The 140,564-nt window shown below is 43.7% G+C and overlaps 8 protein-coding genes across 20 annotated transcripts in view; 2 read left to right on the top strand and 6 right to left on the bottom strand.

The window, feature by feature from the left end:
* Nucleotides 1–7,288: 7,288 nt before the first annotated feature.
* LOC115206022 (uncharacterized) lies at nt 7,289–10,645 on the bottom strand. Its single transcript, XM_029772552.1, has 4 exons — nt 10,257–10,645; nt 9,649–10,011; nt 8,788–8,891; nt 7,289–8,570 (listed from the first exon to the last, which is right to left on the bottom strand). Exons 1-4 carry the CDS (start codon nt 10,312–10,314, stop codon nt 8,367–8,369), a joined length of 729 nt encoding a protein of 242 aa, XP_029628412.1. The 5' UTR covers nt 10,315–10,645; the 3' UTR covers nt 7,289–8,366.
* A 12,212-nt stretch (nt 10,646–22,857) lies between these two features.
* Nucleotides 22,858–30,411, top strand: LOC115206028 (protein Njmu-R1-like). The gene is made up of 10 exons (XM_029772563.1): nt 22,858–23,307; nt 23,958–24,041; nt 24,645–24,770; nt 25,151–25,279; nt 25,378–25,438; nt 25,818–25,937; nt 26,643–26,707; nt 26,888–27,021; nt 29,314–29,417; nt 29,560–30,411. Exons 1-10 carry the CDS (start codon nt 23,123–23,125, stop codon nt 29,770–29,772), a joined length of 1,221 nt encoding a protein of 406 aa, XP_029628423.1. The 5' UTR covers nt 22,858–23,122; the 3' UTR covers nt 29,773–30,411.
* Nucleotides 30,412–36,106: 5,695 nt separating this feature from the next.
* Nucleotides 36,107–40,636, bottom strand: LOC115206059 (uncharacterized). 3 transcript variants are annotated; one of them, XM_029772638.1, is made up of 10 exons: nt 40,423–40,636; nt 39,975–40,052; nt 39,832–39,864; nt 39,526–39,606; nt 38,866–38,963; nt 37,972–38,258; nt 37,599–37,727; nt 37,296–37,391; nt 37,104–37,178; nt 36,107–36,476 (listed from the first exon to the last, which is right to left on the bottom strand). In XM_029772638.1, exons 1-10 carry the CDS (start codon nt 40,483–40,485, stop codon nt 36,325–36,327), a joined length of 1,092 nt encoding a protein of 363 aa, XP_029628498.1. In that variant the 5' UTR covers nt 40,486–40,636; the 3' UTR covers nt 36,107–36,324. The 3 variants fall into 3 exon arrangements, with proteins under 3 accessions (XP_029628498.1, XP_029628491.1, XP_029628482.1); XM_029772631.1 differs by having other exon boundaries at nt 36,107–36,473; nt 39,526–39,612; XM_029772622.1 differs by having other exon boundaries at nt 39,526–39,612.
* Nucleotides 40,637–41,036: 400 nt separating this feature from the next.
* LOC115206035 (mitochondrial Rho GTPase 1-A) lies at nt 41,037–74,928 on the bottom strand. Of its 5 annotated transcripts, none has more exons than XM_029772577.1 (20): nt 73,907–74,928; nt 71,381–71,521; nt 71,095–71,138; nt 70,948–71,001; nt 70,690–70,742; nt 66,718–66,826; nt 64,231–64,332; nt 63,933–64,031; nt 62,757–62,865; nt 60,023–60,143; nt 59,415–59,499; nt 59,039–59,184; nt 58,747–58,847; nt 58,419–58,549; nt 57,910–57,993; nt 56,918–57,040; nt 56,361–56,563; nt 54,510–54,632; nt 44,547–44,678; nt 41,037–42,390 (listed from the first exon to the last, which is right to left on the bottom strand). In XM_029772577.1, exons 1-20 carry the CDS (start codon nt 73,941–73,943, stop codon nt 42,273–42,275), a joined length of 2,115 nt encoding a protein of 704 aa, XP_029628437.1. In that variant the 5' UTR covers nt 73,944–74,928; the 3' UTR covers nt 41,037–42,272. The 5 variants fall into 5 exon arrangements, with proteins under 5 accessions (XP_029628437.1, XP_029628446.1, XP_029628453.1 ...); XM_029772586.1 differs by lacking the exon at nt 73,907–74,928 and adding an exon at nt 72,981–73,887; XM_029772593.1 differs by lacking the exon at nt 44,547–44,678 and having other exon boundaries at nt 73,907–74,927.
* Nucleotides 74,929–76,849: 1,921 nt separating this feature from the next.
* On the bottom strand, nt 76,850–84,178 carry LOC115206082 (arf-GAP with dual PH domain-containing protein 2). Its single transcript, XM_029772664.1, has 11 exons — nt 83,925–84,178; nt 81,248–81,378; nt 80,830–80,921; nt 80,339–80,427; nt 79,599–79,711; nt 79,167–79,316; nt 78,658–78,741; nt 77,936–77,998; nt 77,731–77,808; nt 77,329–77,557; nt 76,850–77,021 (listed from the first exon to the last, which is right to left on the bottom strand). The coding sequence occupies exons 1-11, from the start codon at nt 84,010–84,012 to the stop codon at nt 76,993–76,995; spliced, it is 1,146 nt and encodes a 381-aa protein (XP_029628524.1). The 5' UTR covers nt 84,013–84,178; the 3' UTR covers nt 76,850–76,992.
* Nucleotides 84,179–85,094: 916 nt separating this feature from the next.
* Nucleotides 85,095–109,987, bottom strand: LOC115206073 (ATPase family AAA domain-containing protein 5). Its single transcript, XM_029772650.1, has 22 exons — nt 109,569–109,987; nt 109,299–109,361; nt 107,435–109,182; nt 107,021–107,111; nt 106,728–106,889; nt 106,316–106,454; nt 105,784–105,850; nt 105,478–105,659; nt 104,333–104,481; nt 103,741–104,212; nt 103,493–103,589; nt 102,281–102,363; nt 101,937–102,070; nt 93,237–93,393; nt 92,408–92,587; nt 91,982–92,221; nt 91,777–91,841; nt 91,368–91,557; nt 91,109–91,272; nt 89,920–90,926; nt 89,466–89,621; nt 85,095–85,719 (listed from the first exon to the last, which is right to left on the bottom strand). Exons 2-22 carry the CDS (start codon nt 109,347–109,349, stop codon nt 85,641–85,643), a joined length of 5,613 nt encoding a protein of 1,870 aa, XP_029628510.1. The 5' UTR covers nt 109,350–109,361; nt 109,569–109,987; the 3' UTR covers nt 85,095–85,640.
* A 516-nt stretch (nt 109,988–110,503) lies between these two features.
* Nucleotides 110,504–120,113, top strand: LOC115206089 (far upstream element-binding protein 2). 4 transcript variants are annotated; one of them, XM_029772683.1, is made up of 18 exons: nt 110,504–110,764; nt 111,384–111,489; nt 111,684–111,743; nt 112,330–112,366; nt 112,531–112,589; nt 113,024–113,095; nt 113,217–113,274; nt 113,466–113,637; nt 113,938–114,036; nt 114,206–114,313; nt 114,460–114,562; nt 114,714–114,814; nt 115,216–115,527; nt 115,735–115,838; nt 115,985–116,064; nt 116,600–116,821; nt 117,154–117,329; nt 117,531–120,113. In XM_029772683.1, exons 1-18 carry the CDS (start codon nt 110,639–110,641, stop codon nt 117,537–117,539), a joined length of 2,004 nt encoding a protein of 667 aa, XP_029628543.1. In that variant the 5' UTR covers nt 110,504–110,638; the 3' UTR covers nt 117,540–120,113. The 4 variants fall into 4 exon arrangements, with proteins under 4 accessions (XP_029628543.1, XP_029628537.1, XP_029628549.1 ...); XM_029772677.1 differs by having other exon boundaries at nt 110,506–110,764; nt 114,714–114,838; XM_029772689.1 differs by lacking the exons at nt 117,154–117,329; nt 117,531–120,113 and having other exon boundaries at nt 110,508–110,764; nt 114,714–114,838; nt 116,534–116,691.
* Nucleotides 120,114–122,866: 2,753 nt separating this feature from the next.
* Nucleotides 122,867–140,564, bottom strand: part of LOC115206111 (MHC class II regulatory factor RFX1) — a 27,306-nt gene continuing 9,608 nt past the window's right edge. For 2 of the 4 annotated variants that reach the window (XM_029772709.1, XM_029772717.1), the window contains exons 6-19: nt 137,027–137,124; nt 136,298–136,727; nt 134,920–135,101; nt 134,533–134,652; nt 133,893–134,026; nt 133,395–133,513; nt 132,240–132,349; nt 131,969–132,120; nt 128,812–128,909; nt 128,546–128,695; nt 127,366–127,574; nt 126,964–127,117; nt 126,780–126,825; nt 122,867–126,557 (exon numbers count right to left, since the gene is read on the bottom strand). In XM_029772709.1, the coding sequence (XP_029628569.1) occupies nt 126,403–126,557; nt 126,780–126,825; nt 126,964–127,117; nt 127,366–127,574; nt 128,546–128,695; nt 128,812–128,909; nt 131,969–132,120; nt 132,240–132,349; nt 133,395–133,513; nt 133,893–134,026; nt 134,533–134,652; nt 134,920–135,101; nt 136,298–136,727; nt 137,027–137,124 (2,157 nt within the window). In that variant the 3' untranslated portion in view covers nt 122,867–126,402. Of the gene's footprint in view, nt 126,558–126,779; nt 126,826–126,963; nt 127,118–127,365; nt 127,575–128,545; nt 128,696–128,811; nt 128,910–131,968; nt 132,121–132,239; nt 132,350–133,394; nt 133,514–133,892; nt 134,027–134,532; nt 134,653–134,919; nt 135,102–136,297; nt 136,728–137,026; nt 137,125–138,010; nt 138,317–140,564 lie in introns of those variants that run through there. The other 2 variants (XM_029772733.1, XM_029772724.1) reach the window with 2 other exon arrangements.

Consider the following 140,564-nt stretch of genomic DNA (forward strand, 5'->3'; position numbering starts at 1 on the left):
TATCCCTCTCTCTCTATCCCTCTCTCTTCTGTTGTTCATCACCTCCACTCTATCCCTCTCTCTATCCCTCTCTTCTGTTGTTCATCACCTCCACTCTATCCCTCTCTCTCTATCCCTCTCTCTTCTGTTGTTCATCACCTCCACTCTATCCCTCTCTCTTCTGTTGTTCATCACCTCCACTCTATCCCTCTCTCTTCTGTTGTTCATCACCTCCACTCTATCCCTCTCTCTCTATCCCTCTCTCTATCCCTCTCTCTTCTGTTGTTCATCACCTCCACTCTATCCCTCTCTCTCTATCCCACTCTCTCTATCCCTCTCTCTCTATCCCTCTCTCTTCTGTTGTTCATCACCTCCACTCCATCCCTCTCTCTTCTGTTGTTCATCACCTCCACTCTATCCCTCTCTCTCTATCCCACTCTCTCTATCCCTCTCTCTCTATCCCTCTCTCTTCTGTTGTTCATCACCTCCACTCTATCCCTCTCTCTCTATCCCACTCTCTCTATCCCTCTCTCTCTATCCCTCTCTCTTCTGTTGTTCATCACCTCCACTCTATCCCTCTCTCTATCCCTCTCTCTTCTGTTGTTCATCACCTCCACTCTATCCCTCTCTCTCTATCCCTCTCTCTTCTGTTGTTCATCACCTCCACTCTATCCCTCTCTCTTCTGTTGTTCATCACCTCCACTCTATCCCTCTCTCTTCTGTTGTTCATCACCTCCACTCTATCCCTCTCTCTCTATCCCTCTCTCTTCTGTTGTTCATCACCTCCACTCTATCCCTCTCTCTTCTGTTGTTCATCACCTCCACTCTATCCCTCTCTCTCTATCCCTCTCTCTTCTGTTGTTCATCACCTCCACTCTATCCCTCTCTCTCTATCCCTCTCTCTTCTGTTGTTCATCACCTCCACTCTATCCCTCTCTCTATCCCTCTCTCTCTATCCCTCTCTCTTCTGTTGTTCATCACCTCCACTCTATCCCTCTCTCTTCTGTTGTTCATCACCTCCACTCTATCCCTCTCTCTCTATCCCTCTCTCTTCTGTTGTTCATCACCTCCACTCTATCCCTCTCTCTATCCCTCTCTTCTGTTGTTCATCACCTCCACTCTATCCCTCTCTCTTCTGTTGTTCATCACCTCCACTCTATCCCTCTCTTCTGTTCTTCATCACCTCCTCTCTATCCCGCCCTCTATCCCGCCCTCTATCCCGCCCTCTATCCCGCCCTCTATCCCTCTCTCTCATGCAAGGATCACTTTAACCAGAGATGGAGAGGTTTTTGAATTGTGTTAAGTTTAAAATTTTTTGGTTTATTATTTTAATTTCTGGAAAAATCACCAGAGTTGTTATTTTAGTTTTTGTCAAACTTGCTGTTGTTGATGTTTGTTTTATGATGATTACAATGATTTTTACGGATGTTTTTTCGACGGCTCCATGTAGTGTTCAGCTGCTCTCCTGTCCCCTGCTCGTAAGCAGAAACTAAAATACTTCTGGTTCGACGCGCACCTCAGCAAACGCAGCCCACCACAGGAATGTTATGGATACGGACACTGCAGTTCTCAGTGGGGGTGGTTCATTTGGTGTGGTTGTTGGACAGTCAGTGTTTTGGTTCAGGAGCGGGCCTGATGGTTCTAATGTATAGTCAGATCAGGTGTGAGATTCAGAGGCTGCTCCCCCTCTCTCACAGCCTCTGCTGCCCAGCCCACCCTCTCTCCCATCCCCATGTTGTCCTCTCCACACACACATCCTCCACTCCATCAGGCCTCACTCACACTGGTGCTTTATTTTCCATAGGCTGTCGAGGAGCTTTCTGGCAGAATGAAAAGACAGACTCCTATACCACTATCCCTCTCCGTCAGCCTGAATACCATATAAACTGACGCAGCACTCGATTTCTATGCAAAGACAGAGTTCGCGCTCAGAACCATCAACCATCAGTCCACCAACCATCTGCCAATTGTCTAACGCCCTCCTTTCCACCCCCTTGCATTTTTTCGTACCAGCCAGCACTAGGCAGACTCCAAACTACCCTCCCCACTGCCCCATCACTGTGGTGTCTTTGTAATTCAGTCTCACTGATATCCCTCATACATACACAGCTCAGGAGGAGGACCACTGAGTAGACTCTGCTTTCCCCTGTTGGCGCTCTAGCTTTGTGTAAGGTACATCTGTAAAGTACAGTTGTTCATTGTGATGATTTCAAGAGCTTTTAGATAACACTAATAATAACCTGCTGAGTGGTGGGGATGGGGGTTTCTGGGAGTCCTTCCTCATGTGTCTTGTGCCAACTGGACTAAAATATATACTTCAGCCCTGCCATTTACCATTGAGTTGTCTCTGCTGTCAAATGAGCCTTCAATTTCCATGATTTAGTAGTTTTGATACTACATTTCCTCCTGAATCCTAGACTTAAAGGCACATGGTCATGGAGGAATGTTGGCTGGGAGGAGGGGGTAATATTTGGGCCAGGACATATGAGGCAGTACCTTGTCCCAGCTATCAAAAGAAAACAGGCAGTCTGTGTGTACTGTTGATGGGTCACATCGGGTACACTTTATAAAACCAAAAACATGTTATCTTTTTTTGGGGGGGGGGGGGGGGGGGTTGACAAAAAGTAGAAACTAAAGTACAAAAAAAGTGTTTAAAAAAAGTTCTAAAGTATGTTTTTTGATCTGCACTCCTTGGCTGAGAGGCCTTGTTCTGTGTCTGTAAGCCTTTTTCCCCCAACTGTGGCACTCTGACTGGGGCTACCTTCTGGAACGCTGTATCGCTGGTGTTCATTTCTGACCTCCAGCCTCGAGTGCACCACCCACAGAACAGAACATTGCCACAGATCTGGGTTTTTGGGTTAGGGTCCAGGTGGGGCCCACCGCATCAGCAGGGCCAGGACACACCTCACATATTTGTTGTTCGGTACCAAGTCTTAAAAGGGGGAAGGCCCTCTTCCAAGAGTTGTTTTTCGTACTCATCGTTGTCGTGTGACATTAGCAACAATCACTAATTGCCTGTTTCTGAAAAACCTGAATTGTTTTGCTCCACGCTGGGCTCCCGAGGCTACAGACTGGAATAGGGTCACAAAAAAGGGATTGGGGGGTCAAGCCTCAGAGGCGTCCCAGGATTCTCTGTGCAGCACCAGCACTGAGAGACCACCTGTCACTCTACCCCCCCCATCCCTACCCCACCTTATTGACCCACCAATATACACCATGGATGACTGGTATAGGAAGTCAAGAGAATCTCCCTTTTTCAATCACTCAAAGGCAACTGGAGTTTAAGCAACGTTTGCTTCTCAATCATGGACCAGAGTAGGTTCTGGGCTAGGGACCCCATTTTCAAGAGGAAAACAAAAAAACAAATCTTTCTCAAGGGCCTGGGTTGAATATGCACATGCTAGTTTATATACATGTATACATCCAAGTGTGTATGTATGTATACAGCTAGGTTTCTCTTTCCACTTTACCCTAAGCCCGCTCTCTCTGCCCCAGGTCCAACCTTGCCCCTATGTATTCTCCTTCTCTGTATATTTCCCAGAAGAAAAATATAATATTAACATATCAGAGTAATACAAAAATAAAGAATACAAATACTTGAATCAAAAGAAGCGCCAATATTGTAATGTGAACACTTTGTAATAATTTTGTCTCATTCATACACTTCCTAGATATTTGAGGACATCTGTTGCGAGTGAACTAAATTAGAAAAATGAGGATTGTTAAAAACAAAGATTGGTATTAAAAAAAAGGCTAAATGACGTCTGTATCCGAGTGTTTGCACAAGGTTGCCTGTACTGTATGGTTCATGGATGGATGGATGTGTGTCTGTTTGACAGACAGTATGTATGAGGTTTCAAACGATTGTGAGCCTGTGATTTACAGCGGGGATTATCTCCGCTTTTTCATTTTATTTCTATTCAGTATATTAGTTTTATGTTTTTTGGCTTATCAAAAGTATATTCTGATGTTTATTGTTATTAGACTCTAGCGTTGCACTGAGTGTCAGCCCTCCCCTCAAGCTAATCGAACAACGCCAGATAAAGTACTGGGGGCAGACGGCGACTTCACGTGTAAATGTTTACTCAAGGACTTAAGAAAATAAGTGTTTTTAATCTGTAATGTGTTTATCTACCTTGTAGTGGCTTTCATTGTGGAATAATCCAAGAAAAAATATGGATTATTAATTATAAGTATTGCACCATTTTTTCAGATTATAAACATAAAAAGTATAGAAAAGTAACAAAAAAATCTAATATTGAAAAAAAGTTACAAAAAAAGTATTTTTGAAGACCTGTGGCCATAGAGTTTGGGTAGAGAGACTTGTAGCTCTCCCTGTCTATTCAGGGAGAAACCGAAGGACAAGACATCAGAAGGAGGGTTGGTTACAAGGCTCACTTCAGAGGTGCCTACCTTTTTGGTTTGTTAGCTTTCGTTCAGTTTCATTTTTGTTAAAATCTCATGTTATGTTTTCTGCAAGGCCACTGACGGTTTACAACCATTTTTGTTTTTCTGAAGTTCAAGGAAAAGGAATTAACTGTATGAAAAAGAAAAGGACAAATACTTCCATTTTAAAAAGAATAACAAAAACACTTTACAGAATGAAGATTTTAATATTGTGCTACTTTCAGAACTCTGGGATCCAACAGTGTTGTCATGTTATATTTGACCTTTGACATCTTTGTTCTATGTTGATTTCATGGACTATCTAAACCCTGTGCGTTTTTATTGATTACATTTTTCCTTTGTAAAAAAAAACAAAAACATAATTGCTCACGATCTTGCACACATAAAGTGGATCTTGTCTCAGGAAGGCCAGAGTTCCAACTCCACTCCATTTTAATGTACGAAGAAAAAAAAAATGTTTAAAAAAATGAAGCACTGAAACTTATGGATTTCAGAAAGAGAGAAAATATCCTTTGTTTCTATATCCGTAGCAGTTTACAGTGCCTTCAGAAAGTATTCACACCCCTTGACTTTTACCAAATATTGTTGTTACAGCCTGAATTTAAAATGTATTCAATTTAGATTGTTTTGGTCACTGGCCTACACACAATACCCCATAATGTCAAAGTGGAATTATGATTTTCTAAATTTGACAAATTTAATAAAAAATGAAAAGCTGAAATGTCTTGAGTCAAGTATTCAACCCCTTTTGTTATGACAAGCCTAATACGTTCAGGAGTAAAAATGTGCTCAAGTCACATAAGTTGCATGGACTCTGTGTGCAGTAATAGTGTCTAACATGATTTTTGAATGACTACCTCATCTTTGTACCCCACACATATAATTATCTGTAAGGGCTCTCTGTCGAGCAGTGTATTTCAAACAGATTCAACCATAAAGACCAGGGAGGTTTTCCAATTCCTCGCGAAGAAGGCCACCTATCGGTAGATGGGTAAAAAAAAACAGGCATTGAATATCCCTTTGAGCATGGTGGTTATTAATTACACTTTGGATGGTGTATCAATGCACCCAGTCACTACAGGACAGGCGTCCTTCCTAGCTCCGTTGCCGGAGAGGAAGGAAACTGCTCAGGGATTTCACCATGAGGCCAATGAAGACATTAAAACAGTTACAGCGTATAATGGCTATGACAGGAGAAAACTGAGGATGGATCACTAACATTGTAGTTACTTCACAATACTAACCTAATTGACAGGGTGAAAAGAAGGAAGCCTGTACAGAATAAAAATATTCTGAAACATGTATCCTGCTTGCAACAAGGCACTAAAGTAATAATTCAAAAATGGTGGCAAAACAATTAACCTTTTGTCCTGAATACAAAGTGTTATGTTTGAGAGTACCACCCTCCATATTTTCAAGCATAGTGGTGGCTGCGTCTTGTTATGGGTATGCTTGTAATTGTTAAAATCCTATAGGAAAACCTTGTTCAGTCTGCTTTCCACTAGACTAGACACTGGGAGAGGAATTCACCTTTCAGCAGGGCAATAACCTAAAACACAAGGCCAAATCTAAGCTGGAGTTGCATACAAAGAAGGCTGTGAATGTTCCAGAGTGGCCGAGTTAGTTTTGACAAATCTGCTTGAATGGCAAGACCTAAAAATGGTTGTCTAACATTGATCAACAAACAATTTGACAGAGCTTGAAGGATTCTGAAAGGAATAATGGACAAATGTTGCACAATCCAGGTGTGGAAAGAGACTTACTCAGACTCGAATGTGATTCTAACATGTATTGACTCAGGGGGTTGAATACTTATCAAGATATATTTGTTTTATTTTTCATGAATTTTGTACAAATATTAGCATTTTTCTTACACTTTGAGATCGGAGAACTTTGTGTAGATCATTGTCAAACAAATTACAATTAAATCAATTTTAATCCCACTAAGTAACAACAAAATATGGAAAAAGTCAAGGGGTGTGAATACTTTATGAAGGCACCGTACATACTAACCAAATAATGGACTTTAAATGAACTTTAAAAAAGAAATGGAGTGCTTTATATACATTTTATTAAAATTGCTTTACATTTAAAAACAAAATTATCATTTCATTTTGATTGTTACAAAACAATGACCGTGAAAGAACATGCAAATTCTATATGTTTTGAATCTTTATTGTATTTTCTTAGAAGTCCTGTCCTGACTGAATAAGGACCATTGTGCATTAATTACTCTGTCTTTCCTCTGTCATTCTCTCTTATTAAAGAACAGGGAAAAAACTGACATCGCATTTATTTGGAGGATGTTTTTAAAACTAGCTGGTTGTAGATGATCATGATCTATGCACAGTTTGGGGGGGGGGGACTTTGATGGGTACAAGGCACATTTTATGCAGGGGTTTCGGGATCCACTCTTTTTATTTGGTTGGGGGTAGGTGCTCATATGAGCAGATCATACCTAACCCCCCCCCAAGACCCCAACATCTGGCTTCCTTAATTCAGATTGACATCGCGCTACATGGCTATGCTGTGTATTCAGATTGACCTACCGCTACATGGCTATGCTGTGTATTCAGATTGACCTACCGCTACATGGCTATGCTGTGTATTCAGATTGACCTACCGCTACATGGCTACGCTGTGTATTCAGATTGACCTACCGCTACATGGCTACGCTGTGTATTCAGATAGACCTCGCGCTACATGGCTACGCTGTGTATTCAGATTGACCTACCGCTACATGGCTATGCTGTGTATTCAGATTGACCTTGTGCTACATGACTATGCTGTGTATTCAGATTGGCCTTACGCTACATGGCTATGCTGTGTATTCAGATTGACCTTGTGCTACATGGCTATGCTGTGTATTCAGATTGACCTCGCGCTACATGGCTATGCTGTGTATTCAGACTGACCTTGTGCTACATGGCTATGCTGTGTATTCAGATTGACCTTGTGCTACATGGCTATGCTGTGTATTGAGATTGACCTTGCGCTACATGCCTATGCTGTGTATTCAGATTGACCTCACGCTACATGGCTATGCTGTGTATTCAGATTGACCTTGTGCTACATGGCTATGCTGTGTATTCAGATTGACCTCGCGCTACATGGCTATGCTGTGTATTGAGATTGACCTCGCGCTACATGGCTATACTGTGTATTCCTAAACCAATGAGCGTCTTACTCTTTAGCACTGTGCCCGTCACCCCCAAGGCTATCTGTATGTTCTGTCATTTCGTTCAGTTATTTAGTTTTTGTTGGGATGATGGGTGGGACGGGGATTTGGGGTTAGGGCTGCTTATTGCCTTTTTTTGTTGTTGAAATATTAAGGAAAAATGTCTGTACTGAGATTTAAAGAAAAAGTCAGTGGCTTGTAATGATTTGATTTTCTCAATGTATCTCTTTCTCCTCATAGAATGTGATTGTTAAATGACATGCACCGAAAACAATGTTTTCATGAACTATGGAGCTTCTTTCAAACTATTAATAAAATTGCAGTTTTTTCTTGGCTGTTGAAGGGTGTTGGGGTCAGTTCTTGATGTTGGTGTTTGTCAATTAGTTTACAGATTGTAGTTTTCCCTATTAGATCCTGTTCTGAGGGCAGCTGTGCGTTAAGGGCATCACCACTAACTAGTACACCTATACAGGCACAGTGACCTATGTACTAGCTCTGTAAGTCTTCCATTCTCATCCTGTAGGTGGGTTTGTTGAGCAACCATAGTTGGGTGACTCCTTGACACTAGAAAAGAAAGGTGAGGTGGGACCAATAGTTGACCGTTGCTTACGATCTTGCACACACTTGAAAAAGCAATGACATCAGATCCGGTAGAGTTAGAAACTCTTTCCCACCACCTGTCAGAGTGGGTTAGAACATATCTCCATCTGAAACTCCTGTACTCTTATTTTTGCCATCAGTGTCCACTCCCCTTTTAAAAAACATTAGGGGGGGCATGTCACGCACCCTCAGCGTGGTTCGCTCAGGGCTTCAGAGTGATCTGTCGGGGGCTGGCGTAGTGGTTCTCTGCTTGTCTGGCCTGGGGGTTGGCGTACACAGGGGACTCTGTTTCCTCCAGGTGTGTAGGCACAGGATGGTTATTTTGGGCACTTCCAGCTCCTCGACACCCACTGTTCATTTCCTCATAGATGGGGGCTTGGGTTTTATCACGTTTTCTCAGCTTAGCCTGAAACGGATATGAGGCATACTTTTATACTGACAAATGTAGTCATTACTTTATACCTGACTAAAATTAGATGTGAAAACAATGTTCATCATGTGTCTGGAAATAATCTGAAGTAATTCCGAGAGTGACAGTGAGGACTGCCCCTTCCTTTAGATTTCGACATTAACATGCTTGGTTGTGGTATGGTGGTAAGGTTCAGGTGGATTAGGCTACTTACACACTCTGCTGCACACAGCCAGATGAGGACGAGGAGAAGCAGGCCAGCTGCTGCAGAGATGGCGTAGATCAGTGGGGGGTAGCTGGAGCACTGACACACACTCTCTGCACAATCAACACACACACACTTTTATCAAAATACATAGTAATTGTAAATCTGGGACACTCCAATCAGTATGATATGTTTTGTATGGTATGTATTCATTTATGGATGTCCATTATCCATTTCATATGATATGTTACGAATTACAACTTGTTGTGGCTAACGTTAGCTAGGTGGCTAATGTAATCTAGGCTATGGTTTAGGGGTTAAGGTGAGGGGAAGGGTTAGCTAACATGCTAAGTAGTTGCAAAGTAGTTAAAAAGTAGTAAGTAGTTGTAAAGTTGCTAATTAGCTAAACAAATGTAAGTTGTCCGTGATGGGATTCGAGACTGCATTCACCGTAAACGCTGCATATGTCGGCTCAATCGGAAATGACCTTTACATTTATATCGCGGAATCTGTAACACTTCAGCTTTACAAATTGAATAAAGCCCTAAATCAAGGTCAGAATACGGAGTATCTGTAGACACATCTTCGCCACACCTTCATTTCATTGATCTCCACCCCAACGAAAAGCGGGGTGAATAGCATTCTTTTCTCATGCTTAAATCTAAGGTCAGAATACGTGGAGATAACAGTGCATAAAAAGGGAATTACATTCCATTTACTTGCGTTTAACTCGGGTCGGAATTCCCCCCAATGAGAATGTGGACACAGGATGAACAGGGCTTAAAGCCTGCACCCTCAGTAACTCTCCAGGTCCATGGTTGGTGACCACTGATTTATTTTCAGTGCTATAGCCAAAACACGATCACGTACCTGTCCCTTCAACAAACAGGAAGAATTCCAGACTGCCGGAGACTGTTCGGTCAGAGGGGTCAGCTGTGTAGACAAACTCACAGATGTACAGGCCTGTGTCTGTGCGCTGTAGATGGGCTATGGTCACGTTGAGCAGGTCAGAGTTCAATCCGCCTGTGACCTTCAGACGATCTTTGTACAGCCGGTTAACCCTCACCGTCCCGGGACTCTGGTCCTTGGCCATGAACAGCACCTCCCTCTCAGGCCGGACACACCTGTGGGTCAGGTAGAGACTGACAGGGGCTCCACCTGTCTGCTCAGGTGTACAGGAGAGATCCACTGACTGCCCCTCTGACCCCTTTATGTACATCACCTCCTGACGGGCTGGAGAGACGGTTGTGGGTTAGTGAGGGTAATGGATTAAAACTGATGCAAATGACTCATAACCTCCATTGTGTATTAATGATAACCTTTTGGTATTTGCATATAATATGATTGAATGGATAAATGAACATGAATATATTTTCCAACAAATCCAAGCACAACTTTTATCCTACAAAACATTTTTAACCTCAGTCCCTGGAGGAAACCCCTCAATGGAAGTGCTGCAGCAGAAATTCACCACTTACCAGTGCTGATCATCAGTGTGAGAATGAATATCCAAATCAAATACCAGCTGGTCTTCATGGTTTTACTTATGTATTGATCCACATTACCTGCTCTAGCATATCATTCTAATGTTGAAGCATGTGAGGAGGACTGTTTCCTATAGGCTACGAAACTGTGAAGCTCTGCAGTTATGCATTGTGTACATGTATAGTCCTCCCACCTATGAGCTCAGCACAGGAAGAAGACTTGGAAGCCCCAACTGTCAACAATCTAGATGAATACATTTGAGAGGAAACAGGACCATATTTGTTGAACGGCTGTGAGCACATGCAGGAAACTGAAAACAGCAAGATCAAATGCACTTCTGAAAGTGCAGTGTGGAATAACTTATCTGCAAATTGAATTCCAGCCTGATATTTGGGTAACACTTTACATGAAGGAGGTATACATAACACCTTTATGATACCAGTCATAACCCCTTTATGATACCAGTCATAACACCTTTATGATACCAATCATAACACCTTTATGAAACCAGTCATAGCAATATCATTCATAACAACCTTCCTAATCCTAAAACATTTATTCAACATCATTCATGGGGAGTTTTCAAAATTAAACTCCTCTCGAACAGAGTATTGATCCATTGTAAAAACTGAAATGTGTATCTTTACTGTCACAGTTCCCCAACTCCTTTCACACTATTCATGAAACTGGCTGGGGCAGCACAGGGTCAGCCTTACAGCATTACCCTTGTAGCAGTTTAGTGGTGAAATGTCTTTCTCAAGTTCACAATGGCAGTAGGGGATGGCACCAGTCCTGGGTGTAGTATCTTTCGAATACATACGCTTGCTGTGCTTGATTGGTCTTGCCTGGCACAATGGAAACTATGGAATATTCTCAAACTCGCCAAATAGTCCCTAACCCCACCTGCCCATCTGGCACTACAGGCAGGCTCAAGCAAACACTCAAAAGTATTTGAAAGATTTCAAGTACTATATGAACTCAGGTCTGGATGGCATCTGAGTAATGCTTTGCCATTGTAATGTGGTAGTAAGCAATCTTAGCTGAGACCTGAATACTTGAATTTATCTCCACAAATGAATATGTATCCTTTATCTCATAAGGCTAACACAGTCTTGTATTGCGCAGAAGACCCGGGCTTAAACCCACCCATTAGTAACACCTGCAACCGTCTGGCTCACTGCCACCACATTTGTCTACTAAAATAACCTTTTGTACTTTAATGAAAAGATACCTATTTTGACTACCCCTTATGAATATTGTTGAATAAATGTGTTTGAAAAGTGAAATATAATGGACATTATTCAAATGCATGGGGGGCATTAGGACAAAGTGCATGTCTGTGTGGACTGTCCTTGCAGAAGACACACCCTGTTCTAATGCCTGGAAAAAAGCAGCCAGTCTGTCAGGTAGTCACTTCACATGGTGAGTACCTTTTCAGCCGTCAGTTTCAAGGTGAGCAGTATGAAATGTACTTAAACATTGTGGAACATTTGTATTTTGTAAGAAGCTAATTGAATGACATAATAATCATAAAGGCTTTTAAAAGTGCAATGTGTGTATGTTTAGTTGTGGATTCAAAATTGTATAATTACTAAGGGCATAAGATTATCACAGGAAAGGCACAATCTACGACGTTACCATTAAACATTGCTGTTTCATCTCTAGAATCTCTGTATAAAACTAATACATTTTTAATGACTCACTATTTAACTTTATTCAGCTATTAAGAATTATATCTGTATGAACTTTTAGTGAACAATATTTTGTTACGATTGCACAGAATTAAGGGTATTGGAATTGAATTGTTTATGTTTTGGAATCTGGACTCAGAAATGTTAACTGTCAGGTAGTCACGTTCCTTAAGTGATTTGTTATGAGAATGATTAAAGGTGTGTAGAGAAGTCATTGAACTCCTGCAGGAATTATAGGGTGAGAAAACACATGCAATTACATCTGTTTAAAACTATTAAATTAAGTTCATATACTTCCAACTAATGAAAGTTAAACATAGAAAATGTTATTTTAAAGAGGAAGTTCTGAGGTTCCTGGTTGAAGTGATTGTCAAAAGCTGACAAACCTGTCTTTGATCAATGCTGAGCTGAATATCAAGTTCATGTATGAGGGTAGTGTAACGGCTGTCTGTGGAAGTAGACCAAGGTGCAGCGGAGTTAGTGTTCATCTTGAGTTTTAATTTACGAACGAACACGATACAACAAAACAAGAAAACCGACAGCCAAACAGTACTGTCAGGTGCAAGATACTAAACAGAAACAATCCCCCACAAAACCCAAAGGGAAAACAGGCTCCTTATGTGTGACTCCCAATCAGCAACAACGAACTACAGCTGTGCCTGATTGGGAGCCACACACGGCCCAAAACAAAGAATTACAAAAACATAGAAAAATGAACATAGAACGCCCACCCAATGTAACACCCTGGCCTAACCAAAATAAAGAACTAAAACCCCTCTCTATGGCCAGGGCGTTACAGGTAGTAAAACACCCATCTGAAGCCTCCTTTACACCTTGCGCTAACATGTGGTTGTTGTGTTCCGATCAAGGTAATCCAATCACTTTCTGATCAAGGTTTCTTGTGTCTACATATAGTTCATATAGTAGGCCGTTCTAAGTAATTTGCCAAGGTCAAAAAATAAGGCGTGTTGAGATCAACATTTTTCCCTTTTGCCTGGATAACCCTTCCTTTTATTTTCCTCTCTCAAAGATGCCGAAATGAACTGACAAGCAGTGTCTGCATGGGTAAGTCAGATACTATTATACTCTGTAGTTTTTCAGAACAATGAATGAAAATCTATCAGTGAAATTGTCACGTCCTGACCATAGTAAGTTGTTATTTTCTATTATAGAGGAGGTCAGGGCGTGACAGGGGGTGTTTGTCCGTTTTTGTATTTCTATGTTTAGTTTCTAGTTTTGTATTTCTAGGTTGGTTTTTATTTGGCATGACCTCCAATTAGAGGCAGCCGGTTGTCGTTGTCTCTAATTGGAGGTCATATTTAAGTTGCTGTTTGTCCCACTTGGGTTTTGTGGGTGATTATATTTTGTGAGTGTGTTTGTTCCTCCTGCGTCACGGTTTGTTGTTTTGTTCCTTCAGTTTATTGTGTATCGCATTAAGTTTCACAGTCCAATAAATATGTGGAACGAAACCGACGCTGCATTTTGGTCGGATCATTCGAACAGCCGTGACAGAAATGTGGATTCTGTTTCTAATCAATTCTATACATTAAGTAGAGATTGCATAAATATGTATAGCTCCAAATTTCATCCATTTTAAATAATTGGCCAAAGTTTTATAATGACCTGAAATAAGAAAAGAAAAAACGTAAAGTGTCACAATTCTTAAGCCTAGTCATGAAATGTAATCAGAGAGTAATGGCTATTATCCATCATCTGATGAATGTTTAAATGCAAATATGTACACTGGCTATGTGGGTCATTCGTGAATTGAGGTGGCTTTTGCCACCATGAAAAATGTAAAAATTACAAACAGATACACATCATACATGTTTTTGTTTATATTGAACAGTTCATCAGTGAAAAAATATAATGCAAGTCCTTTAAGCTGCAAAATTGTATTTTTATGCATTGTTTAAAGTACAATAGGGCAAGCAAATTGGATTGAGCCAGCAGTGATGAGTAGAGTTGTAGTGACATGTTTTGGGTATTTTTGATATACATTACCAGTCTAAAGTTTGGACACACCTACTCATTGAAGGCTTTTCTTTACCTTTACTATTTTCTATATTGTAAAATAATAGTGAAGACATCAAAACTATGAAAGAACACATATGGAATCATGTAGTAACCAAAAAAGTGTTAAACAAATCAAAATATATTTGATAAATGATATTCTGCAAAGTAGCCACCCTTTGCCTTGATGACAGATTTGTAAACTCTTGGCATTCTCTCAACCAGCTTCATGAGGAATGCTTTTCCAACAGTCTTGAAGGAGTTCCCACATATGCTGAACACTTGTTGGCTGCTATTACTTCACTCTTCCTTCACTGCTTTTCCTTCATGTGAGCTCCTGGTTAAAATCCATTGGAATAAAAGATAAGTACACTGTGAGACTGTACGAAGAGGAGGTAACAGGACCTTCACTAATGAAGCTGCAAAAAGAATATCTACGTGACACAATTGAAATGAAAGGTGGCCAAATTGAACTTCTGCTATCTAATCGGAAGGAAGTATTGAAGCCAAGACCACAGAAACTAAAAGCAGGCAGTAGCACACAGAGAGATACCAGAAATGTTGAATCCAGTGCTGCATCCACACAAGAGTCAGAACACAAAGTTGAGGGAACCAGTGAAACAAGTGAAAGGGGATCCATTTCCACAAGTGAAAATGAACAAACAGATGGCTCATCTTCTTCTCTAAGTAACTTCCATGCATTTGATGAACATGCCAAAGACTTCCTATATGTCAAGCACAGAGCACTTCCACCAGAGACTGGAATTGAAAACATGATTGTTCCATGCCATGAATACAAGTCACTGGAAATTGCCAGCGAATTAGAACCACTGAAGCTTAGAGTCAGAGTCGCAAGTGAGGTAATCAGATTCGCTTGTGGGTGCATGAAAATGCAGACCAATGGCACAATACACATTGGGGTCATGGATAAGATTAAAGGCAGCTACAAGCATGGTAAAATCATCGGAATACCAGTTGAAAACCAAGGTGACTTTGTGGATGCATTGGACTACATTGAAAACTGCTTCAAGGATTTAAACCACCATTCTTATGCCAGGAAATGCATAAGGAATCCAAAGTTTATTGAGGTAATTGACAAGGGGAGCAGTGGAGGAAACTGGATAATTGAATTTGACGTTGTCCCAAAGGCAAGAGCGGTGAAAGACCAACTGTACAGTGTTACCATTCCAAAGTTCAGGGAGAACAAAGTCATCTTTGAGGAGATAGCACCATACCACAGAGTAGGGGCCAGTACACCCCGCATACCTGGAAAAGACTTAGTTCATTTCATTCAAGGACTGAAAGAGAAAGATCTACAGAGGGAAGAGGCAGAGTTTTCTACCAATCAAACAGCTGCAGTCGCTAGAGAGGATCTCGGGAGAAAATGGACAATTCTCTTGACCTGTGGAAAAAAGTACATGGATGACACCTTGTCATTCATCATTGTGACAAATAAGTTTCAAGAAGAACATCTGAAGACTATCAACTTCTTAGTGCACATGAAAATCTTCTGTGTTTTTGACTTTGATCCGGACTCCAAAACATCTGGACTTTGTGGACAATATCGTGAGCACCATGCTGCTAACCTCCACTTTTTGCATGACTTTGCTATTGATCCTGGTCTAAGCACCACTGACTTCAAGAAGAGCTTACAGCTATTTGATAGGACACGCTGGATATTCTGCAATGGGCGGAATGATTACCTTGGTGGAGAAGATCCTTGTGATGAATAAACCTGGATCAGAACAAAGAAAAAACAACTGAAAAGGACTGTCTCTGTCATCTGCAATGAAATCCTTCCTAAAGGTTAATTTGTGGTGCTTTTCTTGCTCATGTCTCAGGTCGAACAGTCACTTGTTGATACATTTCATGAATTCTATGCAGAGATGAATGGCCATGAGGATTTGGCTATCATTTCAGAGTCCAAAGAGAACTACAACAAGTGGTCAAGTCTCGCTCAAGCATCTTGTGATTTGGAATCACTGGAACAAATCAGTATTGTAGGCATGCCAATGAGTCATGTAGATGCTACAATTCAAAGCATTCAGCTTTCCAATAAACAACTGACTCGACGCTTACCTGTGTTCAACAAAGGTCTGTGTTTCCTGAAGCCTATAGATGAAGACACAATGCTTTCTCTGGACATAGTCAGTGCTGACCAGTGTGAAGAAACAAACTTGGATGTAATAGGCAATGACCAAGTTAGCAACATTGAGGAGTATTTCTATCAAGGAGGGAAGATCAGCTGGATGCACTTGTGGCTTGCAGAAAAAGTGAAGTGTGAAGAGGTCATTCAGAGAGACGCATACAAAGAAACAACCAAGATATTAGAGGCCATTTTACAGGGTGATACAATAAAAAGGTCCATTCAGAGTGTCAACATATGTCACCAACCTGGCAGTGGTGGAAGCACAGTTGCACATCAGATCCTCTGGAACTTAAGAACAAAACTGCGATGTGCAGTTGTTAAGCAATCATTCCAAATTAAAACTGTTTGTCAGCATTTAGTACGCCTGCGAGAATATGAAGAGAAAGACACAAACAGCTGTCTCCCGGTGCTCTTGCTGCTGGATGACTGTAATGCAGAGTATATAGATGAGTTCAGACATGAATTACGTAACGGAATTACAACCATGAAGATCAATTATTCTGTATTATGTTTCATCCTTATTGTCTGCAAAAGGTGCCACAACCCAGACAAGATGAGCAGAACAATGCCTTCCCAGACAGTAGCAGTAACACACGAGCTGTCTAGTCAGGAGAAGAATCTGTTAACAAAGAAACGCCAGGAACTGATGTTTGAACCAGAGTCCATTCTAGCTTTTGTACTCATGAGTGAGGAATACCAAAATAGTTACATTGAGGACTTTGTGAAGAACCTACTGGAGGATATTGACCACTCATCTCTCACCACTCGCCTTATCCGATTTGTGGCCTTGCTGAACTGTTATGTTCCGAACTCCAGCATATCGGTGTCACATTGTGAGGCCTCCCTGGGCTTAGGTATTCAAATGGATCGTTTCCGTTACCATACATTTGTGAATTCTCTAAGTGAACAAGCTAAACTTGTTTTCATACACCTAAGAGAAAGTACAACACAAATCTCATCTGTTAGAATCCATCCTCTTGTAGCAAAGGAAATTCTGGAACAGATGTCTGCCATTCAGCCTCAAAGCTCTATCGCAAAGGATCTTCTCTTAGATAAGGTGCTGATGGATCATAGGTTTGGTAGGGATGAATTTTTTAAGTTTATCCGAGATCTGCTCATCAGACGAAACAAAATAAGCAGAGGAGACCCCGACGACTGTTCGTTCTCTCCTCTAATTGAGCATGTCTGTACAGAGAAGGATGGCCTTCAAAAAGCAATGAAACTTTTAGAAGTAGCCTACACTTACTTTGGAAAGAATGCATTTGTAGCCCAGCAGCTTGCACGACTGCTTTACACAAACAAAAGATTCATTGAAGCCCAGCACTGGGCGGAGGAAGCAAAAGCACAGCTTCCACATGACACTTTCATCCTTGATACGGAGGGGCAGGTGTACAAGAAGTGGTTTTATGAACAGCATGATGCTCTGGAGAAAGCTGAACTAAGGCCCGAAGAGGTCTCTGAAGCCATTGGTACAGCTCTGAAAGGAATTGTTGCCTTCTGTGCCTCTGAAAAAGCTCCCAAATCAGAGACAGTCAGTCTCAACAACTCCTACTTTGGAGAAGTAGATGTTGGATGTCGGCTCCTTCAGCTCATATCATCAGTGAATGTTTTCTCAACAAAAGATGGAAAGTCTGAACTAATGAAGTATTTACTGAGTGACTACATACCAGACGCTGTCAAAAAACCCTGAATGAAGTTCCATGGTCAGTTAAAAGGAATGCAGAAGAGTATTTACATTGCTCTTGAGTGCATTTCTGAAGATCTCAGTTACTATCATACAGATATAAGTGAGGAAGAGGAGGAGCTTGACACAAGAGAACCTGAACAAGTGAGCAATCCAAGAAAATGGCTTACAAGGAAATGTGGATTTTTCTGTAATGTTGTTTCACATTTAGACATCCAATGTCTGACTGCAGTGATACTGGAATGGTCTCTCCATTTAAAAGACAAATTAACATTTACCAGCTGGGTGGTGGTAATGTCACAACCATCCTCTCCCTGCTCTCTGATCAGAAGAATGAGAGATGTGGCAAAAAGCTAGAGGAGATAATTGCCATGTATCCAGAGAACCCCAAAAGGAATGACCTTGACCAAACAGAACTGATCAACTTCATTTTCTCTCAAATAGCTCTTGCTTGTGTTTTACCTGGTTCTTCAAAGCTGGTTGCACTTACGAAACTTCAAGATCTCAGCATGAGATTTTACAGCGAAGGCAGCAAGTCAGCAAGTGCCTTCTTTTTGCTTTCAATCTTATTCTGGCCAGAGGATCCAAATGACAACCTTTGGAAGGAAGCTAACTCTGCAAAAAACTAAAAAGTCTTAATGTCAGCAATTGACGACCTTCAAAGATTATGTATGCTCAAAACAAAACCACGGAAAGGCAGAATAGTGACTCACTTCTTAATTGGAAAGGCAATGGGTCTGTACAAGATTGTTCATCGAAGTGCAATCGAAAAGCACATAAAGGGAACTCTCACAGAGAGAAGGCTCAGGTGGAGAGGTGGAGAGGTGTGGACAACCCCCGAGGTGGTGCAAATGCTGAAACGTGTTGAAGGATGGATGGAAAACGGGCAACTCTTTGTGCGAGGCACAACCAAGGGAAGCAAGATCAGAGTCATCCCCTTGTATTCTGCCTCGTTACCAAATGTAAATGAAAACGTCACTTTTTACCTAGGATTCTCTTTCGACGGGGTGGTTGCTTTTGACATTCAAGTTCAGGAGGAGTAAAGTACACTTCAACTTTATGTCCATATAAGCACAAAATGTGCTCCCAAAAGGTTTCTACTACATAGCGAAACGAGAGTAACCAAATGAATGTGATTTACATTTTCACTACTGTGAATGGTTAACAGCTGATTATGAACCCTTGACAAGAAAAACAAGCAGCAAAATGTAAATACAATGGGAACCCTGAAACACATACAGGGGGTACATTGTCCTGTTCGAATAAGCTGCATTATGCAAAAGGTAAATAATGTTGTGGTACTGTATGTATGACAATGATGTGGCCGGGTGGGGAGCTTTGGACAAACTTTGCGGTTGTCCAAATGCTGAAACGTATAGCGTGTTGGACAGAAAATGGAAACCTGTATGTCCGAGGCACAGCCAAAGGAAGAAAGATCAGGCTCTTCCCTTAGCATTCTGCCTCTCTACCAAATACAAACAAAAATAACACTTTTTATTTACCCAGGCCTTTCTTTCGATGCGGTGGTTGCTCAAATAATTGAGAACTTGACAAGAAATACAAGCAGCAAAATGTAAATACAATGGGAACCCTAGAACACAAATAAGGGGTACATGGTCCTGTTGCTGCATTATGTAAATATTGAATAATGTTGCAGTATTATGTATAAAATGTCTAATGTCGTCTTAACCATATACATATGAAAGTGACGTCTTAAGAGCAAGTATTCAATGCATAATACCCATATGTGCTGTTATTGAGGTTAGTCAAATAAAACAATTTGTTAAAAGCCTATCCAGGTGAGGTATTTTTGTTACCAGTACAAAGGACATGTTGATCCTAAAACCTCCTCATTTAGTCAAATACAATATGTTTGGTTCGCACACCTTATATAATGTTAAATACAATTCTCAATTGCAAGTAAATGATACATATTATACTTTATGTAAAAGACACTGCAGATTAACAAAATGGACACGCCATGTTAATGTTTAAAGTTCTTTATTCTAATTTGAATATAACCGGATTTGTCCGCAACAAAATCTGCATTTGTCACAGTTGTGTGTACTAGGTGGGTCTGTGAATAATTAGGCCATTATGCTAATTAACAACAGAAATACTGGGGCTAATAATGAGTGCCAATAACTAAAGAGCAACAGTGTAAACAAAGGGGTCAGGGGAAATAAATCAACAATTCAATGTACAGTATTGCAGCATCTTCTTGTTGCTATATGACGAACACAACTACAAAAGTAAACTTAAGAAAATAATATGCTAGCAACATTGGTCAGGCTATGTTTACACAGGCAGCCCAATTCTGATATTTTTTCCACTAATTGGTCTTTTGACCAATCACATCAGATATTTTCATTACATCTTTTTCAGAGCTGATCTAATGGGTCAAAAGACCATTAAGTAAAAATAAATATCAGAATTGGACTGCCTGTGTAGCCAAAGCATGGTATGGGATTGAAATAATGTATAATTACCGTAAAACCTCAATTAATAGCCTGGGTGTTAATTTGTTTCAATCACTGAACACAACCAACGCTTAGTAAAGACAGGCTTCTATTTGAACTTGGCATCTATTTTCTTACAAACCTTTTTCCTCCCCCAACCTTAGTCTCACCCTCTTCTGATCCACCTCAGACAAACGTTGAAGCTCAACCTTTTTATTTTATCATTCCTAAATGCCTGGCTGTTGACTCGCCCGAATTTTGCTCTGCGAATTTGATGTCCTGTTTTTTGTTGTTGTTACATTTATTTAACTAGGCAAGTCAGTTAAGAACAAATTCTTATTTACAATGACAGCCTAGGAACAGTGGGTTAACTGCCTTGTTCAGGGGCAGAACGACAGATTTGTACCTTGTCAGCTCGGGGATTCAATCTAGTAACCTTTCGGTTACTGGCCCAATGCTCTAACCACTAGACTACCTGCCTACTAGTTAGCAACAATGACAGAATAAAGAAACAATTATAATAATATTCACATGACCGTGGGAATATCAGAGCTGTGTACATGGTAACCTCGTAACAATTCATTTAGACCCAGTGTTTATTTGAAACAAGCTTTGTGTTCCGATGCCCAACTTTGAGATTTTTAATTTAAGTTTTACCAGAAGCAACTGGTTCTACTGCACAGCCAGATCAAAATCACCAAGGCCTTAGATTGATATAATAAAGATTAAAACATACATAGAGTAATATTTGTAAGCAAGAGTGTACAGATATCTGCTGCACTGGACTGAAAAGTAAAGTTTCGTCAGCTTTAACTTGAAATAAATAATGAGAATTGTCAAGCCATGCACAGGTTATATCAATAGCACCACACTGACCAGACTTCAGCTCATGCTTATCATGGATGTGTTTACCAGTCCTTTTTCATTCATTGTATTAAGCCTGTGCTGACCCATTGAATGTGAACAGACACTGAAGTCTTTCACTCCCGGTAATGCTGTTCAAGGGTACTGCAGACAGTCATACAATCAGCAATTATCAGTCATTGTCTCTGTATAAACTTTATAAATACTTATGTAAGTAATTCATCTAGATAAATCCTAGTACTAACCCCAGTGTCAGCTCCCCTGGAGGCATCCCCAGTGCTGTGGGGAAAGGAGGCATCCCTGGCTGGGTCATGGGGGGAATGTAGCCTGCAGCCTGGGGCTGGGCAGCTGGCGTCAGGAAGGACGATCCGGGCTCCTTGTCCTCCTCATACTCACCAGAGTTATCCTGGTTGTTCAGCTTCATCTGCTGACTCTCTGTCAACTAACAAACAACTAACTAAAAGGCACAATCAACCCCTTAGACTGGTCAAGAAAAATATCATGATCGTTGACAGAAAATGTGTTGCATAAGGTAGAAGAATGAATAATTCTGGTTCATGTTAATGGTTAGTTAATAGTCCCTCACAACTGTATGCAAGCATTCCAGCTGCTGTCATCACACCTGCTTGCGGATGAGAATGATCATGTCACAATTATTAAAAACCATTAATCATACCTTGTGTTTTCTGTCTGTCCTTCCAGGTATTGCATTTGGGATCCTATCAATGGTTTCTTTGTCTATGTAAATGCTGGAAATACGCAGCACTGTGGGATATTGCATTTAATGAGCATTGGATATACTGAATGTAATGCAGTGTATTCGCTACTTACAGTTAGGTTGTAATGAAAGCATGCCTACAATTACAAAAGTGAAAACAGTGCATATCTTTCTGAAAGCAAAATCAGTCAACAAACTAGTGCGGTGACCCCATGTCCTTACCTGCATACAGTGGATGGTCAATCCCGGCCCCGTGTACAGTTTATTGTGACATATGTGACTTTTGAAGTACTTGATCTTCTTGTGCTGAATGACAATTTTTTTGTATCGTCTAAATCTCTGCAGCAGTACGGTACCTGGTCGTCACTAGCTTCCACATCCACAAAGTCAAAATGATGATTAAACCCCGCACATTTGTAAAATGTATATATTTTATTTGTATTTAACCTTTATTTTAACAGGCAAGTCAGTTAAGAACAAATTCTTATTTCCAATGATGGTCTACCCCGACCAAACCCTAACCCGGACGATGCTGCGCCAATTGTGCGCCACCCTATGGGACTCCCAATCACAGCCGGTTGTGATACAGCCTGGAATCAAACCAGGGTCTTTAGTGACACCTCTAGCACTGAGATGCAGTGCCCTAGACTGTTGCGCCACTCCGGAGTATTTTATACCTAGCCCTAACTTTTAATCCTAACCTTAACCACACAGCTAACCTTATGCCTAATCTTAAATTAAGACCAAAAATAATTTATTTGTTTACATTAATTTTTATTATATAGACAATTTTGACTTTGTGGCTGTGGAATCTAGATATAAAACTGTCCATCTGTCACCGGATAGTAAACCTTCAAAAGACCGGTAAACAGTACCCACTAGCGGCTGTTCAGGCTAATGAACGTCAATATCCCAAAAGTTATTTTGGCAATGTTTGTATATTCAGAAACATGAACTTAATGTTACCCATTGATACGTGGCTATAAGTGTGCAGCGACCTCTGATAACTTGGGCATAATTTAGCTATTTTGATAACTGATGTGATCAGTTTATTTCCTGGACCAAATCATGCCATAGCAAATTTTACACGGACCTTAAACAACGACGGATTCATGGAATTCCACGGCGCATGCGTGAGTCAGATCATGGATCTTTAGAAATAATGATAGACTCGTCTCTTCAGTAAAGGAAGTTGTTAGTCTATTCACATGTCTAGTATTGTTATTATTTCTTATGCAGTTCAACCTGCATCCTATATAACAGAACGTCATTTCTCGGTATATGTCATTTGTTGATACGTGCGAAGGAATCATGTTTACCTCGCAAACTTCCATGCAAACGTCCTCCTTCCAAGATTCAATTGACGTGGAAGAAAAGGATACGGATTATGATAACGAAGAGATGGGATATAATCAGAAAATACAGTTGAACTGTTACTATACCATGTATCTCTACCAAGGCACCAGGTAATCTTCTCCATCTGAATGTTCTGTTTGAGTTTATCTAGCTCTACATCAAGCATTTTGTTTTGACAATACACAATGACCTAAACTAGGACATTATCTGGTATGCAAATATCTGCAGATGACGTGTAATGTTTACTTGCCTTAGCTACTAGGCTATAGAGAATCTATGGACCTTGGTCCCTCACCCTTCTCCATAGGGATGAATGGAAATGCATTACCAATCACACCAATGTCTGAATACTCTGACAATCTGTATACATACACTGTCATTAGAGGAACTATAGGAGGATGGGCTCATTGTAATGGCTGGAATGGAAGCAATGGAACGGTATGAAACATATGGAAACAACATGTTGGACCCTGTTCCATTTATTCCATTCCAGTCATTACAATGAGCCCATCCTCCTATAGATCCACCCACCATCCTCCACTGACTGTGATAACGTCATCAAGCTAGTCCAGCTGCATATTGAGGCCAATTTCTCTGTCACTGTTTAACCCCTTTCTCCCAAATTCACTGGTTCTCTGTGGACATCAACTGTGGATCCTGCTGCTGACTTACTGTACTGTCAGTTCAGACTTGCTGTTCTGTTCTCCACTAACTAACCACCAAGTCATGAGTATAGTAACTACCTACAGTACCTGTCTAGATCTGAGGCAGCTGCAGAGGGCAACGTGGCATGGAGCCAGAGAAGAACAGATTCCACAGCCAGTACCAGTCAGGAAGACTTTAGGTAACCAAGGTCTCCCCGTGACCCGTCCGTTTCTCTAGTGGTTTTATTTCTGTGGCTTTCAGTGTTGTTCTTCTCTGTCGTATCCATGGGCCTGCTGCTGGAAACCTATCAACCTGGAATCAACACTGTTTCTTTCCTGTCATGATGTCATCAGTGTGCTTCCGGCTATCTGGGATATGGAGTCACAAAGCCTAGTACCTATCTACCTCCTTCTGTACACACTGTTCACCCTACTTCTTTTGTCGTCTTTCTGTGACGTCAAGTTGTTTCAGCCTCAGATTATATAATGATGATGATATAGTTGTGATATGATATTGTTATGTTATTAAAACGTGATATTTCAGTGTCACATCATGCATCTTACATAGTGACCGTAAGGAAAGAGAAGTGGGAAGGAAGGATTTAAATAGGCTCTGTGACTCACATGGAAACTGGAAGATTCTGTTTCACTATATCTGTATCTAGCCTTCATGTTGTGTTGATGTGGCTTTTGTTCGTCGGCTTCCTTCTTCATCTCCTCTTTGGCTGCCCACTTTCTCATCAGATCTGATTGGTTGCCTGTCACTCTGTTTCCATGGTAACTGACTCTTGCCCCACCAACAGCCTCACCCTAGTGGACAGCAGCCTGCCGGTAGAGGCGGAGCCTGAGCTACGATGCTACATCTCCCGGAGGCTGAGCAAAGGAGCCCTGCTGGGGGGCATGGGAAACATTGCCGCCGTGGAGCTCAGGTGACCTTAACTAACTTAAACTAAGGGCCTCATTCCAAACCAACCCATCTCTCCTTTCCTTAAGAACTTGTTGAACCTAATTTCAAACCAATCCAGCTTTAATATCCTTAGGGACCTGTTGAGCCCATCTCACAGATCTGATTGGATTGCTTAGGTATGGTATCAGCAATATAGTAACTATATACAGGCCTGTGTATATAGGCCTGTGTGTCTCTGGCTCTATCTATCTAAGCAAGATCTTGATTTGGAATCAGACTTAAGTATTCTCTCCTTATGTATACATCTGAAGCAATGTGGCACCAATTAGCCTGCACACTTCTAAAGTAGTGTAAACCCAGTGTTTAACATTCATAATAAATGTGTTTGTTGTCCCATCCCAGTGTCCCAGAGGCGGCGGTGGGCTGTTACTGCTGTCTCCTGGAGCAGGAGAGATCCCCAGAGCAGCCCGACGCAGACGGCAATGGCTATGTGATCTGCCTCATGGGAGGCTCTGAGAAAGGCCTCAACCTATATCCTTTACAGGCTAACGCAGCTCTTTCTGAATCACAATTATGTAGAGTCAGTCTAGACTCATTAAACCATAAACCATTTCCTTAATCGACCGTACGTTTAGACTTGAACTGGACAAGTACGTGCAAGGCCTGCAGAGCAGTCTACAGACTCCTGAGGTAAGCAGGAAGTGGAATCACCAAAATAATATAATTGTACTGGATTCTATTATCTCTTGGACAGGGCTCCTTTGTAATAAACACATTTATATCTGAAGGGGACTCATCTAGGTTGTGTTCAGTAGGAAAAAAAACATTTTGAAACGGGGAGGTACTACCTGATGTTGTCAAATGAGAACACAGATTTTTCTTCTCCATTGTGAAATGTTTTGCTATCAGTGTGACCTACTTAACTATAGATATAAAATGACTACACAAATAGGTAGTCCCATGCCCCTGTGTAGGGTTATAACAGTGTTATCTCTCTCTGTGTGTGTGTGTATATATATATATATATATATATATATATATATATATATATATATATATATATATATAGCTGGTGAACCTAGAGACTGAGATCAGGCCCTACCTGAGCATGTGGTACGAGGAGTCGGTGATGCACATCCTCAGAGTGGTGCAGATGGTCCAGGGGAGCATCAGCTTCCTGCTACATGCTGTGAGTCACCTTTGACCCATTATTTGATCGTTACCATAGTGATTAATTCCCCCTGTACCAGTGATTCCCCCTCATTCTTTCAATACATTTACTTCCCCTCCATGCTTCACTATGCCATTTTTTTTGCTTGTCCATATACCCAGTCACTTTACTTACTTGGGCTGTGTCCACTAGCTAAAGATATAATTTAGTCTTTACTGACTAGTAGCAATCTTGCTTGACAAAACAAATGGGAAGTGGAAACATAAAAATGCAAAATGAGATATTGTCACAAAACATCTTCACATTTGTTGGCGTCAGTCACGCAATTGCATAGTTAAAAACGCATCATTTTATTTGATGGCCATCACTGTTGCCACTGTATAGCTTAGTGCAGAAAAAAAGTTCCAAGAATAATTTTGACTGGTTGTCATTGTCGGATAATGCATGATCAGGCCCATGTCATTGTAGAATAAAGTTTTGTTTAAAATGCAGCGCTGATCAGGCCCATGTCATTGTAGAATAAAGTTTTGTTTAAAATGCAGCGCTGATCAGGCCCATGTCATTGTAGAATAAAGTTTTGTTTAAAATGCAGCGCTGATCAGGCCCATGTCATTGTAGAATAAAGTTTTGTTTAAAATGCAGCGCTGATCAGGCCCATGTCATTGTAGAATAAAGTTTTGTTTAAAATGCAGCGCTGATCAGGCCCATGTCATTGTTTTGAAGGCTCTGAGTCACATACATGTGGAGGTCACCAATGCAGATGACAGGACCAAGGCTGATGTTGCTAGGTGAGTTACTTTAAAGGTCCAGTCCAGTCCAAATTGGGTTTTTGTTGAATTTCTGTTTAATAAATGAGTATCACTTCTGAAAATAATCTGAAAACACCGAGTCTTTATTCCTGTGGTTAAACTATAAGAATATACAGTATGTGCTGTGAATATGAATGAATATGGTTCATGTGTGTGTAGGTTCATTAAGGCAGCCAGTCTGCAGGGCCTGGTCCAGGAGGACACTACCACAGCCTCTCTGTATAAGGCCTCAGAGGCTCTTACTGACCTGGTCATAGACTGCTCCACCAGCCCTCCTACACTCTCCAACACAGGTCTGTGTGACTGCTCTAATCTGTGGATATATACACACACAGGTCTGTGTGACTGCTCTAACCTGTGGATATATACACACACACACAGGTCTGTGTGACTGCTCTAACCTGTGGATATATACACACACACAGGTCTGTGTGACTGCTCTAACCTGTGGATATATACACACACACACAGGTCTGTGTGACTGCTCTAACCTGTGGATATATACACACACACACACAGGTCTGTGTGACTGCTCTAACATGTGGACATATATACACACACAGGTCTGTGTGACTGCTCTAACATGTGGACATATATACACACACACAGGTCTGTGTGACTGCTCTAGCCTGTGGACATATACACACACACACACACACAGGTCTGTGTGACTGCTCTAACCTGTGGACATATACACACACACACAGGTCTGTGTGACTGCTCTAACCTGTGGATATATACACACACACACAGGTCTGTGTGACTGCTCTAACCTGTGGACATACACACACACACACAGGTATATTGGAACGACTCTAACAGACAGACACTCTTCCACAGTCACAAATATAGATCTGTGTTACAGCTGTAGCCACATCACTCTACAAAACAGGTCTTTGTACAGTGCATTCAGAAAGTATTCAGACCCCCTTGACTTTTTCCACATTTTGTTAAGTTACAATCTTATTCAAAAATGTATTAAATAGTTTTTTTTCTCTCATCAATCTACACACAATACCTCATAATGACAAAGCAAAAACTTTTTTTAGAAATTTCTGCAAATCTATAAAGCTGAAATATTACATTTACATAAGTATTCAGACCCTTTACTCAGTACTTTGTTGAAGCATCTTTGGCAGCGATTACAGCCTTGAGTCTTCTTGGGTATGACACTACAAGCTTGGCACACCTTTATTTGGGGAGTTTCTCCCATTCTTCTCTGCAGATCCTCAAGCTTTGTCAGGTTGGATGGAGCAAAGCTATTTTTAGGTCTCTCCAGAGATTTTCAATCTGGTTCAAGTCCGGTCTCTGGCTGGGCCACTCAAGGACATTCAGAGACTTGTCCTGAAGCCACTCCTGCGTTGTCTTGGCTGTGTGCTTAGGGTCGTTCTCCTGTTGGAAGGTGAACCTTCACCCCAGTCTGAGGTCCTGAGCGCTCTGGAGCAGGTTTTCGTCAAGGATCTCTCTGTACTTTGCTCCGTTCATCTTTGCCTCGATCCTGACTAGTCTCCTAGTCCCTGCCACTGAAAAACATCCCCACAGCATGATGCTGCCACCACCATGCTTCACCGTACGGATGGTGCCAGGTTTCCTCCAGACGTGATGCTTGGCATTCAGGCCAAAGAGTTCAATATTGGTTTCATCAGGCCACAGAATCTAGTTTCTCATGGTCTGAGAGTCTTTAGGTGCCTTTTGGCAAACTCCAAGCGGGCTGTCATGTGCCTTTTACTGAGGAGTGGCTTCCGTCTGGCCACTCTACCGTAAAGCGCTAATTGATGGAGTGCTGCAGAGATGGTTGTCCTTCTGGAAGGTGCTCCCATTTCCACAGAGGTGCTCTAGAGATCTGTCATCAGGTTCTTGGTCACCTACCTGACCAAGGCTCTTCCCCCGTGATTGCTCAGTTTGGCCGGGCGGCCAGCTGTAGGAAGAGTCTTGGTGGTTCCAAACTTCCTCCATTTAAGAATGATGGAGGCCACTGTGTTCTTGGAGACCTTCAATGCTGCAGACATTTGTTGGTACCCTTCCCTAGATCTGTGCCTCGACACAATCCTGTCTCGGAGCTCTACAGACAATTCCTTCAACCTCATGGTTTGGTTTTTGCTCTGACATGCACTGTCAACTGTGGGACCTTATATAGACAGGTGTGTGCCTTTCCAAATCATGTCTAATCAATTGAATTTACCACAGGTGGACTCCAATCAAGATGTAGAAACATCTCAAGGATGATCAATGGAAACAAGATGCACCTGAGCTCAATTTCGAGTCTCATAGCAGGGTATGAATACTTATGTAAATAAGGTATTTTCTGTTTTTTATTTTTAATACATTTGCAAAAATGTACAAAAACCTGTTTTCACTTCATCATTATGAGATATTGTGTGTAGATTGCTGAGGTAAAATAATTATTGAATCCATTTTAGAATAAGGCTGTAACGTGGCAAAAAGTCAAGGGGTCTGAATACTTTCCGAAGGCACTGTACATGTACACACAGACATAGAATCACCAATACATTTTCCATGAATGATCGTCACAGACTACACACTGGCTAATCACTCCGTCATCCCTCTCACACCTTTTTCCACAGTCAGTAACCGTTTCTGTGATGACTGGATCCAGGCATTCCTGAACGCAGCAGAGCGCTGTAACCCTTTCCTCCTCAGACAGATCCTGGAGAACTTCAAACTCAAGGTGGGCAAACGCACAGCACACAGACAAGTGGATCATTTTAAAACATGATATAAATACTGTATGTCCAGGCCATGTTTAAAATGGCTTACTGTTTTCTCATCCATGCTCTTTCTCTCTCCTTCTCCTCCCCTTGTCTCTCCAGGCCATCCAGGACATGAACAGTCTGAAGCGGTTCATCCGCCAGGCTGAGTCGAGTCACTACGCTCTGTTCCGCTGCTGCCAGTTCCTGCAGGGCTGTGGGAATGGGGACGTGCTGCTCCAGAACTCCCACGCCGAGCACCGGGACCTTCCTGAGGCCTGCAGCATCATCCGCGTGCTGGACGAGTTCCTCAGCGAACAGCAGGCCCAGGGATGAGGATAGGGATGAGGGACACACCGCAGCCACCAGGTCGGCGATAGTTAAACTCGAATTGACAGTGACACCTCGAGGGCGGCGATAGTTCAACACTAACCCACCCAGTCTCAACACCATGGCCTGTATTTATAAATTATCCTATTTAAGTCAGAACTCCTATTCTGAGATGTGGATTTGTGAATACAGGCCCAGACCTGTGTGAAATAGGGGTGTACTTGATTTGAGTTGGCCACTTTGTACCAGACTAACTAAATCAAGCACAGCACAAGGATTTGGAAGTATTTGACCCAGGTCTCCTCACACTGGAACTCTTCCATGCTAGATGTCAGTGTGTATCTGTTTTTGGCACTTTTCCTTTGCCGTTGGTGTTTAATCAGTGGTCACTGTCTTCCATTTGCGGAGTGATTGAATAGCATTTACCCAGAAGAAACAGACCAAGTATGTTGTATCTGGATCAGAATTAACTCTAAAAACAAAAATATCCAAAGTCATGTTAACATTATTGTTTTCTTTGCTGGTATTAAAACATGCAGTACTATAAACTAATGGAAACACTATCAGTATGTTTAACACATACCGTAATTCCCGGACTATTGAGCGCACCTGAATATAAGCCGCACCCACTGAATAAAAAAAAAAGTATATATTTTGAACAAAAATAAGCCGCACATGTCTATAAGCCGCAGGTGCCTACCGGTACATTGAAACAAATGAACTTTACACAGGATTTAACGAAACACGGCTTGTAACAAAAATAAATAGGCTTTAACGAAACACGGCTTGTAACAAAAATAAATAGGCTTTAACGAAACACGGCTTGTAACAAAAATAAAAAATTAGCAGTAAACAGTAGCCTACCAAGAAAGTCATTGGTCACTATCTTCCTCCTCCTGTGCACTGAAACCACTGAAGTCATCTCCTTCGGTGTCGGAGTTGAATAGCCTCAGAATTGCTTCATCCGATATTGGATCGTTTTCATTGTCGCTCTCGTCACTTTCATCCGGAGGCAAATCCCCCGCTGAGCCCTCTTCAACACGCAGCAGTCCAGCCTTTCGAAACCCGTTGATGATAGTGGATTTTTTGACAATGCTCCACGCAGTCAGGACCCGCAAATTTGAAAGCGGGAAAAATCCATATATTAGCCGCGTCATTGTTTAAGCCGCGAGGTTCAAAGCGTGAGAAAAAGGTTGCGGCTTATAGCCCGGAATTTACGGTACTATAAATCTCAACATCGGAATAATTTGTTTCGCTTGTCTTACATGTCAAAATGTTGTATTTCTTTTAAATTATTAGTTTTGCTTGCTTACCTTTTGTCTGCATGTCAGTATGCTATCTACATACTACAGTACAATCCTGCTTTTCTGCATAGTGGAACAATGCACAAATCACTTTAATCAGCTTTTGTTACTTACTCGATTTCACCAGTAAAAAAATAGCTACACACTCATATTCCCATGTAGCTCAGTTGGTAGAGCACGGCGCTTGCAACGCCAGGGTTATGGGTTCGATTCCCACGGGGGACCAGTACGAAAATGTATGCACTCGCTACTGTAAGTCACTCTGGATAAGAGCTTCTGCTAAATGACTAAATTCATGCGCTGCTTGTTTTTGTATTTCTGTTGCTGACTGCAGTCTTCGTCTTATCTAAAGATACTCGTTAATGTGGTTAATCCTTACATTCCTCAGTAGGGAATATTAGTGTTGTAGAGGCCAACATGTTGTATATCTACTTCACAGGAGGCTGCTGAGGGGAGGACGGCTCATCATCATAATAGCCAGAACGGAGTGAATGGAATGACATCAAACGAATGGAAACCATGTGTTTGATGTATTTGATACCATTCCACCCTTTCCTCTCCAGCCATTACCATGAGCCCGTCCTCCTAAATTAAGGTGCCACCAACCTCCTGTGATCTACTGTCACTGTATGTTAAGTTACAATGACCTTCACAACTCTTCACCAGCCCTATTGTAATGATAGTATGTTCAGGGCTAAATAACCCACATGATTATTGTGCCTGTATGACAGCAACTACGTAGGTTCTGTTTTCCTATCAATGTGTCTACGTCTCTAAAAGTATATCATGGTGAAAATGAAGCAATATTGTCTGTGAAGGTGTGTCCTTTAAACTGTGAACCAAGTGACATGTTAGTCGGTGAGCTATTGTAGTGGATAATGATGACTGATCATACAACCTTTTAACTGTGCATTTAAATCTCCTGTACAATTTAATGTCTAACATGTTGATCTGTGGTTTGACTTGTATAAATAGTCATGTGAATCCTCTGTGTGGACTGAATCATGAATATGTGATCTGATTTCTGACCATATGATACAACAGGGTCCCAGTTTACCTATGTAATTATGGCCCTGCTTACACCTAGCAATTCGTTTTTTTTTAAATCATATGAGCAAAAATTATTCCACTTTATTTGGAGTGTCTAGCCAGACAAAGTTAAACGAGCCTATTTATATAATGAATATGAATTTGGACGGGCAGAAATGATTAAATTTTAAAGCATTAGACCTCACTAAAGGCTTCAATCGTACAACAACTATACATAAATCCGAACTGGTTCTCTAGTACAGTGGTTCCCAAACTTTTTATAGTCCCGTACCCCTTCACACATTCAACCTCCAGCTGCGTACCCCCTCTAGCACCAGGGTCAGCGCACTTTTTTGCCATCATTTTAAGCCTGCCACACACATACACACTATACAATACATTTATTAAGGATTAGAATGAGTGAGAGTCTTAAATCATTTTCCACACACAGTCTGTGCCTGTATTTAGTTTTCATGCTAGTGAGGACCGAGAATCCACTCTCACAGAGGTACGTGGTTGAAAAGGGCATCAGTGTCTTAACAGCGCGATTTGCCAAGGCAGGATACTCTGAGCACAACCGAATTCAGAAATCTGGCAGTAGCTTTTGATTCAATTAAATTTTCACAGAACCGCTTGTTGCAATTTTGATGAGGCTCTCTTGTTCAGATATCGGTAAGTGGACTGGAGGCAGGGCATGAAAGGGGTAACGAATCCAGTTGTCTGTGTCATTTGTTTCGGGAAAGTACCAACGTAATTGGGCATCCAACTCACTCAGGTGCTTCGCTATATCACATTTAACAATGTCCGTAAGCTTGAGTTCATTTTCACACCAAAAAATCATACAATGATGGAAAGACCTGTGTGTTGTCCTTGTTAATGCAGACAGAGAAGAGCTCCAACTTCTTAATTATAGCCTCACACATTGATTATAGTTGTGGAGAGTCCCTGTAATCCTAGATTCAAATCATTCAGGCGTGAAAAAACACCCAGATAGGCCAGTCATGTGAGAAACTTGTCATCATGCAGTCAGACAAGTGAAAATGGTCAGTAAAGAAAACTTTAAGATGGTCTCTCAATTCAAAAAAACGTGTCAATACTTTGCCCATTGATATCCAGCAGTATGTTGTAAAAGCGTTACGTGGTCGCTGCCCATATCATTGCATAGTGCAGAAAATACATGAGAGTTCAGGGGCCTTGCTTTAACAAAGTTAACCAGTTTCACTGTAGTGTCCAAAACATCTTTCAAGCTGTCAGGCATTCTCTTGGCAGCAAGAGCCTCTCGGTGGATGCTGCAGTGTACCCAAGTGGCGTCGGGAGCAACTCCTTGCACGCGCGTTACCACTCCACTATGTCTCCCTGTCATAGCTTTTGCGCCATCAGTACAGATACCAACACATCTTAACCACCAAAGTCCATTTGATGTCACAAAGATGTCCAATACTTTAAAAATATCCTCTCCTGTTGTCCTGGTTTCCAATGGTTTCCAGAAGAGGATGTCTTCCTTAATTGACCCCCATAAACGTAACAGACATACCAGCAGCTGTGCCAGGCCTGCCACGTTTGTTGACTCATCCAGCTGTAACGCATATAATTAACTGGCTTGTATGCGAAGCAGTAATTGTTTCAAAACATTTCCTGCCATGTCACTGATGCGTCGTGAAACAGTGTATGTTTGATGAAGACATTGTATGTATAGTTTTTCCACCCAGCATTGTCCCATTCAGTCCTCCACAATAGTATGGGGCTTGCTTGTCCTAGCCACTCGGTAGCTCACCATATAAGACGCTTCTAGCCCCTTCTTATTAATGGTATCTGTTGCTTTTATACATGTCTTACTACTCGAAAGTCATCTTAATTCTCAGACAAAAAACTCCTGTGGCTTATTTTTCAAATTGGCATGTTTTGTTTCTAAATGTCTGCGCAAGAGTGAAGGTTTCATCGAGTTGTGAGATAGTACTTTTGCACATATAACACACTGTGGCTGAGGAAAGGCACTACTCCCAATATAAGTGAACCCCAAATCAATGTAGTTCTCATCATATTTGCGCCTCTTTGATGGTCCAACGTCCCTGTCTGTTGTTCAGTGCTTTCCCAGGTAAGAGGGCAGTAGCTCTTCGGCTGCATCAGATTCACAACTGTCAGTGTCCATGCTAGCTGGGCTAACAACATGTAGAATTACTGATGCTAGCATTGGATGTGCTCGTGGAAGCAGAACAACTTGTGTCGTCGACGGGTGCAGGTGTAGTACTGCTGGTAGTAACTGGTGGTATGTGTCTCTATGGAGGCGGGCCTTACTAAATTGATTGTTTGAAAATGTGAATAAAATAAAATAAAAATTGAAATTATAATTATAATAAACAAAATGTTTTACAAAATTATGTGAATCACATTTTTATTTGGCGTACCCCCGACGGCATTGCGCGTAGTACCCCAGTCTGAGAATACCTGCTCTAGTAGATTAGTAAGAGTGAATCACCCCGTCTTCAAGAATGGCCTTTTCCCTTCATTCAGATTACAACCTCTCACTTTCGGTTATTTGAAAATGAAATAATCTCCAAAATATCGCTATTTTTAAAACAAGCAATAGAAAGCTGGTTGCAATTTCAGTTTAATCCACCAGAAAAGACATAACAAATATTAGAACAAATATTATGGTTGAAATCAAATATACTAATTGATTTAAAAAAAATACAGTATAATCTTTGTAAATTATATCAGAAATAGGACTGGTGGAGTTATTTCATACATGCAGTTAACAAAAATATATGGAAATGTCTGCTCTATCCAAAATTACAACCAACTGATTGCAGCATTACCGCAAAAATGGAGGAGGCAAGTAGAAAGGGGAGAACATAAGGAACTTGTCTGTCGGCCTTGCATTAAATACCAACATTTTTCTAAAGAAAATTGTGATAAATAACAAAGTATACCAGTTTCATTTAAGGACCAAAAAAACGACGCCGGAGTTTTTCCATTTAAAATATTATATAACATTCTTGCAACCAATAGAATGTTATATATATGGGGCTACAACCATCCCAGCTTTGCAGATTTTGCTGCAAAGAGACAGAATAATTGGATCATTTGTTTTGGTGCTGTCCATATGTAGTTTGTTTTTGGTCGCAGGTTCAGAAATGGCAGAAAAATTGCCAAATTTACTTGGAGCCAACTCTGCAAATAGCTCTGCTGAGTGATTTGAAAAGTCATAGTCAATCGATCAATAGTATAATAATACTCTTAGCAAAGGTGTTTGTCTTTAATTTACAATCTGTAGAAACTATGAGAACTTTTTTTTTGGCAGCCAGAAATGTATTGTATTACTGTATTATTGATTGAATGTTTGTTTATTCCATGCGTAACTCTGTGTTGTTGTATGTGTCGAACTGCTTTGCTTTATCTTGGCCAGGTCACAGCTGCAAATGAGAACTTGTTCTCAACTAGCCTACCTGGTAAAATAAAGGTGAAATAAAAAAATCTAAATTGGATGGTCTTCAGAGATAGATGGGAGGGGTTGAGGGTAGCTAAAGGCTGGGACTAAAAACAAACAGAAGGAAACTAATGTAAAATATATTTTCCATTAAATGTATGTAGTATGTATAACCTGGAAATGGAAGCCTAAGTATTGTTGGGTTAGGGAAAATAATAAAGAAGGAAAATATATTTAAGTTGTTTACTCCAAGTAGGGAAGGGGCTGTAGGGTTAGGTTAAAATAATAAAGAAGTAATATATACTTAATTTGTTTACTCCAATTAAGGGAGGGGTGGTAGGGTTAGGGGAAAATAATAAAGAAGCAAAATATATTTAAAATATATATATATTTAAAATAATATATACTGTATATATTTACAAAACAAATACATAGGGGATTGGAAATGATGCAGACAATTACATTGATAGAAGCCACAATCTATCTGCAGTATTAAAGCTGATCTACCCCCTAAAAAAGGATAGGGTCTGCCTGAATACTATAGTACCTCTCTCCTGACATTATATACTAAGTGGAACACTTTGACCGTATAAAGTTAGTTATTTAATATGGTATTTCATTGACAGTAGATTGTATTAAAAGAGTCAATAGAATAGAATAACATGACAAATGAGATTTCTTTCATAAAATGTAAACATATTTAAATCTCTAACAGAATGTGTCAAGCCTTATAGAACAATTTGAATGAGGAAAACTCATTCAGTCTCTATTATCCAGACTCTATACTATATACCAGTCCTAAGAGCCATGATGAGCCAACCCGTAGGGCCCCACAGAGCCAGTAGAAGCACCTGTTATCCAGCCCACCGTCCCTCCACCCAGACTGGCCATCATGTCATCCAGGAGGCCCCTGTCCTCCACCAGTATCTCACCTCCAGGGTAAGGCTCTGCTATGAGAGTGAGGGATAAAGATGTGCGTGTATTTGTTAATACTGATGATGTGTCTGGTTAGGATTTGCATGGGGTAGATAGGGGGGAAATAGTGTCTACTTTGCTTCTGGTTCTACACATTCCTTTAAATAAAAGTATACCATTCTCAGGATATGTTAGGGCTCTATTCAATCCGTATCGCGGAAGTTCAGCCTTACAGCGGGATTTACATTTAAAGGCAATGTTTCTTTCTTAGCGGAGACTGCATTCACGGTAAACGCTGCATATGTCGGCTCAACTGTCTAAGGCACTGCATCTCAGTGCAAGAGGCGTCACTGAAGTCCCTGGTTTGAATCCAGGCTGCATCACATCTGGCCGTAATTGGGAGTCCCATAGGGCGGTGCACAATTGGCCAAGCGTCGTCCGGGTTTGGCCGGGGTAGGCCGTCATTGTAAATAAGAATTTGTTCTTAACTGACTTGCCTCGTTAAATAAAGGATAAATAAATAAAATCGTAAATGACCTTTACATCGTGCTATTCAAGGATATAGATTGAAAGGGCCCTTACATTTGTGTGTCTATAAAATTAGCAGCAAACAGAAATGTATGAAAAGGGAATAAGAACTAGATCGCTGCTGTCACACTCACCAAGTGTGTGTTCAGACATTTTCCTCATTAGGGAACTGGGGACGTCATAGATGCTCTCTGTCATCTCGCTATAATCTGAGAGAGAACATGAAAATAAACCCAAATACACTTTAATTTGCTGGTAAACAAATGAAAAATATTGAATTAATTTAAACCCAATACATTGAAAAATAAACATTTTCATAATCTCACCTTGGCGGTCACTTGCCCTCCTATTGGACAGTGGGAAGTCATAGAGGTCCTCTCCATCAGTCAAGTCTTCATCTGACTGGTTGATGTGATACTCAGCTACAGAGGAAATAGCAGGTAGGTTTTTGGTCATTTATCAAACACAGACCATTAACATAAGTCATTATCATGTAATATGATATCTACTGGTATTTTTTATCATATACAGTGGTCTCCATAACGGAATAATTTATGACATTTATGATTGATAATTTATTGATTTATGACATATAATGACACTGATGTGACCATGAGGGTAGTACTCACAGTTCCGGGGAGCTGGTAGAATGTCATACTGATCCTCTTCCTCCTTACACTCTTCCTCCTCTTCTTCATCTCTCTCCTCCTCACATCTCATTCTAAATCTATGGACACTGTCTTCATCCTCCTCTCCAGCTGAAATGACAGTGAAAAGATGTTGCCGTATTTCAGAGCTGAAGATACAGCTTGGCTCCCCACCTCACCACAAAAGCATTAAATGCCACAACGTGCCCATTTCCTCTTTCCACTAGACAACTAAACCATTGATCTCCTCCAACTGCTTGGCACAGCAAATGTGAATGAAAAAACAAACATATTTCCACACTTAAGTTTTGCTGAGTTTACAGAGGATTTATCACCTCATTGATGCTCTACTTACAATGTGAGATGGTGTTCTGGCATATGGCTTCCTCACTACTGAGCTCGTCAGTGAGGGAGAGAGAGAGGGTAGCCCTGACCAGATTTTGGTCAGGGGTGAGGGGGCCAGAGAGGCAGCGGGTACTCCTGTCCCCCTGGTCTAGGTCTTGGTCAGGGATGGAGGGGTTGAGGGGTGCAGAGAGGGGTCGATGAACCCCCAGTGGTTCCGTCATGCTGTCACATTCTGAGCTGTTATAGGTGCTGAAGCGACCTCTGACCTTCAGGTCATCAGACCTCACATCCTGCTGTCTGGAGACAAAACAGATGGACAGGCAACATTCAAATGGACAGAAATAAAACTAATGTTTCCCACTATATTTTATTAAACCAACATTTTGGCAGATAATGCCTTCCAAGGCACTCAAATGCTCACCAGGAATACATAAAGCATTATCTTAGACAGCAGTTGCTTAGGCTCTGTCTGCCACTGGAGGCTGCTGAGGGGAGGACGGCTCATAATAATGGTTGGAACGGCGCTCATGGAATGGCATCAAACACATAGAAACCATGTGTTTGATACCATTCCATAAATTCCACTCCGGCCATAACCACGAGCCTGTCCTCCACAATGAAGGTGGCACCAACCTCCTGTGCTGTCGGCATAGCAAATCCTCCCATATCTATATAGTAGTTTCAGGCTTCAAATACACCTGCACAGATTTCATCTATTCTAGCACTGTGATTGTTACAAACAGTTATTTTTAAGGTTTAACTTACGATGCTCATAGGTTATTTAGCCTAATTTGAATTAACTTTTTGGAAGTCGTTCTAGATATGAGCTCCTGATAAATGACTACAGTGTAATGTAATGACAAACAGTGCAGTAGTGTTTCAATAATCCTGAGCTTCCTGTTACCGTATGCAGCCTGGGTCTGTGCCCCCTGGGCCTGAGAGATGCATGGCCCTCCACAGCTGGCCAATCCACTCCCTCCTCAGATCAGCTGTCTCTGCAGCCTACAGACACATGGTCAGGGGGTAGCAGGGATGCATTTAGTACATTGTTACAGTCTGAGTTAAAAAGATCATCCTTAGTTGTTGGAAGAAGTGTTAAATTACTTTAAGCAATCCAAGTACTGTAGAACACAGCTGGGCAGCAGTTAGCCTAGTGGTTAAGAGCGTTGGGTCAATAACCAAAAGGTCTCTGGTTCTATTCCCCAAGCCAAACCTAGGTGCAAAGCACCAAACCCTAATTGCTCTGGATAAGAGTGTCTGCTAAATGACTAAAATGTAAACAGCTGATAAAAGATTTGAATACAGTTGAATTGATCTTTCTGAACAATAGACAGCTTCTTCACCTGGTACTTTCACTTGGGAAATTCCCATCAGTCAGTATGAAGTGACAGTGACAGACCACATCCTGAAACCACATGTAAACCTACACAGACATCGGCGCCCACAGGGTTCTGTAGTGACACTGGTAACAGACCACATCCTGAAACAACAGGGCAGCCTGCACAGCCCACACCACACTGTTCTGTACACCTGAAGTGGGAGTAGAGCTGTCTGTGTGACTCACCAGTACTTTCCTCTTCCCATTCTTCATGGTGATTTCAAACACGTAGTGCTTACGCTTCTCCCTCTGGATCTCACGCACGGACTGCACCTGACCCAACAACAACACTTCTATTTCAGACAAAGTGCTATACATACTTGTAAATAGTATACTATTAAGCAGCTGTAACTAGGTCATATGGAATAGTGGGTAATGCTCATTGAACACAAGGAAAAGTATAATAAAGTCCAGGGCAATTGTTCCTGTCTGTCTGGCTAGAAGGACCATGAAGGCTTTCCGACCAAATGAAATAAAAGCAGTTTGACTTACAGTGTAGATGTAGTACAGGCCTCTTAGGTGTGACTGTGGGGGACAGAAAAGATCATAAGACTATTACTACTTTGAACAGTGTAAATAACATTCAACTTCCCCTGAAAACGTTGAAGGACTTCTCACAGCTGAGCGATACTCACAGCACTCCCATGTTTCTTAGTGTAGAAGAATAATGTTGTGTTTTGGAGCCTGAACCAATAGGTTGACCACTTCATTTTCTAAAAGAGAAAAAACACAGACTCAGTGTCCCTCCAGATAGTGAAGACCTGATTCTGGATACAAACCATGACTGACTGGCAATAACAGAGTAAAACACAGTAGTATAAAATATACTGGCATAAAAAGAAAGCAGTTTACAAAAATATTGGAAAAGCGGTCACTTGTAAGTATTCATCAACAAATCAAATCAAATGTTATTGGTCACATTATTAGCAGATGTTAATTTGAGTGTAGTGAAATGCTTGTGCTTCTAGTTCCGACAGTGCAGTAATATCTAACAATTCCCCAACAACTACAAAGTAAACTGAGTCCAGTAATTGAGCTGTTAATGTGACAAGTTTTTCTACATATTTGAGAGTTTTGTCTTACCATTGTATCTTTCCTTTTCTTCAAGAAGCCCTCGAAAAGCAGCTGTTGCCTGTCCGTTGACATCGCTTCAGAAGTTAACACTTATACTAAATCCTGTTATCAGTTCTTGTTCAGTATCACTAGTCGATGGGTGACTTCCCCCTTTCACTGAGAACTGGGACATCACTGGCTCCATCACCTGCCCACTTCTCCATTCTGACCCACTTCTCCATTCTGACCCACATAATGCTTGTTTGTACCCATGTTTGTTTGCAGTCACTCGGTATAGAAACGTATGGGATATTAAGGTCAAGTTGACGTTGACTGTGTGTGTGTTGAACTATACGCGTCTGCCTAGCCGTTATATGTACCCACATTTTAGGTGTTTGTCCACTGAGAATTTTGAGCTCAATGAAGAGTACATTATTCTTCAAAGGATTCAATGTTAGTAGAAGCAGGCTACACTTTAAGTGACATGTTGTACAATGAAAATGTAAGTATGGTGGATTTTAAGAAATCAGATGACTCCAACATTTCCACACTGTTCTGACACTCTGCTAAAAGACAGGGAATAGTTTGAGGGGGATAATATGCATGTTATATGAATGGATCAAATCATATTGCAGACACCTGTATCAGATCACACAGTTGTTTATTGTAAATGTTGGAAAAGTCAATGAGAATAAACAGTTGGGTCCATGGTTCGAGGAGGGAGTCAGAGGTGCACTGCATGGCTGTTAATAACAGTGTCATCTGTAGGCATAATAGTGGAACATAAAAATACAAATCAGAATATGAAAGGAAAAAAGCTATTTTAAAACAGGAAAATAAAACAAGTCGAGGAAGAAGCAGATAGTTATGATAACGTTGTAGTCTTTTGTCTTTCTGAGTAAGTGAATGATGGATGTCATTATTAACGGCTTTGATAATACTAGATATACAAAAATACATGGAAAATGAATGCATTATCCCCTTGAAGTGTGTCTGTTTCATGCAATGCTAAACAGACCATTCCAAACAGATGAACCAAAGAAAACAGGTTAATAAATTAATAGCAATTGAAACGCGTGCACGAAACCCATGACCTTTTCAACGTTAAAAATGGCTTTGACTTTGCAGCTCTTCCTGTAGGCTCACAGTTGAGGTGTTACAGAGCTGAATGTTTTATTCACTGGCAAGCTTTGTTCACGCCGTAATCTGGTTGGGTATTTCTCTAAGTACCCAAGCAAATATATATATTTATATATACACACACATCTATAAACAAATATTTTCAGTCCATATTGTAGTGAGTTGTATGCGGCTGCCTTCTTTGCTTTCTCGGGCTCTGGGGGTCAAACCAGCTAGCTATAATACTGACCTGAGAAAAAAGGCCGGGTTCTACACAGATTTAAAAACAACCAGCAACTACTACTGTCTGACCTGAAGAAGAAAAACCCCCAAGACTAGACCAGATCACACGATACCAGAATGCCTGCAGTAGATTGATTAGATGGTGTTCAATATACACAATGTGAGTTTGTGGTGACATTTTTTCCAAAGAAAAACATCAATAATAATTTTTTTTTAAACAAAAAACAGTTTGCAAAAGATTACTTTTTTTTCTCAGTTTCAAATATATAAAATCAATCTATGGTTTCTCTGGTTTGTTCCCTCTCCAGTAGGGTGGATGTGGGATCAGGGCTGGTTCAGATGGGCTGGAAGTTCCGTTTCATTCAGTAGTTGACTCTTTTTTGGGGAAGGGGAGCAGAGGATTGTGGGATGTTGGAGGTCATGTTTTCTTTCAGGGAGGGGGTGAGGGGTCAAAGGGCAGAGACTAGGCGGTGGGGGGCGGGTCAAGGGTCATCTCATGCATCCTGTGTCTGTCCAGATCATCGTTGTTTGAGGATAGCTCTGTACATAGCGAAGCCCAGGACTGCAAACACGGTTGCCCCCACGCTTGCCCTTAGCCAAAACGTAGAGCTCTTCAGGTCTGCCTGAGCCATGTGCCTGAGAAGAGGGGAGAGAAAGAGAGAGAGAAAGAGAGAGAGAAAGAGAGAAAGAGAGAGAGAGAGAAAGAGAGAAAAAGAAAGAGAGAGGGAAAAAGAAAGAGAGAGAAAAAGAAAGAGAAAAAGAGAGAGAGAGAGAAAGAGAGAGAGAGAGAGAGAGAGAAAGAGAGAAAGAGAGAGAGAGAGAAAAAAAGAGAGAGAGAGAGGATAAAGAAATGAATACAACAATACAGCCTCGTTTCCAAATCACATGAGGACATGTTGACAAATGACAAACCAAAGTCATGTTCTCTGACCTTCCTAAACAAATCTCTACAAAAACAGATGTACAGTCAAACTGTTCCATAGTACCAATACAACCTCTTTACATGATATACTGTCTTCTGAAAATGAGTTAGTATATCATGTTTAACCAGGCTATCACAGACTAGCTCATTTTCAGAAGACAATATATCATGTTTAACCAGGATGTCTTCTGAAAATGAGCTAGTCTGTGATAGCCTGGTTAACCAGACTGAACGCTGCGCTCACCATTGGTTCACTTCCCTAGAAAGGGGAGTTCAGCGTTCAGGCTAGTTTACCCAGGCTAAGTCTGTGATGCGAGCAGTACCGCACAACACTAACATGTGAGTGGCTGTTACTGGAACATTAGATTTGCTTGGTCAATCTAACAATAACTACTATATATATATATATTGGTGAAAGCCAAAAGGCGAGGAAAGTAAAGGTGGGGCTATGGACAGAAAGCGTGAGGGATGGGGAGGAGGTTCTGCTAGGGAAACAGAGTCCGGGTCACATTCAATAGGTACACGAGGTGGAAATGAACAAGCATTTTGACTGTACTGACTGAATATAGTGCCTCAGTTTCTAGGTCCACTGAGCACAAGCCTGGCTATAACATACAGTACTAACAGTATGAAACAACAACATAGAGGGAAGACAGGAGGCTGAGAGGGGAGAAGGAGAGGGGGAGAAGGAGAGGGGAGGGGGAGAAGGAGAGGGGAGGGAAAGGAGAGGGGAGAGGCTCTAGAAGCAAGAGGAATTTCTGAAGTGCAGAGGTTAGCAGAAAGCTCTAACTTATAAATTGCCAAACACACAATCTCGTGTTCACACTCACATACACACACACACACACACACACACACAATTCTCTCTCTCACACACAATTCTCTCTCTCGCCCTCTCTCACACACACACACACACAGCTCAACAACCCATTCATCTACACAGTGATATCTGACAGACTCCCACAGCAGCAGAAACCCTAACCCATTCAAGCAGGAAGAGTCCATTAAATAGACAACTGCCATCCTGCTTAACTATGACATGTACCTCAGAGGAAGAGCAATACCTTCCTCCCACCAGCATGCTGCCCAACAGAGCTTCTTCAGCAAGCAGCCATACACAAACCAGACCAACCAGCTATTTGTAGGACTAAGACATCGACCGGTACCTTCAAAAGTAATGATAGATGCCCATTAAAAAGGTAGTCAGTGAGTTCCATCAGGTACACTGGGTGAAAACAGATCAGAGGCTGTTGTTTATTAAAGGTTGAGGCCAGAGTACGTAGATGTGTAGCTCGTTATGTCTGTAGCCTTCATTATAATCTCCTCTTCATATAATAACGGAGGCTACAGCAATCTCCTCCCCCAACAGTGTTTGCCGTTGCCACATCAACGTCCACCATACCTGCATCTACCCAGCCAGTGACAAACAGCTGTCCCTTAGCCCCCAGTCTGTCAGATGCTGTGTTTTACCTGGCCTGGGGCCCAAAGGGCTAGACAGAAGACTCCATGCTGTGTTTTACCTGGCCTGGGGCCCATAGGACTAGACAGAAGACTCCATGCTGTGTTTTACCTGGCCTGGGGCCCATAGGACTAGACAGAAGACTCCATGCTGTGTTTTACCTGGCCTGGGGCCCATAGGGCTGGACAGAAGACTCCATGCTGTGTTTTACCTGGCCTGGGGCCCATAGGGCTGGACAGAAGACTCCATGCTGTGTTTTACCTGGCCTGGGGCCCATAGGACTAGACAGAAGACTCCATGCTGTGTTTTACCTGGCCTGGGGCCCATAGGACTAGACAGAAGACTCCATGCTGTGTTTTACCTGGCCTGGGGCCCATAGGGCTAGACAGAAGACTCCATGCTGTGTTTTACCTGGCCTGGGGCCCATAGGGCTGGACAGAAGACTCCATGTAGATAGACTCCTCTACATTACTGATGGTGTGAACCTGCTGGATCAGACTGCACTCCTCGTCAACCAACAGATAGGCGCCCACATCATGTAACCTTGTACACACACACACACACACGCACGCAGTAGGGCAGTTCAACGCCAACCCCACACACACCGGGACATGACACCACCACAGAACACACCCCACCACACCTCGCAGCTGCTTGGTCACACCCCACACCCTCTTGGTCACACACCACACCTCGCAGCTAAAAAATCCTGTCCAATGCGATGGCCGAGTTGGCAACATGCCAGCCAAATAAAAGACAGGCTTCAATCTTAAGACTGATGGAGAAACAGGGTTAGAAAATACTTTACATTCAGTGTGCTCTCCAAATTTGTTGAAATAGGCTACTTTGAGTCATTGCATTATATATATTTTTTTATATATGGGGTAAACCAAAGATATAGAAGATTCAAACCAATTAGGTGTTAAATACTATAGTATCTCAGCTAGTCAATGTGGTGTGACCGCCTTCAATAACGTCTGTATTAGTGGCATGCCATTTCTGGTGCGTTAATTCTCTTCTCCCAAGGTTAAACAGGCATTGACAAAGGAGTTAGCATGTACAGTGAGGGGGAAAAAGTATTTGATCCCCTGCTGATTTTGTATGTTTGCCTACTGACAAAGAAATTATCAGTCTATAATTTTAATTGTAGGTTTATTTGAACAGTGAGAGACAAAATAACAAAAACAATCCAGAAAAACGCATGTCAAAAATGATATACTTATTTCCCTCATTAAAATGTAAATAATTGTATTTGACCCCTCTGCAAAACATGACTTAGTACTTGGTGGCAAAACCCTTGTTGGCAATCACAGAGGTCAGACGTTTCTTGTAGTTGGCCACCAGGTTTGCACACATCTTAGGAGGGATTTTGTCCCACTCCTCTTTGCAGATCTTCTCCAAGTCATTAAGGTTTCGAGGCTGACATTTGGCAACTCGAACCTTCAGCTCCCTCCACAGATTTTCTATGGGATTAAGGTCTGGAGACTGACTAGGCCACTCCAGGACCGTAATGTGCTTCTTCTTGAGCCATTCCTTTGTTGCCTTGGCCGTGTGTTTTGGGTCATTGTCATGCTGGAATACCCATCCACAACCCATTTTCAATGCCCTGGCTGAGGGAAGGAGGTTCTCACCCAAGATTTAACGGTACATGGCCCCGTCCATCGTCCCTTTGATGCGGTGAAGTTGTCCTGTCCCCTTAGCAGAAAAAGACCCCCAAAGCATAATGTTTCCACCTCCATGTTTGACGGTGGGGATGGTGTTCTTGGGGTCATAGGCAGCATTCCTCCTCCTCCAAACACGGCAAGTTGAGTTGATGCCAAAGAGCTCCATTTTGGTCTCATCTGACCACAACACTTTCACCCAGTTGTCCTCTGAATCATTCAGATGTTCATTGGCAAACTTCAGATGGGCATGTATATGTGCTTTCTTGAGCAGGGGGACCTTGCGGGCGCTGTAGGATTTCAGTCATTCACGGCGTAGGGTGTTACCAATTGTTTTCTTGGTGACTATGGTCCCAGCTGCCTTGAGATCATTGACAAGATCCTCCTGTGTAGTTCTGGGCTGATTCCTCACCGTTCTCATGATCATTGCAACTCCACGAGGTGAGATCTTGCATGGAGCCCCAGGCCGAGGGAGTTTGACAGTTCTTGTGTGTTTCTTCCATTTGCGAATAATCGCACCAACTGTTGTCACCTTCTCACCAAACTGCTTGGTGATGGTCTTGTAGCCCATTCCAGCCTTGTGTAGGTCTACAATCTTGTCCCTGACATCCTTGGAGAGCTCTTTGGTCTTGGCCATGGTGGAGAGTTTGGAATCTGATTGATTGATTGCTTCTGTGGACAGGTGTCTTTTATACAGGTAACAAGCTGAGATTAGGAGCACTCCCTTTAAGAGTGTGCTCCTAATCTCAGCTCGTTATCTGTATAAAAGACACCTGGGAGCCAGAAATCTTTCTGATTGAGAGGGGGTCAAATACTTATTTTCTTCATTAAAATGCAAATACATTTTCCAATTTTTGACATGCGTTTTTCTGGATTTTGTTGTTGTTCTGTCTCTCACTGTTCAAATAAACCTACCATTAAAATTATAGACTGATCATTTCTTTGTCAGTGGACAAACGTACAAAATCAGCAGGGGATCAAATACTTTTTTCCCTCACTGTAACACAATAGTGTTATAACAGGCATGCCTGGGTCCCCAGAAGCCATTGTAAACTTAGTAGGAACCATTGTAACCCTCCCAAACCATACCAATACATACAGTAATCTACACTTTCACACAACACACACTCTATTGTACAAGCATATACAAGCACAATGAAATGTCAACCCTGCACATCATAAACCACACACACTCAAACCCCAAGCACTAGCCTAGTTCCCATACTTCCCAATGCTCAAAACAGACTGCTGATTTGAGTGGAGCCTATGCATAGCCGTCCATAGGGGGGCGGTGGCGAGCTGAAGACCAAGGCAAGCCGATTGGAAGATGAGACAGACAGCGTCTAGACCAGGCCTGGGCAACTCCAGTCCTCAGGGGGCCTGATTGGTGTCCCACTTTTTCCCCCAGTCCCAGCTAACACACCTGACTCCAATAATCACATAATCATGATCTTCAGCTAAAAATGCAATCAGTTGTGTTTGCTAGGGATGAGGGACAAATGTGACACCAGTCAGGCCCCTGAGGACTGGAATTGCCGAGACAGACAAACAGCGTCGAGACAGACAGACAGCGTCGAGACAGACAGACAGCGTCGAGACAGACAGACGGTGCATGCAACTAACAAGAGGCAAACACATGCAACAGGAACAGAAAGAGGGGCAGCCAAAAACATGTGTATGAACACCTATAGGATGAAAACAAGAAAACACGACAACAGAAACACAATGAAATTAAATGTGATCGATATACAGTGCAAAATCACTTTGTAACGAATGGAAGAAAAACATTTGTCATACAAATTAAAATGTATTTTTAGTAAAAAAATAACGTTTAAACCACAAGAGAAGCAGGACTGTAAATAAGATAGTCTAATAAACTGTGTAGATGAATTAGGTTATAACACTAGGGCTGCAGTATGAGCCACGTTTGAGAGTGAATTTAGGGCCTAACATAGGACCTTATATAGGCTAACTGTATCTTGTGGGTGTAAACTTAAGAAGTGAGAATCACTCCACAACCAATCAAACCTCCAGACTGAAATCATCATAGAAATCAAACCATGCACACCTCTGGCGGTGGAAACAGTTCAATGTCAAAGAAAACTAAAAAAGATAGACATTTAGAAAATGCAATTTCAACCAAATATCAACATCTACTTTCGTGAAGAGGAGAATAACCAGTCAGACAACCCAAGCTGACTTCTATGAGGCTTTCAGTTTCACCAACAGCTTCAGTGGGGAGAAATGTAACCAAAACAGAAAGATCTGCAAGGTGACGTTTCTCCCTCACTGTGCAAATTAGTCTTTAGTACAGATTTACAGTTTGCATATCCACTTAACATGATAGAAACACCATTCTTAAACGAAAAGGGCCATGTTGGCTTCAACATCCCCTTGTATGCTCAACTCTCGAAAGACTAATGACTTGCCAAGCAACTTTGACGATTTTTGATATCTTAAAAATTCATGCATTAGTTACTTGATGATAGACTGCACCGTGTTGCTACAGGAGGGTAATTTACCCACAACCCATCGCCAATTAGACACGTTAACAGACTGCACACATGCATCTTCAGTTCAGACCGGCTCAAACGGAACGCAACAGAACCACACGGTGGGATCGACCACACGGTTACCTCCCTGGCTAGCACCACAGGTGTTAGATAATGGTGTAGTGTGGCAGATAATTGGGTAAAGCCTTGTGTCACGGTGGTGAGAGCAGAGTGGGAGTGCTGTGTGAGGCTGTAGCAGAGATGAGGAAGACACACAACCACATTACAACTAGGCCACCTTACAGTAGACCTGTAGTATTATGTTACCTTACAGCAGACCTGTAGTATTATGTTACCTTACAGCAGACCTATAGTATTATGTTACCTTACAGCAGACCTATAGTATTATGTTACCTTACAGCAGACCTGTAGTATTGTTACCTTACAGCAGACCTATAGTATTATGTTACCTTACAGCAGACCTGTAGTATTATGTTACCTTACAGCAGACCTATAGTATTATGTTACCTTACAGCAGACCTATAGTATTATGTTACCTTACAGCAGACCTATAGTATTATGTTACCTTACAGCAGACCTATATAGTATTATGTTACCTTACAGCAGACCTATATAGTATTATGTTACCTTACAGCAGACCTATAGTATTATGTTACCTTACAGCAGACCTATAGTATTATGTTACCTTACAGCAGACCTATAGTATTATGTTACCTTACAGCAGACCTCTAGTATTATGTTACCTTACAGCAGACCTATATAGTATTATGTTACCTTACAGCAGACCTATATAGTATTATGTTACCTTACAGCAGACCTATATAGTATTATGTTACCTTACAGCAGACCTATATAGTATTATGTTACCTTAGCCCAGGGGTTCCCAAACTTTTCCACTCGGGGCCCCTTCCAACATCATGTCTATTTCTATGGGCACAAGCACTGTTCATGACACAAACTCTTCACACCTCTCTTGTTGGTGGAGAGAATTTTAAAGCTTATTTCCTGCAATTCTAAAAAAGTTGTCATAGTGTTCAAAGAACATTGTGCAGTTTTAAAGCAAATTTTCTTGCAATTCTATAAATTTTGCCATGTCTATTGTGTATTTTTGTGATATTTGAGTGGCAAAAAATTTTGAACAATATCTATGGGCAAAAAAACCTCAAAAACACATCCGACATGGGCTAGTTGATCTGGATATTTCTGACAAGTTATAAAGAGCTCTAAGTTATGCAATGACTAACATGACAAGAAGAACTGATGATGCACTACCCAATATTGAAAATGTACCTTGTGCATTCTACTATTACAACTTTGAAGAATAAGTTTAAAGCCGGACTGAGTTCCTTTATTTTTGGATCACTACCTTAGCCTACAGTGTTTCCCCAGTATTTATTTAGCAGCGGCGCACCGCCACTAAACTGTTGCCGCGGCGCACCACCACTGCTAAATTGTTGCCGCCACACAAAAACAAATAAAATGTATATGTATATATATATATATATATATACATACACACATATATATATATAAAATGTATATGTATATATATATATATATATATACACACATTACATACACACACACACACACACACACACACACACACACACACAGTTGAAGTCGGAAGTTTATATACACTTAGGTTGGAGTCATTAAAACTCATTTTTCAACCACTCCACAGATTTCTATCGTTTTGGCAAGTCGGTTAGAACATCTACTTTGTGCATGACACAAGTAACTTTTCCAACAATTATTTACAGACAGATTATTTCACTGTATCACAATTCCAGTGGGTCAGAAGTTTACATGCACTAAGTTGACTGTGCCTTTAAACAGCTTGGAAAATTCCAGAAAATGATGTCAATGCTTTAGAAGCTTCTGATAGGCTAATTGACATCATTTGATTCAATTGGAGGTGTACCTGTGGATGTATTTCAAGGCCTACCTTCAAACTCAGTGCCTCTTTGCTTGACATCATGGGAAAATCCCATGATGAAAATTGTAGACCTCCACAAGTCTGGTTCATCCTTGGGAGCAATTTCCAAAAGCCTGAAGGTACCACGTTCATCTATACAAACAATAGTACGCAAGTATAAACACCATGGGACCACGCAGCCATCATACCGCTCAGGAAGGAGACGTGTTCTGTCTCCTAGAGATTAACGTACTTTGGTGCGAAAAGTGCAAATCAATCCCAGAACAGCAAAGGACCTTGTGAAGATGCTGGAGGAAACAGATACAAAAGTATCTATATCCACAGTAAAACGAGTACTAGATCAACATAACCTGAAAGGCCGCTCAGCAAGGAAGAAGCCACTGCTCCAAAACCGCCATAAAAAAATCCAGACTACGGTTTGCAACTGCACATGGGGACAAAGACTGTACTTTTTGGAGAAATGTCCTCTGGTCTGATAAAACAAAAATAGAACTGTTTGGCCATAATGACCATCGTTATGTTTGGAGGAAAAAGGGGGAGGCTTGCAAGCCGAAGAACACCATCCCAACCGTGAAGCACGTGGGTGGCAGCATCCTGTTGTGGGGGTGCTTTGCTGCAGGAGGGACTGGTGCCTTTAACAAAATAGATGGCATCATGAGGCAGGAAAATTATGTGTATATATTGAAGCAACATCTCAAGACATCAGTCTGGAAGTTAAAGCTTGGTCGCAAATGGGTCTTCCAAATGGACAATGACCCCAAGCATACTTCCAAAGTTGTGGCAAAACAGCTTAAGGACAACAAAGTCAAGGTATTGGAGTGGCCATCACAAAGCCCTGACCTCAATCCCATAGAAAATGTGTGGGCAGAACTGAAAAAGCGTGTGCGAGCAAGGAGGCCTACAAACCTGACTCAGTTACACCAGCTCTGTCAGGAGGAATGGGCCAAAATTCACCCAACTTATTGTGGGAAGCTTGTGGAAGGCTACCCAAAACGTTTGACCGAAGTTAAACAATTTAAAGGCAATGCTACCAAATACTAATTGAGTGTATGTAAACTTCTGACCCACTGGGAATGTGATGAAAGAAATAAAAGCTGAAATAAATCACTCTACTATAATTCTGACATTTCACATTCTTAAAATAAAGTGGTGATCCTAACTGACCTAAGACGGAATTTTTACTCGGATTAAATGTAAAAAATTGTGAAAAACTGAGTTTAAATGTATTTGGCTAAGGTGTATCGTAAACTCCCGACTTCAACTGTATGTACGTTTGTATGTATGCATGTACGTACACACACACATATACATACTTTTTAGAAAAATGCTTTCAGTTTAAACTTAAAACGACTAAAACCAGACAAAGTTTGTAGAAAAGATAATTGACCTATTTATATATACACTGCTCAAAAAAATAAAGGGAACACTTAAACAACACAATGTAACTCCAAGTCAATCACACTTCTGTGAAATCAAACTGTCCACTTAGGAAGCAACACTGATTGACAATACATTTCACATGCTGTTGTGCAAATGGAATAGACAACAGGTGGAAATTATAGGCAATTAGCAAGACACCCCCAATAAAGGAGTGGTTCTGCAGGTGGGGACCACAGACCACTTCTAAGTTCCTATGCTTCCTGGCTGATGTTTTGGCCACTTTTGAAGGCTGGCGGTGCTGTCACTCTAGTGGTAGCATAAGACGGAGTCTACAACCCACACAAGTGGCTCAGGTAGTGCAGCTCATCCAGGATGGCACATCAATGCGAGCTGTGGCAAGAAGGTTTGCTGTGTCTGTCAGCGTAGTGTCCAGAGCATGGAGGAGCTACCAGGAGACAGGCCAGTACATGAGGAGACGTGGAGGAGGCCGTAGGAGGGCAACAACCTAGCAGCAGGACCGCTACCGCCGCCTTTGTGCAAGGAGGAGCAGGAGAAGCACTGCCAGAGCCCTGCAAAATGACCTCCAGCAGGCCACAAATGTGCATGTGTCTGCTCAAACGGTCAGAAACAGACTCCATGAGGGTGGTATGAGGGCCCGACGTCCACAGGTGGGGGTTGTGCTTACAGCCCAACACCGTGCAGGACGTTTGGCATTTGCCAGAGAACACCAAGATTGGCAGGTTCACACTGAGCACATGACAGACGTGACAGAGTCTGGAGACGCCGTGGAGAACGTTCTGCTGCCTGCAACATCCTCCAGCATGACCGGTTTGGCGGTGGGTCTGTCATGGTGTGGGGTGGCATTTCTTTGGGGGGCCGCACAGCCCTCCATGTGCTCGCCAGAGGCAGCCTGACTGCCATTAGGTACCGAGGTGAGATTCTCAGACCCCTTGTGAGACCATATGCTGGTGCAGTTGGCCCTGGGTTCCTCCTAATGCAAGACAATGCTAGACCTCATGTGGCTGGAGTGTGTCAGCAGTTCCTGCAAGAGGAAGGCATTGATGCTATGGACTGGCCTGCCCGTTCCCCAGACCTGAATCCAATTGAGCACATCTGGGACATCATGTCTCGCTCCATCCACCAACGGCACGTTGCACCACAGACTGTCCAGGAGTTGGCGGATGCTTTAGTCCAGGTCTGGGAGGAGATCCCTGAGGAGACCATCCGCCACCTCATCAGGAGCATGCCCAGGCGTTGTAGGGAGGTCATACAGGCACGTGGAGGCCACACACACTACTGAGCCACATTTTGACTTGATTTACATCAAAGTTGGATCAGCCTGTAGTGTGGTTTTCCACTTTAATTTTGAGTGTGACTCCAAATCCAGACCTCCATTGGTTGATAAATTGGATTTCCATTGATTATTTTTGTGTGATTTTGTTGTCAGCACATTCAACTATGTAAAGAAAAAAGTATTTAATAAGATTATTTCTTTCATTCAGATCTAGGATGTGTTGTTTAAGTGTTCCCTTTATTTTTTTGAGCAGTATATTTTATAATATAATCTTTGAGAACTAGAAAATCACCAAAATAAAAGCTAAATTGATCTAATTTTGGAGTACTTTACGCATGGCTGGATTACCAATCGGGCACATGCCCAGGGGCCCTGATTGGGATCCCAATTTATTTAGTTCGAGTATAAGACCACAGAATTAGCATTGGAAAAATCAATAACTGGTCTAATAACTCGCTAACTAGCAAAGAATATCAACTAATGTGCACACAGGCGGCTCTGATCTGAAAAGCACATTCACTCACGGGTGACTGAAAGAGCTTGTGGGCTACTGAAAGAGCTTGTGGGCTACTGAAAGAGCTTGTGGGCTACTGAAAGAGCTTGTGGGCTACTTGACCAATAGAACTCTACTCTGTTTGTGCTCTGGCTCTGCCTACAACAAAAATCACAGACTCAATCTTGCAAAGTTAGATTTGTTTTGGTTTGTTGCATTGAAAACGGGCTGATATAATGTTGATTAGATCACAGAAAAAAATGTAATCTATATAGTGCAAACTAATTGGGTGAACTTATTGAAGTTCAGTCTCTTGGTCTCTGTGTAGCAAGGCATTTCTTCTGCGCGGCAGTCCTGGAGGAGGTGTGCAGCCGCACGCGCATGCAGTTTACAGGGAACATTGGTAGAGTGCCATGTATAGGCTATGGTAAAAGAGTCAGCCATAAAATATATATGTTATTGTGCTCCTTTCTGTGGGGGATCATAGATAGAGGTGTCGGCATCATTCATTTTGGAGGAGAATGTCCTTTTAAAAAGTCACCAGAACCTTCTCAGTCGTCCTATAAAAACAAAAACTCAGTGCACCCCCTTCCACGACCTTTGACACCAGTGATAAAAATAAACAAATCGAGGGGCAACACTAGCTGCATTGGACTGAGCTCTCTTGTTACTGAGCTCTCTTGTTGTAAGAGAGATAGGGACAGAAGCAGCTTGGACAATCCACTTGATTGAGTTAAAAGCAAATAAGGAGAGCAAATAAATGGAGTCTTGAAACCTTCTTGTCAACTCTATAGCCGATATGAGTACTTGGAATACAATCTTATAAACCCACCCATACAATCATATGAAATTCAATGGAGATGTACAAATCAGGCCTGGAGATCGAAATAAGATCTCAGAATTTCAACTTATTTCTAGTTTTCCGTTGTGGATATGCAGTGTAAACCTGACTATTAGGAAGCATTGAGGGAGAAGAGTAGAAAAACCTTCACCCAGGTTAGAAAGCTAGGGTCCCCCCTCCCGCCTCATGGGGGCGTCGGGGGGGGGGAGAGAGGGGACGAGCTGTTAAACACTATAGTATTTACAGTATGGACCTGTTCAGAACAACACTGTAGAATTTGGCCTTTATGTTTGTCAGTAGCTGGGACCGGAGGATGTTCTGACAGATGCAGAAGGTGCACCTGTTGCAGGTACACATGCAGCGGAGCTTGGCGTGGCTGAGGAGACACAATCACAACACACACACGCACATACAAACACACAAAGACCAAGTCAGATTCACATGTTTCCGTGGAAACATCACCGTGGGATGGCAGAACTCTGAAAGACAGACCCTGTTCTAGCACCAAATTGGGGGGGACTTGGACTTTGGGTTACTGAGTTATGATACAATAACTCCATCATTAACAAAGGCAAAGAAGATTGTATTACTGTACTTAGTAAAGTAATAACCAGAGAAAGTGGTAAGCACTAAGTACTGAGCATTATGAAAGTTACATATCTTGAGGAACATTCTTCACATACAAGGCATTTTTAAGTATGGCTAATGTTGGCCTCTTCCTCCACTTCAAAAAAAGGATCTTGAAGAAAACAAAAGGAGACAAATGTCCTCTGTAATAACATACAGGAGGAGACAAATGTCCTCTGTAATAACATACAGGAGGAGACAAATGTCCTCTGTAATAACATACAGGAGGAGACAAATGTCCTCTGTAATAACATACAGGAGGAGACAAATGTCCTCTGTAATAACATACAGGAGGAGACAAATGTCCTCTGTAATAACATACAGGAGGAGACAAATGTCCTCTGTAATAACATACAGGAGGAGACAAATGTCCTCTGTAATAACATACAGGAGGAGACAAATGTCCTCTGTAATAACATACAGGAGGAGACATGTCCTCTGTAATAACATACACCTTTCATTAGTGGTAATACCACAATCATCCTTAGGTAGAAGAGGGGAAAAGCCAGAGAATGAAGGAAATAGTGGCAAAGTGATGAGAAAGTTCAGGGTAATTTAATAAAAACAGCTAACCCGTCTCAGAATCTCCAGATTGACCATTAAAAACACATGGAAGTAAACCATTATAATCTTCCTGTTGGCCTGGGTTATATAGCATGAGTCACTCTGACCTACAATCTATCTGCAGCCGGAGACGCTACTGAAACAGTCCATACCAAATACCCAATGTACGCAGAATAATAGTAGCGCCCTAACTACATAAAGAACTCTGTTCACTATCAAGAGAGATGTCTGAAACAGGTGAAGTACTGTAGTGTATAGAGCAGAACCTGCTGATTATTTCTGTCAAAAGATTTCCATCCTAGAGTCCAGTCATTTGAAGAGCGAGGGCCTGGATTCTTAGCTCTCTATGCCTTGGGAAAGCCAATGCTTTTAACATTAGATAACTGGAGTTCTTCCCCGTAAAGCTGAGATTTAAGGCTCAATTAAATAGACATTAATCTAAACCAATGGCTAATCTCTTAAATGAAGTACTAAGACTAATTACCTCTCAGAGAGAATGAATGGCTAAGACTGTCAACAAGTCAATAACACCCATTCAGTACAGCTGACTGGGGACTTCCTTCAAGGCCAAAGGATTTTCAGTGGATTACCTTCGTTTTGGGACTTCAAATGGCCTAGTCAATATCTTACAATTAAACTTACCGTACCACAACACACTGACAGTGGCCAACGCTAAGAAACTGAAATAAAACAGCACCTAAAATATCTCATCCTGTCAGGAAGAAGCATCTTAATGTAGGACTAGAGAGAGACATGGAGGACAATGGGGGGCTGGGGTCACGAGGGGTGTCTGGAGACATCATACAGGACGTAACGAGGTCACAGAGGGCTGGCTGGAGGAAAAGATGACGGGGTGACGGAAGTCAGAGGATGGGATTAGGACCACTATGGTCTTTGAGGGGACTATACTCACGGGTACATGGCCATGGTGGTGAGTTTGGTGTAGAGGTCTTTGTTGGGGGCATCCACCGTGTTGCAGGTCCAGGGTTGGGGCGGGTGCAGCTTGTTCTTGCGGCAGAAGTCCAGCGGGGTCAGGCTGTAGTGCTGGCGCGCCTCGTGCAGGTCTGACTTGGAGGCGATCATCATGCAGGGCGTCTTGCTGTCCATGAAGTATTGCTGTCATAGGTCAAAAGGTTCAAGTTCAGAGGTTAGTTATAAGAACAAGACGAGATAAGGATTGTTGATATCATAACATTTTGGTAAACAGTTGCAGAAGGTGAAAAGCTCAAAAGTCCCTCTATTCCAGTGTAGTGACTCAAGGATCAGGACCCATATTCACAAAGCATCTCAAGCGGAGTGCTGATCTAGGATCAGTTTTGCCTTTTAAATCATAACGAATAGGATTATATGGATGGGGGGAGACCTGGTCTAAGATCAGTCATCCTACTATAGACGTGGTGAATACAGGCCCAGGACTAAACTAAGGACTGATGGATTTGATACAGTTTGTCAGTGAGGTACTGTACATACCTTGTAGACCTTGGCACAGTACTCAAAGGAGCGCGGGTTGTTGACGTCATACACCAGACAGACCACGTCACATGCCAGGTCCTCCTCTGAGAGGAAGTCAAAGTCTGGCATCACCTCATGAAGCTGCAGGGAGACAAAAGAGGAGAGCGAATCGGGGAGAAGAGAGAAGAGAGGGGTGAAGAGGGGAGAAGAGGAGAGAGGGGTGAAGAGGGGAGAAGAGGAGAGAGGGGTGAAGAGGGGAGAAGAGGAGAGAGGGGTGAAGAGGGGAGAAGAGGAGAGAGGGGTGAAGAGGGGAGAAGAGGAGAGAGGGGTGAAGAGGGGAGAAGAGGAGAGAGGGGTGAAGAGGGGAGAAGAGGAGAGAGGGGTGAAGAGGGGAGAAGAGGAGAGAGGGGTGAAGAGGGGAGAAGAGGAGAGAGGGGTGAAGAGGGGAGAAGAGGAGAGAGGGGTGAAGAGGGGAGAAGAGGAGAGAGGGGTGAAGAGGGGAGAGGGGGTGAAGAGGGGAGAAGAGGAGAGAGGGGTGAAGAGGGGAGAAGAGGAGAGAGGGGTGAAGAGGGGAGAAGAGGGGAGAGGGGTGAAGAGGGGAGAAGAGGGGAGAGGGGTGAAGAGGGGAGAAGAGGAGAGAGGGGTGAAGAGGGGAGAAGAGGAGAGAGGGGTGAAGAGGGGAGAAGAGGGGAGAGGGGTGAAGAGGGGAGAAGAGGGGAAATAGTTGAGACCGTTCAATGTCAACGTTTCAGCAGAAAGGCCTCTCTCAGGACCAGTCTTGTTCTATAGTATGTAACTCGACAGGTGATTAACATTCACTGTGTAGCACTGAACATATTAGTTTCCAAAACATACGAGGGGAAAACACTCATGATTTACTGCTAGACAGCTGGAAACACATAAAACACAGTATTATAGTTTATACAACTGTATTACAATGCATCTCCCGGGGTTTTAATCTGGTTACCGGGCAGAAAGCATGATACGGGGAGAGAGATGCACAGCCTCACCAGTAAGTACTTCTCCTGGCCGTAAACATATGTGGTGTTGATGGAGTAAAACGATTTATGGTCTTCTCTGATCTTCCGCTGTTTCTATTAAGTAACACAGAAAAACACACATTCACCACTCCATATTGATACAACAGTACCATTTATTCCTCACTGCTAAATAGTTAAGTTTGTATAATAATACTACTACTACTACTACTAATAATAATAATAATAGATAGTTTGCTATGTCTTAAAGGAGTTGGTAACACAGTAACAGACTGCCCGTGTCTCCCTGGCTACTTCAGAGTAGCTATGAAACAGAAATGTGTGCTTAGCAGGTAGCAGTGAGCCTTCGATGGAAAAGCCAGGATCATGTTCATTAGGCACCAAAATTAGGAAAAGAAAACTGGATGAAACATCTGAATTTGTCCAATAAGAAAAAAAAACATTTGTTGCATTGCAAAACATTTTGCTGGGGTGTGCCATAACGAATACACCCCAGTTGTCCGGTAGCTCCAGGGACTCACCAGCAGGTTGCGACCCAGGAAGGCCTGTAGGAAGCTGGTCTTGCCACTCCCCCTGGCTCCCAGAATGTTGCAGCGGAACACGCTGCGCTGCGTCTGCTTCTTCTGCAGGTCGATGCGCTTGTTACGGGTCACTGAGGGAGGAGAGACGGGTCAGGAAGAGGGCACGAGATATACAGATGCATGTGCGCGCAAACACACACACACACACAACTGTAGTGACCGTAGATGTAATTACATTTCAAATGCACAAACAGAGTCCACAATAATTAAACACCAATACATAAGTACATGACAAGCATATAAACCTAGTCACGCACACTCACATTACCTGTGATGGCTGCTGCCTGGGACTCCTGCTCACAGATGATTGAGTAGCCAAGGTAGCCCAGGTACTCCAAGCAGCGCTGCACATCTAGGTACGTCGTTAACCTGGCCAATCAGACAATTGAAAGCCTGTTAGTGTGTGTCTGTCTGTGGGGGGCTTTGGTACACATCTACAGTAGCATATGAAAGTGAAGAAGTTTGAGTTTCAGCAAAGCGCTGTATAACTGCATTACCAAATCATTCAAGTTAGACAGAGGTAACAGGTAGTGTAGTCCAGGTATGCTGGCCTAACTCACGTCCACTGTGACAGGTAACCCTGGTAGGTGATCCAGCCCTGGTCGTTGGTACACACTGTGTTGTTGACGTCGGGACCCCAGGGCATGTAGGGAAACACTTTGAACAGGTCCTTTACTTCGTCTGGAGACAAGGCACAGTCTCTGTCCTGAAAAACACACACAGGTTAGGACCACTGCTCTAAAAATATGATAGCTTTGTGTAGGGTTGCAACATTCCGATAACTTTCCCAAAAACCAGTTGGAGAATTCCCTCCCTGCTTATTCCCGCCTGATTCCTGGAACCTACCAACTGGGACTTTGGGAAAACCTGGGAATGTTTGTCTGTGTGAGGCAGAAGGTAACAACAGTAGGAGGAGTTATGTCATCCAAGACTTACTTTGTCGTGCTTGTCGAAGACACTCTGGAGGAAGAGGTACGCGTTGTGGTTGAGCTCGGTGGTGCAGTCAGCAGGTATTTTTAGCCTGGCACGGACAAGAGAACATTCCGGATTAATCTCATTAAAAGTGCTATGGCTAAACTGGCATTGTTCAGAAGGCTCACCCTGGGAAAGACCTAGTGCTACTTGTAAGTCATAACAAGTAGTGTAAGATGCACCCACAGACAGCCTGATGGTTCAGTAGGTTTCAACCTTAACATCTTTGACACAGTGTAAAGAAAGTGAGAGCCTGCAGAGCAGATGTCCTTTATCTGCTATTGACTGAAACTCAATTGGGGCCAGAGAGTCATTGTTATGCTCGTCCAGCCTTACATAAAACAGGTGTATATTTCCCTCTTTCTGCCCAGAGGTAAGAGTTGCCCATACGTACGGCAGGGTTGTGTTCTTTAGGCGCGAAATGGAAGAAAGCGCTCAAACACAGAGTTAAAGTTATTACTATCTACACTTGTCCAGAACAGGTCGTTTTTGTTTTCCGCTGTAAAGCGGTTTACTACGATGTGCTGTAATGTACACGACCCTGGTCCAGGGGGGTTCAAGTGTCCACTCACAGGGGGAACAGGTACTCCTGGTGAAGCTCCAAGTCGTCGTCGTACCCGAACCTCCGCAGCACCGTCCAGGTGGTCTCGTGACGCCCCCTCTGGATGAAAAGCGTGTGCAGGAACAAGAACCCTAGTGACCAATCAGGGTGAAGAATGGACACACGTCAGAGATACACACAGACACAACGTTAGAGATGGACACAGTGCACTGGTAAAGGGTTATTAAAAATATTATTCATGCCTGACCTTTAGTGAAGGTTACAGAAGAGTACAAGGGAGAGTGGGCAGAGAATAGAGAGAGATTGAATGAGAGAGGGAGAGAATAGAGAGAGAATAGAGAGAGATTGAATGAGAGAGGGAGAGAATAGAGAGAGAATAGAGAGAGATTGAATGAGAGAGGGAGAGAATAGAGAGAGATTGAATGAGAGAGGGAGAGAATAGAGAGAGATTGAATGAGAGAGGGAGAGAATAGAGAGAGAATAGATAGAGATTGAATGAGAGAGGGAGAGAATAGAGAGAGATTGAATGAGAGAGGGAGAGAATAGAGAGAGATTGAATGAGAGAGGGAGAGAATAGAGAGAGATTGAATGAGAGAGGGAGAGAATAGAGAGAGATTGAATGAGAGAGGGAGAGAATAGAGAGAGATTGAATGAGAGAGGGAGAGAATAGAGAGAGATTGAATGAGAGAGGGAGAGAATAGAGAGAGATTGAATGAGAGAGGGAGAGAGAATAGAGAGAGATTGAATGAGAGAGGGAGAGAGAATAGAGAGAGATTGAATGAGAGAGGGAGAGAGAATAGAGAGAGATTGAATGAGAGAGGGAGAGAATAGAGAGAGAATAGATAGAGATTGAATGAGAGGGAGAGAGAATAGAGAGAGATTGAATGAGAGGGAGAGAATAGAGAGAGAATAGAGAGAGATTGAATGAGAGGGAGAGAATAGAGAGAGAATAGAGAGAGATTGAATGAGAGGGAGAGAATAGAGAGAGAATAGAGAGAGATTGAATGAGAGAGGGAGAGAATAGAGAGAGAATAGAGAGAGATTGAATGAGAGAGGGAGAGAGAATAGAGAGAGAATAGAGAGAGATTGAATGAGAGAGGGAGAGAGAATAGAGAGAGATTGAATGAGAGAGGGAGAGAGAATAGAGAGAGATTGAATGAGAGGGAGAGAATAGAGAGAGAATAGAGAGAGATTGAATGAGAGAGGGAGAGAGAATAGAGAGAGATTGAATGAGAGAGGGAGAGAGAATAGAGAGAGATTGAATGAGAGAGGGAGAGAGAATAGAGAGAGATTGAATGAGAGGGAGAGAATAGAGAGAGAATAGAGAGAGATTGAATGAGAGGGAGAGAATAGAGAGAGAATAGAGAGAGATTGAATGAGAGAGGGAGAGAGAATAGAGAGAGAATAGAGAGAGATTGAATGAGAGAGGGAGAGAATAGAGAGAGATTGAATGAGAGAGGGAGAGAATAGAGAGAGATTGAATGAGAGAGGGAGAGAATAGAGAGAGATTGAATGAGAGAGGGAGAGAGAATAGAGAGAGATTGAATGAGAGAGGGAGAGAGAATAGAGAGAGATTGAATGAGAGAGGGAGAGAGAATAGAGAGAGATTGAATGAGAGAGGGAGAGAGAATAGAGAGAGATTGAATGAGAGAGGGAGAGAGAATAGAGAGAGATTGAATGAGAGAGGGAGAGAGAATAGAGAGAGATTGAATGAGAGAGGGAGAGAATAGAGAGAGAATAGATAGAGATTGAATGAGAGGGAGAGAGAATAGAGAGAGATTGAATGAGAGGGAGAGAATAGAGAGAGAATAGAGAGAGATTGAATGAGAGGGAGAGAATAGAGAGAGAATAGAGAGAGATTGAATGAGAGAGGGAGAGAATAGAGAGAGAATAGAGAGAGATTGAATGAGAGAGGGAGAGAGAATAGAGAGAGAATAGAGAGAGATTGAATGAGAGAGGGAGAGAGAATAGAGAGAGATTGAATGAGAGAGGGAGAGAGAATAGAGAGAGATTGAATGAGAGAGGGAGAGAGAATAGAGAGAGATTGAATGAGAGAGGGAGAGAGAATAGAGAGAGATTGAATGAGAGAGGGAGAGAGAATAGAGAGAGATTGAATGAGAGGGAGAGAATAGAGAGAGAATAGAGAGAGATTGAATGAGAGGGAGAGAATAGAGAGAGAATAGAGAGAGATTGAATGAGAGGGAGAGAATAGAGAGAGAATAGAGAGAGATTGAATGAGAGAGGGAGAGAGAATAGAGAGAGAATAGAGAGAGATTGAATGAGAGAGGGAGAGAGAATAGAGAGAGATTGAATGAGAGAGGGAGAGAGAATAGAGAGAGATTGAATGAGAGGGAGAGAATAGAGAGAGAATAGAGAGAGATTGAATGAGAGAGGGAGAGAGAATAGAGAGAGATTGAATGAGAGAGGGAGAGAGAATAGAGAGAGATTGAATGAGAGAGGGAGAGAGAATAGAGAGAGATTGAATGAGAGAGGGAGAGAGAATAGAGAGAGATTGAATGAGTGAGGGAGAGAGAATAGAGAGAGATTGAATGAGAGAGGGAGAGAGAATAGAGAGAGATTGAATGAGAGAGGGAGAGAGAATAGAGGGAGAGAGAATAGAGAGAGATTGAATGAGATAGGGAGAGAGAAGAGAGAGATTGAATGAGAGGGAGAGAGAATAGAGAGAGCTTATAGAGCAAGTGAATGAAAGAAGAAGGGAAGGCCTACAGTGTGGTCAATCTCACCTTTGAGCGTGAGTCCATTGTCCTCGACTCCATCCGTCATGTTCTTCCTCACCACGTTCTTGACATCCTCCAAGGCCTGGGGCGCCAGGGGCATGTTGAAACACGTCCTCTACCAGACACACAACACACCATGTGTCACCCACACAGAACTACTATACCCACACAGAACTACTAGTTGGTGGTTGGAGATATCCCTCCAGTGGTGTGGGGGCTGTGTTTTGGCAAAGTGGGTGGGGTAATATCCTGCCTGTTTGGCCCTGTCCGGGGGTTTCATCGGATGGGGCCACAGTGTCTCCTGTCTCAGCCTCCAGTATTTAATGTGTCGGGGGGCTAGGGTCAGTCTGTTACATCTGGAGTATTTCTCTTGTCTTATCCGGTGTGAATTTAAAGTCTCTCTCTCTCTCTCTCTCTCTCTCTCTCTCTCTCTCTCTCTCTCTCTCTCTCTCTCTCTCTCTCTCTCTCTCTCTCTCTCTCTCTCTCTCTCTCTCTCTCTCTCTCTCTCTCTCTCTCTCTCTCTCTCTCTCTCTCTCTCTCTCTCTCTCTCTCTCTCTCTCTCTCTCTCTCTCTCTCTCTCTCTCTCTCTCTCTCTCTCTCTCTCTCTCTCTCTCTCTCTCTCTCTCTCTGAGATATCAGCTGATGTAAGAAGGGCTATATAAATAAATTTGATTTGAACTACTATATCCACACAGAACTGGAGTGAAGAATGAAAGCCTACACAAGGCACAATGCTGCATTCAAGTGCTTCAACAATAAATCACTCAACACACATTACCTAAACACAACTGAACAGACGCCTGGTGAGACCAAAATGGGCAAGAACCAGTCTATTCCAACATGTCTGACACAGCTATTAATGTGATGTGGTTTGGGATATATGAAGTCACAAGCAGATATGTAGACAGCTTTGCACCATTTACTAGAAGACAAAAGATACTCTGAAAGGGATTCTAAATCAACCACCGTTACATCTTGAAACCTGCCCTGTCTGCAGGCTACCGGTGAACCCACTAATAACCTATCCCTCCCTCTCTTTTCCACTCAAGTTAAAATAAACTGCCATTGGAAAACAAAGTAAATCAGGTTGTTTCACTTCAGTCAGATCAAGCACACATGCCTGCAGCTACCGCCAAGTTAGGTTTTCCCACGAGGTTTATTTTCCCACAGTGAGGCTCCTACCTGGAAGAAGTTGAGTTCTTTGTCGTTGAGGATGCCATCGTTGTCCAGGTCCGATACTTTGAAGATGCGAGTTAGAGACTTGATGCAAGACGGCTTCATCTGAAAAAACACAAAGTATACATTTGAAATATGTAAAAAATGATATTTTTGGAGAGCTAAAAAGTAGATGTTGACTGTGTACCCATGGTAGCGCTAGGAAACATTTTGATTGTGTAACCTGACCAGGAAAAGTATTTCCTGATCAGACTACATAGTTAGGGTAGCTAGGGACCTAGAGTTTTCCCTCTGGCCTCCTCACCTCCTTCTCCTCTGGGCAGTACAGGGGTCCTGTAGGGTGGAGCACTGCCTTCTGGGCATAGTAGAACAGCTCTGAGATGTTCTTCAGGTTTTTGGCAGAGCACTGAGAAACACAAAGATACAGTAACCTCAAAACCAGCTAGAACAATACACTGACAAACACATAGATACAGTAACCTCAACATCAGCTAGAACAATACACTGACAAACACATAGATACAGTAACCTCAAAACCAGCTAGAACAACACACTGACAAACACATAGATACAGTAACCTCAACACCAGCTAGAACAATACACTGACAAACACAGATACAGTAACCTCAAAACCAGCTAGAACAATACACTGACAAACACATAGATACAGTAACCTCAACATCAGCTAGAACAACACACTGACAAACACATAGATACAGTAACCTGTATTGGTAAGGAGACAGACCCCTGCTGTGGTCTAACAACCATGTATTGGTAAGGAGACAGACCCTTGCTGTGGTCTAACAACCATGTATTGGTAAGGAGACAGACACCTGCTGTGGTCTAACATGTATTGGTAAGGAGACAGACCCCTGCTGTGGTCTAACATGTATTGGTAAGGAGACAGACCCCTGCTGTGGTCTAACAACCATGTATTGGTAAGGAGACAGACACCTGCTGTGGTCTAACAACCATGTATTGGTAAGGAGACAGACCCCTGCTGTGGTCTAACAACCATGTATTGGTAAGGAGACAGACCCCTGCTGTGGTCTAACAACCATGTATTGGTAAGGAGACAGACCCCTGCTGTGGTCTAACAACCATGTATTGGTAAGGAGACAGACCCCTGCTGTGGTCTAACAACCATGTATTGGTAAGGAGACAGACCCCTGCTGTGGTCTAACAACCATGTATTGGTAAGGAGACAGACCCCTGCTGTGGTCTAACAACCATGTATTGGTAAGGAGACAGACCCCTGCTGTGGTCTAACAACCATGTATTGGTAAGGAGACAGGAAACCATGTTCACTTTAGTAACATCTTTAGGGCTCCCGAGTGGTGCAGCGGTCTGAGGCACTGCATCTCAGTGCAAGAGGCGTCACTGCAGTCCCTGGTTCGAATCCAGGCTGCATCACATCCGGCCGTGATTGGGAGTCCCATAAGGCGGCGCACAATTGGCCCAGCGTCATCCGGGTTTGGCCGGGGTCGACCGTCATTGTAAAAATAATCATTTGTTCTTAACTGACTTGCCTAGTTAAATAAAGGTTACATTTACAAAGCTAAAACCAATTGTGTTACAGAGCATTATGGGTACTGTAGGATATCAGCCGCCACTGTTGAAATAAAGGGTTAAGCCGGCATTTCATTGTACGGTGTAAACCATGTGTATGACAAACCTGACTAATCACCTATCCCACTTCTTGAACTACTTGGTTATACACATCAACTGGTTGAGTTGTTGCATTTAGGTGCAGTGCAGATTTATGGTGCTTCAGTGAAAAAAAACACTCAAGCCACAAGCCACTCTTAGTGGTCTAAATGAGGTCATGGAAAGCAGAACGTCATCTCTCAATGTGAAACTAGGGTCCAGAAACAGCCAGGCTATAAACACCAGTGGCGTTGCCATGACAAGGGGCTAATTCCACACAGGGCGGAAGAGTGTTCAGATGTTAAACATGTAGAGACTGAACATTGTTGCATCGCGTACAAGTACCCATGAACCTTGTGCAGTACAACTGCATAACGGATCCTGACCAGGTTGTCACTTTAACACATCTGACTGTGTGTATTCTCTGTGTGTATTCTCTGTGTTCCAACACGTCGTCCCCTCCACCTCCACTACTTTTATCCTGTAACTAATCTAGCCAGAGAGGACATGTGACTGGGCTGTCACATGAGACCAATGGAAGAGTAATGTAGCCAACTACTTTCCTCCATGATAGAAGTGCGTCTCAGCACACAGTGCACACACTCAGTCACTCAGTAGAAAGACAGAGGGGTCATGTTCATTAGGCACCAAATAAAACAAAAAAAACTGACTGAAAAAGGCTCATTTACAATGTGGACTTGGCCAATAAACACTTATTTTTATTTTACGTTGCAAAATGTTTTATGTTGTGTGCCATAATGAATACTGCCAGGGTCTCTGCAGCAGAAAGACAGACTAATTTACCAGCCATCAGATAACATTCTAACTGGTCAGGAGTTAGCTGAAACATTAGGAGTCTCCCAGGCGTTTTCAGCTGTTTGGATTTCAGAACTGGGATAGAATATGAAACCATTGTTGATCAAAGTTCTGTAGTCCTGAATTCCATTCATCAGATGATCGGAGAACCTTTAAATACATTTCTAGTGGTTTTATACCATTTTGATTGAGCCTCAACTCAAGCGTAACACAACAACTTTCATTAGCCTAGCTATATGGTCAATCTCAATGTACACTTGCTAGGCACTCGTCAGTTTAGCCCCAAAATGGCGGCGGTAAACAGTGTAACCAGTCAGTGTTCTCTTACCTCCACGCAGGTCTCAATGTCAGAGTACTGGTTCATGATGGGCAGGATGGTCTCCATACTGCTGTGTTCTACCAGGTCTGACTTATTCCCCACCAGGATCAGTGGTACCCTGCAACAACATCATATATGATCTTAAATAATATATGCCTTTTAGCAGATGGTTAAATCCAAAACGACTTACATACTTACTTATGTGTGCATTCAAAAAAAAATCTGTATGGGTGGCCTCAGCGGGAATCAAACCGACGACCATTGGCATTTTAAGCTCAAATTTCTACCGACTGAACCACATCATAACATCATGACAACATTACAGTCGTGGCCAAAAATTGAGAATGACACAAATATGAATTTTCACAAAGTCTGCTGCCTCAGTTTGTATGATGGCAATTTGCATATACTCCAGAATGTTATGAAGAGTGATCAGATGAATTGCAATTAATTGCAAAGTCCCTCTTTGCCATGCAAATTGACTGAATCCCCCCAAAAATATTTCCACTGCATTTCAGCCCTGCCACAAAAGGACCAGCTGACATCATGTCAGTGATTCTCTCGTTAACACAGGTGCTAGTGTTGACGAGGACAAGGCTGGAGATCACTCTGTCACGCTGATTGAGTTTGAACAACAGACTGGAAGCTTCAAAAAGAGGGTGGTGCTTGGAATCATTGTTCTTCCTCTGTCAACCATGGTTACCTGCAAGGAAACACGTGCCGTCATCATTGCTTTGCACAAAAAGGGATTCACAGGCAAGGATATTGCTGCCAGTAAGATTGCACCTAAATCAACCATTTATCAGATCATCAAGAACTTCAAGGAGAGCGGTTCAATTGTTGTGAAGAAGGCTTCAGGGCGCCCAAGAAAGTCTAGCAAGCGCCAGGACCGTCTCCTAAAGTTGATTCAGCTGCGAGATCGGGGCACCACCAGTACAGAGCTTGCTCAGGAATGGCAGCAGGCAGGTGTGAGTGCATCTGCACGCACAGTGAGGCAAAGTCTTTTGGAGGATGACCTGGTGTCAAGATGGGCAGCAAAGTAGCCACTTCTCTCCAGGAAAAACATCAGGGATAGACTGATATTCTGAAAAAGGTACAGGGATTGGACTGCTGAGGACAGGGGTAAAGTAATTTTCTCTGATGAATCCCCTTTCCGATTGTTTGGGGCATCTGGAAAAAAAGCTTGTCCGGAGAAGACAAGGTGAGCGCTACCATCAGTCCTGTGTCATGCCAACAGTAAAGCATCCTGAGACCATTCATGTGTGGGGTTGCTTCTCAGCCAAGGGAGTGGGCTCAATCACAATTTTGCCTAAGAACACAGCCATGAATAAAGAATGGTACCAACACATCCTCCGAGAGCAACTTCTCCCAACCGTCCAGGAACAGTTTGGTGACGATCAATGCCTTTTCCAGCATGATGGAGCACCTTGCCATAAGGCAAAAGTGATAACTAAGTGGCTCGGGGAACAAAATATCGATATCTTGGGTCCATGGCCGGGAAACTCCCCAGACCTTAATCCCATTGAGAACTGGTGGTCAATCCTCAAGAGGCGGGTGGACAAACAAAAAGCCACAAATTCTGACAAACTCCAAGCATTGATTATGCAAGAATGGGCTGCCATCAGTCAGGATGTGGCCCAGAAATGAATTGACAGCATGCCAGGGTGGATTGCAGAGGTCTTGAAAAAGAAGGGTCAACACTGCAAATATTGACTCTTTGCATCAACTTCATGTAATTGTCAATTAAAAGCCTTTGACACTTATGAAATGCTTGTAATTATACATCTGTATTCCATAGTAACATCTGACAAAAATATCTAAAGATACTAAAGCAGCAAACTTTGTGGAAATTAATATTTGTGTCATTCTCAACTTTTTGCCACGACTGTGCATCACTACAACATCATTATGACATCTTTACAACCTCATTATAATAACATTACAACTTCAGACCAGTATCTTATTTTGGCTGAGAAAAACAGCCTTGCAAGCCATTCATTCAAAAGGAAAGTGAATTTCATTGTCATTAACAATGGAGGAGGAAGACAGTTAGGGCTCTGAGAAAACAATCATGAGAATTAATTGTCTGAGAATGTCTCAAAATTGAATATTTTGTTTGTACTCGGGGGTTCTAGACTCCAATAGATTGTCAGTCTAACAGTAATCCAGGCAGACTTAGCCTTGACACCGGATCCTATTAAATAAATCCATGCTCAATCCAAGACAACGTTATCTGGCTGTCTGCCGGAACACACAACGCAGAATAAACTCTATGGTCCTTTAAAACCTACTGTATGTAAAATGTAGTGTTCTATATGGAAAATGAACATGTGATTCTAGGTGACAACATGAGGCTAAAAACATTAGGACTGTTTTCCTCAGGAAATATAGTCCGCTTCATATTTTGTTTCCTTGCCACGATACCTCAGAGTATCGCGATACTGGTATTGTGACAACCATAAAATCAATGTTGTCTGGCTGTCTGCCGCTATAGAAACAGACTCAACATACTGTATAATGGTACATAAAATCAATGTTGTCTGGCTGTCTGCCGCTATACAAACAGACTCAACATACTGTATAATGGTACATTAAATCAATGTTGTCTGGCTGTCTGCCGCTATACAAACAGACTCAACATACTGTATAATGGTACATTAAATCAATGTTGTCTGGCTGTCTGCCGCTATACAAACAGACTCAACATACTGTATAATGGTACATTAAATCAATGTTGTCTGGCTGTCTGCCGCTATACAAACAGACTCAACATACTGTATAATGGTACATTAAATCAATGTTGTCTGGCTGTCTGCCGCTATACAAACAGACTCAACATACTGTATAATGGTACATTAAATCAATGTTGTCTGGCTGTCTGCCGCTATACAAACAGACTCAACATACTGTATAATGGTACATTAAATCAATGTTGTCTGGCTGTCTGCCGCTATAGAAACAGACTCAACATACTGTATAATGGTACATTAAATCAATGTTGTCTGGCTGTCTGCCGCTATACAAACAGACTCAACATACTGTATAATGGTACATGAAATCAATGACAGGAGACAGAGGGGGCTGCAATTCAACTTACAGCTTAGAGGTGACAACAATGTCCATGACCACCTGCTTCCCCTATGGAAAACTGATCCATCGTATCACACTGTCTTTTTTTTATTTTACCCCTTTTTCCTCACCAATTTCAAAGTATCCAATTGGTAGTTACAGTCTTGTCTCATCGCTGCAACTCGAGTACGGACTCGGAAGAGGCGAAGGTCGAGAGCCATGCGTCCTCGAAAACACAACCCAACCAAGCCGCACTGCTTCTTGACACAATGCCCGCTTAACCCGGAAGCCAGCCACTCTAATGTGTCAGAGGAAACACCGTACACCTGGCGATCGTGTCAGCGTGCACTGCGCCCGGCCCGCCATAGGTGTCGCTAGAGCGCAATGGGACAAGGTCATCCCTGCCTGCCAAACCCTCCCCTAACCCGGACGACGCTGGGCCAATTGCGCCCCGCCCCATGGGTCTCCCGGTCGCGGCCGTCTGCGACAGTGCCTGGACTCAAACCAGGATCTCTAGTGGCACAGCGACGCAGTGCCTTAGACCACTGCACCACTCGGCAGGCCGTATCACACGGTCTTACATTATATAGCCATTAGTCATTCAGTAACCTTTCCTCCATTATCACATTGATATGGAGTAGGTTACACAAACAGGTACACGGTAGTGTACTTTCCCTTGTCTATGACATAACTGGTCCATATAGCAGGCTGGTCTTATAATGAATGGCATGTAATTGAAATGACTTGACACCTGTTTCAACCTACTAAGTGAAATGTGGCAAAGCTGTCAAAAACTACACCAGCACTTTAGCTGTTGGAGCAGTCTTTTCCACATCCACTGGGGATTTAGTAGCAGACTGTATACCCCCACTGTCCCTGACCAAGGGGAGACACACACACATGCACACACACCTGCTATCCTTGTCCGTCCTGTCGTTTATGAGGGGAATCCAATGGCTTGTCACCTAGGAGAGAAAACACATATCAAACCCTGTTACATGCTGCAAGGCCAAGACTCAGAACACAGGCCTGCCCGGCGCTCTCTTTAATTCAATATGGCCGACATGGTGAACAGAGTTAACAACGGGCAGGCAGTGGGCTGTTACTAAATCAAGACATCTGAATGTCAGTTATTCTTTGTCAGAGAGAATGCTTGGTTTATAAACTGACCTTTTCAATGGACTTCTTGTTGTTGACTGAGTAAACTATGCAAATAACATTTGCCTGTAAAAAATGGAGACAAGGTTATTCTGCGTTGGTGGGGATAAATGTTTACTTTATGGGGATAATAAAGGGTTAAAATGGTATCCTACCAACCTTCGATATTTCTTGATACAACTGCTCGTCTGACTGTTCTGCTTCTACAGACACAAGACAACAACATCAAAGACAGTATTGACAAGACAATATCATCTGACACATCTACTCCACTGTCGTAGGTACCGTCAGTAGAACACAGTTCCAGCCATAACATGCATTGACTGAATACCAGGTCTGAAAAATAACAGTCTGTCTGTAGGGGCAGTCTAGTAACACTGAACAGTGTTCAGTATTAAACATTCAGTATTGATGGATGTTCAGGCTGTATGGTCTGTGGTGTTACCTGAGTAGTCCACTATGTGTGTGGGGACTCTCTCTGGCGTTACGTCTGCTGGGATGGTGATCTCCTCCGCTCGAAGGGGAACGTCGTCAGGGAACTCCTCGCTGACCAGTGACATGATCAGAGACGTCTTCCCCACTTTGGCTGTGGAGACGAGAGGACAAGTGTGTGAGTCAGACAGAAGCATCAGTGTGTGATTGCAAACAGGATAGCCTGATTCCAAATCCGTTTGTGCTGTCTTGCTAACTCCTATGGTCATGTGACAATGACACTGACAATGACCATAGGAGTTGGCGAGACAGCACAAACAGATCTGGAACCAGGCTACAATGAGGAGATGATCTCCATCACAGGGAGACATCATCAATTGAGCTTTAGTGTCACCTCAACATTGTACCATACAATGTGCAGGTTTCAAGGTAATGTCACATGCACAAGTACAGTGCCATGCCGTTCTTTCCAGCTCTAACCCCAACAATGCAGTAATCAATATCAATGTGGAACAAAAAATAACAAGGTGGAGCACAAACATGAGAAATAGAAATAAGAACAACATGAAGTAAGTATGCTATATACAGGGTCAGTTCCAATAGCATATTTACAATGTGCAGAGATACTGATAGAGGTATATATGTATAGGTGTAAGTTGACTAAGCATCAGGAAATATGATAAAAAGAGTAGCATATATGATGAATGTATGTGAGTGCGTGTGCGTAGAGTTAGTATAAATGTGTGTGCATGCTGTGTGTGTGAGCAAATGAAGCTTTTGTGTGTGTGTGTGAGTTTAGAGTCCTGTGAGAGCGCATAGAGAGAGTCAACTCCAATAGTCCATGAGGCCATTTTGTTAGCTATTTAGCAGTCTTATGGCTTAGGGAAAGAAGCCCTTCAGGAGCCTGTTGGTGTCAGACTTGATGCACCGGTACCGCTTGCCGTGCGAATGTAGAGAGAACAGTCTATGGCTTGGGTGGCTGGAGTTTTCAACGATTTTCCGGGCCTTCCTTTGACACAGCCTGATATAGAGGTCCTGAATGACAGTGATGTACTGGCCTGTCCGCACCACCCTCTGTAGCGCCATGCGATTGAGGGCGGTACTGTTGCCATACCAAGCAGTGATGCAGCCAGTCAAGATGCTCTCAATGGTGCAGCTGTAGAACTTTGAGGCTTTGAAGGCCAATGCTAAACCTTTACAGCCTCCTGAGGAAGAAGTCGCGCCTTCTTCATGACAGTGCACGTGTGTGTCAGCCATTTTAAGTTCTGAGTGATTTGGACACTGAAGAACTTGACGCTAGCGACCAGCTCCACTGCAGCCCCAGGGATGTGGATGGGGGCGTGCTCGCCCCCTCCCCCGTTTCCTGTAGTCCACGATCAGCTCCTTGGTCTTACTGACATAGAGGGAGAGGTTGCTCCGGAACCACACTGTCACGTCACTGACATCCTCCCTGTAGGCTGCCCAATTCTGATCCTTCTACACTACTACTTGGTCTTTTGACCAATCAGATCAGCTCCTTTTTCAGTAATTGGGAAAAGATCAGTAGTGGGCTGTCTGTGTAAATGCATCCTTGGTTGCTGAGTGATATCACCAACGTTCGCATACACACGTACGGTTTTGGCTGCCCTCTCAAGGGACCTGTCAGCAACGCCAAAGAGAATGTGTCTATGAGAATGTGTCAATGTAGGTCTGCCAGCCAGTTGCATCTGAAAAACAGATGTGAGAAGAACACAGGGCAGAAAGGAGGACAACCAGCGTGTTGTCACAAGTTCCTTTAAAGGTCTCAGTTCTATCACATCCTACCCACGTTACCACAAAATGTGATCATTGACAATAGTCGCTCTCAAGACAAATGTAAATGGCATAGCTTAAAGAGTGATGCATTGTGGATATAGGTGAAGATGAATGTAAATGAAATCGGGCTCTAATTTGCAAAGTGCACTAGATGTGGCTATGGGAATTTGGGAGAAGTGTATTGTGGAGGCCAAAAGCTGCAAAGTGGCCAAATGGCTAAAATACACAGAACTGAGCAGAACCTGATTTCTACTGGTTCCATGGAATGGAATGTCAAGCTGACACAGTACAGTGTGCATGAGGACAGATCGATAGCGCAAAGCGCATGCAAGGTTGAGTGAGTGTTCAATTGATACGATCCTAACCTACATTTCTAGCTAGCTAGTTAAATACTGTGGCTAGAAGTTACACCAAACATACTTTAAACAACTACAGCGTGCGTATTACTAAGTGAACAAACCAAGAGTCTTTATTAACTAGCCAATCACATTGACTGCAGCATTTGCTAGTTAGCTAGGTATTTTGTTGGCTAAACGTCTTCACAATGTCACATTGAATCAGTTCGATGTAATGGTATTCTTCGTTGTGCGGTCATTCAAGTACAACACACAACCTAGTTGTACATTCGTATATACAGTGTAATTTGATTAATTGAATGCATTCGCGGAGTTAAGCTAACTAGCATGGTAGCTAATTATTGTGTAGACATCAAGCGCCAGTTATATTTAATGAATCAGCCACTTACGTTCCCCAACGAGTAATATCCTCACGTCCTTCCTCATATTTGCAACAGTTTTTTTTATTCACAAATCAATAAAGTCTTTGTTCTTTCATAAATATCATCTATTCTTTCAGATGCCGCCCTACAGCAGTTTATCTAATGCCAGGCCTGCGCAGTTTAGACTGCGCTGTCAAACTGTGATCGGCGCATCTTTCTTTGTAGGACAAAACGGACAGAGGAATTTCTCCGTTAATTCGTTATCTTTTCTCTCGCTACTTGTACAATTGAAGTTCCACGCACAACAGCGATACACATTCTTGTAAATGATATAATTGTTTAAAACGCTATATTCCTTTATTTTCTGTACTTTCATGACATTTTGCACGAAATATTTCAGACGCACACCTCCTCCAGCTGACCTCCAATACCCGGCAACTACGGCAAGCAGTAGCAGACAAAATCTGTCGAAACATAATAGACAACGCATCAGCTACCCTCTAGCGCTAATGTGGTGACATTGGCTTGGAATTCAAATGTAGTGGCTTGATTTGATTGTATTGTGTATTGATAGAGCAGGCAGGGATTAAATTGCTCTCAACTCAGAAAGACGCTGAGGGCTCGAATTGAGGGCGTATGTGAGGGTATGGCATAGCCTTTGTTAAAGAAAAGGACTAAAAACATACCCTTCTAATACATACAGTTGTTATTATATAAGTAATCACAGTTGGTATTAGATATTATCCCAGTTGATATTAATTTTATAACATGTACGCGCACACACACACGTTTACTTTCTCATAGCAACAGAATTTACCTGGCTTCACACATAAAACAAGTGCACACGGGACACACAGCTCTGCCATTTTAATACGTAAGATTTGAGAATAACAATTTTACCTTCCATGCCGAGCAAAGCATCTAGTATTTGTCCATCATTTGTGGTGAGACAGTACTGCCCCAATTCGTTTTTCAACAATTCCAGTAGAACCATGTACTCATGAAAAACGAATTGGGGCAGTACTGTCTCATGGAAGGTAAAATTGTTATTCTGAAATCTTACGTATTAAAATGGCAGAGCTGTGTGTCCCGTGTGCACTTGTTTTGTACACTTGCATTGTACATAAACAACCCACAGTTGTTCCTCCACGAAGTAATATATTTAGAGTCCTGCTGTCAGTAAAGGGGATACATTCAATGCAGTGATACTGGAAGTTCTTTTATATACCGAACAAAAATAGAAACACAACATGTAAATCTCTCTGGTCCCATGTTTCATGAGCTGAAATAAAAGATCCCAGAAATTTTCCAGATCCACAAAAAACTTTCTCTCACATTTTGTGCACAAATTTGTTTACATTCCTGTTTTCATTATACCCACTTTTTCTCCCCAATTTCGTGGTATCCAATTGGTAGTAGTTACTGTCTTGTCTCATTGCTGCAACTCCCGTACAAACTCGGGAGAGGCGAAGGTCGAGAGCCATGCGTCCTCCGAAACACAACCCAACCCAACCAAGCCGCACTGCTTCTTGACACAACGCACATCCAACCCGGAGGCCAGCCGCACCAATGTGTCGGAGGAAACACCATACTCCTAGCGACCTGGTCAGCGTGCACTGCGCGCCACAGGAGTTGATAGTGCGAGATGAGACAAGGACATCCCTGCCGGCCAAACCCTCCCTAACGATGCTTGGCCAATTGTGAGCCGCCCCATGGGCCTCCCGGTTGCGGCCGGCTGCAACAGAGCCTGGGCTCGAAACCAGAATCTCTGGTGGCACTGCGATGCAGTGCCTTAGACCACTGCGCCACCCGGGAGGCCCCTTTACATCCTGTTGATGAGAATTTCAGATGTCTCAAGTTTTGAGGGAGCGTGCAATTGGCATGCTGATTGCAGGAATGAGCACCAGAGCTGTTGCCAGAGAATTGAATGTTACTTTCTCTACCATAAGCCGCCTCCAACGTCATTTTATAGAATTTGGCAATACATCCGACCGGCCTCACAACCGCAGACCACGAGTAACCTTGTCAGCCCAGGACCTCCATATCCGGCTTCTTCATCTGCGGGATCATCTGAGACCAACCACCCGGACAGCTGATGAAACTGTGGGTTTGCAAAACCGAAGAATTTCGGCACAAACTGTCAGAAACTGTCTCAGGGAAGCTCATCTGCGTGCACGTTGTCCTCATCTGGGTCTTGACCTGACTGCAGTTGGGCTACGTAACCGACTTCAGTGGGAAAATTCTCACCTTCGATGGCCACTGGAGAAGTGTGCTCTACATGGATGAATCCCGGTTTCAACTGTACGGAGCAGATGGCAGACAGCATGTATGGCGTTGTGTGGGCGAGTGGATTGCTGATGTCAACGTTGTGAATAGAGTGCCCCATGGTGGCGGTGTGGTTATGATTTGGGCAGGCATAAGCTACGGACAATGAACACAATTGCATTTTATCGATGGCAATTTGACTGCAGAGACTCCGTGACGAGAACCTGTGGCCCATTGTTGTGCCATTCATCCGCCACCATCACCTTAAGTTTCAGCATGATAGTGGACGGCCTCATGTCGCAAGGATCTGTACACAATTCCTGGAATCCAAAAAATTCCCAGTTCTTCAATGGCCTGCATACTCACCAGCCATGTCACTAATTGAGCATGTTTGGGATTGCTCTGGATCGACAGCGTGTTCCAGTTCCCGCCAGTATCCAGCAACTTCACACAGCTATTGAAAAGCAGTGGGACAACATTCCACATGCCACAATCAACAGCCTGATCAACTTGTGAAGGGGATGTGTCACGCTGCATCAGGCAAATGGTGGTCACACCAGATACTGACTGGTTTTCTGTATCTGTGACCAATAGATGCATATTTGTATTCCCAGTCGTGAAATCCATAGATTAGGTCTGAATTTATTTATTTCAACAGACTGATTTCCTTATATAAACTGTAACTCAGTAAAATCTTTGAAATTGTTGCATGTTGTGTTTATATTTTTGTTCAGTGTAGATAATCTTCAGCGTGGGTTTTGCAGCCAATGTTGGTGGAATCTCTCTCTCGCTCTCGAAAGTCAGCTCTCTCTCAAAAGTCAACTCTTCCCTCAGCTCTCTCTCGAAAGTCAACTCTTCCCTCGGATGTTGGCTTCAGCTGAAACAAGACAAGCCAGAAAAGCGTACATTAGTTTATTCACCATATGGTGTATGAATATATACTATGTACAGTACATGCATTGTGTGTGTGTGTGAGAGAGACAGGGGGTTGGTGGCACCTTAATTTGGGAGGATGGGCTCGTGGTATAGGCTGGAGCGGAATCAGTGGCATGGTATCAAATACATCAAACACATGGTTTCCATGTGTTTGATGCCATTCCATCCGCTCCGTTCTGCCCATTATTATGAGCCGTCCTCCCCTCAGGAGTCTCCTGTGGTGTGAATACTGGTGACACGGCTCTTACTGGTGTAGTCCTTGGGCTGCATGGGTTTAGAGATGACCTGTCTGAGGGCCTCCACCCACTCTCTCTGCTCCCTCTCCTGCTCACACATGAAGACAAACTGGCGGTCCGGCGTCTCCACTGTGACTCCACACCTCCACCTGTTGCCTCTGGTCCTTTTGGGAATGCACTCACTCACTGAGTAACCATTGGTCTCTGTGCCAATGAACACAACTCCCAGCTCCTCAGCATCCTGTAGTAAACAGACACACACAACATGTTGATAGTGTAGAGTTTAGTATTCAAGGGATACACACAGGTACACACGTACACAGCGAATACACACACACACACACACACACACACACACACACACACACACACACACACACCCTTTTGAGATGATGAGGTGGATTCCTTTCTTACCAGCTGGCTTTTGAAGTAAAGGAGCTTCCTGTCTTGGGAGTCCAAGATGAACCATCTCTTTTTGAACGTCTCCTTTTGCTTCCCAACAGATACACTTTAATGTAACTGTGTTCATAATGCGATTACATTGTAACAACCAGGTCACTTTACGTTTCTTCTATCCAATGTCATTATTTAGTATGATAATCACAAAGTAACTACCTACCATAGGACCTGTCTTCTCCATGTATCCTTCTTTGAGGTAGTTTCTGGTAATTCTAGTCCTCAACTGTCAGAATACACATAATGAAGAGGAATACAGAAGAAGCATTTATAAGCATCAATTCATTTATTGCTATTTGCAACGGTAGTTATTGATCGCTACGGTTGCTGAATATATCCTTAGGCACTAGGAACCACTGTCTGTTCTTTAGGAAATATTTACATCTAAATGTACTGGTATTCTGCAACATAAAACCAAGCCAATAGTTTCTGGAAATACTATCTTGTGACACCCTCTCAAAGCTGAAACGTGTTGACCTTCCTCTAATGCATTGATTCATAGAAGTCTGTCTTCACATGGCCCTATAGTTTCACGTTTTATTAGTCGTATGTACAGGATACACATGGTATACACCGTCCAATTAAATGCTTACTTGCAAGTTCTTTCTCGACAATGCAACAACAATAAGAAATAAGAAAATCTAAGAATAACAACATAAAGTAAATGGCTCAGTAGAATATAATAGACATTTTATCATAAGTATAATACAGGAATTTATAGTATGTTTACACCCTAAAGTGAATGGTCTACAGGGGAAAATAAAAATACCAAATTCATGTGGGGGAGACATTGGTAGCCTCTGATTTGATGGAAATAGAGATACTGTGCCGGTACAAACATGGTTGAAAAAAACTTTACTGAAATATAGTTTAACAAACACTTACTTCTTTATCACTTCCTGTGGGGTATGCTGTTTTCAGGTAGGCAAAGCGAGCAGCTCGAATGGCATTGAACCAGTTGACAATCTCCTGAGCAGGGAAGACTAGTAAGCTTTACACACTGATATTCAGCATAATCTGCTACAGGAGGACACCATAAAAACTATCTCCAACCAACTGTGAATACAAGCAGATCAACAAAGATCTCAGACAAAAATACTAACAAAAGCTTGTTTTGCAAAGTTGTAAATATTTTAGCATGGCTTCTTGCTCACTTATCCACTTCCTCGTGTATTGGATGAGGCCACGTGACGACAAACGTCTTTCTCTTATCTCACCTGGTATTACCAGGAGATCAGTTTGTGATTTATCCAACTCCTCTGTAGTTTTCACTTTCATAACAAACATATGGCAAAGGAGTTGTATAAAACACACAGTGACAGATCTTTGATCACCAGGCTATACAAAAGCTACTCTTCTATAATAAAGAGAGAAATACAGACAGAAATGCCCACCTCTCCACTTTCGTGGTAGACAAAAAGACTTCTGGTGTGGCTGTCTTCCTGGTAGGTAATCTGTAGACCATGGGCGTGACCAATTTTCTCAGGTTGAAAGGTCACATTCACGTCTTTGATGGAGATGAGCGCTTTGGGCCCTTTGGTCGGCTGAGGGCGCAGAGTGATGATGCGTACAATGCAAGCCCAGTAAAAACTCAACAATGTGGCTTAACTATTTGTAAGCCTGACTTGAGAGAAAACTGAACATATGTCATAGTCAAATAATGTTAAGATGATTCACAAGTGAACCCCTGTAAATACTAGCAGAGCTATGGCACTGAACTCTTTTCACCTTTCAGTAGTCACACTTTCTAAGTATGTGACCATAAACAGTTTAGAAATTTGGCCGTGCAGCAAAGCTACCCAGCATGTCAATGACCTCACACTTACATCCTCCTTGTTGTAGTAAGCCAGGGTGAATTCCTTCTCAGATAGAACAAACTTCCTTCTCTGAAACTGTCCCTTCTCCTTCCCCTTCTTCCACAGTATCCCTTCATAGAAACCTGGAATGGACCCAAAGAAGTGTACTCTGTTACATTTCCGTAATTCCTCATTACATGTGGGTATGCCTCTCATGTCTCTGTGTGTGGTTTTCACTCAAGTGAACGATGCTCTGCTGTAGGTCTACAGAAGTGTCAGTGTGACAAGAATAGATTTTTCTTGTCAGTGTACGATGAACAAACTACATTGACCCTGCAAAATGCTTCACTGTGGACAATATTTCAATTTCAATGCATGTCATTTAGCATACGCTTTTATCCAAAGTGACCTACAGTCATGCGTGCATACATTTGTCATGTATAGGTGGCCCTGGGAATCAAACCTACTATCCTGGCGTTTCAAGAGCCATGCTCTACCAACTGAGGTACAGAAGACCACAATCAAAATAATACAGAAATATAGAAGAAATGAGGTTCTATGTGTTATAACATCAAATCAAATCAAATCAAATTTATTTATATAGCCCTTCGTACATCAGCTGAAATCTCAAAGTGCTGTACAGAAACCCAGCCTAAAACCCCAAACAGCAAGCAATGCATTTGAAAGAAGCACGGTGGCTGGGAAAAACTGGCTGGGAAAAAATAACATGTCATTTGAACGTCCACAGACAAGCAGTAAAGCCAGTTCACCTGTGGTGTAGGCCAGTGGAGGATACTTTGTCTCGCCGGTAAATTCCATCCTCTCATATTTTGCTCTGATCCACTGCTCCCTTAAGACGCTGGGGGTTAAAAGGATGAGATGTTCTACAGTTTCACAGGCTTATCGGATCATTGAGTCCACAGTTTCTCCTGCATTGTTTTAGACAGGGTGAATAGAAACCCTAAGTATTGTCCATTGCATTTATTTTTCTTAAACCTTCAAAAGACAAATCATTTTTCATTGGGAGGGAGAGACAACAATTGACTGACTGGTTAAATTATTTATAATTCCATTGTCAGAAGTTCCACTTCTTTATTTTTTTAACAATACAATCCTTTCCTTCCCCTTCCTACATTGGTGCGCAAAGTCAGCATCCTTCAACTTCCCTAAATGCTGCCATTCGTTTGTACAAAAACGAATGCCCGGTGCCAAGAGCACTTGTCAGTGAAGTAGTGAAATGACCTGGGATGCCAACACTTACGCACAGTCTTCTTGCTGGGGCCGGTAGTAGAATGCTGGGACTGCTTTCTCATAGACGGCTCTGCCTGTGGCATTTCCATTGGTTTTCATGAACTTCGTTCACAAACAAACACCCCAAAAGAAGGAAATGGACAGAGGACATAAATACATTGTATTGATTAAGATTGCAAACCAAACCAGTACCCAATGTGGTCCTCCAAGATGAGAACCAGGAGTGAAATTGTCATGTAGTCACAAAACCTGGTCTTGAAGAGATACTGGTTGTGAAGGCTTTTATTCCACCCCAGCACAAAGTTAATGATCATTTGTTGATGGATTGATCTGGTTAGTGTTGGGCTGGAACGAGACACCTGAACACCCTGTAGATCTCCAGAACCAGGGTTGGTGTTGACCACTGCTGTAAGAGATCCATTCAGTACCTTCACTAGCTCGTCATCCCAGAAGTCGAGCCGTATGGATTTGACGCGGCTGATGTTGGACAGGTTGCGGTGCACTCCAGAGCAGTTCAGACACACGAATACACCCAGCTTATAGGATGCCCAGTCAGGATCTATATAGTGTATGCAGAGGACGGGAGGATCACCAGAAAGAGACAAGACTCTCAAGATCACTCAAAACTCATGGAAAAACAGAGATCAAAGAATGAATGACCATCTCTGTGTGGTGTCACTCAGCACTGAAAATCACTGATATCTATCAAAATAGTCAATGGTGACCAGGCCGGTCCTGGCTATTCGGTCCCCCTAGGCAAGACAAAAATATTGCTGCCCCTGCAAACTAGAAATTGTACCAGTAAGCAAACTGACGTTGAAAATACGTATTTTCCAGACGTTGAAGTTAGGTTCATTTTTGGTTCTGAATGAAAGGTGAAAAGACGTATTTTCCGGACATTGAAATCAGGTTCATTTTTGGTTCTGAATGAAAGTTAAAAATATGTATTTTCCCGGAAGTTGAAAACACGTATTTTCCGGACGTTTGAAATCAGGTTCATTTTGAAAAGACATAATTTATAGATGTCTATGTTTGGGCCAAAATCAATGCTTATCCAGGCCGGATCAAAAACCAACGTCTGTGGAAATCAAGGCCGGGCTGGACTGCACCAAAAAACAACTGCTGGTCCGTGCTTACTGGGGTGTTGCCTACCCTGTCCACCTGCAACGTCATTTTATGAATGCCCATCCATGTGTTAGGCCCACCGTTTGTAAAACAGGCTGTTGCATTTGCTTTATTAGTCCTGATTCCTGTGACTAATCAATTCGGCTATTTAAGCTCTAAATATCAGCTACCTAACTTTATCAGGAATTATCCTGAGCCTATTTGCAATGTGTTTACACCACAGGAGGTTGGTGGCACCTTAATTGGGGAGGATGGGTTTGTGGTAACGGTTGGAGCGAAATAGGTGGAATGGTATCAAATACAACAAACACATGGTTTCCATGTGTTTGATGCCATTCCATTTGCTCCATTCCAGCCATTATTGTGAGCTGTCCTCCCCTCAGCAGCCTCCACTGGTTTACACAGCAGGAAATGCATAAGTATTTTCTTTTTCACTATGATCAGCTCATCAAAAACAAACTTGAAACCACTGATCATGACAATTTAGCCCCTATGGTGAAACTCCTGGACAGCAGTTGTAGCCTGATTATCCATTCCATATAGTCCATTTTACTTTGACCTGTCCTGTTTTTAGAATATTGTAATGAGCCTGTAAGGCCACCGAAACTCACATGTAGTTTGTTGACTAACATAAACATTCTAGGCCGATTATTTCCCATAAAATAATCAAGTTGTCATTTATTTGAATATACCCAATGCACCCCAGCACTAACCAGAAACACACAAGCGCCTCTCGAAAAACTCTCTCAGCATGCCCCAGCGTCATCATCACATACAGCAACTAATTTGCATAACATAGGCTGAGAGACGCTCGAATGTGTACGCACATTACAACGGTGTGTTCGTAAATTAACTTTGGAGTGCGCTCTGTGGGTGTGTTCGTAAATTCACTCTGGAGTGCCCGTAAATTCAAAGCATTGTCAGATTGTCTGTTCATAAATTCAGAGCGTTTCGCTCCCGGAGCGCACTGGCAGAGTAGGGTTGATCCGAGCGTTCTGACCTCACAACTCAAGCTAACTTGGCTAGCTAGCCACTTCCAGACAAATGAGAGAACACCTCACTCTGGCAATTGTAAGGCTGTTTTCATGTTATCTAGAGCGTTGGTGACTTAACTGTGCTGCTGGCAACAATTTAATAACTTATTTGTGTCGACGTTTACTGACACCTGTCATATTCAACGTGTGTTGCGCGTTGGCAAATTCATGTTACTCTGCGCTCTGGCACAAAGACGAGAGTGCTCTGAAATGGGAGTAGATTCGCCAGAGTGAATTTACGAACGCACCCAATATGTTGTTGGTTAACATGTCAGCACATTTTTTTTATTTGATTGGGCGTCATTTAGTTAGGCTATTTGATCTAAGAAACCTGCATGATGTCTCACTACATTGTCATACCTTTTATCTCCAGCCTGTGGGCTACAGAAAAGGCCACATACCATTTCTACCATATAGGCTACTATATCTGCTACATGATTTATGTTAGATCGTTTTTTTTTTGAAGGAACGTTGGTGGAGTATGGCAGCGATGCGTCTCTCCAACAGCACCCCAGAAAGGCGCGCTGGGAATGGACAAGCTAAATATATTTTGAGCCCCTGCCTTTAACAAAGTGGGGGCTTATCACAGAGCGTCATCAGCGCTCACCTAAAACGGCCATATGACACTGGTTGAGAGAAATTGACATTGTTTTGAGAAAGAATTACGTGAGGTTGTATGTGTTGTTGGAGGTGCGTCTTGGTCAGTTTAGCTCAGAAAATGACACCCTCTTCAATCTGCCGCCATAGGCGGTCGCCTAATGAGCGGGAAAGCCTTGTAGGTAGAAGTTATTGTTGAGTAGTGAGAAAGCAATGTTTACACACACATACAAGTCAGAACATGGGCTGATTTAATTAATGTGAACAAATGGTACACTCATTGGCAACTTCATCCCTAACTCATATCTTGAATTGACTAGGATTTAAATGGAACTACATTGTCACTCACCCGGCGCGCCACAGTCTGCGCATTGATTGTTTTCTGGCAGTTTCCCCAATTCCAGCAAAATCGTTTTGTTTCGGTCCTTGTTTGCCATTATTTTGCGAATATAAATCTGTATCGATTTTGGGAAATATTTTGGTTAAATATGAGTGGTGTAATTATCCGTTTACGTAACGAAATACAAATGTTGACGTTTCTGTGAGTTTGGACGAAAACTGGAACGTGTGTACCAGTACTTTATGTAGGATCATGACGAACGTAAAATGCTTGTGATTTTTACTTTGTAACCTCCCACTACAGAAATGAAAGTTGTGGTTTTGTTTGATACGCTGCGTCTGCGGCTTGTTACACGTGTCCTTTTTTATTTCCAAGTTTTATTACATTCATTTACCAAAATATGTAAATACAAAAATATTTCATAATCATTTGTTACATTAGATTGTGTTGTGATCAATCTAACACGACTTGATTCATGTTTATATATCCACAAAGACATCCTACCCAATGATTTATATATACACACTGACAAAAGCCGCTGTTTTGAAGCAACTGCGCCTCCATCTTAGCATTCCCCCCACCGTTATACTTTTTTGGGGGGAAGCTATAAAAATGCATTTACCCATGTTTACATTTGTTTTTGCCATGTTTATTCTATTACAGACACCTTAATACAAACGTTTAAATTATATTATGTAAGCTAAACGTTAAAGACAAAATATTAAAACATTTTCCTTAAAGTATATTTTAGAAAGTACTGTTTCAGTTACAACAAAAAATAATTTTAAACGTGTAATTTTGCCCATGAAACATTTAAATAAAATACTGTAGAATTTAATTCATTACTAAGGACTGCTTTTCGGAGGAGTGCCAATATGGCCGATGTGTCTTCGAAGCCTCTCATTGGCCAATACAAAGCATCCACAATCCAGAGTTTATATGCACATCACTGATCCTACCCTGCAATTAGATAATGAAGCCATTGTAATTCATGAGCGAATAACACTTTCGACTGGTAAAGTGTGTGGGATTTATATTATATGAACAGTAAAAAAGTGATATGAAGTGCTTGAACAGGATTGTGTTAATAGTGTAGTTTGACAACAAAAACAGAGCTGTTTAAACTGACAATTTCTACAAGTATTTCTATAAGTATGTTATTCAAAATCTTAAATGATCTCCCAACATACAACACTTCAATTTATAAGTTCATGAAACACTTTTCCAAATGCACAGCAGAATACAAAAACAGGCACAACTCCGTAAAAGCAACTATAAAACATACTGATACACATTTACACTAAAACAAACTCCCGTTTTTATATTACTGTCTAAATGCATATTGAACAGGTGATTAGTATTTCAGCACTCTTCAAAGGGATCCATGATGAACCTCACTCCAGGTCCCAAGAGGGAATTGATCCGCAGATTTCTGGTCATTAACATTAGTAGCAATTGAGGGGTCATATTCATTAGGGCACACCGTAGCAAAACATTTTTCAATGGAATAAGAAAAAAAACTTGCCTTCTAATTCGACAAGCTCAGGTAGTCAGTCCCTCCTTGTGTCAGATTTCTTCCATTCGGTACCTAATGAATATGACCCAAGTTAGGATCACATTAACCCAGCTAATAATTGCTTTCATACTGTTATCAAGCCTCAAAATGGGCAACCTGAATGTCCTTAAACCCCCTATTTGAGAAACACCAGTGCACTTCTCTCTAGTTCAAGGGAAGTCCTCTGCTAGGTATTGTAGAGTGGCCTTGGGAAGGCCCAGGTGAATGGCATCCAGGTAGTGGAGGAACCTAAGGTGGGGGGAGAAATACATTCTCAAACTTTAGTCAAATTGTTTAGATAAGTGACAAGCATACTGTAGCATGTTCCTAGATGGCCTTTAGTGCAGCACACAGGGTTACTAGAATACATTACCAATTGTAAGTCACTCTGGATAGAAGTGTCTGCTAAATGACTAAAATGTGATGTAAATTCATATACAGTTGAAGTTGGAAGTTTACATACACCTTAGCCAAATACATTTAAACTCAGTTTTTCACAATTCCTGACATTTAATCCGAGTAAAAATTCCCTGTCTTAGGTCAGTTAGGATCACCACTTTATTTTAAGAATGTGAAATGTCAGAATAATAGTAGAGAGAATGATTTATTTCAGCTTTTATTTCTTTCATCACATTCCAAGTGGGTCAGAAGTTTACATACACTCAATTAGTATTTGGTAGCATTGCCTTTAAAATTGTTTAACTTGAGTCAAACGTTTTGGGTAGACTTCCACAAGCTTCCCACAATAAGTTGAGTGAATTCTGGCCCATTCCTCCTGACAGAGCTGGTGTAACAGTCAGGTTTGTAGGCCTCCTTGCTCGCACACGCTTTTTCAGTTCTCACCACACATTTTCTATAGGGTTGAGGTCAGGACTTTGTGATTGCCACTCCAATACCTTGACTTTGTTGTCCTTAAGCCTTTTTGCCTCAACTTCGAAAGTATGCTTGGGGTCATTGTCCATTTGGAAGACCCATTTGCGACCAAGCTTTAACTTCCAGACTGATGTCTTGAGATGTTGCTTCAATATATCCACATAATTTTCCTGCCTCATGATGCCATCTATTTTGTGAAGGGCACCAGTCCCTCCTGCATCAAAGCACCCCCACAACATGATGCTGCCACCCCCGTGCTTCACAGTTGGGATGGTGTTCTTCGGCTTGCAAGCCTCCCCCTTTTTCCTCCAAACATTACATGGTCATTATGGCCAAACAGTTCTATTTTTGTTTCATCAGACCAGAGGACATTTCTCCAAAAAGTACGATCTTTGTCCCCATGTACAGTTGCAAACCGTAGTCTGACTTTATTATGGCGGTTTTGGAGCAGTGACTTCTTCCTTGCTGAGCGGCCTTTCAGGTTATGTCGATCTAGTACTCGTTTTACTGTGGATATAGATCCTTTTGTACCCGTTTCCTCCAGCATCTTCACAAGGTGCTTTGCTGTTGTTCTGGGATTGATTTGCACTTGTTGCACCAAAGTACATTCATCTATAGGAGATGAAGCGGTACCTGAGCGGTATGATGGCTGCGTGGTCCCATGGTGTTTATACTTGCGTACTATTGTTTGTACAGATGAACGTGGTACCTTCAGGCGTTTGGAAGTTGCTCCCAAGGATGAACCAGACTTGGAGGTCTCCAATTTTTTTTCTTGGGTCTTGGCTGATTTCCCCATGATGTCAAGCAAATAGGCAATGAGTTTGAAGGTAGGCCTTGAAACACATCCACAGGTACACCTCCAATTGAATCAAATGATGTCAATTAGCCTATCAGAAGCTTCTAAAGCCATGACATCATTTTGGGGAATTTTCCAAGTTGTTTAAAGGCACAGTCAACTTAGTGCATGTAAACTTCTGACCCACAGGAATTGTGAAACAGTGAATTATAAGTGAAATAATCTGTCTGTAAATGATTGTTGGAAAAATTACTTGTGTCATGCACAAAGTAGATGTCCTAACTGACTTGCCAAAACTATAGTTTGTTAACAAGAAATTTGTGGAGAGGTTGAAAAACAAGTTTTATTGACTCCAACCTAAGTGTATGTAAACTTCCGACTTCAACTGTATATTTATCCTATACACAACCTCACACCCCAGACTTTTATAGACACGAGCTACAGAGAAAGCCATTCTGGGGGTGATTAGAAATGCACTAACCCACATCCTATCCATAGACTAACATTTAACTTATTATTTTTTTTAAATTACTTTATTTAGCTAGACAAGTCCGTTAAGGACAATTTCGTATTTACAATGACGGCCTACCCCGACCAATGCTGGGCCAATTGTGCGCCGGCCTATGGGACTCCCAATCACAGCCGGATGTGATACGGCCTGGGTTTGAACCAGGGACTGTAGTGACGCCTCTTCCACTGAGATGCAGTGCCTTAGACCGCTGCGCCACTCAGGAGCCCCAAACAGACAGCCTTCTACCCATTTCCACCCTCAGCTTAACTTCTCTTGGGTAGGGGGCAGTATTTTGACGTCCGGATGAAAAGCGTGCCCGTAGTAAACTGCCTGCTACTCAGGCCCAGAAGGTAGGATATGCATATTATTAGTAGATTTGGATAGAAAACTCTGAAGTTTCTAAAACTGTTTGAATGATGTCTGCGTGTATAACAGAACTCATATGGCAGGCAAAAACCTGAAGAAAAAAAATCCAACCAGGAAGTGTGGAAATCTGAGGTTTGTAGTTTTTCAAGTGATTGCCTCTCTCATACACAGTGTCAATGGGGTCATTTTGCACTTCCTAAGGCTTCCACTAGATGTGCAACGCTACCCATCCAACCTGACAAAGCTTGAGGATCTGCAGAGAAGAATGGGAGAAACTCCCCAAATACAGGTGTGCCAAGCGTGTATCACTAAGAAGACTTGAGGCTGTAATCGCTGCCAAAAGGTTCTTCAACAAAGTACTGAGTAAAGGGTCTGAATACTTATGTAAAGGTTTATTTAGTTGTATACATTTGTAAAAAAACATTTTTTGCTTGATCATTATGGGGTATTGTGTGTGGATTGATGAGGGGAAAATATTTTTTTCATACATTTTAGAATAAGGCTGTAACCTAACAAAATGTGGGAAAAGTCAAGGGGTCTGAATACTTTCCCAAAGGCATTGTATATATATCAAGGATTTAATAGTATTGGTTAGGCTGTCTTGTACACAGTATACAGACAAAAACTAGAAAGTATGTAATTATCAATCTATACAGAATGGAGTGCAGTTTAGTCACTAGGTATCAATCTATACAGAATGGAGTGCAGCTTAGTGATAAGATAATTATCTAATAAAGGTAAATGAATCAATAAACCATGATGAATTATTAGTCATACAGCAGGTTTAATGAATAATCAATGTAATGATCAATGTAGGGATCGATTAGTCTGATTAGTTCCGGAAAGTCCAGGAACCACTGGAGAGGGAAAGAAATGTGTGTATGCAATTAGTATAGAGAGATAGAGAAGCAGATGGTCAAGGGAGTAAAACCTCAGAGAGTTCCTAACCTTGAAGGAACTGGCTGAGCCAGGTGATAAACAGTGTGAGAAGTTTATGGGGGTTGCAGGTCACCAACGGATTGTGTGTAAATGCATGTGCGTAAGTAAGCAAGAACTATATAATGACTGTTTTGTTATCCTGACGCCAGAACGTTCTCTGAATAAAGCTACAGAAACCTTTTGCAGAAAGCTGAGTCCTTGCCTAATTATTATAACCCATTGTCTTACAAACCTTGGGCATTAGTCAAGGCGAATTGATTATTATCATCATCAAGATATAAAATTCTTATAACACTTAGTCACTAGGTATCAATCTATACAGAATGGAGAGCAGCTTAGTCTCTAGGTATCAATCTATACAGAATGAGAGATTTGGGGTGGTTCAGAGCTGGGCGTCCCCCTAACACCCTGTTTAACTCTAATCCTGATTTCCACATCCATAACCTTTAATCTCTCACCTCCATTTAACCTTACCCCTAACCTCTGCACCTATAAGCCCTGACCCCTCACCTGCGTTTAACTTTGAACTTCTCCTTGAGCGTCTCTGATCGGCAGATGGTCCGTAGGAAGGGAAGGAAGTCCAGGGCTGCAGCAGCTCTGTTACCCAGTGTCCCTGCCACTAGGCTGGGTAGAATGTCCATCACCTTCCTCCTCCTCTGGAGAACCCTGGAGGAACAACAGAAGCAGCAAACAGGATAAGTTAGATTCCTTAAAATGCATTTAATGATGACTTCTGATGTAAAAAGGGGCTTAATACATAAATGTGTTCAATTTATTACCAAATTAAACTTTTCTTTGAAATGTTGAATACTAAAATTATACTCACTGATCAAATAAATTAATACATGAATACAATATTTTAAATATAAATTATAAATTCAGAAAACTTTTTATAGTAAGCAATACCCTGCCAACTGATCATTAGAAGCCATACAGTGAAGGACAAACAGACAAGAAGACTCACTTTGGTTCACAGGGGCTGTTCTGGGTGAGTCTGAAGCCCTGTCTGTGCGGGACCACAGGGAGTGTGAGCTCGTTCACAGCCTCCTTCCCCAGTTCCCCCTCTAGACCCTGAGCTTTACCCCATGCCTCCTCCACTCCAGCCCTGCACCTCTGGAAGCTCAGAGCCTCCACAGCAGCCTGGATCTCCCCCGCTCTCTCCCCCTCCACCCAGCTCCCTCCATGGCACTCCTCCCTGGGCTCGTCATTCATCCCGTCTTTAGTCTCAGCTCTCAGGCCGAATGTCCTGTGTGTGTGTCTGGCGCCACCTACAGGTGAGGTGTGGAGGCAAAGGGAGGAGTCCAGGAGGGACATGTGGTCGAGGAACTCTGCCAGGGAGCCCAGGCAGTGGGACACAGGCTCACTCTTCATCCTCTGCTCCGGGGTGAGCGGCACCCTCATCCTCACCGGGGCAGGGGCCTTCTCCTTTACCTCTTCTTCTCTAGCTTTCACAGATTCTAATTCAACCTTGTTGCTGGTAGAATCGTCCTGACTATCCTCCCCTTCCGTCTGTGTCTGAGGGGGGTTGGGAGGTGGTTTAGTGTGGAGGGAGAGGAAGGCGTCGTCGGTATCAGAGTCTGAGTGAAAGGGGTCCAGGTCCTCTCGGGTACCCAGCTGCTTCTTCTTTTTCATTCTAGCGGGCACCTTCACCGGGCTCCCGTCTGTCTCTGACCCCTCTGCCAACTGCTGGAGCCTGGGGTGGGGCAGTGGGTCAACCTCAGTCTGAGGTGGTAGTGGTGGATCAATCTCTGACTTTATACTATTCATACTAGTGGCTACTTCCTGTGGCTCAGCGCTGGACTCTTCCTGTGTCCGGTTGCTCACTTCCTGTGGCCGCCTGTGGGTTGTGACAGTGAGGTGTGAGTTGGGTAGGGGAAGCAGGGCCTCCATGTTGGAGTAGAGCAGGTCCATTCCTCTCCTCTTGCTGGTGGTCAGCAGCTCCCAGCAACCTGGCTCCACTGTGGACTGGCTCTGAGGAGACAATAGATTAATACTTCCACACTAACTTACAGATAATAAAGTGACTCTGAGAAGGTGGTTTGACATAGGGATTGTAATTATGAGAGCTCATACCACAAGAGACCGGTCAAAAATTATCTTGAGTGTCCTCTTAAGACAACAAGGAGGAAAGAGATGGACTTTTGACAACCAACCTTGAACAGATCCTGCATGTCCCTCTCTGGCTCCATGTTCAGCAGCCCCAGCATGCTCTCTGTGCAGCCTGTGTCACAGGGGGGCAGGGGTCCTGCTGGGGTCACCCCCTTACTCACCCTTGAGCCACCTGCAGTTTCCTCTGTATTTGGCTGGAGATGTGTCGCTGAATATGCAACATAAAAACAACATTTATCACCATCAGTATTACTTGGCAGCGTTGTTTATACAGTTATTTAGTGAACATTACTCTGTCCTCACCTGTGGGGGCTGAGTCTGGGAGGGGACGGGATAGCTTCCGCCCCCCTGTGGAGCGGCTCCAGAACTGCAGGTGCAGAAGGCTCTGGCGGATGTCACAACCGTTCAGGTGGAGCAGAGAGGAGACGTCGCGGGCGTCCGTACGCATGTTCTCAGCCAGGCACAGCAGCTGCAGGTAGCTCCCCACATTCACCTGTATAGGAGAAAGAGGTGTTACCACCACACACACTCATGTACCTGTATGAAGGAGTTACACACTAACATACGCAAATTACAATACAAGTTTCCTATTATAAAATGAACATTCTTCCTGTGCAACTAGAAAGCATGCTTAAAATATACCTTCAACGTTATTCTGTTGAGTACATGACAAGAAGCCAAAAAAAAGCACCAAAAAAATTGGTTTTCTTACCACTGAGGGGGTTTTGAAATGGATCTCCTCAAAGTAGCCATCAAACATGGTACTGAAGGTGGGATCTAGAAGAGAGAAACAGGTTCAACTCACAGTGCATTCCACCTTCTGGTCTGTGCTATTCATTTGACACAGTGTACAAACATACAACCATGATCCACAACTTAGTCTTCCACCATGAAATGTGGATTGCTCTCCCACTCACCACTGGTGGTGAGGATCACTGGTCTCTTGGTGGTGGTCATGAACGTTTTGATGGCAGCCAGGAACCCAGAGTCGTCGTCGAAGACGACATCCACCTCCTCAAAGAGAATGAGTGACGTGGCTGTCTTCTTGCTCTGCTCTTCACTGGAGGAGGAGTCCTTGGTGATGGCTGCTGCCCCGTTCTGAGGCTCTTCAGTCTTACTGGAACTCTCCTTGGCTTTACTGGTCTTCTTGGGAACAGCTGGAAGAGTATAACACTGATATTTAGTTCTGACGTGTGTATGCAGACTAGATTTGGGTTTATCCAAAATAGTAACTGAGGGGAATAAAGCTTCCCTGCTGTGTTTAATTTAGGACCTAGACTGTTTAACACCTGACTGACAAACCTCAAGCTAGGGAGGAAGAAGGACAAGGAATTCATTCTAACCGGTTGGTTGCTTCTGGTCTTGGCTGGCACTGGCAAGTTCCTTGTTGGTGGGACCAGGTCGGCCCATTTTGAAGAAGTTGGCCAGGGAGGTGGGGGCCAGGCCTCCCCTCTTGGCTCCACGGGGAGACTGGGGGGGCTTCCTGGGGGAGGACACTACCCTTCGAGGAGAGTACACTTTCCCTGGGAGATGGACAACAGAATCAACACCTGTCAACCTGGATCTTTAGGAATCCTACTTTATACACTATGGGTCACATAACTCAAGAAACTGGCGGCAGGTAGCATAGCGGTTAAGACGGTTGGGCCAGTAACCGAAAGGTTGCTGGTTTGAATCCCAAGCCGACTAGGTGAACAATCTGTCTATGAATCTTTGGGCAAGGCATTTCATTCGAATTACTCCTGCCCTAATTGCTCCTGTAAGTCGCTCTGGATAAGAGCGTCTGCTAAATGACTTACATGTAAGTGTAAAATGAAACTGGCATGTAACCTGAAGATAGCATAGATTTAGGCCGATTTTATCGTGTCAAACTGTCTGGGGCGGGAGGTAGCCCAGTGGTTAGAGCGTTGGACTTGTAACCCAAAGGTTGTGAGATTGAAACCCCGAGCTGACAAGGTAAAAATCTGTCGTTCTGCCCCTGAACAAGGCAGTTAACCCACTGTTCCTAGGCCGTCATTGTAAATAAGAATTGGATCTTAACTGACTTGCCTAGTTAAATAAAAGGTCAAATAAAAAATAAAATCTACTTTCTATCAAAGCAGTCCTAAGATATTATTTTGTTCAAAGAAACACTGGGCTACAAGAAGAAAGGCAAACCTCTTCTAAACTTACGTGGTGAGGATCCAGGCCTGGCGGTGGAGCTGCTGAAGTAGCACGGCTTATGGGCGTTGACCCCTTGGATGTCCACCTGGTGGGACTGGGTGGCCTCCCTAAGCTGGGACAGGATCTGACGGCCGCTCCGCTGGGACGACGCGTTCACCTCAAACACCTGGAGAAGGGTGACACAGGTTAGACTTCCTGCCTTCAAAGTAGCATACATAACTGTCTGTGTAATATATTAGCTAAGACAGAGATGTTAAAAGATTTGAGGGCACCCAGCAAAATCCCACCCTGCAGAATCCCACCCTGCAGAATCCCACCCTGCAGAATCCCACCCTGCATCCCTCTAAAGCTAAGCAGGGTAGGTCCTGGTCGGTCCCTGGATGGGAAACCAGATGCTGCTGGAAGTGGTGTCGGAGGACCAGTAGGAACCACGCTTTCCTTTGCCTAGTTAAATAAAAAATGTCCTCTGGTCTAAATATCCCAATGCCCCAGGGTGCAGTCTTTCGGATGGGACGTTAAACGGGTGCCCTGACTCTCTGTGGTCACTAAAGATCCTATGGCACTTAACGTAAGAGTAGAGGTGTTAACCCTAGTGTCCTGGCTAAATTCCCAATCTAGTCCTCATACCATGGCCACCTAATCATCCCCAGTTTACAATTGGCTCATTCATCCCCCTCCTCTCCCCTAACTATTCCCCAGGTCATTGCTGTAAATTACAATGTGTTCTTAGTCAGCTTACTTGGTAAAACAAGGTACAAATATATGGACTCTTTTCAAATCAAATTGTATCTCACATGTGTAGACTAACAGTGAAATGCTTAGTTATGGGACCTTCCCAACAATGCAGAGAGAAAAAATTATAGAAAGACAAAAATGATGAATAAAATACACAATGAGTACTGAAAACTTGGCTATGAACGCGGGGTACCAGTACCCAGCCGATGTGCAGGGACACAAGCAATGTTCCCTCTATTTTTTTCGTCACAGAGCAAATTTCAGGTCTGCTGAGCACAAACTTGAACATTTTGAAAATGCTGTGCAACTTCCAGCATGCATTTACTGTCAACACTGAGTAGGCTGTGGCTATTTGATCATAATGTAGGCCTACCAGAGTGGTCCACCACCAAAAAAATGCATCCCATAACATTTTAACATGGAAACAGCTGTTCTATCATTCAGGCTACAGTAGCAGACAATGTGTGGTGCTCAATGTAGGCCTACATTATATGAAACTTTTGAAAAAAACATGCAGGGCTTGATAACCTGTTTATCCACTTGTCCTTCAGATAAGGTGACTGAAACTGTTGTGTTTGATGCAAGAAACCACTTGGGAGCTGCGTGCAGGCTTAGAGGGAACAAGGTACTGTAATTGAGGTAAATAAACAGGGCAAAAAAAGAAACGTCCCTTATTCAGGACCCTGTCTTTCAAAGATAATTCATAAAAACCCAAATAACTTCACAGATCTTCATTGTAAAGGGTTTAAACACTGTTCCCCATGCTTGTTCAATTAACATAATTAATGAACATGCACCTGTAGAACGGTCGTTAAGACACTAACAGCTTACAGATGGTAGGCAATTAAGGTCAGAGTTATGAAAACTTACGACACTAAAGAGGCCTTTCTACTTACTCTGAAAAACACCAAAAGAAAGATGCCCAGGGTGCCTGCTCATCTGCGTGAACGTGCCTTAGGCATGCTGCAAGGAGGCATGAGGACAGCAGATGTGGCCAAGGCAATAAATTGCAATGTCCATACTGTAAGACACCCAAGACAGCACTACAGGGAGACAGGACGTCCTCGCAGTGGCAGACCACGTGTAACAACACCTGCACAGGATCGGTGCATCCGAACATCACACCTGATGTACAGAATGGCAACAACAACTGCCCGAGTTACACCAGGAATGCACAATCCCTCCATCAGTGCTCAGACTGTCCGCAATAGGCTGAGAGAGGCTGGACTGAGGGCTTGTAGGCCTGTTGTAAGGCAGGTCCTCACCAGACATCACCAGCAACAATGTCGCCTATGGGCACAAACCCACCGTCGCTGCACCAGACAGGACTGGCAAAAAGTGCTCTTTACTTACGAGTCGCGGTTTTGTCTCACCAGGGGTGGCGGTCAGATTCGCGTTTGTCGTCGAAGGAATGAGCATTACACCGAGGCCTGTACTCTGGAGCGGGATCGATTTGGGGGTGGAGGGCGGTGTGTCACAGCATCATCAGACTGAGCTTGTTGTCATTACAGGCAATCTCAACGCTGTGCGTTACAGGGAAGACATCCTCCTCCATGACCCTCCAGCATGACAATGCCGCCCAGCCATACTGCTCGTTCTGTGCGTGAATTCCTGCAAGACAGGAATGTCAGTGTTGTGCCATGGCCAGCGAAGACCCCGGATCTCAATCCCATTGAGCACGTCTGGGACCTGTTGGATCGGAGGGTGGGGGCCAGGGACATTCCCCCCAGAAATGTCCAGGAACTTGCAGATGCCTTGGTGGAAGAGTGGGGTAACATCTCACAGCAAGAACTGGCAAATCTGGTTCGGTCCATGAGGAGGAAATGCACTGCAGTACTTAATGCAGCTGGTGGCCACACCAGATAGTGACTGCTACTTCTGATTTTGACCCCCCCCTTTGTTCAGGGACACATATCCACTTCTGTTAGTCACATGTCTGTGGAACTTGTTCAGCTTATGTCTCAGTTGTTGAATCTTGTTATGTTCATACAAATATTTACACATGTTAAGTTTGCTGAAAATAAACGCAGTTGACAGTAAGAGGACGTTTATTTTTTTGCTGAGTTGATGTACATATGGGTATAGTGACTAGTCCACAAGATCGATAAACAGTAGCAGCAGAGCATGTGATGAGTCAAAAGAGTTAGTGCACTTATTCGGAGCGTGTAAATTAGCTAGAAAGATGTGTCGGCATATAGTAATTGTCTCTGGCCCCTCCCAGTTAGGGGGAGCGATGAGCTCTACAGCAGAGTCTCACAACTCAATTGCTGGTTGAAAAATGTTGTTTTCTGCCCCTCCCAAAAGATAGAATTTGTAATTGGCCCTCTTTCTGGGACTCAGCCACAAACGGGATCAAGCCTGGCCTGCTGAGGAGTGACAGACTCCATCCTAGCTGGAGGGGTGCTCTCATCTATCAACATACACAGGGTTCTAGCTCCCCAATGAGATAGGGTGCAGGCCAGGCAGCAGGCTGTTAACCAGCTTTGTGGAGTCTACCACTAGCACAGTCAGTGTAGTCAGCTCAGCTATCCCCATTGAGACCGTGTCTGTGCCTCAATCTAGGTTGAGCAACACTAAACATGATGGTGTTCACCTTAGCAAACCGGAATAAAGACCTCCTCCATTCCTGTCATTATCCATTCCTGTCATTATTGAAAGAGATTGTAATATCTCACATCTCAAAATAGGGATACTTAACCTCTCTTGGGTAGGGGGCAGTATTTTCACGTCCGGATAAAAAAAACGTACCCGATTTAATCTGGTTATTACTCCTGCCCAGAAACTAGAATATGCATATAATTGTTTGATTTGGATAGAAAACGCCCTAAAGTTTCTAAAACTGTTTGAATGGTGTCTGTGAGAACAACAGAACTCATATGGCAGGCCAAAACCTGAGAAGATTCTATACAGGAAGTGCCCTCTCTGACCATTTCTTGGCCTTCTATAGCCTCTTTATCGAAAATAGAGGATCTCTGCTGTAACGTGAAATTTTCTAAGGCTCCCATAGGCTCTCAGAAGGCGCCAGAACGGGGAATGATGACTCTGCAGTCCCTGGCTGAAAAACAGTAGCGCATTTGGATAGTGGTCGATCTGAGAACAATGACACGGTGCGCATGAAGACACCATTTTCTTCTTTCAGTCTTTGAACGAAAACAACGTCTCCCGGTCGGAATATTATCGCTATTTTACAAGAAAAAAATCGCATAAAAATTGATTTTAAATAGCGTTTGACATGCTTCGAAGTACGGTAATGGAATATTTAAAAAAATGTTGTCACGACATGCGTCCGCGCGCCACCGTTCGGATAGGGACCTGAAAGCACGGACAAAACAGAGGATATTTGAACATAACTATGGATTATTTTGAACCAAAACAGCATTTGTGGTTGAAGTAGAAGTCCTGGGAGTGCATTCTGACGAAGAACAGCAAAGGTAATCCAATTTCTCTTATAGTAATTCTGAGTTTAGTGAACGCCAAACTTGGTGGGTGTCAAATTAGCTAGCCCGTGATGGCGAGCTATCTACTCAGAATATTGCAAAATGTGCTTTTGCCGAAAAGCTATTTTAAAATCTGACACCGCGATTGCATAAAGGAGTTCTGTATCTATAATTCTTAAAATAATTGTTATGTTTTTTGTGAACGTTTATCGTGAGTAATTTAGTAAATTCACCGGAAGTTTTCGGTATGTTTGCTAGTTCTGAACGTCACATGCTTATGTAAAAAGCTGGTTTTTGATATAAATATGAACTTGATTGAACAAAACATGCATGTATTGTATAACATAATGTCCTAGGAGTGTCATCTGATGAAGATCATCAAAGGTTAGTGCTGCATTTAGCTGTGGTTTTGGTTTTTGTGACATATGCTAGCTTGAAAAATGGATGTGTGATTATTTCTGGCTGGGTACTCTCCTGACATAATCTAATGTTTTGCTTTTGTTGTAAAGGCTTTTTGAAATCGGACAATGTGGTTAGATTAACGAGAGTCTTGTCTTTAAAATGGTGTAAAATAGTCAGATGTTTGAGAAATTGAAGTTATAGCATTTTTAAGGTTTTTGAATATCGCGCCACTCGATTCCACTGGCTGTTGACCCACATACCCGAGAGAGGTTAATGTTAGAGCCCTCACTTCCAAGGCAGTCATAGTCAATTAACTAATCACTGATCATAATCTTGATGTGATTGGCCTGACTGAAACATGTCTCAAGCCTGATGAATTTACTGTGTTAAATGAGGCCTCTCCTCCTGGTTACACTAGTGACCATATCCCCCACGCATCCCGCAAAGGCGGATATGTTGCTACTCAATCACTTTTTATTGCTATGGTTAACAGGCCTCCTGGGCTATATACAGCGTTCCTCACGGAGTTCCCTGAATTCCTATTGGACCTTGTAGTCATGGCAGATAATATTCTAATTTTGGGTGACTTTAAATTGTCCTGAGTCTGCACAGAACTGCCAGGACTTAGGATCAAATGGAGACACTCAAGTTGTTTAATCCTGTGTCTCCTGACACTGCCTGGTAGAGAGGTCCTGGATGGCAGGAAGCTTGGCCCCAGTGATGTACTGGGCCGTACGCACTACCCTCTGTAGTGCCTTGAGGTCAGAGGCCAAGCAGTTGCCATACCAGGCAGTGATGCAACCAGTCAAGATGCCCTCGATGGTGCAGAAGTAAAGAGCTACTTCCTGTGTTTGGACCTCCTATGTTGAACATAATAAATGGCTTCCTATCCACCGGATGTGTACCAAACTCACTAAAAGTGGCAGTAATAAAAGCCTCTCTTGAAAAAGCCAAACCTTGACCCAGAAAATGTAAAAAACTAAAATTGGTCTATATCGAATCTCTCATTCTTCTCAAACATTTTTGAAAAAGCTGTTGCGTAGCAACTCACTGCCTTCCTGAAGATAAAAAATTATACGAAATGTATCAGTCTGGCCATTTACCACTCGTGAAGGTGGTAAATGACCTTTTAAATGCCGTCAGACTAAGGCTTTGCATAGGCTCTCGTGCTCCCAGACCTTAATGCTGCTTTTGACACCATCGATCACCACCTTTTTTTGGAGAGATTGTAAACCCTAATTTGTCTAGGAGCAAAGATCTTATCGTTCGGAAAGATATCAGTTCGTCTCTGTGGATGGTTTGTCCTCTGAAAAATCAATTGTAAGTTTCAGTGTTCCTCAAGGTTCTGTTTTAGGACCACTATTGTTTTCAGTATATATATATATATATATTACCTCTTGATGATGTCATTCGGAAACACAATGTCAACTTTCACTGCTATGCGGATGACTCACAACTGTACATTTCGATAAAACATGGTGAAGCCCCAAAATTCCCTAACCTGGAAGCCTGTGTTTCAGACATAAGGAAGTGGGTGGCGGCAAATGTTTTACTTTCAAACTCAGACAAAACAGAGATGCTAGTTCTCGGTCCCAAGAAACAAAGATCTGCTGTTATACAGTTGTCTCAAATAAAACTGAAGGACCTCGGCGTTACTGGGGACCCTGATCTCTTTTGACGAACATATCAATACTACCTCAAGGAAAGATTTTTCCCATCTTCGTAACATTGCAAAAATCAGAAACTTTTTTTGTCCAAAAATGCAGAAAATCTAATCCATGCATTTGTCACTTTTAGATTAGACTACTGCAATGCAGTACTCACCAGCTTCCCGGATAAAGCACAAAATAAAACTTCAATTAGTGCTAAATACAGCTGCTAGAATCTTGACTAGAACCCCAAATTTGATCATATTCCTCCAGTGCTAGCCTTTACACAGGCTTCCTGTTAAGGCCAGGGCTGATTTCAAGGTTTTACTGCTAACCTCTTTCCAGTTCTCTATCCAAAAATCTCAAACTGGAAACACTCATCTCCCTCACTAGCTTTAAGCAGGCTTCCTGTCAGAGCAGCTCACAGATCACTGCACCTGTACATAGCCCATCTATAATTTAGCCCAAACAACTACCCCTTCCCCTACTGTATTTATTTATTTTGCTCCTTTGCACCCCATTATCTCTATTTCTACTTTGCACTTTCTTCTACTACAAATCTACCATTCCAGTGTTTTACTTGCTATATTGTATTTACTTTGCCACGATGGACTTTTTTGCCTTTACCTCCCTTATCTCACCTCATTTGCTCACATTGTACATAGACTTATTTTTCTACTGTATATTTGTTTTACTCCATGTGTAACTCTGTGTTGTTGTATGTAACTGCTTTGCTTTATCTTGGCCAGGTCGCAATTGTAAATGAGAACTTGTTCTCAACTTGCCTACCTGGTTAAATAAAGGGGAGATAAAAATAAATAAAATAAAAACCTACAAAGCATTACATGGGCTTGCTCCTACCCATCTCTCAGATTTGGTCCTGCTGTACATACCTACACGTACACTACGGTCACAAGACGCAGGCCTCCTTATTGTCCCTAGAATTTCAAAGTGAAGAGCTGGAGGTAGGGCTTTCTAATATAGAGCTCCATTTTTACGGAATAGTCTGTCTATCCATGTGAGAGATGCAGACTCAGTCTCGACCTTTAGGTCTTTACTGAAGACTCAACTCTTCAGTGGGTCCTAGGATTGAGTGTAGTCTGGCCCAGGGATGCAAAGGTGAACGGCAAGGCACCGGACCGACCTTGCTGTCTCTGCCTGGCCAGCTCCCCTCTACACTGGGATTCTGTGCCTCTGACCATATTACGGGGGCTGAGTCAGTGGCTTACTATTGCTCTTCCATGCCGTCCCTAGGAGGGGTGCGTCACATGAGTGGGTTGAGTCACTGATGTGATCGTCCTGTCCGGTTTTCCAGTTTGCGCCCCCTCTGGCTCGTGTGGTGGGGAGATCTTCGTGGGCTATACTCAGCCTTGTCTCAGGGTAGTAAGTTGGTGGTTTGTTGATATCCCTCTAGTGGTGTGGGTGCTGTGTTTGGCAAAGTGGGTGTGGTTATATCCTGCCTGGTTGGTCCTGTCCGGGGGTATCGTCGGACGGGGCCACAGTGTCCCGACCCACCCGTCTCAGCCTCCAGTATCTATGCTGCAATAGTCTATGTCCTGGGGGGCTAGGGTCAGTCTTATATCTGGTGTATTCTCCTGTCTTATCTGGTGTCCTGTGTGAATTTAATTCTCTCTTTCCAGCTCTCCCTCCCGGAGGACCTGAGCCCTAGGATCATGCCTCAGGACTACCTGGCCTGATGGCACCTGGCTCTCCCCAGTCCACCTGGTTGTGCTGCTGCTCCAGTTTCAACTGTTCTGCCTGCGGCTATGGAACCCTGACCTGTTCACTGGACGTGCTACCTTGTCCCGGACCTGCTGTTTTCGACTCGCTCGCTCTCTACCGCACCTGCTGTCTCAACCTCTGAATGCTCGGCTATGAAAAGCCAACTGACATTTACTCCTGAGGTGCTGACCTGTTGCACTCCACAACCACTGTAATTATTAGATACTACTGCACTGTTGGAGCTAGGAACACAAGCATTTCGCTACACCCACAATAACATTTGCTAAATGTGTGTACGCGACCAATAAAATGTTATTTGATTTATTATTTGACCCTGCTGGTCCTCTATGAAAGTTTGAACAGCTTGAAGAACAACCTGGCCTTAATGGCCACGTACTCGTATAATTTCCACCCGGCGCAGGCATTAGAGGACTGGCCACCCCTCATAACCTGGTTTCTCTCTAGGTTTCTTCCTAGGTTCCTGCCTTTCTAGGGAGTTTTTCCTAGCCACCGTGCTTCTACATCTGCATTACTTGCTGTTTGGGGTTTTAGGCTGGGATTCTGTATAGCACTTTGACATCTGCTGATGTAAAAAGGGCTTTATAAATACATTTGATTGATTGAGAGTGTAAAATAAGTACATTCAAATTCGTATGCAGAAACATCATGATAAAAATCTGCTTTTTAATAGAGACCAGTGGGTCACAAAGCATAAAAGGTTGGTGACCGCTGTGTTAGGCAAGTGGAGTAAAGCGTGAACAGACCTTAAAGCCGAGTTCCTGGGCGCAGGCGTAGACGGCAGCCGTCTTGCCGACCCCCGTGGGACCAGTGATCAGCAGCGTGTTACACATAAAGTCTTCCCCCTCCTGAGAGTCCCCGTCTTCAGTGTCCCATGAGTCTGTGTGGCAAAGAGGGGAACATCAGGCTGCTTTAGGTTTACTCTGTGGTAACTTTGAAAAAAAGTTACTTTTATATAGGATGATGTAACTATTTCAAAGGAGGGAAAAATGTGTTCGTGCTCAAACAGTCATACTGCTATCTGAAAATACAAGAGCAAAATCTTAGAATAGAGGGCTCCACCATTTTTTCCAAGGTGACCATCTCTTACCATTGCTGTCATCCTCCCGTTTCTTTTCCTTCTGTTTTTTCCTCTCTTCCCGGTCAGCTCTGAACTTCCATTCCCTCAGCCAACTGCAAACGGATTGGTTTAATGTAAAATGTCATGATAAATTCATTGAATTAATGGCATGTAATACACAAGGACTTTCAATAAAGCTCATAAAGCCATTGATTCATACCTTTTACATACACAAAAGTATGTGGACAACCATTAAAATTTGTGGATTCGGCTATTTCAGCCACACCGTCGCTGACAGGTGTATAAAATCGAGCACACAACCATGCAATCTTCATAGATAAACATTGGCAGCTGAATGGCCTTAATGAAGAGCTCAGTGACTTTCAACGCGGCAGCGTCACAGGATGCCACCTTTCCAACAAGTCAGTTCGTGAAATTTCTGCCCTGCTAGAGCTGCCCCGGTCAACTCTAAGTGCTGTTATTGTTAAGTGGAAACGTCTAGGGGCAACAACGGCTCAGCCGCGAAGTGGTAGGCCACACAAGCTCACAGAACGGGACCGCCGAGTGCTGAAGTGCGTAAAAATCATCTGTCCTCAGTTGCAACACTCACTCCCGAGTTCCAAACTGCTTCTGGAAGCAACGTCAGCACAAGAACTGTTCGTCGGGAGCTTTATGAAAATGGGTTTCATGGCCAAGCAGCCTAAGATGATCATAACGCTACAGCAAATCTTAACGCTACAGCAAACAATGACATTCTAGACGATTCTGTGCTTCCAACTTTGTAGCAACAGTTTGGGGAAAGCCTGTTCCTGTTTCAGCATGCCCCGTGCACAAAGCGAAGTCCACACAGAAATGTTTTGTCGAGATTGGTGTGGAAGAACTTGAGTGGCCTGCACAGACACCTTTGGGAGGAATTGGATTGCCGACTGCGAGCTAGGCCTAACATCAGTGCCCAACCTCACTAATGCTCATGGCTGAATGAAAAGCAAGTCCCCGCAGCAATGTTCCAACATCTAGTGGAAAGCCTTCCCAGAAGAGTGGAGGCTATTTTGCAGCAAAGGTGGGACCAACTCCATATTAATGCCCATGATTTTGGAACGAGATGTTTGACGAGCAGGTGTCCACATACTTTTGGTCATGTACTGTATATCTGTAATACCTGTGTAGAGCCAGCAGGGTGCCTAGTACACCTAGCTACTGAGCTATTCAGTTGAGTCATTCAGTAGATACACAATCCCTTACCTGTGCAGCCTCCTGACTGAGGCAGTGTTGCCTATGACGTCATTGGAGTGCTGTGGTTGGTACTTCTCTGTCCACAACACATCCTCTTTTACGAAGTCTGGTGGAATAAAAAAAAGCAGTTACTAGTTGTAATGTTATGAAAAGGAAGCACATTTAAGCATCTAACTGAAAGACCATGTTTCAGCTACCACAGATACTACAAGATATGAGGTTTTACAGAGAAATACTTTTCTTATTTGCCCTCTTACCATCTTTGACAGAGTTGCTAGCCAGTGGCGAGTCCTCCAGGAGTAACACAGGGTCCTTTTGGGAGGGGAGTGGTGTTTTCATCTCCTCGTTCTCCTGTTGCTTGCGCCTCCTCCCTCGCCCTCCCCTCCTGGGTGGCTTAGGTTCGGGGGAGATGGTGTCCCCGTCGATCACAATGATCTTCTCCTCTGACCTCCTGGACCTCTGCTTCTTGGCCACCTTTCCCACGGCCCCCTCACCCTCTTCCACTCTCTTCCTCTTTCCCCCCACAGGCTCTGTCGATGCTGGGGCACTGCTGGCGAGTTTGGTACCGGGGTCTGCCTCTGAAGCTGTGCATTGCTGGAGGTGGTCCGTCCGCCTCTCCAGGAAGCGTGTGAGAAACCGCTGGACGGGGAAAGGAGGGTTGGATGCACTGATCTCCCCCATTAGGAGCTTACAAATGGGCTCAGAGAAATCTTCTCGCCAGCCAGACCCCTGTTCAGAACAAATGATTCAGTTATCTAAAGTTGATTAACAAACAAAACTACACTAGTAAATATTACATGGAATATTACCAGTGAAATATGAAATGTGTAAAATAATATTACAACATACCCTTTCAGTGTGGGCTCTGGAGGCTGGCTCAGTCTTACAGCAAGTGGAACTATCGAGGGATGGAAGCTGGTTTGATGGTTGACATCGAAGCTCCTTCAGGAAGTGTAAGCGAGGAGAAACAGGCCATGGTAGACTCCAGAGGGGACACTCTGTCAAAGGGCCAAGAAAAACGTAATTAGATGGAGAACAGAGGGAACACTTGAACAGGAAGCGCAGTGAAAAGGCTGTTTCCAGTTCAAATCCCAGTTACGGCACACAAATTACTTACCGTAATTTCCGGACTATTGAGCGCACCTGAATATAAGCCGCACCCACTGAATTTAAAAAAAAAAAATATTATTTTGAACATAAATAAGCCGCACATGTCTATAAGCCGCAGGTGCCTACCGGTACATTGAAACAAATTAACTTTACACAGGCTTTAACGAAACACGGCTTGTAAGAAAAATAAATAGGCTTTAACGAAACACGGCTTGTAACAAAAATAAAAAATTTGCAGTAAGCTTTAGTTGTCTTTTTGCACTGAGTCAATTCCTCACGCTGCTGTTTCCAACGTCTTATCATCGACTCATTAAGACTAAGCTCCCGTGCAGCAGCTCTATTTCCTTTTCCAACAACCAGATCAATCGCCTTCAACTTGAAAGCTGCATCATATGCATTTCTCCGTGTCTTTGCCATGATGAGGGTGACAAAATGACTACCGTAATCAGAATGATGGGAAGTTTGAGAGCGCTCGATTTAATCTAAACAGTAAACAAAAAAGTTGTTTGACCTTAACACGTTCGGCAATTTCATTGGTCTAATGAAAGCTTCACGCCGCCAAAAAACTGAGCACGTCACAGAATGTGTTTTTTGGAGAAAAAAAAAATTGAAAGTGGGAAAAATCCATATATTAGCCACGTCATTGTTTAAGCCGCGAGGTTCAAAGCGTGGGAAAAAAGTGGCGGCTTATAGTCCGGAAATTACGGTAATAAAAATCTCAGTGCAGTGCACACTCATTATCTATCAGTTGCTTAAGATTTACGTGAGTAAAAATGGCCATTCAAAAAATCTACACATCAGTGTGTTGCACCCTTTATGCTTTATAAAAACCAATAAGTACACTTGGATGGAAGGGACAGAAATAGCAAGGAGAAAACACACACCCTGTGACATCTGCAGCACGTGCACTACAGGCTGGAAGGAGGAGCAGGAGACTGCGTAGGCCTCATTGGTGGCAACGGTTTTGGCCATCTGCTTCTTGAAGGACTCTGGGAGGCCACTCTTCAGGAAGTCTCTGCGGGCTCGGAACGGTTCATCACCCTGAGAGTTCTCTGAATCATCACGGCTAGAAGGGGGTAAGAGGCACAATAGGGGTGGAAGGTCAAAGGTCTTGTTGAGGTCTGCAAAAATGTTGAATATACACCAAACGGTGTTATTGGTAATAAGCTGCAAGTCTGTAATAAGCTTACCTGCGATCATCAAAGATGGATATGACTGATGTCCTCGGTGCTTTTTTCCCAAGGAACATGGGAGCCACTTTGGAAGTTAAAAAAATTCACAAAACATTAAATGTTAGTGTCCTTCTATACATACATACATACATACATACATACATACATACATACATACATACATATACCAAAAATAAATAAAATCATAATCATACAGCAATTGGTGCTCAGCCCATATAAGACAAGATTTCATCAAGTATGTGTGCACAAAATACAAATGACATTTAACAAATATAATGCTTTAAACAATGAAATGCTTAATTAACAATCATAACAAAGTACGGCTTTCACCTTGTCACGCTACACAAATAATACACTTCCCCTTCCCCTCCAGGCTTTGAAAATAAATTGTGCAATGTCAAAAATCTCCTTTCTAAAAAAATAACTACAGCCTGTGTACGTCCTGTAGCCAGAACACCTCAGGGTGAGCTAATTATAGATTCTTTCTATAATCATGTTACGACTTATATCAACAACAGTGATACAGTACCTGCTGGATTATTGGCCTCCTTGCTGGCAGGTGCTTTTTTCCCCAATACATCATTTAGACTGCGTTTCTGAGCTTTGCCCTTCTCCTTGGCAGTCGGAGCAGAGCCATCCTGGCTACCCTCCACACCAACCACTGAGTCCTGCACAAACAGTGGTTCGCAAAAATAAAGGGTTAGCGGGTTATCTATGAAACAATGCCTTTCTGTACTTGTGCTTCGTCTCACAGTTGGAGAAATGGACAGGAAGCAAGACAGTCAGGTTGATTGAAAAGTACATGCATCATCTCTAATATGACAATTGTTATCAATGGAGCATGAATTGTACAGTACAACTGAGCGAGAGTAGAACATTTTCTCCCAAGTAAGGAAAAACCTACAATCTTTAACTGAAATGTCATTAGGACTGTAGTGTACCTCATCACTGTAGCTCTTCTTGACTGAGAACTGGCTCCGGGAGGAGCGTCGTAAAGACCTCTGACCCTCCTTGTCCACGGCTGCCTTTTTACTATGCTGCATCTCCCGGGCTTTCTCCACCAACTTCTTCGCCTTTTTTCTCTTTTTGGATGCATTGGATTCCTGATCAAGAGGATTCAAATGGGTTTAAGAAGAAAAACTACAAGTTAAAGGAAAGTGTGTGCTGAATTATAACTGCTAATTCAAAACATCGGTTTCATATTCCAACTGATAAAAACAGAGGCTATAATTACCTTAGTAGCTAGAGGACTCAAGATCTCAATATCACTTCCACCCTCAGACTTTGATGCAGAGCTCAGGAATACAACTCTGGTAAATTTCATCCTGAAGGTTCAAGGTAACGATAAAGTGATAATTGTTTATGCAAAGGCAGTAAAAACAGCAAAAACAAATGAAATGCCCAACATTTACATTTTCAAACATATACAATGCAAACTAGATATTACAAAGTCAGCATGAAGCTAAAGCACTACTGTCTGTAGTAATGTATCGTCCTGCCTTTAAAGCAGTGTCCAGACTAGGGACAGGCCTCCATTGTGGACGAGTCAATCTATGTCCAAACCTATTGCCTCTCTGTTACTGACCAACAGGATGCACAAGCGAGACAATTAAAAACTATGCTTAAAGACATCTTGGCCATCCCTCACCTGATGGGACTTCCTGTCTTGTCTGGTGGACAGACCATCTGTGCTCTGAACACCCTGTGTCTGGACTTGTCTGACTTCGGGGTGGACATCTGGACCGGGCAGTCCTCTGTGACTGCTGCAACATCTTTCACCCTTTCTTTTTTTGTTTTCCTCACTGGGGTTACTGGATCAACAACAGGTGTCTGCCTGCGAGGGGCTTCTCTGGTGGACCTCCTGACTGTTGTTGGTGTGGAGGTGGTAGGCTCTGCTTCAGGTTTAGCATCAGTGTTGGACTCCCCTTTGGGTTTAGAATCAGTCTCCACAGCGTCAATCTCCACGGGAACATGGTCTTCTTGTGCCGCAGGTGAGGGAACTGACTCCTGCTCCAAGGCCTTCTTCCTCCCTCTTCTCTGCGTTTTTTTCTTAGCTGCATTTTTACCTTGCTGCTCCTCTGTTGGGGCAGCAGAGTGGTTCTCCTCAGCAGCCTCCCCCAAGGCCTTGTCCACAGGCTGTTTCCCAGGGCCCTTGCCGGGCTTGGCTGGCTGCTTGAAAGCATTCATGAACTGCTTCCGCTTAGTCTGGCTGCACTTGGGAGTGGATGATTCAGAGTCAACGACACTGAGCTCCAGGTCCTCCTCCTGCAGGACCACGTTGGACTTCCTTTTGGGGGCAGGCAGCTCTGGTCTAGACTGGGGACGAGGAGAGGAAGCGGTCTTCACCACTACAGGTGCTAGGCTCCCCTCTTTTTCCCTGGAGAAGATGGAGGCCATATTTTTCTCTGCAACCAGGACTGGCTCATGGCCAGGGGAAATGGTGTGCACCTCAGCTTGGATGGTGAGGGTTCGAGGAGATATCTGCAGGGGACAAAGCTCATTGGCTTTGGGTACATCCAACGTGTCTTCTGGCTCGACTCCGCTTTTCTCCCCCACTTTCTCCTCTCCCTGGCCCTGAGTCTGCAGGAAGTCCTCAAAGGAGATGGTGACGGTGCTCCCGTTCAACTGAGACGCCTCACCCACGTTCACCTCTAAGCTTGCATTACACAAAGAGAGCTCAGCCTCCTGGACCTCAGGCACATCCTCCTCCGTTTCCTTATCCTCCTCCTGCAGCTGCTGCTTGGCTTTAGCCTTACTGACAGTCACCTTGTCTTTTCTAGGTATTTTAGAACCGTCGCAACTTTCCTTTTTGTTTGCAGGAGCCCTTTTTTTAGAGTCCACCTTGGGATGATTGTCTTTTTGAGCCTTCTCAGGACATGCCGCGCCAGGGTCATTCTTACCACAGGTGTCTCCAGCCATGCCAGCATCAGCACTGAACTGGGCCAGCAGGGCAGCTGTGTCACTACCCAGGAAGCCACAGCTGCTGCTCAATACGTTGCCCTCTGACCCCTCACCGTCTCCTGGCCCCTCTAAGACCACACACTCCTCCGTCTCAGTGGAACCTGCATCAGCATCAGTCTCCTGTAACTGCCAGGCAACTTTGATGGGCTTCCTGCCCTGTTTCTGAGGGGGCTTGGCTGGCAACCTCACAGGGCTGTCTAGGCTGGCTGGTGATTTAGAGGGCTGGGGCCCCAGGCGGTTCTCCTTAGTCTGCTCTGGGGTACTACCTTTCTCTCTAACTGGTGTGGTCTTCTGGCTGAAGTAATCCATGATGTTGTTGGACCTGGGTGGGGAGAAGGGTTTCTCCATCTCCATGGGCTTGACCACAGGGGAAAAGTAGTTTGTGATCATCTTGACAGGAGGAGCATGGGCATCTTTGTGTGATCTCTTGCATGGCTGTAAAACAAGGTGAGATGATTACGCTCCCAATTATTAAAACTATGCAATTAAAAAAATGTATCCAATGCGTTGACACAGGCTTCTGTAGACAGATGAAATTTGTTTGGACATACCTGAGTTTCAAAATCTTCAATGACAGATGCCATAGCAACGACACCAGCCATAATTTCACTGACCTAAAATAATTAAATGGTTTTAGTTGCAGTGACTAACTAGTTGGTGCATTCTGGTTCAGTTAAGTACTTTGGTAACTTACCTACTAACTAGTAGTAGTCAGTTAACCAGAAAAGCAGCAACTGTATAGATATAACTAGCTAGTTAAGTGACAGGTCAATGGTGAATGTGGTAACGTTTGTAAGCTAAAACAAAAGAACACAACTTACCAGCTCTTCTCCTTGATCCCTCTAGAAGACACAACCTCTAAGCTACGCTAACTGTCATTGTGTGGCAAAGTTGATAGCTTGCTATCTAACTGTCTGTCTGTCTGTCTACGGAAATAAATATCTTAATATAATATCTAGCATAATATCTAGCTAGCTAGCTATATCCGACTATTGTTTGATGGCATGGCTAACGTTAGTTAGTTGGAAAATAGTCGGCTAGCAAGCTGCCCAAAACGCGTAACGAAACTACAACGAAGTTTTAACATGTAACTGCAAAGTAAATTCTAGATATTAACGACGAATTACACACATATATATGCAATAATTCCGTATATTGGGTACACTGGTAGTTTGGCTTCAGTTTTCCAAAAATCCCGCGTGACTCGTCTAGCCCAAAGGGCGCCAAATTGACTTGCGCTTCGGCGTCACCAACTCCACCACTCACAGTGGCAGAACATGTACACGTCACGAACAGTTGTTGATGTTTTGACCGCAAGGCTCCACCCCACGTGATATTGTAAATAACTAGCAGTTCTGTTCCTAAACAAATACAGCAAAAGCAGATTAAAAAAATCAACCTACTGCTGTCTAGTTTTGAAATAAATGAGAGTGAAGTAGATGTTATTCGTTGCTTGTATTAGTGATGATCCATCAAGGTTTGCTAATAAATGTACTGTACAGGTGGAAATTATGACAGCTACTACAAATTCATACTCTGATCAGTGCACAGACCATAAACCGTATAGGCACAGACAGTCCGTGTCATTGGAAGATGTGAAGGTTATTTTGACTGCCTTTGACAAAAGTTATCTTAAAAAATTTCCGAAACGTTGGGGGTTGAAATTCACATTTTGTAATAAAGTGTCTTCAGAAAATGTTACTATAACTTTATGTTTTTACATTATTTGTAGAAAAGTCATCTAAACCTTGTTCCCGCTCTCAGTGCTCCATCTCCGGTTGCTTTCCCCTCCCGGGATATTTGATCGTATGACTTCCCGCTCCTGCGCAGTCTGCCCTGGCCTAAACACCACTTTAACTTTCGTATTTTCTTCTCTCTCCCCTCCGCAAACATGTCGGAGTACAGCTCGGTACCGGCACCCGGGGCTGGAGCTCCTCTCGGCGGACATCTAGCTATTGGTAACGGTGGTGGAATAAAAAAAGATGCCTTTGCAGACGCGGTACAACGGGCCCGGCAGGTGAGACAGAAGCGGGAGGCAGTGTAGCTATGCGCGTGAGCGCCACTGGGAAGGGGTGAAGAAAATGTGACTATTGTCTTGTTTCGTGGTTGTTAGCTTGCAAAGCTGGCTGACTATGTTTGGCGAGCAATCAATACTGTTGCCAGTTATGATTATTATAGCTACCTAGTTAACGTTATAAGTCAAGTGAATTTGAAGACCCAGTTGACGTGCCACTGCAGAAATACCGTTATGATGTTGTTTCCAGTGCATGCAGGCTGAGTTAGCCGTCTCCCAATGTTGTTGTTGTTGAGAGCTGGCTGCTTCTGCTGCATGCAGAGACAAAGTCCTGATAGACAAGCGGGCTTCGAGCCCTCAGCGTGTCTGTGTTTTTGAGTGCATTCCCAACAAAGTATATATCCTCAGCTAACCAGCCAACACTGTCAAGTTTGCCCACTTGAGTTGAATTGACATCATTCAGCTCACGAACAATTAGCATCTCATGTAATATTTGAAGTTACTTCTCAACGTTAGTTAATACCCAGGACCAGCACAAATAAATCAGACATTCTCATCATGTCATGATATGCTCTTTGAATATCTGTTATGTGTTCAAGTGACTTCAACTTTTGTGCATCAGATTGCTGCCAAGATTGGTGAATGTGCAGGGGTAGCCCCTATGAACAACATCAATGCACCAGAAGTCTTTCCCTTCACAGCACAGAAACGACAGCTGGAGGACCCAGGTACACACGTACACACACACACACTGCTGGGGACTGTGAAAGGGCCACTGCCAATGTAAACGTCTGATAACTGGAGTGTGTGTGTGTGTGTGTGTGTGTGTGTGTGTGTGTGTGTGTGTGTGTGTGTGTGTGCGCACAGATTATTGTGAGATCAGATTCAACCTTTGTTTACTTGTTTTTTTTTCTTCCCACAGATCAACCTGAGAGCAAGAAAATGGCTCCACAGAGTGACGTGGACTCAGCCACAGCTCTCTGTAAGTTTCTCTTCCTCATGTCTCCTACTACCTACTAAACCTGCTCCATGTCTTACATGAATGTCAACTGTCTCCCCTGGTCGGTGTCTATACTGTCCGGCCCCTCTTCCCTGGTCGGTGTCTGTACTGTCCGGCCCCTCTTCCCTGGTCGGTGTCTGTACTGTCCGGCCCCTCTCCCCTGGTCGGTGTCTATACTGTCCGGCCCCTCTTCCCTGGTCGGTGTCTGTACTGTCCGGCCCCTCTTCCCTGGTCGGTGTCTGTACTGTCCGGCCCCTCTTCCCTGGTTGGTGTCTGTACTGTCCGGCCCCTCTCCCCTGGTCGGTGTCTGTACTGTCCGGCCCCTCTTCCCTGGTTGGTGTCTGTACTGTCCGGCCCCTCTTCCCTGGTCGGTGTCTGTACTGTCCGGCCCCTCTCCCCTGGTCGGTGTCAGTACTGTTTCACCACTCTCCCCTGGTCGGTGTCTGTGAGCATCACCTGTGTTTGTCTTGTCCTCATTTTGCAGTGTGTCAGTAATCTGAGCCCTGTCCTCTCTCTCTATATATCTCTTTCTTTCTTTCTCTCTTTCTTTCTCTCTTTCCTTTTACAGCTATCGGAGCCCAACTGGCAGCACTGGCCCAGCAGAGGTAAATCATTAGCATAATTTAATCCATAACAATCCAAGTAGGTCTCTAAAATGAAGTGAAATAGTATTGGGGATTGGAATTAGTTCTTCAGCAGAAGATTAATGGTGACAATATGTTGATGATTTGGATAACGAACTGTTGTGCTTGGCTTCTCTCTCCCACAGTGCCAGGCTCACAACCACCTCAGAGGAGTACAGTGTTCCTGATGGAATGGTGGGACTCAGTAAGTGCACTTTCTCCAAATGCCGCTTTATATAATGTTTACATACCCTACATTACTCATCTCATATGTATATACTGTACTCTTTACCATCTACTGCATCTTGCCTATGCCGTTCGGCCATCGCTCATTCATATATTTTTATGTACATATTCTTATTCATTCCTTTACACTTGTGCGTGTGTGTGTGTGTATAAGGTAGTTGTTGTGAAATTGTTAGGTTAGATTACTTGTTAGATATTACTGCATGGTCGGAACTAGAAGCACAAGCATTTCGCTACATTCGCATTAATATCTGCTAACCATGTGTATGTGACAAATAGATTTGATTTGGATTCGTTTTTTCGTGTTCATGTGTTGAATTTGAACATTACTGGACACATCATGAACATCAGAATCAATAAAAATAACAGCTCTCCCCTCTTCCTCTCCTCCAGTCATTGGCCGGGGCGGAGAACAGATCAACAAGATCCAGCAGGAATCAGGCTGCAAGGTTCAGATAGCCCCAGGTGAGGGACTGTGGAAAGTGTGGCCTTTATAGTCAATGGTTAGGAGCAGAGCTATAGTTGAACTCTTCATCTGTTTTTATGGTTGTGTGCGTGTGTGTTATTGACTGTTGGTTGTTTTCAGACAGTGGAGGTTTACCAGAGAGGAGTGTCTCTCTCACAGGGTCCCCAGACTCCATACAGTAAGTGAGATCCTACTAGCTAATTGTGATATTTTTGTATTGTTATCCCAAGATGCTGTTCACCTCTAGCCACTGAATTTACACAACGCTATCTTTATGTATGGCATATCTCTGTAGTTCCACTATTAATGTGTGCTATTGCACTCATCAGTTGAGTTGACCCACCCCTCTCTCTCTTCCACTCTGACTAGGAAAGCCAAGGTTTTATTGGATGAGATTGTGTCTCGGGGGAGGGGCACGCCCCCCTCATCCTTCCACGAGGCGACCAATGGACAGAGTGGCTCAGGGCAGGAGATGATGATTCCCGCAGGCAAGGCTGGCCTCATCATCGGCAAGGGAGGGGAGACCATCAAACAGCTACAGGTATATACAGACAGTCAGTCGGCCTCACCAGTAGCCAGAGAAGTGTTCCACAACACATTGACGCTTGTGTTTTGAGACGTTGACAGTTTCATCGCAAACAGGCTGATGTGTGCAGTCATGCAAATCTACTTTTTTGGATGTTAAATTTACAGAGCAAGCATGAAAGAAATATAAGCAGGAAACTCTCGTATCTCATTACACAAGTATTTCGTGGGCCATTTGAGCGGGAGTTGTGAGTGAATCATTGCCATCGGTTGGTTGAGCAGAGCTGACCATGCTGTCTGTCTGCGGCGTTGACAGGAGCGAGCAGGAGTGAAGATGATCCTGATTCAGGACGCGTCTCAGGGACCCAACATGGACAAGCCCCTGCGCATCATCGGGGAGCCGTACAAAGTGGAGGTAACACAAGGCCTTGCTACAATCTGCATCCCATATTGAATTGGCATGCTGTACTGCAGCTCTGCAGATGGGGATTTGGTAGCAACTTTTGATGTGCTAATAGCTGTTCTCCCTAAGGAGACTTAATAAAGTTGTTTGAATTTGAAATCTGTCCTGTGGGTCTGCTCAGCAAGCCATGGAGTTGGTGCAGGAGATACTGAGGGAGAGGGATCAGCCTGGCTTCGGAGACAGGAACGAGTACGGCTCCCGCATGGGGGGAGGTGGGGGAGCCATGGACGTAAGTGAGAGGGGTGTGTGTGTGTGGAGAGGGACTCACATTCCCCATCACAGGTCTGAAGTTTTATTCGAATGAGAGTGAGCACCTTCCTATAGCTATCAGTCTAATCTATTTGGCACTGTCTAACCTGCTCTCTGATTGGCTAGGTTCCAGTGCCACGACACTCTGTCGGGGTGGTGATTGGTCGCAACGGGGAGATGATCAAGAAGATTCAGAACGACGCAGGAGTTAGGATTCAGTTTAAACCAGGTACATAACGTTTCATAGTCATGTCATATGAACTACTGCTACTCAACTAATTTACACGGTTTAACCACAAGTTCTGTGGTGTCTACTAACAAGCTCTACATTCTGTATGTGGTGTTGCACAAGACTCAGCGGAAATGTCCTGTCTTTGCAGATGATGGCACAGGTCCAGATAAGATGGCCCACATCATGGGCCCACCAGACTGCTGTGACAATGCTGCCCAGATCATCCAGGAGCTACTGCAGAGCATCAGGGTCAGAGAGGAGGGAGGACAGGGGGTACATACCTCACACACGCACGTAGAGTATCTGAAAAACAGCCACTGCTCACACGCCAGCTTGGAACTGTTTACATACAAGTTTATTGGAGCTGCCATGATGCCATGCCTTGTGGAACATACAACACTCAACGCATTTAGTGAACCACTGGAATATTGTAAACAAATGGAACATTGTAAACAAATGGACTCCATAACCTAGACAAATGATAGTCCTAGTGTTAGAGCATTCCCATAATTCCCCATACAGTACATTTACTGTTATTAGGAGGTATATATCCTCATCTTAAACAAACGCTGACTTTCTGACGTCCAGGACTTAAATATAAATTGTATTAAGACCCTCTTTCTCTCTCTTCCACCCTCCTTCCTTCTCAGGGTCCTCCCGGGCCTCCAGGCATGTCCCCAAGTGGTGGCGGCAGGGGCCGCAGCCGAGGGGGTCAGGGGAGCTGGGGTCCCCCTGGTGGTGGAGGAGAGGAGATGACTTTCTCCATTCCGGCCCACAAGTGTGGCCTGGTGATCGGACGGGGCGGGGAGAACATCAAGGCCATCAACCAGCAGACTGGGGCCTTTGTGGAGATCTCCCGCCAGCTGCCCCCCAACGGGGACCCTAACTTCAAGCTCTTTGTCATTCGAGGCTCTCCGCAGCAGATAGATCACGCCAAGCAGCTCATCGAGGACAAGATCGAGGTATGCAGGGTTCCTGCTCAGGGTAAGGAGGAAAGGGCAGAAGGATGGATGGATGGGTTTGTGGTGTTGGAAAACTCATTTGGGGAAATGGACATGATTGCTTCAATGCACAGTCAATGGAGTCAAACTGGCGATTGATTTGCTTTCAGTCTTTTCACCATAGATGTGAACATAATGTCCATGCATCTAACTGGTTGTGCTTTCCAGGGTCCCCTCTGTCCTGTTTGTCCAGGTCCTGGTGGACCAGGCCCCATGGGTCCCTATAATCCTGATCCCTATAACCCAGGACCCCCAGGAGCCCCTGGACCACAGTGAGTGGAGACTGGAAATGTAGTCATCACAAACTCTGGCTTTTACAAGCCTCTACTGGCTAAAATGTTACATTACAACGATACAATCATTGATGGGACCAATGGAAGTCTACTGAGTAGTAACTGGGTTTTCTCTATCCCCCAAGTGGAGGTCTTCATGGCTACCCCCCACAGGGCTGGGGCAACACCTACCAGCAGTGGCAGCCCCAAGCACCCCACGACCCCAGTGAGTGACCTGCAACATTGACCTTTCAGACCCTCACTGTGGACAGGAAATGGTTACATTGGAACTATAACTTTCAATGGCCTCCCAATGTTTTCTCTCGCTGTAATCACTTATTTGAAAAGACTGAGAAAGGGAAAGCAATATGGAGTCAATTCCACCCAGCCTACCAGTGGTCTCTCTTGGGCTTCCCTACCATATAGTTTTATCTCCTTGTCATTTCAAAACAGTGGTTACAACAGAGAGCAGGCTTTAGTTAGCCTGGTCCCAGATATGTTTCTGCTGTCTTGCCAACTCCATTGTCTGGTGTCACAATGTCAATAGGAGTACAGCACAAACTGGGGCCAGGCTAGCTTTTAGTGGTACATAACCCTGCAACTATTATCAAAATCATCTGTGATGGGAGAATGTCTTTCTGTGTTGGCTATTGATAATAACTCACCCTATCTCTCTCTGCCCCCTGGTTTCTAAGCTCAGGCAGGTAGCAGGGCACGCTCAGCCCTTTGAGGACCTCACCTCCAACTGCCATCTTTTTTAGGCAAGGCAGCCGGTGCCACGGACCCTAACGCAGCCTGGGCAGCCTATTATGACCAGCACTACCAGGGAGGGCAGCCAGGGGGAGCAGGGCATGGCCAGCCCCCCACCAACCCCACCGCTGGTGGCCCAGCACCTGGAGACCAGCTCCAGGCCAGCCAGACCCCTGGGGGCCAGCCTGACTACACCAAGGCCTGGGAGGAGTACTACAAGAAGATGGGTGTTGGTGAGACCACTGGTCTACTATAGTTACTATAATAACACCACAGGAGGAAAGAGAGCAGTTGTTTCCCTCTTAGAAAAGGAAAGATGGGCACTGTCTAATTTTGTCATTTTAGACCGTGTCTATCTTTCCCATTTAATTTTGTATCGAGGCGTATAGCTGTCTGCTGTTGACTACGCTTGACTTTAGATTACTTTCAAGGTCTAAAATCATTTGACGAACTTTAATTTTGAAGTGAACCAGCGCTTTAAGAACATGAATCTTTCATGTTAACCATGTCGATCATAGCATATCTCTTCTTCATCCATAAGACCCCCTCTCCTCTGCTCCCCCAGCCCAGGCAGGAGGCTCTGCAGCAGGGCCAGGAGCAGCAGGTGGCCCAGCAGCCCCAGGTGGAGGCCAGCAGGACTACAGTGCAGCCTGGGCAGAGTACTACAGGCAGCAGGCTGCTTACTACGGCCAAACAGGACAGGCCCCAGGACAGCCTGCCACCCCTCAGCAAGGCCAGCAGGTAAAGTTACACTCTGTGTGTACTGTGAGAGTACTCGGATGTGTATGTCTAACAAGTTGTGTTTTGTATATTGCCTAGGTGTGTGCGTTCTGTCCTGAGGTGTACTGGCCTGGGTTGCAGTCTGTTTTTGGCATCCAGGCTGAAGATGTTACTGGTTGTGGTTCTCTGACTCGGTACTCTTACTCTGTTCTTTCTCTCCAGACACAGTGAGAGGCTCGGCTGAGACTCATAAAGAAAGGCTACTACTACTTAACCCAACCAGTCAACAGAATCCGGCCATTTTTATTTTATTTTATTATATCTATATTTTTTGTTCTGAAAGGATTCTATGCTTTCCTTTCCCTGTCCCTCCCCTTTCCCCATCCACCAACTCACCACTTGTTTAAATAAATATGCGAAAAGAAAAAACTATTGCTCTGCCTGTGAGCTGAATAATGAGATGGATTTCTTGGGCTGTTATCTTTCATTTTGGTTCCCTGAAATCTTCCCTTGTTTTCTCCATCATCTGTCAACAAAAACATGAACTTGGGAGATTTGAACTCTAAACCATGAAAGCCAGATTTACTTCCTGAAATGCTCATCACTCACCCAATGAAATCGCACCTTCCCCTTTTTAAAATTTTATTTACAACAGCCAAACTGTCTATTCAAGTGACTTACTTCTAGTCCTACACTACTAATACTGCATTTACTGAAATTAACATTGATTTATAAAGATTACCTTAATGGTAAAATTATTAAGAGTGGGAGGTTTTGCTTTTAAAGGTGATTATTTTAATTACTTGGTAGTTTGATTTCTCCTTCATTTGGAACATTCCCATCACCTAAGTTGCTTGGTCTTCATACATTTTGAGCTTTGCTTTTGATTTTATGTTCCGTGAATTATATTTTAGTTTTCCGTTTGTGTGACTGTACAGTGTTTAGAATGTGTCCCCACAAGTGATGATTAACGTGCGTGTCTATATGAGTGTGTTTGTGTGGTTGCACAGCGGAAACTTCAGTGATTGTGGAACGCTAGTTAACATAGCCACGGGTATATCTACAGTGGGAAGTTACCTACTGCATACATCACATAACACTAGTCTGTTTAACTCAACCTGTTGCACGGGAGACGAATGGTGTTAGAAGTTTTAGTTTTCCTTGATCTGTGACACGGTCTTCTACATTGCATGTTTTTTTATTTTTCAAATGTTTTGAATAATGTTCCAATAAGAGATGTCCTGATCTCCCACCAGTTAGATCACCTTCTGATGGGATGTCCTGATCTCCCACCAGTTAGATCACCTTCTGATGGGATGTCCTGATCTCCCACCAGTTAGATCACCTTCTGATGGGATGTCCTGACCTCCCACCAGTTAGATCACCACCTTCTGATGGGATGTCCTGACCTCCCACCAGTTAGATCACCACCTTCTGATGGGATGTCCTGACCTCCCACCAGTTAGATCACCACCTTCTGATGGGATGTCCTGACCTCCCACCAGTTAGATCACCACCTTCTGATGGGATGTCCTGATCTCCCACCAGTTAGATCACCACCTTCTGACGGGATGTCCTGACCTCCCACCAGTTAGATCACCACCTTCTGACGGGATGTCCTGACCTCCCACCAGTTAGATCACCACCTTCTGACGGGATGTCCTGACCTCCCACCAGTTAGATCACCACCTTCTGACGGGATGTCCTGACCTCCCACCAGTTAGATCACCACCTTCTGACGGGATGTCCTGACCTCCCACCAGTTAGATCACCACCTTCTGACGGGATGTCCTGACCTCCCACCAGTTAGATCACCACCTTCTGACGGGATGTCCTGACCTCCCACCAGTTAGATCACCACCTTCTGACGGGATGTCCTGACCTCCCACCAGTTAGATCACCACCTTCTGACGGGATGTCCTGACCTCCCACCAGTTAGATCACCACCTTCTGACGGGATGTCCTGACCTCCCACCAGTTAGATCACCACCTTCTGACGGGATGTCCTGACCTCCCACCAGTTAGATCACCACCTTCTGACGGGATGTCCTGACCTCCCACCAGTTAGATCACCACCTTCTGACGGGATGTCCTGACCTCCCACCAGTTAGATCACCACCTTCTGACGGGATGTCCTGACCTCCCACCAGTTAGATCACCTTCTGATGGTCATTGGGGGCAGGAGTTTTCCCTGCCCAGGGAAAAACTTTTGGCCATAGTTATAGGCTTTAAATGGGGCTGGTTGCAGAATTCCAGGAACTTTCAATAAATTCCCTGAAATACCGGTTGGAGGATTCCCAGAATCAGGAGGGAATAAGCAGGAAATCCAGAATCCTCCAACCCGAATTTCTGGAAAACACACGGAATTTATTGAAAGTTCACAGAATTTTGCAACCCTAACTAGGGTCCCTGGTCAGGGAAAAACTCACTCTGAATAGGGCCAGGAGTTAAGGTTGCACTGGAATAAGCTATGGTTGAAGTCATGAGTAAGATGGCAATTTATGGTTGTTGAGGTTGTTAACCTCAGGGTCGTGTTCATAAGGGACTAACAGACTGAAACAGGGAGGGAATACCTGGACTTGTCCAATAAGCGCAAATGTTCTGTTGCAAAACGTTTTGGTACGGTGTGCCCAAATGAACATGACCCAGACATGTTGATTCACTAACTCTTGAGGAAGAATGGCAGCTTGGGCACTGTATTGGAGTCTGCATTTTGCAGGGCACAGTGTTGATATTGTGAGTAAAATGACCACCAGCAGCAATATTCTGTTGAATTAAAAGGGTGAAAGTCAACATATTTTCAAACTTGTGTGTCCAGTTTTGTTTCTGTTAGTGTGTTCCATAATGCTTTATCAAGGAGCAAAACTAGTGTATTAGCTCCCGAGTAGCGCAGCGGTTTAATCAAATCAAAGTTTATTTGTCACATGCGCCGAATACAACAGGTGAAATGCTTACTTACAGGCTCTAACCAACTGCAAAAAAAAGGTATTAGGTGAACAATATGTAAGTAAATAAGTAAAAAGACAGTGAAAATGAACAGTAGCGAAGCTACATACAGGCACCGGTTAGTCGGGTTCATTGAGGTAGTATGTACATGTAGATATGGTTAAAGTGGCTGCATATATGATGAACAGAGAGTAGCAGTAGCGTAAAAGGGGGTGGCGGGACACAATGCAGATAGCCCGGTTAGCCAATGTGCGGGGTCACTGGTTGGTCGGGCCAATTGAGGTAGTATGTACATGAATGTATAGTTAGTGACTATGCATATATGATAAACAGAGTAGCAGCAGTGTAAAAGAGTGGTTGGGGGGGGGCACACAATGCAAATAGTCTGGGTAGCCATTTGATTACCTGTTCAGGAGTCATATGGCTTGGGGGTAAAAACTGTTGAAGCCTTTTTGTCCTAGACTTGGCACTCCGGTACCGCTTGCCATAGGGTAGTAGAGAGAACAGTCTATGACTGGGGTGGCTGGGGTTTTTTACAATTTTTAGGGCCTTCCTCTGACACCGCCTGGTGTAGAGGTCCTGGATGGCAGGCGGCTTAGCCCCAGTGATGAACTGGGCCGTACGCACTACCCTCTGTAGTGCCATGCGGTCGGAGGCCGAGCAATTGCCCTACCAGGCAGTGATGCAACCAGTCAGAATGCTCTCGATGTTGCTGCTGTAGAACCTTTTGAGGATCTGAGGACCCATGCCAAATCTTTTTAGTTTCCTGAGGGGGAATAGGCTTTCTCGTGCCCGCTTCACGACTGTCTTAGTGTGTTTGGACCATTCTAGTTTGTTGATGTGGACACCAAGGAACTTGAAGCTCTCAACCTGCTCCACTATAGCCCCGTCGATGAGAATGGGCGAGTACTCAGTCCTCCTTCTCCTGTGGTCCACAATCATCTCCTTAGTCTTGGTTACGTTGAGGGATAGGTTGTTATTCTGGCACCATCCGGCCAGGTCACTGATCTCCTCCATATAGGCTGTCCCGTCGTTGTCGGTGATCAGACCTACCACTGTTGTGTCGTCTGCAAACTTTATGATGGTGTTGGAGTCGTGCCTGGCCATGCAGTCGTGGGTAAACGGGGAGTACAGGAGGGGACTGAGCACGCACCCCTGGGGGGCTCCAGTGTTGAGGATCAGTGTGGCAGATGTGTTGCTACCTACCCTCAGCACCTGGGGGCGGCCCGTCTGAAAGTCCAGGATCCAGTTGCAGAGGGAGGTGTTTAGTCCCAGGATCCTTAGCTTAGTGATGAGCTTTGAGGGTACAATGGTGTTGAATGCTGAGCTGTAGTCAATGAATAGCATTCTCACATAGGTGTTCCTTTTGTCCAGGTGGGAAAGGGCAGTGTGGAGTGCAATAGAGATTGCATCATCTGTGGATCTGTTTGGGCGGTATGCAAATTGGAGTGGGTCTAGGGTTTCTGGGAATATGGTGTTGATGTGAGCCATTACCAGCCTTTCAAAGCTACGGACTTGAGTGCTACGGGTTTGTAGTCATTTAGGCAGGTTGCCTTCGTGTTCTTGGGAACAGGGACTATGGTGGTCTGCTTGAAACATGTTGGTATTACAGACTCAATTAGGGACATGTTGAAAATGTCAGGGAAAACACCTGCCAGTTGGTCAGTGCAAGAGGCGTCACTACAGTACCTGGTTCGATTCCAGGCTGTATAACATCCGGCCGTGATTGGGAGTTCCATAGGGCAGCGCACAATTAGCCCAGTGTCGTCCGGGTTTGGCTGGAGTAGGCCGTCATTGTAAATAAGAATTTGTTCTTAACTGACTTGCCTAGTTAAATTACTATCCCATTCCCACTACAAGGGGTCACTAGAGAGCTGCCTCATGTAGCCTCACCTTTTTATTTATTTTTATTTAACCTTTATTTAACTAGGCAAGTCAGTTAAGAACAAATTCTTATTTACTTCCAGAGTTCTAGGTTAATTAGTGCCTGTTTGGCTATGCGAGAGCAGCGAGACTACCTTAACTGTAGTAGTATCAGCATGTAGACAACAACACATTAACTAAATGTCTATCAAAGAGTAAGTAAACCACTTAAAGCCTTCCAATGTGCTTTCACCACAGTCTATTACAATGTAGACCCCAACGTGACTTGACCACAGTCTGTTTTCAGGAAAATGTATTTACTGTGGTCCTTCGTTTGTGTGTGGTGTGGTCCCGTGTGGCTCAGTTGGTAGAGCATGGTGTTTGCAACGCCAGGGTTGTGGGTTCGTTTCCCACGGGGGACCAGTTTGGAAAAGAAAATGTATGAAATGTATGCATTCACTACTGTAAGTCGCTCTGGATAAGAGCGTCTGCTAAATTACTAAAATGTTAAGTGTGTGTATTAGTTTCTCAATTCCTGTCACACAGAAAGGGGACAGGAAGCTGAACCTGAGCTCTTCTGTGAGTAAGCATTTCACTGTAAGGTCTACAAGTGTTGTATTCGGTGCATGTGAAAAATACGATTTGATTCTGAGCAGTGCTTGCCACAAAGGCTATGTGACAGACGAGGGGTCTATTTATTAGGAACCAAACAGAAGCAAACAGGACGAAATGGGGAGGGACCTACATCAATTTGTCCAATAGAAACATTTATTTTCTGAAACAGTTTGCACTAATGAATACACCACAGCCACTGTGATGGAAAGTACAGTCTTTGTACATCACAATGTAGAGTCCCCACATCCTGCTCCAACGGAAACGAGTCTGTACATTTCAGAGGAGAAAACAAAGGCAAGGGTGTGACAACTTAAAAAAATCTTAATTTATTTTATATCTTTAAAATTAAAAACATTTGAAGTGCATTCTACAACCTCCCAAAGGCACAGTCATACGTGTATTGGACCAAATTCATAAAACACTGCCACACAATACCGTTTTTGTTTTTAGAAGTAAGAAACTGAACTCTATAAAAATGACAAACATTTTTGTCTGGAAAAGAATGGCCATTGTATAGGGAGATCCGCAGGACATATCATCAGCTGTGGTAGCAGCATACGCTGAGGGTTAAACATGCTGGTTTAGAGGTCCACACTGAGTGCTCAAGATATGCATTGCTGCCTTTGAAAACATTCTTGTGATACTTAAATGCAATGAAATGTTTATATAATACATGTTCAACAACCGAACTGATAGTGGTGGACAATGTTCTATGAAAATGGCTTCAACAAAAAATCAACAGCAGAAAAACATTAGCAGAAAGGAAACGAGTGAGACAGAATGAGAGATGTAGAGGAAGATAAGGTGACTGATTCCCCTGTCTCGTTTCACATCGAGCCTGACCCCAGATCTGTTTGTGCTGTCATTCCAACTTCTATAAGACAGCACAAACAGATCTGGGACCATGCTAAACCCATACAACAACGGCACCGACTGTAAGGGTTTTCCCCAGAATACCTTACACCTGTGCGCTGCGATTCCATCAGACACAGATATACAGTACTGTACATGAGAGAGATCTATAGGGATCTCGAAGTGGAGACTGTCTGTGATAAATAGGCAGAACTGTTATATTCTAGCCTGGTACCCGATCGGTTTGTGCTGTCTCGCCAACTTATAAGGTCATTGTCAAACCAGGAGTTGGCAAGATAGTACAAACATATTTGGAACCAGGCTACTGACATCTCACCATATAAAAGGACAGTCATTGACTGTGACTGTGCAAACGAAGCAGGACCCTTGGCCTGTGTATGTATGGAGAGCTCACTTGAGGAGAACTGAAATCAAACATACACACTCACACTCAATAACGACGCTCAGTAAATACACATATACACACACAAAATATACTTAGTGTGTGACAGATTGACACCACATCACCAGACAAAGAAAGGTTCACTTTGTGACAATGAAAAGGAAATAGTGACACACACATATATAATTATATTATCGCATTTTAACTCAGTCCAGTACAGTCCTTCTTGGAATATGTAAACAAAGTAATTATTTGAAATCAGAAATGTTTGGCACAGAAATGAAAGACAAAACAAACATAAAAAATAAGGCTGGCGCATTGACGTGTGGACAACAAGAGGCCACAAAGGTCTCAACAGAAACCAATAAAACAGATGGCAATGAAGTACTTGAAAACACAAACAGGAATATATATTGAACTGATCCCTCTTTACAGAACTGCACATTCAACAGCAGAAGCAGATGGACACTGCAGGTGAGAGAAATTATGGGACTACTTTTCCACATCCATGGGGTTGGCATGGAAACACCTTTAAACCAGGGTTTTATCTTTTGTGTGCGTGTGTGAGTGGTTGTGACAGGAACCCCCAAAACCATGACACTCTTTTTCAGGAAAGGAACAAATCAAATGAAAAAAAACCCAATAAAAACATTCACCCAAAATTATTTTGAATGCCTTTTAAAATATCCACCAAATATACAGTCAACACTTCTTCTGAAGCACAGACTCAACAATCGTACAACCAGACAAACGTTACAAGACACACACAGGATCACAAACATCCACGCATGTTCATTCGCACCCTAAAAATACAGCACAGCAGTAGGACCCCAGCACACACGCACACACCACGGGCATCAAAAACACACACACCCCACGGGCATCAAAAACACACACACACACAACTCTCTTTACAGTCTATCTGCTGTCACCCACATGCCCCATCTCCTTCTGACTGGCTCTTGGGCTTTGATTGACATGAGAGTGACAGCTAAATGGACAATCTAGAACTGCAGAATCGTAAGCAGCCATTTCCTCTTCCATCCTCTCCCTCCCTCCGTTCCTCCCTATACAGAAGGGTTGGGTAAGGGAGGACAAACTGTTAACCGTCACATCTTCAGGACCACCTTGGTACAGCAGACAGTTGTTGGAGGGTAGTTTAGGTTGGCATGTACTTTGCGCTGCCCTGTTGTCAGCCAGTGACACCAATACAGAGAAACATGGCAGGTCCTTGTTCAATACACAGATCCATCCAAGTGACAACAAACACTTTCTCTTCACTCCATGGGTCGGGCAGGTGTGTGTGTGTAAGTTCACCCTGCGTCCTTTGTCCAGCAATGCCGGACCGGTGATTGTGTGCCCATCCATGCATGTGTGGTATCTGTGCTTACAGCAGCCTTGTGCCATACATACCTTATTGGGACTGTGTCTGTGTGTGTCAGTGTGTGTCTGTGTGTGTCTGCACTGATGGGTCAGCATCTATGTGTAGAGACTGCAGCAATTTCCATTGAGTGCATGAACATTGTGTGTGTGTGTACAGTATCTACACTGAAATGTGTGTAGAAACGGTACATTAGAGGTTGACATGGGAACAGGTCTGTCAGGAATGGGAAGTTCTAGAGTCATGTTCGGGACAGCACAGGATCCACAATCCACAGGATTGTAATGTGTGGAGCATTTCATTCAAATAAACTGTGTGGGCCTAATATCGTTTACTTAATAAATAAAAAAATCTAAATATAATGAGAATTTCCTTCCTTCCAGCTCACTCCTCGCTTCAGTTGGAGCCAGTCACTACTTTACGCCCCGATCACACGATAGTGTCATTACGCAAAATGGTCCGCAGCATCATCTGGATATGTATTCCACGTTTCAACATTCACCTTCTGCTACCATTTCTGTCAGGCCGTCTTCACATACAGTCTGATGCATACGTTCGATAAATCCAACGAATGCACCACACAGAACGCACTGCAACTGCCTCTGCAACGCAATGCTGCAAGGCAAACACAGCGTTCCAGTGGAAATTAATGTACATCTGGCGTACCAAAATGCAATGCCGCTATTGGTGTGATCGTGGCATAACGGAGGAAATTATTTCTGGGTGTAAAAATCTGCATGGGACGGGAGTGATTACTATCAGAATGGGACAGGAAAGTTCCGGGGTTATAGAAACGGGATCCGGGCATTACAGGAAACATTTTTTACAGGACAAGACGAAACAGGAATGAATTTTCACTCCGTGTCAACCTCTAGTGTACATATTAGTGTATATAAGGGTATCTTGGTGTATGTGTGTATACAAATGTGTGTGTATTTGTGTAAGTCAGTCTGTGAATGGAAGTGTGTTTGTGCATGTGTGTATCAGTGTGTGTGTCTGTGTTAGTGTGTATCAGTGTGTGTGTGTGTGTGTGTTCAGTCCTGGCCCGTGGTGAAGAGTACTCTCTGGTCGGTTCTGGCCAGCTTGGTAGGCGGCTCCAGAGACTCCTCCCCCAGCCCCGCCCCGTCAGAGGGCAGAGACAGCTCCTGACACTCGTCATCGCTCTCCTCTTCCTCCTCCTCTTCCTCTTCTGGGAGACACACACAAGTGGGATGAAGGTTAATATCAGAAACCATGGTTATAGGAATAGATTGCCCAATCCCAAATGAGTCCCTAACCCCTAACCCCTATGCTCTCAGATCTCCACAAATGCGTAAGGGTAGGGATTGATCTGGGATTGGGAAATCCTCAATAAGTAGCTTTATGTCTGGCTGCCATGTGCTTTGTATCAAACAACATGGACGGTAGTTACCTTTGTCTGGATCCAGTGGGTTCAAACTCCTGCCAAGACTGGCGAACTGAGAGACATAGGAAATGAGTCAGTAACAACTGAATGGTAACAACTGAACAATGGTAACTAATATCAACAGCACATTAGCTTTTTTGGCTTGGGCCACTGTGCGCGCGTGTGTGTATGTGTGTATATGTGTGTGTACCTCTCCCATGACAGCGATGGGTGTCTCTCCTTTAGCCTGGGCTACTCTGTGTTCTATCAGGTAGTACATATACTCATCATACAGCAGTCTGATCAGATGGAAGGATCCAAAGCTGGCAGCACTACGCAGAGTCAGGTCTCTAATCACCATGGAACTGGATGGAGAGGAGGAACAGATCGGTTTGGCATGGACAAACAAATCTGGATTTCCTGACTAACCAGGAAAAATACATCTCTGGGCAGTAGCGTTGTAAAATTGTAGGACCTTTCCCAAATTTCCCAGTTGGAGGACTCCCTCCCTGCCTATTCCCATTTAATTCTAGTTGAACATGTATGAAATTACCGAAAATGTTAAACCGTATTTAGCAGTCATGGGACTCGATGGGACTAATCCCATTCTCACCTGTAGAAGGACCACTTGAGCAGGAAGAGCTTAGCTGCCTTGGGGAAGGCGGTGCTGGCCTGGTAGGGCTTTAGGACCTGGGAGACCACCCCGTCCAGCCAGGCAGCCCACTGCTCCAGAGAGTTCTGCTGCTGCAGGGTCAGCTTGAAGTCCTGCTCCAACTGCTGCACCACACGGTCCTCACAGCGACACACCCACGACGCCTGCTCCTGTATGGAGAGAGAGGGAAGGAGAGGGAGAGAGAGAGAGGAGGGGGAGAGAGAGGTGGAGGGAGAGAGAGACGGGGGAGAGAGGAAAAGAGAGAGGGGTAGGGGGAGAGGAAAAGAGAGAGATGAGGGGGAGAGTGAGGTGGAGGGAGTGAGAGACAGGGGGCAGAGAGGGGGGAGGGTGAGAGGAAAAGAGAGAGATGAGGGAGAGAGTGAGGTGGAGGGAGAGAGAGACAGGGGGCAGAGAGGGGGGAGGGGGAGAGGAAAAGAGAGAGATGAGGGGGAGAGTGAGGTGGAGGGAGAGAGAGACAGGGGGCAAAGAGGGGGGAGGGGGAGAGGAAAAGAGAGAGATGAGGGAGAGAGTGAGGTGGAGGGAGAGAGAGACAGGGGGCAGAGAGGGGGGAGGGGGAGAGGAAAAGAGAGAGATGAGGGGGAGAGTGAGGTGGAGGGAGAGAGAGACAGGGGGCAGAGAGGGGGGAGGGGGAGAGGAAAAGAGAGAGATGAGGGGGAGAGTGAGGTGGAGGGAGAGAGAGACAGGGGGCAGAGAGGGGGGAGGGGGAGAGGAAAAGAGACAGAGGAGGGGGAGAGTGAGGTGGAGGGAGAGAGAGACAGGGGGCAGAGAGGGGGGAGGGGGAGAGGAAAAGAGACAGAGGAGGGGGAGAGAGAGAGAGAAAGAAAGAGGGGAGGAAGGGGAGAGAAAGAGAGAGAGTCGTCAGTATTCTGTCTCTTATATTTTTGTCACTTCACAATTACAAAATATAGTAGTTGAATGACAAGGTAACATAGGCCACCTGTGTTACGTCAGTAGGACAACAACACACAGAGCTTTAGGACATTATACTACATCTACCAAACAAACACTACAGGGATCCCCCTCAGTGCTGGTCTGCATCATATCAATATAATGACATGTCTATGGTCTGGACAGTGTCTGTTACTATACACTGTAACCACAGGTCTTAGGTCAGACGGACCTGAACGTTGGCGAAGTCCACGCGGTTGAGGTCGCTGAGCATCTGGTTTATCTGAGCTGTGTTCTGTAGCACGGCCCTGGCTGCCTGGGCCAAGTGGTTCAGAGAGGTGTACCTGCGCAGCGTCTGGGCAAACGAACTGGCTGACGTTACCTGGAGGATGAGAGGAGGAAGTGAGAAAAGAGAGCGTGACAAGACCTCACCAAGAACACACACACACCGCAGAAACCAACACATGCTGCCCAACACGCATGCAAGCAGACACACACCTTAATGCGGACCATCTCTTCTGGGATGTTCATCATAGCGTTGGTCAACCAACTCTCCAGACTCTTGGCAAAGTTGCGGATGGCTTGAGTTAAGGCACCTGTGGACAGGAGAGAGAGGGGTTGACACAGGGCTGAACTGAATGTGCTCTCCTATGTGGTGGTGAATGGAATGTTCTTAAACTCAAACCACCTTTGAGAGTTGAGGATCTCTGTGTTTTATTGTGTTATGTAGAATCTCCACCAGGCCTATGTCATGTTATGTAGATAGATTAGTGTAATATATCTTGATTAGATAAGTATTCAACCCCCTGAGTCAATACATGTTAGAATCCCCTTTGGCAGCGATTGCAGCTGCCAGTCTTTCTAGGTAAGTCTCTAAGAGCTTTTCACACATCGACTGTGCAACATTTGTCCATTATTAATTTCAAAATTCATTAAGCTCTGTCAAATTGGTTGTTGATCATTTCTAGACAACCATTTTCAGGCTTTGCCATAGATTTTCAAGCAGATTTACAATAAGTCAAAACTGTAACTCGGCCACTCAGGAACATTCACTGTCTTCTTGGTAAGCAACTCCAGTGTAGATTTGGCCTTGTGTTTTGGGTTATTGTCCTGCTGAAAGTGTCTGTTGGAAAGCAGACTAAACCAGGTTTTCCTCTAAGATTTGCCTGTAAGCTCCATTCGGTTTCTTTTTTATCCTGAAAAACTCCCCAGTCCTTAACGATTACAAGCATACCCATAACATGATGCAGCCACCACTATGCTTGGAAATATGGAGAGTGGTACTCAGTACTGTGTTGTATTGGATTTGCCCCAAACATAACACTTTGTATTCAGAACAAAAAGTGAATTGCTTTGCCACATTTTTTTGCAGTATTACTTTAGTGCATGTTTTGTAATATTTTTCTTCAGTACAGGATTATTTCTTTTCACTCTGTCAATTAGGTTAGTATTGTGGAGTAACTACAAGGTTGTTGATCCATCCTCAGTTTTCTCCTATCACAGCCATTAAACTCTGTAACTGTTTTAAAGTCACCACCGGCCTCATGGTGAAATCCAGAGTGGCTTCTTGAGTGTAATTAATAACTTCACCATGCTCAAAGAATATTCACCCATCTACCAATAGGTTCCCTTCTTTGCGAGGCGTTGGAAAACCTCCCTGATCTTTATAGTTGAATCTGTGTTTGAAATGTACTGCTCGACTGAGGCACCTTACATATAATTGTATGTGTGGGGTACAGAGAGGAGGTAGTCATTCAAAAATCATGTTAAACACTATTATTGAACACAGAGTCCATGCAACTTATTATGTGACTTGTTAAGTACAGTGGGGGAAAAAAGTATTTGATCCCCTGCTGATTTTGTACGTTTGCCCACTTACAAAGAAATGATCAGTCTATAATTTTAATGGTAGGTTTATTTGAAGAGTGAGAGACAGAATAACAACAAAAATATCCAGAAAAACACGTCAATTTTTTTTTTTAATGAGGGAAATAAGTATTTGATCCCTCTGCAAAACATGACTTAGTACTTGGTGGCAAAACCCTTGTTGGCAATCAGAGAGGTCAGACGTTTCTTGTAGTTGGCCACCAGGTTTGCACACATCTCAGGAGGGATTTTGTCCCACTCCTCTTTGCAGATCTTCTCCAAGTCATTATGGTTTCGAGGCTGACGTTTGGCAACTCGAACCTTCAGCTCCCTCCACAGTTTTCTATGGGATTAAGGTCTGGTGACTGGCTAGGCCACTCCAGGACCTTGATGTGCCTCTTCTTGAGCCACTCCTTTGTTGCCTTGGCCGTGTGTTTTGGGTCATTGTCATGCTGGAATACCCATCCACGACCCATTTTTAATGCCCTGGCTGAGGGAAGGAGGTTCTCACCCAAGATTTGACGGTACATGGCCCCGTCCATCGTCCCTTTGATGCGGTGAAGTTGTCCTGTCCCCTTAGCAGAAAAACATCCCCAAAGCATAATGTTTCCACGTTCATGTTTGACGGTTGAGATGGTGTTCTTGGGGTCATAGGCAGCATTCCTCCTCCTCCAAACACAGCGAGTTGAGTTGATGCCAAAGAGCTCCATTTTGGTCTCATCTGACCACAACACTTTCACCCAGTTGTCCTCTGAATCATTCAGATGTTCATTGTCAAACTTCAGACGGGCATGTATATGTGCTTTCTTGAGCAGGGGGACCTTGCGGGCGCTGCAGGATTTCAGTCCTTCACGGCGTAGTGTTTTACCAATTGTTTTCTTGGTGACTATGGTCCCAGCTGCCTTGAGATCATTGACAAGATCCTCCCGTGTAGTTCTGGGCTGATTCCTCGCCGTTCTCATGACCATTGCAACTCCACGAGGTGAGATCTTGCATGGAGCCCCAGGCCGAGGGATATTGACAGTTCTTTTGTGTTTCTTCCATCTGCGAATAATCGCACCAAATGTTGTCACCTTCTCACCAAGCTGCTTGGCGATGGTCTTGTAGCCCATTCCAGCCTTGTGTAGGTCTACAATCTTCTCCCTGACATCCTTGGAGAGCTCTTTGGTCTTGGCCATGGTGGAGAGTTTGGAATCTGATTGATTGATTGCTTCTGTGGACAGATGTCTTTTATACAGGTAGCAAACTGAGATTAGGAGCATTCCCTTTAAGAGTGTGCTCCTAATCTCAGCTCGTTACCTGTATAAAAGACACCTGGGAGCCAGAAATCTTTCTGATTGAGAGGGGGTCAAATACTTATTTCCCTCATTAAAATGCAAATCAATTTATAACATTTTTGACATGCGTTTTGTTGTTATTCTGTCTCTCACTGTTCAAATAAACCTACCATTAAAATTATAGACTGATCATTTCTTTGTCAGTGGGCAAACGTACAAAATCAGCAGGGGATCAAATACTTTTTTCCTTCACTGTACATGTTTACTCCTGAACTTATTTAGGCTTGCCATAACAAAGGGGTTGAATACTTATTGACTCAAGACATTCCAAATTTTCATTTGTAAAAATGTCTAAATACATAAGTTCACGTTGACATTATGGGGTATTGTGTTCAGGCTTTAACACAACAACATGTGGAAAAAGTCAAGAGGTTTGCTAACTTTCTGAAGGCGCTGTATACTGCTCTGTAGTTTTATCAGTATGATGTGTTGTGTGGTGCGTTCTAACTCACTGGGGATGGGCCGCAGCACATCGGGGATGAGGATCTCCACCAGACCCTGGTACAGGCTGTTGTCACAGTCACGGCTCCAGCGGAGCACAGGGTCGTACTTACACAGGATCACTAGACAGTCCTTGGGCAGGCGCTTCTCAGACTCATCATGTCTGTTACAACAATACAGAGTACGTTAGAAAATGACACAAGAGTCTCGAAAATACGACTTGATATATAAAAAAAAATGAGTTGCTTTAGTAGCATATTGAAGTCCCAGGACAAGACGTACACAGCCAGTGTGCCAGTGTCTCCACTCTGGCTCTCTTCAAACCTCCAGAAGGTCTTCCACAGGGTCTCCACCAGGGTGAACTGCAGGTTGATCGTCACGTCCAGAATAGCCTGGAAACAAAGAGAGAACACCAGCACCATCAGTATCAACTAGCTTAGCTCCTCCCTTTATGCAAAGGATGCACAGGACAGCTGGACCGACAGAAACAACAGTGAGACGTACAGATTCCATGTACATAACAGGACTATACAAGAACTGATGAATGAACAATGACATACACCAGGGGTAGGTCTCTGTGCAGACAGACAGGGGTAGGTCTCTGTGCAGACAGACAGACAGGGGTAGGTCTCTGTACAGAGACAGGGGTAGGTCTCTGTACAGACAGACAGGGGTAGGTCTCTGTACAGACAGACAGGGGTAGGTCTCTGTACAGACAGACAGGGGTAGGTCTCTGTGCAGACAGACAGACAGGGGTAGGTCTCTGTGCAGACAGACAGACAGGGGTAGGTCTCTGTGCAGACAGACAGACAGGGGTAGGTCTCTGTGCAGACAGACAGACAGGGGTAGGTCTCTGTACAGACAGACAGGGGTAGGTCTCTGTACAGACAGACAGGGGTAGGTCTCTGTACAGACAGACAGGAGTAGGTCTCTGTACAGACAGACAGGAGTAGGTCTCTGTACAGACAGACAGGAGTAGGTCTCTGTACAGACAGACAGGGGTAGGCTTCTGTACAGACAGACAGGGCTGGGTCTCTGTACAGACAGACAGGGGTAGGTCTCTGTGCAGACAGACAGACAGGGGTAGATCTCTGTACAGACAGACAGGGGTAGGCTCTGTACAGACAGACAGGGGTAGGTCTCTGTACAGACAGACAGGGGTAGGTCTCTGTACAGACAGACAGACAGGGGTAGGCCTTTGTACAGACAGACAGACAGGGGTAGGCCTCTGTACAGACAGACAGGGGTAGGCCTCTGTACAGACAGACAGACAGGGGTAGGCCTCTGTACAGACAGACAGGTGTAGGCTTCTGTACAGATAGACAGCGGTAGTCCTCTGTACAGACAGACAGACAGGGGTAGGCCTCTCTGTAGACAGACAGACACACAGTAACATATTGTACATATAAACAACCAGTGTGACATACAGACAGGCACCTCACAGTGTTCCCGATACAGCAGCTGGAAGCTCTTGATGTGCTCCAGTTCTATGCCCTCCGGTAGGGCCTTCCCCTGCAGGTCAAGGTCAGGGAACTCTGGGAGGGTCCGAGACGCGTCTGCATGGGGACAGAAGACAATATTAATTGTGTATTTACACAGATACTGTAAATGTCTGACCTGTTTTAGCACTGTCTGTAACCTACTGAAGTTCATTTGTTAGCGTTTAATAAATGTCCCGGTTCGATATTGTCCATTCCGTTAATCAGTCAGTCTCTAACTCTGAGATTTGTATATTTGTATTTCTCTACTGTACTTGGTAAAATATGGTAAAATGTTATTACATAGTAGGTACATTTTAATCACTCTTCTGTTTCTTTGGGGGTCATATAAACACTAAGTGAAGTAGTTACTTGATGTAAACAACAAGACGGTACAATAAGGTGTTACCCCAATTCCCCCTAGTGTTGACAGACCTGACGCCCCCCACCCCCTCACCCAGGAACTGCTGGTACTGCTGCACTTGGGCGCTGATGTCAGAGAGCCCCGCCCCCTGCTGCTGTTGCTGCTGTTGGCCCGAGCCTGCCGCCATGCCATTGGTCATCCCCTCCACCTTCTGCACCGGCTTCAACCTGGGGAGGAGGGGTTTATGATGAAAATAATGAAGTTCCTTTATATAGCAGGGAGGCTTCAATGAGAGAGATACAACAAAATGACACAAGAAGATCTAGGAATAAGGACAGAAATACAGAAATGAAATGAGAGAAAGAGAGAGAGAGAGTGAGAGAGAGAGCAAGAGACAGAGAAAGAGAGAAAGAACGAGAGGGTAGGAAAGAGAGACAGAGAGTGAGAGAGAGAGCGAGAGAGAGAGAGTGAGAGAGCGAGAGAGAGAGAGCGAGAGACAGAGAGAGTGAGAGAGCGAGAGAGAGAGAAAGAATGAGAGGGTAGGAAAGAGAGACAGAGAGTAAGAGAGAGCGAGAGACAGAGAGAGAGTGAGAGAGCGAGAGACAGAGAGAGAGAGAGAGAGAGAGAGAGAAAGAATGAGAGGGTAGGAAAGAGAGAAAGAATGAGAGAGAGAGAGCGAGAGACAGAGAGTGAGTGAGAGAGAGATAGAGAGAGAGAGAGGTTGATAGCCCACCTCTGTTTCTGAGAGAAGGGCTGCTGTCTCATGGCCAGGTGCTGCTGGTCCTCCATCAGTCTGATCAGAGAGGAGCAGGCCTTGATCCTCAGGCCGTAATAGTGGTACTTGGAGTTCCCCCTGGAACACACACACAACTCAGCCTCTGATTCAGCCTATGCTTTTGGGGCATCACTGTGTGTGTGTGTGTGTGTGTGTGTGTGTGTGTGTGTGTGTGTGTGTGTGTGTGTGTGTGTGTGTGTGTGTGTGTGTGTGTGTGTGTGTGTGTGTGTCTACCGACGTGTGTGTCTACATGCGTGTGCCTGTGTGCGTTCATCTGTACGTATTTGTGTGTATGTATGTGTGTGTGTGCGCTTCTGTGTGTGTGTATGATATAACCCGTCTCACCGGGTGCCCAGGCGGCGCGTGCGTAGCCCCATGAACACGGATCTGATCAGCTTCCCAAAGGAGGCGGCGTTGACGGGCTCCAGCTTCTGCTCCTGGCAGTGCAGCAGGTAGTGGCAGTAGAGGGTGGAGCGAGGCAGACTGACCCCTTCAGCTGTCTCATAGTTATCTAGCAGCCACTGCACCTGGCAGAGAGTCAACAAACACACACTACTGAGAGGTTTGGTTTCTGAGCGTTATATATTATCAATCATTAGTTATAATAGAGACATGAGGGGGGGCTGTATTGCAGGGAGAACGATCCCATGTAGCAGTACTGATAAGGGGAGGAACCGTTAAAGGCCCAGATCACTCAGCTTCCTGCCTAGCAATACTGATGCAATGTTTAGTGAGGAGGAGACTCCACCCAAAGTGAGGTATGTAAACTACCACGGGTGAAACCATGTGTTTGTCTAATGCAGCTGTATTAACCCTCTGGGCAGAATAAACTTGGTTTAAAGCTTCATAGTGTCCGTTGAGTTTGTACTGTGAAAACTAGAACCTAACACTACTCATAAACAAATATAAATAGTGATGGGATGCTTGCCAAACAGGCAGTTTACAATAGGATGAATTTATATAAGAATACAGAGTTGTCTTATTTCAATCAAAGTTTCTCTTCTATAAGATGCACTGCTATAACATGAAAACATGATGAAGCCATGTCCCTCCTACAGTCTAGTACTGAGACTAGTAGAACAGCCATGTTCCTCCTACAGTCTAGTACTGAGACTAGTAGAACAGCCATGTTCCTCCTACAGTCTAGTACTGAGACTAGTAGAACAGCCATGTTCCTCCTACAGTCTAGTACTGAGACTAGTAGAACAGCCATGTTCCTCCTACAGTCTAGTACTGAGACTAGTAGAACAGCCATGTTCCTCCTACAGTCTAGTACTGAGACTAGTAGAACAGCCATGTTCCTCCTACAGTCTAGTACTGAGACTAGTAGAACAGCCATGTTCCTCCTACAGTCTAGTACTGAGACTAGTAGAACAGCCATGTTCCTCCTACAGTCTAGTACTGAGACTAGTAGAACAGCCATGTTCCTCCAACAGTCTAGTACTGAGACTAGTAGAACAGCCATGTTCCTCCTACAGTCTAGTACTGAGACTAGTAGAACAGCCATGTTCCTCCTACAGTCTAGTACTGAGACTAGTAGAACAGCCATGTTCCTCCTACAGTCTAGTACTGAGACTAGTAGAACAGCCATGTTCCTCCTACAGTCTAGTACTGAGACTAGTAGAACAGCCATGTTCCTCCTACAGTCTAGTACTGAGACTAGTAGAACACTGATAGGTGTGTGTGAGAGAATAGTATTGAGGTTGGCGTCTCTGCCTCATACCTTTTTGTCTGCCGACGGTACGCCACTACCCTCCTCACCCTCTGTTGTACTGACGGTGGCAGGAGAGGAGCGGGCGTTGTGGGAGGAGTAGCTCCCCTGACTGTTGCCGCTCAGCATGTACCCCCCCTGGATCACATAGCTGCCCCCGCTTCCATTAGCCCCCGCCCCTTCCCCAGTCCCATTGGCTGTTCCCCCTGTCGCCACCACCGTCGCCCCACCCCCAGCGGAGGCCGCCGGATTGGCCACGATCTGGCCTGTGCCAGCCACATACATAGACACACCACCGGTGGAGCCCGTTGTCACGGAGACGGTCAGGGGTGTGCCGGTGGTGGGGACCTGTGAGCCAGAGGTGGGAGGGGCTTCGTAGTAAGGGGCGGCGGTGGTCTGGGTGTACAGAGGGGTGTCTGTGTAGGTGAAGCTGCCTGAACGACTGGAGAGAGGGAGGAGGGGGGGAACAGGGAGGGATGAAGGGAGCAGGGGAGGAGAGAGAGACAGTTAGATTCAAATTCAGCAGTTTAACTGTTGTCTTGAAAGATAAACCACTGCATCACAAAAACAGGTCCCAGATCTGTCTGTGCTGTCTGGCCAACTCCACTGTCTAGTTTTAGAAGTTGAGGTGATCAAGCTAGCTAGTTAGCAACAGTTAACAAACTATATAAGCATAGTGGCATAGCATTATATCACCATAGACAGGTAGTGTTAGAGAGAGTAGTGGAGAGGAAAGCTTACATTGTGCTGGTGGTGTAGTTGTTGTCTCCCCCTTCAACATACTGCACCTGATTGGTGTACACATGCTGCACTGGCACCTGCTGGAGCTGCTGCTGCACCTGACACACACACACACACACACACACACACGGTCAAAACACTAATCTACTCCCCCTCCTCCAATTTCCTTTGAAGTGTGTCCAAATATTTCAACCGTAGTCAATCATGAGGCATACCACATCAATCACAGGCTCAATGGGAAAATGACCTTGACTTTCATGCTGCTCCCCTTACCCTTCACATTGCTCTTTCCTACCTACTGTGTTGTCTCTGCCTTAATCCCACTCCACTTTGTTACCCACTGATAGCCTCTATAGGATACCTAACTTCCATTTAAAGCAGCAATAAGTCATTTTGGGGTGACCCGATTCCATTCACATATAACTGTGTTATGGATCTGTCATTCTCACTAAAACAAGTCTTAGAAGTGGTAGATCTGTTCTATGTACTTCTCTGCTTCCTGTTCATAAGTTTCATTTTTGCGTCTTTTACTAGGTTTTGTACACCAGCTTCAAACAGCTGAAAATACCATATTTCTGGTTACGAAAAAAATATTTCACAGCGGTTTAGATGGTGCAATGATTCTCCACACTTATATCACACTTAATCAGGCAAACAATTTTTTATTTAACTTTTATTTAACTAGGCAAGTCACTTAAGAACAAATTCTTATTTACAATGACGGCCTACCCCGGCCAAACCCGGACGATGCTGGGCCAATTGTGCAGCGCCCTATGGGACTCCCAATCACAGCCGGATGTGATACAGCCTGGATTCGAACCAGGGACTGTAGTGATGTTTCTTCCACTGAGATGCAGTGCCTTAGACCGCTGCTCCACTCGGGAGCCCGGAAATGGCGGAGCAATTTCTGCATAGTGCATCTTTAAGTTAAAACTGCACTTAGTAGTGGGAGACTAAGCCAGAAATTCTACCTAATAGACCTACTCTGAGGGCAGAGGCTGCGTCAAACAGGAGTGGCTGTCCTTGGGCTGTGGTGACCGTGGGGTAGCCTCCCATCTCCATCCCCTCCCAGCCCAGCGAGAGCACCGACAGGGACAAGGCAAAGGGAGGGAAGGCCAGGGGGAGGGAGAGGGGGAAGTAGGAGGGGTACTCCTGGAGGCTGTGTCCGTCTGTCTGCATGTCTGGGTGTCTGTCTGACGGCACCCATGCAAAGTACTGTGCGTCTGTCCTGCTCTGCTCTGCTGTTGTCCACTCCTCCTCTACCTCTCGGTCTCTTCCTACGTCTGTCTCATCCCTCTCTCTCTGTTTGCTATGCGAACTCTGGAACCAACCAGGAGGGAAATGTTGTGATGGCTCAGCAGGACCAAATGAATACATAATACAATGCAATACAGCGTGTGGTTGTTGAATTATATATACTATCTTTAGCTCAAAGGATGGTTATGTGTGTGTGTTTATTTCTGTGTTATGTGTGGTGTTCTGTTTATGTCTTGTGCATGCCCCCAGCTGTGCTCTGGACACCATATGTGAACTGATTGCCCCCCATCTATCTTCAGAGCTCGTGCTGCTAGGTGACCTAAACTGGGACATGCTTAACACCCCAGCCATCCTACAATCTAAGCTTGATGCCCTCAATCTCACACAAATTATCAATGAACCTACCAGGTACCACCCCAAATCCGTAAACACGGGCACCCTCATAGATATCATCCTAACCAACTTGCCCTCTAAATACACCTCTGCTGTTTTCAACCAAGATCTCAGCGATCACTGCCTCATTGCCTGCATCCGTAATGGGTCAGCGGTCAAACAACCTCCACTCATCACTGTCAAACGCTCCCTGAAACATTTCCTTGAGCAAGCCTTTCTAATCGGCCTGGCCCGGGTATCCTGGAAGGATATTGACCTCACCCCGTCAGGAGAGGATGCCTGGGTATTTTTTTAAATGCCTTCCTCACCATCTTAAATAAGCACGCCCCATTCAAGAAATTTAGAACCAGGAACAGATATAGCCCTTGGTTCTCTCCAGACCTGACTTCCCTTAACCAACACAAAAACATCCTGTGACGTTCTGCATTAGCATCGAACAGCCCCCGTGATATGCAACTTTTCAGGGAAGTTAGAAACCAATATACACAGGCAGTTAGAAAAGCCAAGGCTAGCTTTTTCAAGCAGAAATTTGCTTCCTGCAACACAAACTCAAAAAAGTTCTGGGACATTGTAAAGTCCATGGAGAATAAGAACACCTCCTCCCAGCTGCCCACTGCACTGAGGATAGGAAACTCTGTCACCTCTGATAAATCCACTATAATTGAGAATTTCAATAAGCATTTTTCTACGGCTGGCCATGCTTTCCACCTGGCTACCCCTACCACAGTCAACAGCACTGCACCCCCCACAGCAACTCGCCCAAGCCTTCCCCATTTCTCCTTCTCCCAAATCCAGTCAGCTGATGTTCTGAAAGAGCTGCAAAATCTGGACCCCTACAAATCAGCCAGGCTAGACAATCTGGACCCTTTCTATCTAAAACTATCTGCCGAAATTGTTGCAACCCCTATTACTAGCCTGTTCAACCTCTCTTTCGTGTCGTCTGTGATTCCAAAAGATTGGAAAGCAGCTGCTGTCATCCCCCTCTTCAAAAAGGGGACACTCTTGACCCAAACTGCTACAGACCTATATCTATCCTACCCTGCCTTTCTAAGGTCTTGGAAAGCCAAGTCAACAAACAGATTACCGACCATTTCGAATCCCACAGCACCTTCTCCGCAATGCAATCTGGTTTCAGAGCTGGTCATGAGTGCACCTCAGCCATGCTCAAGGTCCTAAACGATATCGTAACCGCCATCGATAAGAAACAATACTGTGCTGCCGTATTCATTGACCTGGCCAAGGCATTCGACTCTGTCAATCACCACATCCTCATCGGCAGACTCAATAGCCTTGGTTTCTGAAATGATTGCCTCGCCTGGTTCACCAACTACTTCTCTGATAGAGTTCAATGTGTCAAATTGGAGGGCCTGTTGTCCGGGCCTCTGATAGTCTCTATGGGGGTGCCACAGGGTTCAATTCTTGGGCCAACTCTTTTCTCTGTATACATCAATGATGTCGTTCTTGCTGCTGGTGAGTCTCTGATCCACCTCTACGCAGACGACACCATTCTGTATACTTCTGGCCCTTCTTTGGACACTGTGTTAACAACCCTCCAGACGAGCTTCAATGCCATACAACTCTCCTTCCGTGGCCTCCAACTGCTCTTAAATACAAGTAAAACTAAATGCATGCTCTTCAACCGATCGCTGCCTGCACCTGCCCGCCTGTCCAGCATCACTACTCTGGACAGTTCTGACTTAGAATATGTGGACAACTACAAATACCTAGGTGTCTGGTTAGATGGTAAACTCTCCTTCCAGACTCACATCAAACATTTCCAATCCAAAGTTAAATCTAGAATTGGCTTCCTATTTCGCAACAAAGCATCCTTCACTCATGCTGCCAAACATACCCTCAGAAAACTGACCATCCTACCGATCCTCGACTT

Source organism: Salmo trutta, chromosome 1 (assembly GCF_901001165.1).
Source record: "Salmo trutta chromosome 1, fSalTru1.1, whole genome shotgun sequence".
Taxonomy (NCBI): domain Eukaryota; kingdom Metazoa; phylum Chordata; class Actinopteri; order Salmoniformes; family Salmonidae; genus Salmo; species Salmo trutta.

Coding starts and splice junctions, on each gene's coding strand:
- LOC115206059 (XM_029772622.1), bottom strand. CDS start 40,485: ATGTCAACGGACAGGCAACAGCTGCTTTTCGAGGGCTTCTTGAAGAAA. Junction 39,865..39,974: donor CTAAGAAACATGGGAGTGCT/GTGAGTATCGCT, acceptor TGTCCCCCACAG/TCACACCTAAGAGGCCTGTA. Junction 37,179..37,295: donor GAGGGCAAGTGACCGCCAAG/GTGAGATTATGA, acceptor GTTCTCTCTCAG/ATTATAGCGAGATGACAGAG.
- LOC115206035 (XM_029772577.1), bottom strand. CDS start 73,943: ATGAGGAAGGACGTGAGGATATTACTCGTTGGGGAAC. Junction 71,139..71,380: donor ACACATAGTGGACTACTCAG/GTAACACCACAG, acceptor TTGTGTCTGTAG/AAGCAGAACAGTCAGACGAG. Junction 57,994..58,418: donor TCCTGGGTCGCAACCTGCTG/GTGAGTCCCTGG, acceptor GTTACTTAATAG/AAACAGCGGAAGATCAGAGA.
- LOC115206022 (XM_029772552.1), bottom strand. CDS start 10,314: ATGAAGACCAGCTGGTATTTGATTTGGATATTCATTCTCACACTGATG. Junction 10,012..10,256: donor CACACTGATGATCAGCACTG/GTAAGTGGTGAA, acceptor CCGTCTCTCCAG/CCCGTCAGGAGGTGATGTAC. Junction 8,571..8,787: donor GGCTGTGTGCAGCAGAGTGT/GTAAGTAGCCTA, acceptor TATCCGTTTCAG/GCTAAGCTGAGAAAACGTGA.
- LOC115206028 (XM_029772563.1), top strand. CDS start 23,123: ATGTCATTTGTTGATACGTGCGAAGGAATCATGTTTACCTCGCAAACT. Junction 24,771..25,150: donor ATTGCCGCCGTGGAGCTCAG/GTGACCTTAACT, acceptor GTCCCATCCCAG/TGTCCCAGAGGCGGCGGTGG. Junction 25,280..25,377: donor TCTGAGAAAGGCCTCAACCT/ATATCCTTTACA, acceptor AATCGACCGTAC/GTTTAGACTTGAACTGGACA.
- LOC115206073 (XM_029772650.1), bottom strand. CDS start 109,349: ATGGCTGGTGTCGTTGCTATGGCATCTGTCATTGAAGATTTTGAAACT. Junction 106,890..107,020: donor TGAGTCCTCTAGCTACTAAG/GTAATTATAGCC, acceptor CCTCTTGATCAG/GAATCCAATGCATCCAAAAA. Junction 105,660..105,783: donor TCCATCTTTGATGATCGCAG/GTAAGCTTATTA, acceptor ACCCCCTTCTAG/CCGTGATGATTCAGAGAACT.
- LOC115206089 (XM_029772677.1), top strand. CDS start 110,639: ATGTCGGAGTACAGCTCGGTACCGGCACCCGGGGCTGGAGCTCCTCTC. Junction 112,590..113,023: donor TGATGGAATGGTGGGACTCA/GTAAGTGCACTT, acceptor CCTCTCCTCCAG/TCATTGGCCGGGGCGGAGAA. Junction 116,065..116,599: donor CCAAGCACCCCACGACCCCA/GTGAGTGACCTG, acceptor CATCTTTTTTAG/GCAAGGCAGCCGGTGCCACG.
- LOC115206082 (XM_029772664.1), bottom strand. CDS start 84,012: ATGGCAAACAAGGACCGAAACAAAACGATTTTGCTGGAATTGGGGAAA. Junction 80,428..80,829: donor CCCCAGCAAGAAGACTGTGC/GTAAGTGTTGGC, acceptor TTTAACCCCCAG/CGTCTTAAGGGAGCAGTGGA. Junction 78,742..79,166: donor TCTACCACGAAAGTGGAGAG/GTGGGCATTTCT, acceptor TTCCCTGCTCAG/GAGATTGTCAACTGGTTCAA.